Below are 144,179 nucleotides of genomic sequence, written 5' to 3'. Positions count from 1 at the left end.
CAGAAAGTTTGTCATAGTAAACTGTGCAAATTCATATAGTAATGAATAATGTAGCAATTTATAAATTGAGCATTTATTAATGTAAAATGCTTAGAGTGAAAATACAGTATCAGGAAAAAAAAATTAGTATTTTCTTGAAAAAGTAGGTATGTCATTGATTGGAGAAACAATCACCTGGAAATAATGTTTAAGGTATTTCTAAATAAATTATTAATTTTCAGTATATGATTAAATCTAAATTTCTCATACACAGCTACAATACAATAAGCCATGGACTTTTCAGTTTTTTTATTTTGAACATTTTACATTTATAATAGCATTTATGGAAGATTAACTATAATTGTACTTAAAAAATTTACTGTTGCAAATTGGGATCTAAAACCATAATTAGTTTAAAAATATAATAAAAAATAGACTGTAGGACAAATTTTATGAGCTATTTTAATATATAAATTTAACATATGCATATTTATATATAAAAGGCATCTATACGCCCACATATGTGTATAACGCATACATATATACATATACAAATATTTAAGAAAGAACTGAGGATAACACTATAAAATATTCAATAAAACAAGATAAAGGTACTTACTGAAGAATTTAGTAGTTAACGTACTTTATCCTGTTTACATACCTGCATTTAACAAAGTAATTCATTCTGAAATGGGAGTCAGGTGTTTAGTGCCCAAACTTAATACAGTAAGTATAAAACAAAATCCCTATTGAAATGAATGGAGCCATTCATTTCCCAGACACAAAAAGCTGTAGTTTCTTTGTCTTCCTACTTTAAGGCCCCTTGGTAGCATTTTTCCTTTTTTATGGTGCTTTAGGTATAGATGCTTCTCTGCTCAAAAATCATGAAAAAACTACAAGTAGCAAATACCTAAATATGTAACAGGTGTATAAGTGCTCCTCAGGATAAATAGATTATGGACAATTAATGGTCATCATACCTCTGTCTTCATTTCCACTTGTTCCTGTAGTGTACACTAGTGGCTTATTAGGAATATAACCAAAGCAGTAACACAAATCCCAGGTTCAAAGTTAACCGAGGAAAATCTGGTTCCTTGCTTCTTGAGCGTTCCTTGTGAAAAGAACAATAAGCAATGTAGAAACAATGCCATAAATGAGTATCATTCAAGGGACCACTTACAAAGAACCCCATCTTATATTTTTGTCTGGTTGTAAGTATATTTCAAATTGGATGATCAAAGGAGGATTTAACACGACTTCAAAAGTTGTTAAATGCAATAGGTGGTCCTTGTTTGGATTATGATTCAAACAAATCAAACCAAATGTGATCATGTTATGAAAAAAAAAAAGAAATGTGAGCACATTGGATATATGATGACATTTTTAAAATTATCTTTTTTAGTTGTGAGAATGAAATTGTGCTTTGGATTTTTTTTATTTATGGGTGAAATGATGTATTGTCTGGAATTCTTCAAAATAATTGGAATGGTGAATAGAAAGTGGGTGGATGTATTGTGGTGATATTTGAAATATGTTCAAAAATTCTTTGATATGCCTCCTTTCAAGATGTGGAGCTTAATTCCTCTCTCCTTGAGCGTGGGCTGTGTGTCATGACTTACTTCTAGCAAGCAGAGTATGGCAGAAATGACAGTGTGTGATTTCCAACACTAAGTTACAAGAGTCATTGAGCCTTCCTTTTTGTCCTCTCTCTTGTAGATCCTGCTCTGTGGGGAAACAGTGGCTGTCATGAGGACATTCCAGCAACCCTATGTAGTGAGGAAGTGAGTCTTCCTGCCAACAACCCCTGAGGACCTGAGGCCTCCTGCCAACAACCATGAGAGAGAATCACCTCGGAAGTGAATCCTGTGGCCCTGACCCTACTACAGATGACCAAGTCCACGCCAACAGCCTGACTGCAAATTCGACTGACTCTCAGAGCCGCCCAGCTAAGGTGCTCCCAAATTTCTGACCCACAGAAAAGGTGATGAAAAATGTTTACTGTTTTAAGCTACTAGGTTGTTGGTGTTGTTTGTTTGTTTTTGTAGCAACATATAACTAACAGTATCTATGAAACCAGATTCTCTATCTGTTGAGTTTTTGATGCTATTGAATAATGAAACATGAGGAGTTATTATAATATTTTATCTACCTTCATGTATATTTTAATAACTTGATAACTCTTTTATAATTAATTAATTAATTAATTTTTGACTGTGTTGGGTCTTCGTTGCTGCGCTAGGGCTTTCCCTAGTTGCGGCGAGCAGGGGCTACTCTTCGTTGCGGTGTGCAGGCTTCTCGTTGCAGTGGCTTCTCTTGTTGCGGAGCACGGGCTCTAGGTGTGCAGGCTTCAGTAGTTATGGCACGTGGGCTCAGTAGCTGTGACTTGTGGGCTCTAGAGCGCAGGCTCAGTAGTTGTGGCACACGGGCTTAGTTGCTCTGCGGCATGTGGGATATTCCCGGACCAGGGCTTGAACCCGTGTCCCCTGCATTGGCAGGCGGATTCTTAAGCACTGCACCACCAAGGAAACCCAACTTGATAACTTTTTAAAACTTGTTTTCATTTTTCTTATTCTATAAGGATGTCATTTAAATGGAAATTATAAACATTTTGTTAAAGTGTAGGAACTTATGGTTTTCTTTAAAAAGAGTTCTTTTAAACCTTTTCACTAATTTTTTCTCCAATAGTCCATAGACACATTTGGATCATACTCACCATTTTCCAGCAACTTTCCAAAAAGTAGATCTAAATGAAAAAAAAAAAAAACACCCTAACAAAATCATGTAGGGCTATAAAATAGAGCCAGCACTAAGAGGGGACTTGGAGAAGTGATTTAGGTCCTCCCCACATCATAATCTTTATCACACTCTCACAAATAAGCATACTCTGTGAGTAAAACAGTGTGTTTTCTTGGCAAACACAGCTTCCAGATAAGACCCCTTGAGCTCTGACTGTACCAAAATAAGACTACACATATGAAAGATATTATCTTTAAAGATTGCTGTGATATGATTGCCTAAACCTCTATCTAAAATGAATATAATCATTGAATATATATTTAATAGCCTTGAACTAAGTGCTAAATGAAATTGAAATATATTTTAACTTAAGGAAAACAAAGTTTTTTTTCATAGAGTAAACTCTAAAGGGATTAATTTCTAAAGTTTTGAGTCTTTGGTCTTCAAAAATGTAAGTTCAGCATATCATATTAAATAGAAAACGTATCTATTATCAACTATAATCAGGCTTTTATAAAGGAAAGTAATGCATATTAGGCACATATCATGTTTGATATATTTTATGATGTTGATTTCTCACATTTTCCCTGTGAGTTATTTGGTTTTTTCACATTTATAGAGGAAGAAGGAAAACTTGAATGGTAAATTCTCTTGCTAGGATTACACAATTATAATTAATGGGTCCCTATTTCACATTTGAGCTTCACTGAGTCTAAATCCCCAAATCACAGGGAGTACCGCTATGTACCTAAGCATGGTGCTCTGTTCCATGTGGACAGAAAAGAGGACTACAACATAGCCTCTGCCCTCAGTATATATTTAAATGTAAGGAAACAAAATATTAAATGGAAAATATCAGGACGTGAAAATATTAATGGTATACTGCCTGGGTCTGCTATCATTGAAATGGAAATCTACAGGAATTAGGGATGTGTGTGGTCACAGCAGGTGAAGAAATTTTCATTAAGGAGGTGAGATTTTAAGTAAGCTTTGAGAAAAAACAGTATAATTTAGATAGACAGAATGTAGCATGTGGGTATTATTGGTTAACTTAATCCCCACTCCCAGCCACCTTTCAGTTGAAGGAACTGTGTAGAAGAGTTCTAAATGATGACATTTAAGAAAAAGTCAGCTGTGAGATGTCTGGGAAGCCTGTTGCCTTCTTCATACTCCTTTCTTTTTTCGCTTCTTCTTGTTGGAACTCAGATGTGATAACTGGAGCTGCCAAGAGAATATGCAACGCCTCAGGGTCACGTCACTGAGCTGCTCAACGAGCACCAGTAACTGCTCATTAGAGCCTTCTTGTTATATAACAAAAACAAACTCATGTTTGTTTAAGGCTCCATATTTGGGCTATCTATTACTTCTTGCACAAACATTCCTAATAGATATGGAGTGGTATACACTATTCCAGGTAAGAGAAAAACCCTGAAAATGCACTCATCCTGGGCATAAAAAGTTTAAACTTCCATGACTGATAGTATTTGAATATAACTTAGTCTGATTCGAAGTCTAATCTTTGACTAATAAATCCTGATGGGTTGCCTGAGAGAATCGGGCTTATTGTTTCCTTTAAGGTCTCATGTATTAATCTTCTCCATATAGTTGTATCTGAGATCATCTGCTGAATATAGGGTGGAATGAAGATTATGAGATTGTGTGAAGTCCTGAATAATCTCTATTTGGTATGTTCAATGGAACCCTTGGACCCACCCATGAAATGAAATAGAAAGCTGGATAAGCAACTGTGGAGGTCAGTTGGAAGTTAGTAAACTAGTATTTATTACTTTTGAGAATTAAGTTCTATACTCAACTGTGGTGACTGGGTTTAAGTTAGTTCGTGTAATTTTCTTACTTCTGGTACATTTGGAAGGGATAGACAACAATATTAAAATTAGCTTTATATAAGAGATGAAGGAAAAACATGACCTGGGCTTTCCAGTCTAAGGGATTGATAACGTTAATACTTCTGACTGAAAGGAAGCTATTTGAAAGGAGTGTTTGTCTTGGAGGGAAAGAGATAATTTCCCTGTTGGATGTATATGCATTTGAGTACCCTTTATGTGGACTTAGTAAGCTGCTGAGAACAGGCACAGAGACAAAGGCAGTGGGTTATGAATGGAGTTTGACATTTAGAAGTAATCAGGAAAAAAAAAAACCAACAACTATAAAAGTGGCTGATTTAATTAAACTGGCAAGCTAAAATTGCAGGTATCAAGAACAGATGTGTGAGCTTCCATAAGGGGAAGACAGCAGTGTAAGGAATGAATATCGTGCATGGAGATAGAGGAGCAGTTAGGAAGGTGAAGTGTCAAGAAAGCCAAGGGAGGAGACTTCCCTGGTGGTCCAATGGTTAAGACTCCGCGCTCCCAATGCAGGGGGCCTGGGTTGGATCCCTGGTCAGGGAACTAGAACCTGCATGTCACAACTAAAAGATCCCACATGCGGCAACGAAACTAAGACCCAGCGCAGCCAAATAAGTTAAAAAAAAAAAGGCCAAGAGATACTGGCTGGGGACCCGGGAGAGCAACAGAGTCAAGAGTAGGATTGGGATTCAGGAAAGACCCTGTGGTTAGAAGGCTTTGGTGACCTGCACGAGAGCAGAATTCTGGCTGTGCTGCGGGTTGTGAAGAGCCTTCATTCCAGGAGTGGGGGAATGCGTGGAAGGAGAGAGAATAGACAATGCCTGCCCAATAAACAGCCGATTCCAAAAAGTGCACGTGCGGGATTGATGTGAAGTTTCAGGAGGATGGAAGAGGTTTATTCTCAATGTGGCAGCTGTTGGAGGGTGCAGGTCCTGGAAGCATCAACTCCATTTGACTTAGCAATTTGGGATAATATATTCAAAGTCCTCTGCTTGTTTCACTGTGGTAATTGCTTCTGAATTTTTGAAAAAAATTGTGTGAATATTTTTGAGTTGTACAAAGATTATAAAAAATTATTTTCTTCACTTTATAATAATTGCCCTGAATTGCAAGGCAAAGTTAAAGTGCAGAAAGTTGCAAGTATTCAGCTCTTAATGAAAAAGTTTCTTCTTACTTTGAAAGATCAAACAAAAATTTTTACAATATGTTTAGACAGAAAAATATCTTTTGTTCATGGAAAAATTTTTAAGTGTATTTTTACACTTATGCTTTTGTATCCAACTTTATGAAATGTAACTATTCTTTGCTGTCTACATTCTACTCATTATTGTATGGCATCAGAATGCTGCAAAAACATCTTATTATCATGGCTCCGCACAAAATTGCCTTTATAGGATTAAACACAATAATTTGATTTTAAAATAATGCCACTACTTTCATCTAGTATCTATGTAGAAAGTAGTCATGAACAAAATATCTACATTAAATATTAAAATAAAAACAAACAATAAAATGACTGAAAAAATGATCCCATGCCTTATGCTATTCATTATTTTTTATTTAAGGTTCACATGATTAATTCTTCTTAGGAGGCTCATGCTAAGAAAGCATAAAGAAAGTAGCAAACCCATTAAAACAGTGTATGCCATGTGTTTTATTTCTGATAAATAACCAAAAACAAGGAGACACAGTCTCTTTTTGTCTAATGGGAGTTCTATAAACCACCATGTTCCTTGATTCTCCTCAGTTCTCAGGAAGCTCAGTTGAAATTTTTTGAAAGAGCCTCCAGCAGGTTAGCTTTTTTTGGCATGATTATTTCTCCATTCTGGCTTTACTACTTGGCTTTTCTATTCTTTCTCATGCTTTATTGGTTTACCATTCTATGATATCTTCTTTAATATCATCAGTTTTCTTATATCCATTTTGGAAGGGGGCAAAACATAAATAATAAATAATGAATTATATCATTGTCAAATCACACTAAAGTTCAATAAATAAATGTGTTTTAGGGAAAATATTAAGATAAGTTTTAAAAGAATTAATTAGTCTTAAGCTAAAATTACAGTTTTAAATACCATTGTTATTTAAATGAATTTAGTTGAATGTTGAAGTCCGTTTATTAATGAAACTTACATTACTATTAAAAATAATCTAGAGACAAAAAGAGGACAATAGATTAGACTATTAATTAGAAATGTTCTAGATTGTATAGGGTATGAAATGAAAATAAGTATAACCAATTAAGCGTAGCAGATTGTTTCCTGATCTGGGAGACTGTAAATCCACTTCTTACTCTGACTAGACCACTGAAATGTATCTGATCTTGACTAAGTCATGACCTTTAGAGATTTCAGTTTTTTCGTCTGTAAAATGAATAAATTTGACTTACCAGTAAGGCTCTTTCCAACTCTGAAACTTCTTTCCTGGAATGGTTTTTTAAATCTTTATATTTTAGATGCACTACTTATCTTTGTATTGTTTTATCTTGTTCGACTGGATATAATAATGGAGAAGCAAAAAATTGCATAGAAACCACACAGGAAAAAAATATAGATATCTATATAGATATATAGATATGTCTGGTGTTCCAGAATTTCTTTTGAAAGAATATGCTTAATACACTTTAGTAAACTTAATTTGGAAATGTTTAACTTCCAAAAGTTTGTGAAATTGTAAACAACAGTGAACAGCACTTAAAACCAGTTGCATTTTGCTGTAAAAGATAGAAGCTGAGCGTCTTTTAAGAGCACTTATGATTTTGGCATCTTGTAAATTTACATTTGGTTTCCTGGGTTCTCTGTATAATGTGTTTTTGCACACTTTCTTTCAGAAGTTCAACACTTTCACCCCAGTGGGAATCTGGAAAACACAGTTCAATGGAAATGAAAACTACATATTTTAACATCATTCTTCACTTTTTCTCTGAGTTTCCAAAAAGATTTGATTCTAATTTGATTTGGGAGTGAGTTTACTAGATTGCTCATCTCCATTTTAGATTGACAGCTGGAGGGCATTCAACAACCACAGACCTAAGGCAGAACTACCTAAAGTAGAACTACAGTTGGAGGGAAACCAAGGACTCTGCATCAGTAAAATTTCCATGTTACTAATGGTTTCTTGTTTATGTCCTTTTTCAAGTATTTGAGTGTGTTTTTTAACTTTTGTGTTTTAAAAGCTTTGTGTTTATTTAGAATAGATTTACCTACCTCTGGTAAAGGAATGGAATCCAAAAGAGCAATATCATTTTGGCTGAATTGTTATGGAAAGCTGGTAAAAATCAAGTTTTTATAGTATCTCCCTGACACCATCAGAGTATTGAGACCTTTCCTTAATAACAATGTACATTTTAATTATAATATCTCAGCTTCTTTAACATTTTTTTTTACTATCTTCTAACCTACTGACATAGTTGTTGAGAAACTTATGAGTGCTTCAGTGGAAGAAGGTAGTCACTACTTAAAACACTAACATAGATGTTAGAACAGTTATTGAAGTAATTGACTTTCTGAAGCTGCATAATTGATAGTCTCCAAATGTTAAATTAATTTATGTAAGAGCTATCTAAAAGCTCCTCCTGAGGTTTCCTTATTTTTCTGGGAAAAAAGATATAATGTCACCACCAACAACCCAAAGATGATTAATAGAGAGAGTTAACAAAACCAAAGCTGATTATTTGAGAAAGTTGACAAAATTGACAAACCTTTAGCTAGACTAAGAAAAAAAGAGAGAAGATGCAAATAACCAAAATCAGAAATGCAAGTGGGGACTTTATTATCAATCTTACAGAAATTAAAAGAGAATAAGAGAAATTAAGAGAATAGTGAACTATTGTACACCAATAAATTTAATAATCTAGATAAAATGGACAAATTTTTAGAAGCACAGGATTTAACAAACTGACTCAAGAAGAAATAGAAAATCTCAACAGACATAAAACAAGTAAAGAGATTGATGCAGTAATCAAAAACCTCCCAACAAAGAAAAGTTCAAGACCAGGTGACTTCATTGGTGAATTCTATCAAATATTTAAAGAAGAATTAATACCAATCCTCCTCAAACTTTTCCAACAAAAAAAGAGGAGGGAATACTTTCTAACTCATTCTATGAGTTCAGCATTACCTTGATACCAAAGACAGAGAAAGAAACCACAAGAAAAGAAAACTATAGAGGAATATCCCTTATGAATATTGATGCAAAAATTCTCAACAGAATACTTACAAACTAAATTCAACAGCATATTGAAAGGATTATACATCAAGTGGGACTTATCCCAGGGATACAAGAATGGTTCAACATAAGAAAATAAAGTAATGTAGTCCATCATACACTTAGAACATAAGATTAAAAACCCACATGATCATCTCAATTTACATAGAAAAACATTACACAACTGTGTGTATACACATGTAGACTATTGGAGTATGTTAAGGCTTCAAGAATCCCATCAGTTTATCAAGGGATAAGTTTATTTTTTCTAGCACATGCCTCCTATCATTTTCTTCCCCCTTTACTTCTTTATTTTTTTGTCTCTTTATCGCCTAGCCATCCTAGAGCCTTTCAATGTGTTTGCTTTTATTGTTGACTTTGTTTTATGGTTCTCTAAGTTGCATAGAGGATTTAGAAGATTTTATCCTACCTTATTTAGTACTTATTTCCTAGTGTAGTTGGGATTAATGTTTATTTTTCTTTCTTTCTTTCTTGGAGAAAGGCATCCCAGAAAGTCAACCTAGTATCCTATATCAACTTTCCTAAAGGCTAGTGATAGCCACATTGTCAAGAGAGATATGGCAAGATATCACAAACTCTACTAACTAAAACTCTACTACAAAGCTCTGAGGAGGATGGAGGCCCCTCTAATGAGCAGGAAATAACCTGCCAGCTGCATGGCTGGTAATAATATGGATGTGGAGCAGGGTCCAAAGAGGAATGCAGAGTTCTCAGAGCCTGTTGATAGAGCTTGTTGAGCTCTGTGGGGAGGGTGCTTCTAGAGACAGGGGTCATTTTGTCCATTCTGAGATCCAATCACACAAGCCTCCTAGGATCTGGACTCATCATGGGGCAACCACGAGAGAATTTGTGTTACAAAGTCTCCCTTCATTTCTTCGTTATCATATTCTTTTACACTGTTTTAACACAACAGGTTCTAAAATCCTGCTTTCCTCATTTTTTCCACATATGACTTTCATTCTCTCCCCTGGACAAGTCATGATTTGTCTTGATCTCTTACTTGTTAGATAGACTCTTCATGACTAATAATCTATACACCCCAGTACCTGCCATGATGTCTGGGACACAGTAATTATCCAATACATATTAGTGGATTGTTATAAGATATTAGCTAGTTGGCTTAAATACATCCTCTTTTTCATTTCAGAATCAATTTCCCAAATATTACTAGTCAACCAATTATGACTGTAAATATTAAAGAAGGTGCTCGGATGATGCTGTAAAGATTTCAAAGATGTACTTCCTTTGAGTCTAAGGTAATTGTTTTAAAAATAAAAATACAGTTAAACTATGAGATGAAATTTAGTTTTGTCAAAAAAATATCTACTATGGCTTTATGCTTTAAACCACAAACTGGATCAATACTGGAAAACATTAGAGGAGGCCATTATAGGGTATAAGCAATTAAGCATTATTATAATTATTATATAATATGATTTTTAAAATAAATTTATTTATTTATTTATTTTTGGCTGTGTTGGGTCTTCATTGCTGTGCACGGGGTTTCTCTAGTTGCAGCAAGCAGGGGCTACTCTTCGTTGCGGTGCGTGGGCTTCTCATTGCAGTGGCTTCTCTTGTTGCGGAGCATGGGCTGTAGGTGCCCAGGCTTCAGTTGTGGCACGTGGGTGCACGGGCTTAGTTTCTCTGCAACACGTGAGATCTTCCAGGACCAGGGCTCGAACCCGTGTCCCCTACATTGGCAGGTGGATTCTTAACCACTGTGCCACCAGGGAAGTCCCTATAATATGATTTAAATGTGTAGTTAAAAGCTATTAATGGAAGTGCAGGCAGTAAACTAGAGTTACAGAGAACACCTCTAACAGAACACCTGAGCCTCAAAGGATTGATAGTTATGACATTAGAATGCAGAAAATGCAGAGCATTCTAGGTGAGGGCAGGAGCAAAAGTTCTAAAGAGAAAATGTACAATGTGTGCTTGGAAAATAGGATATAACAGAACAAATAAAGGATTCCTTAGAACTCTGCATCTTAGAAACATTCCCTTTAAAAAAAAAAAAATTGTGGCCAGAATGGGTATCTTAAGAATATTTGCATATGAGGAGACTCCTTCTCTGGCTTTACTTGCTGGAAAATGAGCTGAGGGACCAACAGGACTAGCTCATGTGGACCAATAGGAAAATGACAAAGATTGGTAGGTTCCTTAATCCCTCTTCTTGCAGGAGAAAAACTTATAAAATGGTTAGATGAAGGAGGCAAGATGTCCTCCTGATGAAAATCCTTCCCTAGGTAAATTTATGTCAGAGAGATGGGGCTGGGCCCAGGAAAAGGTTCACCCCCTGATGGCCGCTCCTTCCCCTCTTCCCTGAAGAATCATGTCCTTTCAGCTGATGCTTAAAAGACCCTTGCCTGGCTGGGGTGTAGTAAGGAGAAAAGGTGCCCTAAGGGGAGGGCGCAAAATGTCTAAACAGCCAAGCCAAGGAGGAAAGCAGATGTTATGGGTTGAATTACACTGAAGTCCTAACCCCCGGTTCCCCCCAGTACCTATATTTGGAGATAGTCTTTAAAGAGCTAATTAAGTTAAGATGAGGTCATTAGGGTGGGCTCTAATCCAATATGACTGGTATCCTTGTAAGAAGAGGGACAAAGACACACACAGAGGGAAGACCATGTGAGGACACATGGCCATCGACATACCCAGGAGAGAGTCCTCAGAAGAAACTGACTCTGTTGACAACCTGATCTTGGACTTCTGGCCTCCAGGACTGTAAGAAAATAAATTTCTGTTGTTTAAGCCACCACGTCTGTTGTACTTTGTTATGGCAGCCCATGCAAACTAATACAGCAAGATCCCCAAATGTGCTTAGTATAGAATTGATTACACCTATTGGGAGAAAAGGAGGTAGGTTGATCCAAGAGTCAAGTGCCTCCAAAAAATTTCATTTTGTATCTGTACATTTACCCAAGGGTTGCAGAGGAGAGTGGCACTTTTCTGAAGGCAAAGTGAGATAAGTCACCACCCTCTAATAAGGGTAGATTTTAATGTCTGCCCATGCTGAGCATATGGCAAGCAGAAGATATATGCAACTGAAGGTACAAATTAAGAGGGAGCTAAATTGTGCTGTATAAGGAAGGAATGAGAGGCCAGAAGACAAATTTTTATGTAGAGTCAGAAGTCTGGGAGGCCAAGGCCAAATGGAGGAGGGGGAAAAAGAGGAGAGCCAGTGGTGACAGGTGGGGAGGTCATTTGCTTGGGCTCTGCAGTTGACCCTGCTGACACTATCTGAAATTTCCTAAGAAATTTCTCTACAGGTCTTGATGTGAGTGGATTTATTTTTGAGACTACAGAGAAGTGTTGCACCAGTTGGCAAGTTTGATGCAGGCAAAAACACAGACTTTTCTGGGGGATGACTCACAACTTGACCTCAACAGTTAGGGTTATCTGGGAAGTAAGAGGGATTATGTCACAATTTTGTGAGGTACTGGTTTGAACACGTGGAACTCAGCAACATGGTGGATGCCAGGCAAATATGTGAACTTGACTCTGTACAAAGGATCTGGGTAAGATTCACACATGGGCTTTAGATGTTGGCAACCTAATAGCTTTTCTGAGAACTCAACTTGTTTTGTGGGCCTCCAGTAGGGCAGCCTTAGCTGTCACAGGAAGCATGGTAACACCCCATGGGATGTCAGTCCTGCAGCAGATCTTACCCAAACTCATTGGCCAGTGAAAAAAAACCTTTTCCCTTTCTTACCACCCTTGCCTACCCTAAAAATAAAAATAAACATAAAAAAGTAAGAAAGAAGACCTCCTGTACCATTGGGGTGAAGGAAGTATTGCTAATAACCCATCCAGGGCTCTAACATAAGCCACTCTTTACTGTAGATGCCCACACAGCCTTGGGCTGCTGATCGCTATAGGACATTGGTGGTGGTGCCCAGAAAAGGCATGTCCAACAGAGTAATGGTGGCATCTGAGCTTCGGCAGTGCCTGCCTGCACTGTGGGGACTTCCATGACCTTCAGAGTAGCCAGGATCCCCAGCAGGAGAATAAGGTGACAAGGCAAAGATGACAAAGCAGGGCTAATTTGAGAATGACATTTGGTTTGTAGTCACTGCATCTGGCTACTTGGGTGCTCAAAGGAACTGTGAGCTTACCCTGCCCACAGGCCTGGGGAATAAGAGTAGTAGAATGGGATAACCATAAATGGGAGCAGGGTAGCAACCTTGCCCAGTGAAAATGAACTTGTTTGAGCAAAAGTGAAACATCCTCTGGGGACTCCTGGAAATACCTGGGTGGGGTATGTGCTTTGCAAGGGGCTCTGGTCCTGTGTAATCCATGTGAGGCCAGGAGGTAGTAAGATGCTAGTTATTAATGTTAATGTGATCTCATTTGCTTCCATAGGCTCTTGTGGCCTGGGAAAATTTTTGTTCTATTGTGTGTAATGGGGAGCTTCTGATTTTTAAAAGCAAAATAGTTGATATATTAGGAATAGTGTTTTAGAAAGATTAAATTCCAATTTACGAGGAAAGAGAAATGACTTTAGCAGTAGGAAAACATTAGTTACATTGCTTTAAAAATTGAGGAAAAAATTCACTGTAGGTTTTAAACAAAGCTATCCCGTTTAACATGGTAATTAATATACATACCTCAAAGAAAAAGAAAAATGCCCAAAACTTTGGAATGACTCACAGAGGTCTACAAAACTCCTGTTAATTAAGGTCCTCAGAAGTTCTTTAGCTTGAAGCAAAGCCAACATAGCTTGACTTCTAGTCTGTGCTAACACCTCTGAATAATTGCTAACGTCTTGTTTTCATGTTTATATTGTCAACTTCATGCTCCTTGAGCTGGTTTCTGAATCTTACTGTATACACACAGCTTACAATGCTTCTCTTCAAGCTGTATAAGTGGTGGGGAATGACATTGGGTCAGTTCCCTCTGCATAGTACAGGACAAACAAAACAACTGGAGGTTAAATCATTTAATCAGGCTTAAGTACTTCTGTTTAAGTATCTTAAACAAGTTACTGATTTTCTCTTTGTTTCATCTTTATTCTGTGTAAAATAAAAGGACCAGATGATCCCCAAGTCTTTCCATCATAAAACTATATGATTCTAGAAAAATAATGATATAATTACTTGAGAATCACTTTATTTTCCCATGTTGACTAAATCCTCCTGTACTTTTCTCTCAAGGCAGGTTGAAAAGATTCAGAATTTCTCTTTAGTCTAACTAAAATTGCTCTATCTTTCAATAAAAGGCAGACAGCAGCGTTAGCTTAGAAAAGGGAGCAGGAAGCAAGTGAGGAGTAACTTCTGCCTAAATGAAAACTTCATTAGGAAAAATGAACTAATCAGTATGCTCAGAGGAAAAGTCATCTGTTCAGGAGGGCATAGCCTCTGCTGCTACACGTACTTAATTTATATTATTATTAAAATTGCTACATAAATATATATACAGATATATTTATATTTATATATTTGGAACACAGCTAATGGACCATATTTTACAACTTGGTATTTCTATTAGGAATTACTAGCTATTGTGATATTACATTTGAATATGGATGAGATAACATATTCAAGCAAATATGTGCACTGTGGTGTTAGGAATAGGAAATAAAATCGTTAAACAGAACCTTCTGTAAAGTTCCACATTCTGTGGTGAGTCAGTCAGTACATAATAACAGGGTTGAAAGATCAGTCCAAGTGACATCCAATAGCAATTTTTTTGCATCAAAAGAATATCCTGAACACTTCCACCAGGTAGGAGATGCATTGGTAGTAGAGGTTGAGGCTCTCCGGAGACTCAGGTACTCGATGCCCTCTAGACTAACAAAGGAGTTTTGTGAGAGATCTAGAGGTTTTAGACCTCTTAAATTCATCAAAGAATTTCCTAGGTTTTGGGATCATGGAGCAAGTCAGTAATAGGGTTCCAAATTTCTTCTCTATATATGGACCATTTAAGAGCTTCTAAATGAAGCCGTGTTGCTGACAGGGTCTTGGTGCTCCGGCCAGGTGTCAGGCCCTTGCCTCTGAAGTGGGAGAGCCGAGTTCAGGACATTGGTCCACCAGAGACCTCCCAGCTCCACGTAATATCAAATGGCAAAAGCTCTCGCAGAGATCTCCATCTCAATGCTAAGACCCAGTTCCACTCAACAACCAGCAAGCTACAGTGCTGGACACCCTATGCCAAACAACTAGCAAGACAGGAACACAACACAACCCATTAGCAGAGACGCTGCCTAAAATCATAATAAGGTCACAGGCACCCCAAAACACACAGTCAGACATGGTCCTCCCCACCAGAAAGACAACATCCAGCCTCATCCACCAGAAAACAGGCACTAGTCCTCTCCACCAGGAAGCATACACAACTGAACCAACATTAGCCACTGGGGGCAGACATCAAAAACAACGGGAACTACAAACCTGCAGCCTGCGAAAAGGAGACCCCAAACACAGTAAGTTAAGCAAAATGAGGAGACAGAGAAACACACAGCAGATGAAGGAGCAAGGTAAAAATCCACCAGACCAAGCAAATGAAGAGGAAATAGGCAGTCTACCTGAAAAAGACTTCAGAGTAATTATAGTAAAGATGATCCAAAATCTTGGAAATAGAATGGAGAAAATGCAAGAAACATTTATCAAGGACCTAGAAGAACTAAAGAGCAAACAAACAATGATGAACAACACAATAAATGAAATTTAAAATTCTCTAGAAGGAATCAATAGCAGAATAACTGAAGCAGAAGAATGGATAAGTGACCTGGAAGATAAAATAGTGGAAATAACTACTGCAGAGCAAAATAAAGAAAAAAGAATGAAAAGAGTTGACGACAGTCTTAGAGACTTCTGGGACAACATTAAATGCACCAACATTCGAATTATAGGGTCCCAGAAGAAGAATAGAAAAAGAAAGGGACTGAGAAAATATTTGAAGAGATTATAGTTGAAAACTTCCCTAATATGGGAAAGGAAATAGTCAAGTCCAGGAAGAGCAGAGAGTCCCATACAGAATAAATTCAAGGAGAAACACACGAAGACACATATTCATCAAACTATCAAAAATTAAATACAAAGGAAAAATATTAAAAACAGCAAGGGGAAAACAACAGGTAACATACAAGGGAATCCCCATAAGGTTAACAGCTGATCTTTCAGCAGAAACTCTTCAAGCCAGAAGGGAGTGACAACACATATTTAAAGTGATGAAAGGGAAAAAAACTACAAGCAACATTACCCTACCCAGCAAGGACCTCATTCAGATTTGACGGAGAAATTAAAACCTTAACAGACAAGCAAAACCTAAGAGAATTCAGCACCACCAAACCAGCTTTACAAAAAATACTAAAGGAACTTCTCTAGGCAGGAAAAACAAGAGAAGGAAAAGACCTACAATAACAAACCCAAAACAATTAAGAAACTGGTAATAGGAACATACATATCAATAATTACCTTAAATGTAAATGGATTAAATGCTCCAACCAAAAGATATAGACTGGCTGAATGGATACAAAAACAAGACCCATATATATGCTGTCTACAAGAGACCCACTTCAGACCTAGGGACACATACAGGTTGAAAGTGAGGGTATTGAAAGAGATATTCCATGCACATGGAAATCAGAAGAAAGCTGGAGTAGCAATTCTCATATCAGACAAAATAGACTTTAAAATAAGGACTATTACAGTAGACAAAGAAGTACACTATATAATGATCAAGGGATCAATCCAAGAAGAAGATATAACAATTGTAAACATTTATGCACCCAACATAGGAGCACGTCAATACATAAGGCAAATGTCAACAGCCATAAAAGGGGAAATCAACAGTAAGACAGCCATAGTAGGGGACTTGAACATACCACTTTCACCAATGGACAGATCATCTAAAATGAAAATAAATAAGGAAGCACAAGCTTTAAATGACACACTAAACAAGATGGACTTAATTGATATTTCTAGGACATTCCATCCAAAAACAACAGAATACACTTTCTTATCAAGTGCTCATGGAACATCTCCAGGATAGACCATATCTTGGGTCACAAATGAAGCCTTGGTAAATTTAAGAAAATTGAAATTGTTTCAAGTATCTTTTCCGACAACAAGGCTATGAGACTAAATATCAATTACAGGAAAAAATCTGTAAAAAATACAAACACATGGAGGCTAAACAATGCACTACTTAATAACGAAGAGATCACTGAAGAAATCAAAGAGGTAAACAAAAAATACCTAGAAACAAATGACAATGAAAAAAAAGATGACCCAAAACCTATGGGATGCAGCAAAAGCAGTTCTAAGAAGGAAGTTTATAGCAATACAATCCTACCTCAAGAAACAAGAAAAATCTCAAATAAACAACCTAACCTTATACCTAAAGCAATTAGAGAAAGAAGAACAAAAAAGCTCCAAAGTTAGCAGAAGGAAAGAAATCATAAAGATCAGATCAGAAATAAATGAAAAAGAAATGAAGGAAACAATAGCAAAGATCAATAAAACCAAAAGCTGGTTCTTTGAGAAGATAAACAAAATTGATAAACCATTAGCCAGACTCATCAAGAAAAAAAGGGAGAAGACTTACATCAGTAGAATTAGAAATGAAAAAGGAGAAGTAACAACTGACACTGCAGAAATACAAAGGATCATGGGAGAGTACTACAAGCAACTATATGCCAATAAAATGGACAACCTGGAAGAAATGGACACATACTTAGTAAAGCACAATGGGCCGAGACTGAACCAGGAAGAAATAGAAAATATAAACAGACCAATCACAAGCACTGAAATTGAGAGTGTGATTAAAAATCTTCCAACAAACAAAAGCCCAGGACCAGATAGCTTCACAGGCGAATTCTATCAAACATTTAGAGAAGAGCTAAAGCCCATCCTTCTCAAACTCTTCCAAAATATAGCAGAGGGAGGAACACTCCCAAACTCATTCTACGAGGGCACCATCACCCTGATACCAAAACCAGACAAAGATGTCACAAAGAAAGAAAACTACAGGCCAATATCACTGATGAACATAGATGCAAAAATCCTCAACAAAATACTAGCAAACAGAGTCCAACAGCACATTAAAAGGATCAAGTGGGGTTCATCCCAGGAATGCAAGGATTCTTCAATATACTCAAATCAATCAATGTGATACACCATATTAACCAACTGAAGGGGAAAAACCATATGATCATCTCAATAGATGCAGAAAAAGCTTTCAACAAAATTCAACACCCATTTATGACAAAAACCCTCCAGAAAGGAGGCATAGAGGGAACTTACCTCAACATAATAAAGGCCTTATATGACAAAGCCACAGCCAACATCGTCCTCAATGGTGAAAAACTGAAACCATTTCCTCTAAGATCAGGAACAAGACAAGGTTGTCTTGTTCTCTCACCACTATTATTCAACATAGTTTTGGAAGTTTTAGCCACAGCAATCAGAGAAGAAAAAGAAATAAAAGGAATCCTAAGAGGAAAAGAAAAAGTAAAGCTGTTTGCAGATGACATGATACTATACACAGAGAATCCTAAAGATGCTACCAGAAAACTACTAGAGCTAATCAATGAATTTGGTAAAGTTACAGGATACAAAATTAATGCACAGATATCTCTTGCATTCCTATACACTAATGATGAAAAATCTGAAAGAGAAATTAAGGAAACACTCCCCTTTACCACTGCAACAAAAAGAATAAAATACCTAGGAATAATCCTACTTAAGGAAACAAAAGACCTGTATGCAGAAAACTATAAGACACTGATGAAAGAAATTAAAGATGATACCAACAGATGGAGAGATATACCATGTTCTTGGATTGGAAGAATCAACATTGTGAAAATGACTATACTAAATAAAGAAATCTACAGATTCAGTGCAATACCCATCAAACTACCAATGGTATTTTTCACAGAACTAGAACAAAAAATTACACAATTTGTATGGAAGCACAAAAGACCCCAAATAGCCAAAGTAATCTTGAGAAAGAAAAACCAAGCTGGAGGAATCAGGCTCCCAGACTTCAGACTATACTTCAAAGCTACAGTAATCAAGACAGTATGGTAGTGGCACAAAAGCAGAAATATAGATCGACGGAACAGGATAGAAAGCCCCAAGATAAACCCACACACATATGGTCACCTTATTTTTGTTAAAGGAGGCAAGAATATACAATGGAGAAAAGACAGCCTCTTCAATAAGTGGTGCTGGGAAAACTGGACAGCTACATGTAAAGGAATGAAATTAGAACATTTCCTAACACCATACACAAAAATAAACTCAAAATGGATTAAAGACTTAAATATGACGCCAGACACTATAAAACTCTCAGAGGAAAACGTAGGCAGAACACTCTATGACATAAATCACAGCAAGATCCTTTTTGACCCACCTCCTAGAGAAATGGAAATAAAAACAAAAATAAACAAATGTGAACTAATGAAACTTCAAAGCTTTTGCACATGAAAGGAAACCATAAACAAGACCAAAAGACAACCCTCAGAATGGGAGAAAATGTTTGCAAATGAAGCAACTGACAAAGGATTAATTTCCAAAACTTACAAGCATCTCACGCAGCTCAATATCAAAAAAACAAACCGAATCCAAAAATGGGCAGAAGACCTAAATAGACATTTCTCCGAAGAAGATATACAGTTTGCCAACAAACACATGAAAGGATCCTCCACATCACTAATCATTAGAGAAATGCAAATCAAAACTACAATGAGGTATTACCTCACACCAGTCAGAATGGCCATCATCCAAAATCTACAAACAATAAATGCTGGAGAGGATGTGGAGAAACGGGAACCCTCTTGCACTGTTAGTGGGAATGTAAATTGATACAGCCACTATGGAGAACAGTATGGAGGTTCCTTACAAAACTAAAAATAGAACTACCATACGACCTAGCAATCCCACTACTGGCCTTATACCCTGAGAAAACCATAATTCGAAAAGAGTCATGTACCACAATGTTCATTGCAGCTCTATTTACAATAGCCAGGACATGGAAGCAACCTAAGTGTCCATCGACAGATGAATGTATAAAGAAGATGTGGCACATATATACAATGGAATATTACTCAGCCATAAAAAGAAACAAAATTGAGTTATTTATAGTGAGGTGGATGGACCCATAGTCTGTCATACAGAGTGAAGTAAGTCAGAAAGAGAAAAATATATACTGTATGCTAACACATATATATATATGAAATGAAAAAAAAAAAAGAAAATTGGTCTGAAGAACCTAGGGGCAGGACAGGAATAAAGATGTAGACATAGAGAATGGACTTGAGGACATGGGGAGTGGGAAGGGTAAGCTGGGACGAAGTGAGAGAGTGACATGGACTTATATACACTACCAAATGTAAAATAGATAGTGGGAAGTAGCTGCATAGCACAGGGAGATCAGCTTGTTGCTTTGTGTCCCCCTAGAGGGGTGGGATGCGGGGGTCTGAGGGAGATCCAAGAGGGAGGAGATATGGGGATATAGGTATATGTATAGCTGATTCACTTTGTTATAAAGCAGAAACTAGCACATCATTGTAAAGCAATTATACTCCAATAAAGATGTTAAAAAAAAACAAAAACAAAAACAAAAGAATATCCTAATGACTTCTATTTATCTACATTTAGACATATCTGAAGAAAAATTCAGTACACAGAAATAGGAATGCAAAATATTTATGAACAGTTATTTGGTTTGTCAAATACCCAAATTCAAACATTAAACAGCACTGGATTTCACAAAACATCAGCAAGTGTGCTTAAAAAAATTAAAAAAAAGAAGAAAAAAATGAAAAGAAGGAAGAAAAGGAAAAAAAATGAAGGAAAAAAGGCAGGAGCAATCATAATAGATATGGCTATGAAGAAACATCGGAGAATTGTGCTACAAAAGAAGCAATTTAATCATGGCATAAATAGAAGATAAACTTTATAGAATGCAGAAAATAATTTTCTAAGTATATTCCTATAATTTTACAGGAGAAATGGGAGCAAAAGAGAACTAGTATTTATTGAAGTCCGCTATGGACTTGGCTCCTTTATTTAACCCTCAGCACCATCCAGTGATGTCAGTATTATAATTCCTTTTAAAATGAAACATAACAGAGAATGACATGTGATAAACATTATAGGAAACCACACCTGAGGACCAGAGGGAGATATGGATACATGCGAACGCAGGTAACGAGGACAAACTACTTACGAATGGAACAAAAAAGAAAACAATCAAAATCTTAGCTTATGCATATTTCTCCCATAAAAATAAGAAGTACTACAGACAGCTAAAACAAGCAGAATAGGCTAATGTTAAAAAGGTCTTTGGAACAACATTAAGTTGTTTTTACTAAAGAGAAAAAAATAATAAATTACCTGGAAAGGATCAGGCGAACATCATTCAATGAAAAGAGGAGGGATTGATTTTCTTCCCCCTCCTTATTTTCTCTTTCTTCATTGAAGGCAATCTTTTGTCCTGTGGATTATTAAAGAAATGTTATTTAGGCCACCCAGACTATGATATTTTTTTTATGGCAAACATGGCAAATTAAAGTAATATTAATGGCAAAATGGAAGCCAATAGACCAGATGCAGAGTGTAACCAAATTAAAAAAGACAACAGAAATCAGAAGAATCACTTTCAAAAGTCTTTCCAAAGTATTAGTAAAGCAAACGTTTAAGTCAATTATATCAGTAATAGTGGAAGCAGAAATATGTAGTCACAGCAAAAGTTTATATGGAAAATAGAACTTATGAAACACACACATACACACACACACACACACACAAGGGAGAGAAAAAGCAAAGCACTGTAAAGGAGAAAATAAGGTACGGTTTAATTTAACTAAAAGTTTTCTAATAATTAAACCATTTATTTTTATTATACCATAAAAGTGTAACAATCTAGTTTATTACTGATAACTCTTTAATGATAATAAAATCATTGTTTCTTTTTTATATTAGGAAATATATTTTTGTTTATTACACAGCAAATATTCTTGTAAAATAGATAAGCAAATACAGATAAACAAAACCAGCTCTATATTAATTAGACTAGGCTAGGTTGTGCCATGGTAACAAAAAAATCCCCATATCTCAGGGGCTTAAAACAAACCAACCAACCAAAAAGATTTATTTTTCTCACTCACGCAGTACTGCCCCTGTGAATTATTGTGTAAGGTTTCTTAGGCTGCTATAACAAAATACCATAGTCTGTGTGGCCAAAGCAACAGAAATTTGTTTTCTTACAAGAAGTCCAAGATGAAGGTGTTTTGGTGGAGTTGATTTCTGAAAAGAGAAAAACTGGAATATTGAAAAATACCCCAAATGACAATGACACTGTGTATAATTTTCTATTGTAACATTGTTCTTATAACTAATCTAATAATGTTATGATAAAAATCATTTTGTCTTGTTATGATCTGTCACTGTACAAAGACATTACATAATTATTGACTATATTCCTCATACTGTACATTTCATACCCATGACTCATTCATTTTGCAGCTGGAAGTTTGATCATTTTTAAACGTATAGAAATATCAAATCACTATGTTGTGTAACAGGAAATAACATAGTATTGTAGCTAGCTCAATTATACTTCAAAAACAAACAAATATAGAAAGATCAGATTTGTGGCCACTAGAAGAGGGGAGTAGGTGGAGGGGGAATTGGATGAAGGCAGTCAAAGTGTACAAACTTCCAGCTACAAGATAAATAAATACTAGCGGTGCAATGAACAACATGATAAATAGAATTAACTCTGCTATATGTTATATATGAAAGTTAAGAAAGTAAATCCTGAGTTCTCATTGCAAGGAAAAAATTTTTTCTATTTCTTTAATTTTTTAAAAAATGTTTTATTTTATATTGGAGTATAGCTAATTAACAATGTTGTGATAGTTTCAGGTGCACAGCAAAGTGACTCAGCCATACGTATACATGTATCCATTCTCCCCCAAACTCCCCTCCCATCCAGGCTGCCATATAACATTGAGCAGAGTTCCCTGTGCTATACAGTAGGTCCTTGTTGGTTATCCATCTTAAATATAGAAGTGTAGACATGTCAATCCCAAACTCCCTAACTATCCCTTCCCCCCTCCAACCCCCTGGTAACCATAAGTTCGTCCTCTATGTCTGTGAGTCTGTTTCTGTTTTAATTTTGTATTTATATGAGATGATGGGTGTTCACTGAACTTATTGTTGTGATCATTTCATGATGTATGTAAGTCAAATCATTACGCTGTACACCTTAAACTTGTTCACTGCTGTGTGTCAATTATATCTCAATAAAACTGGAAGGAAAAAAAGAGAAATAAAGCATTAAGCTCTCTTGACACTTCTTTTTAAAGTTGTGTTAAAATAAATATAACTTAAAATTTACCATTTTAATCATTTTAATGCCACTGTACACTTCAGTGGCATTAAATACATTTACATTCTTGTGCCACGAGCACCACTATCCATCTCCAGAACTTTTTCATCATCCCATATGGAAACTCTGTACCCACGGAACACTAACTCCCTATTCTCCCTGCCCCCAGCCCCTAGTAACAATTGTTCTACTTTCTGTCTCTATGAATTTGGCTACTCTAGGTATCTCAGGTAAGTAGAATGACATAGTATTTGTTTTTTTGTAACTGGCCAGAATAAAATTACTACTAAAGAAAACTTTCCAAAGTATATTCTTCTAGTATGAATTCCAAATAAAAAATTTTTAGAAGGGGAATAGATGTATTAAACAGTGTGGAACATTTTGAGCATTTTATTGTGTCCTGGCAAATATTTTTCCTGAAATATACTGTAGAATCATCCCAATTCCTTAAATCCTTGTGAACACTAGACATTACTTAAGAGTAAAAAGAGAAGGACAAGGAGGAAAAGAGTTGAGGAAAGTTTTTTGCTAAGTATACCGTCAAAAAACACCACTTCATTGCCTTAATTTTTTTAACTCAAAAAACCTATTATTATCTTTTTGCTTGCATATACTTTTAATGATATGGAAAATGTAGTCACTATTTTGGTTAATTTTTTTTTTCTCAGAGAAGCATTTGCTGTTCAATTAAAGACATTTTACCCATTCTAAGTTATTCGCTACTTTGAGGAAGAAGTCTAAATTCTAACGTATTTAAAAGTTTGTGCATACATATGGGCCAAAGATTCCATACAAGAAATTGATATTTAACAGCACCTTATCCTGACAAAGTCCCAATGATCAAGGTTAAAAAGCAGATGCAATATTGTCTTTCTCTGAGCCTGTTTTTATCATAAAGCCAGAAACTCACATGCCATCACCTGAAAGAGCACATCTGTACTATCAGAAAGGATGCACACTTTTTCCAAGAATAGTATTAGAATGTGGCAGATGAATAAACATCTCTGATCTTCATCACAGCATCTTTACCTCTTTACCTCACCAGAGAGCTGTGTTAAAGGTGGACAGCCCCTGAAGAAGCTACAAGCCCATGATTCCACCAAGTGCTGAACTTCCTCCTGGCCCTAATGTGCTCGGTAGACTTCAGCCGGATGTGAGCTCTTGCCTCAAGCTATTTACACCATGATCAGGCTAGTAATTAGCAAAATGTTTAATATAATATAGAAGCAATTAGGAGGTGATAACATGCAATTAAGATGTGTTTTCAGATTAAAGATTTTATAGTGCTCTTTTTCTTGAAAAGATAAAGTGCCTATCTCAAAATGTCAAACTGCAGTGATTTAATCTGAATTATTTTCAATTAATATGCATGTATTCTTGCAAAGTGTTCACCGTTGTTATTGACATTGATAAATTAAGCTCATCTCAGCTGAATTTATCCTTGAGTCACTCTATATTTCCTGAATGTCAGCTCTTCATTCGTATTTTTTTTCTTTGCCTACAAGCTGTGAGTGATCTAACTCTAAGTCCCTTGATTCATCCCTGGGATTACAGTGATGTGTCAGTCTGGAAGAACAATAATCTGAAAGGGCATTGTTATAAATAGAGTGTTAGAATATAATTGTTTGTCATGTCATTTCTCCTCTTTAAATTCCCTTGAGTCCTGTTGAAGTAATTTAGACAGCTAAGATGACAAGAGTCTTGAGACTGTACTTATAGAGTTGTCCAACACATCTTTAGCCTATTCTGCCTTTTGAGACCATCTTGTCTGCAAAGTAGGAAAAGCAAACATCAAATGAGTTTTGACTACAGTGTGGATTTAATTTGAGAGTTTACACAGGCTACTCTTTGTACAGTACAAGCATTATGCCTCCTAATTCATCTGTACTTGTTGGGACAATGGCTGTTAAATGGCATTTAAAATTAATTAGAAATTGTCATGAGTGAGCACTGCAGCCATTGAAGATAACTTAGAGGAATTAAATATTTAATGTGTAGGAGTTTGTTGGTGTTGTCTTTTTTGTAAAGACAATGTGCAGATGAATGGGTTGGGAGTAAAATATTTAATTTTTAGTTGTTATTATTTTATATCAATTTCACTATTTGTAAATTAAAACTAATGTTAATGATTATAGCAGTAATACATGCCCTATAATATGGTGATAAAATTAGAAACAAATCTAATATTTCTTTCTAAACAAAATGTACAGAAATGCCTCACATCTGAGAATTATTATTTATTAAGAAGCACTTCAATTTACAGTTGGTTTAGTAATTAAAATTGTATCTTTACAAATTATGAATGAGTGTAATTTAAGAAGTAACAGTTCATAGAATAATGAATATGCCTTATGCCATGATGGATTTATAAGTACACTTATTAGATCTAGTATATAAACATTTATTTTAGGTTTAACTGAATTTTTTTACCTATCCAAGTTCACTAAAATGAAGAAAATGAATGTTTTGACAAAAATTGTCATCTTTGTAAAGAAAGAATTTAGGATTCTTTACTTGATAGGCTTTGTGAGTTTGACATTATCAATGTTTGTGGCCTATGGTCTTTGAAGTGGGGTGCATCCACCTAGAAGAGCCAGACAATCCTTGAAGTATGCAAACAAAATATTACATTCATTTAAATTATATTTACATTTCATCTAAAAATAAGAAATACATTTAACTTTCAATATGTAAATGACATCCCTGTCCTCATGCTGTCCTGTGTCAAGGGCTCACACAGAGGCCATATGTTATATATGCATGTGCAATGCATCCTAGGCAAGAGAGCAGTTCACAGTGTAGAGGTATCAACGGAGGAATCATCAAGGCATTGGTTTGCTTTTGTTGTATTTCCATACAGAGCATAGTTAAGTGGATTTGTGGACTATGTTAGTTTTAATTAAGCTAGCCCTCAATATTGACAAGTGACTTTATAAGTTTCCAGCAAAGAAAATGCAGCTGAATATACTCATCATGCCAGTGAGAGTGAATTTAAACAAAAATCTTCTCATAATTGGAGATGGGATTGAAAAATTAGCATCCTGATTTAGTATGAGGGACCAATAATGTACTTCTTCCATTTAGGACTACTTGTCTTTGCGAAGTATCTTTTTTAGTGGTAACAACCATTAAACAGGTATCAAAATAAATTAAACTTACTTATAATTTATAAAAAATAAGAATATATATTCATAAATGTATATAAGTATATATAAGCATATATATTTATAAAAATAACTAAACACTTATTTTTTCTGTACAAACAAAATGTCATTTCTTCCATTAAATATCGTTTGAGTGATAAAAATAAGATTTGTAACATTAATTAATAAAATAAAGTAGACATTTTAAATTTTTTATTCTAGATGAATTTCATTCTAACTTTCAGAGTATCTTTTATGCATTCATAAAATGAATATGCATAAACAACAATAAAACATATTAGCTCAATTAGATAAGTGCACATATTAAAACCAAATAGTCATTTTTGTAAGCATTTGGTCTAATCAAGCAAAGTAATGTTTGATCAGAAAAGTTTACAGACCACTGTTATAGACAGCCAGTCCTTTGCCCATTCAATATACTGAGGTATGTAAAGTGTGTTTAAGTGTATGTGAGCTTAAACACACACACACACACATGTGCACAAAAGTATATTCCAGAACCCATATATAAGCTTATGTAGAAATGTACTTTCATTTAATACACCTTTATTAAATATTAAGGTACTGTACTAAGTACAGGATAGAAAATATGCAGTGGGTTTTACCTTCAAAGGAACCACAGTGTGAAATTCTCCCATGGTTGTTGCAAAATTATTTGAAAGAAACATGATGGAGAGAAGGTCAGTATAATAGTGAAAATTATGTATTAGAAAAATATCTGATAATTATCCTGTTGTAGGAAGTAAACACTTATTTTTTCTGTACAAATTATAATAATAAATTATTATTTATATTATTTATATTCATACAATACATTAATTATTATAAAAATATATATGAACACAAATATAGTTAGGCCCTGTCAGTCGCTGTAAGACTGAGGAACAAGTCCTGAGAGCAGGTGAGGGGATTAAGGAGAGACGGGGTCAGGAGGGTGGTGTACAAGCACACACACACTTTATTTCCCATCAAAACTTTTTTTATAGATTGCAGTAGGAAATACATGTTTTTGTTAAAATCACAAGACAGAATCATCAGACAGTATTTCCTTAATGTTGAAGCTATAGTACAAAACATTCTGCGAACCAGAATATAAACATGTGTGAGAACAGATTGTGATTACCGAAATATGCCAAGGACAAACTATAGTTAGAGAAATCGCAAGCAACCTCACGGGCCAAGACTCATATCTTCTCTAATAACTCTTTCGGGTCCTGTCAAGAATTAAGCAGCACTTTGCCATGCTTTAAGCTGCAAGAACTGTGTCAGCTTGCAGCTGGTTCCCGACATGTCCCCCTTCCTTATTTTTTAATGTGAGGTGGTAGAGTCCGACTTGGAGTTTTGCAATTGCTCGTAAGCCAGTTCGCAGCAGGACTGGAAAACAACAAATACACAATAATATTAAACTACCAATAACAATTATAGGATAAAGGAGGTTAATAAGAGAACTCGGGCCAAAAGTACGTGTAATCTGGGTAAATATGTCTCGAGCAATTTCCATTGGATTTACATCTAGGGGAGCTGCATGCTGGATATTTGTGATATCCTCATGTAAGCGAACAATATCAAGGGATAGATTGGAATGAGACCAAATTCCCAATAAATGATTCTTAATCTGAGGCCAAGGCCATTGCGAATGATTATATGGCTTAGAGGTTACACAGATTGCAGAAAATTCTGCATGACAACGCATAGAAAAGGCAGTTTTTAAAGCAGCTAATTGGTCTCCAAGAATAAGAACAACTTCTTCCAGCACATTAACACGACTTTCTAATTTTTTGTCAATAGATTCTTGAGTTCCCAAAGCATTAGAGACATTAGTGGCTAAGTTATTCACAAATGTGGCAGTATGGATACTTTGAGTCAGCGCAGTAGCGGAAGCAGCTACAGAAGCGATGACTGCAATGAGAGCTGTAATTGCAGCTATAAGTAGCCACAAAAATCGCTTGGGCCGTTGTAAAAGAAGGGAAAGTTCATGTATGACCTGCAAACCTGAATTAGAATACCAAGGACCTGTAACATTTACAGGGAGCATAACAAAGGGAGGCTGATGAACAAGAAGAAATCCCCGATTGGACTCCCCCGTGGTTATACAATTTGTCAAATTACAATTATCACAACGTATGTCATAAAACCCTCTTTTTTTTGGAAAACGTACACAGAACCAGTAAGAATATCATAGGATGATGGAACACAAGCCATAACAAAAGCGGTTAAATTCCTAACAGGATGTTGTCGAGTCGAATTCTCTTCATACGGCGGGGGAGGGAATTCACCATGAGGTCCGGATGCATAATGCAGGGAAGGGAGTTCTCCATTTGGTCCGGATCCATAGAATCTCACCAGGCGCTCAGGCACCCAACGAGGATCCTCAGCGTCCCTAGGAAACACACAAACATGCCCTCATCCCCATATTAATACAGGATCTGGACCATTCCATTGATTAGTAAGAGGATCCCGCCAACGGACTTCAGCAAAAGGCAAAGCACGAGGATGCCAAAATCTTTCTGCAGGTGTCTGTCCTTGCTTATCTACATTCAAAAAATTTAAAGTATATAAAGAACGTCGCAATAAATTGTGCGGGGTTGTGGTATATTCCCCCTTCTTTATTTTAAACCCCAAAGAAGATGTATCTTCCCCCTGCATAGAAGCTTGAAATAAAGCAGTTTGGAGTGGAGAAGAAAGACTCACAGGCAGAGAGGAAGTAGAAGAAACCGACATAGACCCCAGAGCCACTGAGGGATGCTCATCAGGGACTTTCGTTGGCAAGGAAAAACCAGAAGAATGCGCAACACGGGCTAGGGAAGCATCTTGAGTAACATCATGTAAGTGTTTTACCCAAATTAAAGCTTGGGCTAGAGCAGTAAATGAAGTTTTATCTGATATAGGGAAGTGTTCAGATCCCGCAGGTGCATTCTTAAGGGCTGCAAAAATGCCATCATCAAAATCAGGATTGTGATGTCGTGCAGCTTCTTCCTCCAATTCAGCCTCATCCTCTGAGGATAATTTATCATCATCCTCCAGGGACTATGAGGATGACATGTTCGCCAACAAGGGAGGCACAGTAGGAGAGACAGGCTCAGGTTCCTCAGACAAATTTTGTACCTGAGGAGCGGTAGGAGAGCGGCGTAAAGACGCTGCTGTGAATAACTTCTGAATCTCATGAGTCGGGTCAAGACAGTCCCTTATCAAATTCCAAAGTGAAAAAGTATCTACAGGAACCTTAGAAGGTCCATGAAGTGAATAGAAAGTTTTCAATTGCTGACCTATTTTTTCCCATGTTTGAATATTAACAGTTCCTCCTTCAGGGAACCATGGACAAATTTCCTGCACAAAATGAAGAAAACAATCAAGCTGTTTATGCATAACCTTAACGCCCCGAGTGGAAAACATAGAGTACACTAGCTGAACGAAAAGTTGTCGTTCCTTAGATCCAGTTTGCCCCATTTTTACTCCTGATGAGAATAAAACAGAGAGAAAAACTACATGTAAAACATCCCCCAGCACAATCTCATTTACCTTATGCGTGCACGCAAAGTATCTCCGGGGTCCCTCTCAACATCCCACGTACTCAGGTCCCTGTTCGGGCGCCACTTGTCAGTCGCTGTAAGACTGAGGAACAAGTCCTGAGAGCAGGTGAGGGGATTAAGAAGAGACGGGGTCAGGAGGGTGGTGTACAAGCACACACACACTATATTTCCCATCAAAACTCTTTATAGATTGCAGTAGGAAATACATGTTTTTGTTAAAATCACAAGACAGAATCATCAGACAGTATTTCCTTAATGTTGAAGCTATAGTACAAAACATTCTGCGAACCAGAATATAAACATGCGTGAGAACAGATTGTGATTACCGAAATATGCCAAGGACAAACTATAGTTAGAGAAATCGCAAGCAACCTCACGGGCCAAGACTCATATCTTCTCTAATAACTCTTTTGGGTCCTGTCAAGAATTAAGCAGGACTTTGCCATGCTTTAAGCTGCAAGAACTGTGTCATCTTGCAGCTGGTTCCCGACAAGGCCCTATGCAATTGGCATCTTTGCAGGTCAAAAACTGTCATATTGGTGATGTATGTCCACTAAACGTCATAGAACAAAATTTCCCTTGATTTTATACAGCCCCCATTTCTTTCTAAGACTGTAAAAACCTAGAACACTGTCTTTCCTATGGTAGGTGTACAATAAGTATTTGTTGAATATTTATCAGCACTGTTATTAGCACAGTATTTCTCGAACATTGTTATTACCTAGTCATGCCAATCACCTTCTCCCTACTCTCAACCTCTTTTTAGAGAACCTATTGCTTGCTGGCCACAGTTGATGGACAGCTGACAAGTGCCCAGTTTGTCTCTCCAAAATGAGAAACTGGCAGTCCAAAATAGGCAGGGGCAAAGCATCTAATTAAGCTTGGTGAGATCTCTTGGGACCCAGACCACGGCGAGGATGTGAAGCACTTGGCAAATTCAGATAATTAGGATGATTAAACATGGTTTTGTAAAAGTTGCTTTGAGAATTTTGATGAATAGTATCCTGGGTTGACCAAGTCACATAGACCTTAGGTCCATGCTTTGCACTGGACTAAGTTTAACTGGCAGTCCAGAGACAGAGAATGGGCATTCAGACTCTAGCTATTTGATTTTTACACTTCAGTGAATGATGTCCTAGTGTAAGGACGTTTCTCTGTGGCTGATCAAATTAGACTTTACTTAAAAATTTGATTGAGCTGGTTTTCTAGCTTCAGAAAATTTCTCAAATGGTTTTTACTGCTTAAAGGAATGTAGATAAATACTGTATCTGATGTGTACGTCCAATCTCTCAGTTCTTTCTGATTCTACAATGTACTTAGAGGTAATCTTAGGAAGACACACCAATCAACAAATTGTGTTGACAAAATGATAAAGAATATTGATCCATTTGAATGATACATTTAAATAGAGTTATTTACATATCAGTCATTCAAAATAATCAGTATTAATTTTTTAATATTAAAATTTTGTGCATTTGATAAAACCATCTCAAATTCAATCAGATCAATAAAGCATCGCTTAAAAATTCTAACATTTATTTTTTAACTGGCAAAATAGATTCTTTTAAGTTTATTCATGTCAATAAACAAAAATGTGTTATCTACAAATCATTTCACACATTTAAAAGTTTATATTTTAGATAAGTGCCTCAATAGAATATAATTTCTGCCATTATATTACTATAAAACAAGAAAGTGTGTTTTGAGGTTAATTTTTAGAAAATGTCCTGCAATTATTTTGAACAATCTAAACATAAGATGCTATAGGAAAATTGCCATTACTTTTATCAAAGAAAGAGCACCCATCAAACACTAAAAGCAGTTTCTAATACTTGTATAATTTGAGGATAATTTTTCAGCCACCTTCTTATATGGAGGTGATTATAAAAAGGACACTCAGCCCTTAATTAGTATTCTGATATTATCAAAATGATGAATAATCTACTGGTATTCAGGATAGACTCATGATTTTAACCTTATGTTTATTTGTTTGTTTTTAGCCAGTCAATAAGGAGTTAAGGTCCTCTCCACACTAGTCAGGTTTTTGGCTCATTGTGGCTAAACAAAACAATGGAACAATAATACTTATCTTCTTAAAATAAATGTATTCATATATATTACATATTTTCATAAATGCTTGAGAACATGCAGTGTTTTTAACAATGAAATGTTTCAGTGCATCAGCAGCTAAGCTAAGAATCTGTAATGTAGCCTTTAAAAATTTTCCTGATCAAATTTAATTCTACTGGGTGATATAAAGGACCCATTTACATTTCCAACCTTTAAGGAAAATTGAAAGAAGAGTTTTAACAGCTGTGCAGTTTAGTTACAATTGTTTGCTAATAAAAGATTGATTTTACTTCAGAGCAAGTAAAAATTACCAATAGCAGCAATGCCCCCAACTAACACACAGACTTCATTATGTCCTACCTAGATGTATGCATGTGTTTATAAAATGTGGGCTTTCCGCTTTACAATACGTCGAATAACTAACTAATTTTGAAAATCCGATCTTAAAACCTAATTCAGGGGGAAAACCTCTCAACCTAACAAAAGGAATTATTGCCGGAGATTAAACTGCTTGATGCCCTTCATTGTTCTAGTTGAGTCAGGAGGGAATATTAATTGAGATGTGCCATGGATTCCGGTGTGTGTTCCATAGTGGTTCACAGGTTTCCTGGTGGTCCTTCCAACAGGAATAGCATAAATGAGTGGAATAAGACAGATCATTCTGAACCACAGTAGTTAAGCCATTGTTCTGTTTGGCACAAAAGGTAATGGTTGGTTGATTTGCTTTATTTCTGTGCTGTTCTGATTTTTCCCTCATACACCCTAATCTCTACCACTTCCTCTGTGAGTCATCAGCAGCTGGACCCAGTGAGACCACAGGAAATGGATCCTAGAAAAGAGCTCTAATGGAGCTATTACTCAAGTTCAATTCTCTTTAAGTCTGGTAAGAACTGAGAGTAACAGAAGATAGAAAAAAAGAATTATTTTGCATTTTCTGCTTTGAAGAGCCTCCAAATCATGCTGACCTATTTATATTTCTCTGCAGACACACAATAGATATATTTATCTCAATAATTCTTATGAACAAATACACTGTAGATGAAAAAAATAAGAATATTTTACACTATTACCCACAGTAATTTAATGATTTCTGCTGGAGTTTTTTTGTTTATTGGTTGGGTTTTGTAGTAGTTTATTTTCTTTTGCAAATTCCAAAAGCAATATCTTAGTACTTTTTTTCCCATGTAGAATCTATCCAACAGTTTCTGCTAGTCTACATGTGATACAGTTGCTATTATAACCTCCATTAAACATAAACATCCCTATTTTCTCACCACACGAGGGGATCTTGAATTGGATTTACAAAGAGCAGCTTGATTTATGGTTGTTTTCTCTCCATCCTATTTGAAAACAAAAACAAAAACTTAGCATGGCATCAGGCTTTGATATGAGGGAGTTCCCACAGTCTACTGGCAAAATCTCTAGCCTATCTTGACTAGAGATTAGGCTAGAAATTTTACTAAAGAGGAAGGTGTCAGGTACAACTGAAACTGTGGCTAAGGTGCTAGGCTATTTAACAAGACTCTGAATAAGAGAGCCCCATATCTCAGGCTTCTACTATTCCTTTACTCCTCAAGTGGAATCTCAGTCTCCTTCAACTAACAAAAGATATTTTAAAATGCTAAAAAGTATTAAATAAAGCTTATTTGTTAATACATTTCTCCTACACGTGGTATAAAGGAAATTTGTAGGAATTACAACCACAGATGATAGTGTCTCTTCGTTGACCAGAAGTATAGGGAAATAAGATGAGATCTCTGAAAGCAATTATGGACATAGAGTGTGCAGTCCTCTAGTGCTGGAGGCCCCTCTCCCCACTATACCCTCTCTACCCATGCAGACTTGCCTTTTTCTATTACTCTCATGCAGTACCTCTTTGCTGGGGTCCCTACATCTGTCTTCTCAGCATGCCATGTGCAGAACAGAAGGCTTCATCTATTGAACCCAACCTGACCTTCATTCCACAAGGGTCATGTTTCCTGAAACTCTTTAGGCCTCCTTCCTTTCCCTTCCATACTTTAATGGCAAAATTGTTGTAAAAGATCTAATGGTTTGCTCTACTTAGAAATATCTTCAGCCAACAAAAGACTCCAAGAGTTTAAAAAAAGGCAGTATAATTCTCTCATACATCTACATTTAAAATCTATTTCCCCTGAAGGGGATTAAGTCTAAATTATTGTGTCGGTAAGAAAATGACTTTTTTAGCCTTAGTTATATTAGGAATTGGGAAGTTTTAAATATCGTATATGTTAGTATTAATTCATTCTAAAAGTGTATTTTTAGTACCACAGAAATGCCTACAAAAATGTAACGTTACTTTTCCAGAGAATTTTAATGATCTCTATCTAAATTTTTAAAAAAATCTTTGGGAAGTTGCGAAATATTAGGGGATTTAAAGATTCAATACTTATAAATCCCACATCTGTCTTCAGCAATGGGTGCCTTTAAAAGTAACAACCTGAAGTCCTGAAAATAACTCTGTTTTTTAAAAATATATGTGTTTTACATTTTATGGCATTGCCAAATATTTTGACTCATAATTACATACCAGAAAATATCACTATACCTTTCTCAAAATGAGTGACATGGTAGACAAGCCCAGTTTCACCAGTTCAAATGTAAATTAGTTTTTGGTTAGGAAAAAATAATTAAGATTTATTTATGTGTTTTGGAGAAATTCACTAAGTTTTATAGCATTCCATTGCAAATTAATCCCTGATTAATGCTCATTTGCTTTCATGCGTGATCTCTGGTACTAAGGACTCAATACTTTCCCCCATATGTTTTAGCTTTTATTCATACAGCATGGATTAGTTTTACATAATAAGACATCTGACAGTTTTCAATCTTTTGATATAATAAGAGGTTAAGATAAGCCTGAAAGCCTTTAACAGATTTGTTTGTTTTACAATGGAAATGGTTTTTTTCTTTAAAATTTTGAACTATTTACAATTGCTTGTTTTCTTTTACTATTATAATATTTACGATAACATTTGAAATACTCTAGAAATATAAAGTGGTCTCAATGACCTTTGTTTTACATGAAACACAAATCAGATCACAATGAGAATTTCCAAAAGGGACGCATATTTTTGTAACCTGATGAATAATGGTGATAGGAAATGACCCTGTATTAATCATTAAAGCCTTTTTCTCATTACTTACTCATTTTCTCCATAAAGATTTGTTAAGCATCTTTAATATATAAGGCATTTTGCTAGGTAGTTTTTACTTAAACACAAGCAGATAATACTTCAGCTTTATAAAAAATTATTAATAAGAGAATAACCACCTTGATATTTGCTGTATAATTCTTTTTAAAATGTCCCTTATCCTCCTGAATAAGTTTGCAAATACTTTATTTCATGGAACCTCTGTACTCCAAGGAAACAGAAAGGAAAACTCTTCTGTTATCTTCTCCAAGCTCTCCCACCAAAAAGCTTTTGCCCATGAAGTTTTTCCCAAACTAAAATGTCTTATCCCTTTACCTTTTCTTTACATTCTAGCAATAGGCAGTGTGAGGGAATTAAGTCTCAGTCTTTCTAGTCACTCATGATCAAAATGATGACAAGTTAAAACTGGAAAATAGGAGAGGTCCTAAGAAGCCATCTCTTCCGTCTGGTACTGTTTTGTATCTATCTCAGCAAAGTAGGGATGAAGACCAGTGATGACTCTTGGAATACATGCTCTTCAGTATCCACTCCACAGAGAACCAGGTATTGGCTCAAGCCATAGACAAATAGTTTGGTAATAATGGGTTCAGTGATGAGTTTGGGGGTAGTGTAGAAAATTGGAGCATGAAATTTGAGTAATGGAGGGAAAAATGCTAGGAAACTTTCAGGTTACCACAAATGGGATGCTCTCACCAGCACTGTCTGTAAAGACCTGCTTTACTTGGTACCAGCTGTATTTTTTGGATGCTAAGGCATACTATAGAAAATATGAGCCTAAGAGATATTGGGTCAATAAGGGATTTGGGCACTGAAATAATGTTGGAGACAATAACAACATAAGAATAAACTTATGGGGAAATTCCATATATATTGCATTTTAGGAAGAATTGGACAGCCTTCCAAATATATTGAGATCTACTGGGAGAAAGGAAGCTTTCCAAAGTGTGATAAAGATTCATTGCACCCACTACACACTTAGAATAAGAATGACAATATGGAATATGGAAGTATTACCTATGAGACTACAAGTTTCAACTTACAGCCATCTATAAAAATATCAATGTATATGAAGTCATATCATAAAACCAGGGAAATCAGAGAGGGTGTCTCACAGGAAGGAGCAGTAAAGATGTAGTTCAAAGCATGAATCTAAAGTCAGGTTTAAATCCAAGCTCTACCTTTATTAGAAATGCTACTTTGGACAATTTACTTCACTTCTCTAAGTTTCAGTTGCCTCATCTGTGCAATGGGAACAGTATTAGCCCTTGCCACATAAACTAGTAGTGACTATGTAGTGATTAGCTCAGTGCCTACGATGAAGTTGTCACTATAGATAAATCTTTATTACTGCTTCTCAGAATTCCCACAACAATTTATTAGTACCATTGCAATGTCTATATTACATTATAGTTATTTATGTATTTAGCTTTCAGTTTCTACCAAATTCTTGCTGCAGCTTCAGTCCACATCAGTTTCAACTTTGAACCAACACATTGCCTCAAAAACTGTCTTTTCCTGAAGAATTATTTGAAGTCATCAGAGTAATGTCGCCAAAATGGCAGCATAGGAGACCTCAGCCTCCATCCAACTTTAAGAAGCTAAGAGGTCATCCCCAAATTTCAATCCAAAATGGTCTTCTGCAAGACACATTATAATAAAACTGTTTAAATCAAAGACAAAAAGCAAATTTTAAAAGCAAGAAGAGAAAAAAAAAATCATCTCATACAAAGGAATCCCCCTATGGCTATCAGAAGATTTCTCATCAGAGACCTTGAAGACCAGGAGAGAATAGGATATATTCAGAGTGCTGAAAGAAACTGGCAACCAAGAATAGTTAACGCAGCAAAGATATCCTTCAAAAATGAAGGCGAGGACTTCCCTCGTGGTGCAGCGGTTGAGAATCTGCCTGCCAATGCAGGGGACACGGGATCAATCCCTGGTCCGGGAAGATCCCACATACTGTGGAGCAACTAAGCCTGTGAGCCACAACTACTGAGCCTATGCTCTAGAGCCCACGTGCCACAACTACTGAGCCTATGCCACAACTACTGAAGCCTGAGCACTCCAGGGCCCACGTGCCACAACTACTGAGCCTGTGTGCTGCAACTACTGAAGCCCGTGTGCCTGGAGCCCATGTTCAGCAACAAGAGAAGCTACCGCAACGAGAAGCCCGTGCACAACAGTGAAGAGTAGCCCCCATTCGCCGCAACTAGAGAAAGCCCATGCACAGCAACAAAGACCCAATGCAGCCAAAAAAAAATATATATATATATAAAAAAAATGAAGGCACGATAAATACTTTCCCTTAAAAAAAAAAAAGCCGAGCTCATCACCACTAGACTTACAAGAAATGCTGAAACTTCTTCAAACTGCAATAAAAGGTTGCTAATTAGTACCATAAAAATGTGTAAAAATATACAACACTCTGGTAAATGTAAGTATGTAGTCAGATTCAGAATACTCTAATAGTGTAATATGGCAGTGTATTAACCACTTGGATATAAAGGTTAATGGCAAAAGTATGAAAATAGTAATAACTACAATAATTTGTTAACAGATACACAATACAAATAGATGTAAATTGTGAAATCAAAAATATAAAAGAGGGTGTAAAAAGGTAAAATTTTTGTATGCAATCGAAGTTAAGTTGTTATCAACACAACAGAGACATATCTATAAGGTGTTCTAGGTAAGCCCAATGGTAACCACAAAGCTAAAACCTACGGTATATTCACAAAAGATAAAGAAAAGTGAAACAAAAGCATACCACCTATGGTAACCATGAGAAAATTCAGAACCCAGAAATAAGCCCTCTCATATATGATCAGTATATGGTGACAATAGAGACAAGAATACTCAATTGGGAAAAGATTATCTCTTCAATAAATGGAAAACCTGGAGAAGCACATGCAGGAGAACAAAATTGGACCCCTATATTACACCACTCAAGAGAAATGGACACAAAATGAATTAATTAGTTAAACATAGGACCCGAAACTGGAAAACTCCTAGAAAAAAGGGAGAAATAGCTCCTTTACATTGGCCTTGGTAATAAATTTTTTTGGATATGACAGCAAAAGCATAAAAATAAATAAGTGGAACTACATCAAACTAAAATTCATCTGCACAGCAAAAGAAACAACAAAATGAAAAGGCAATCTACAGAATGGAGAAAATATTTTCAAATTATATGTCTGATAAGTGGTTAATATCCAAAATATATAAAGAACTTATACAATTCAATAGCAAAAACCAACAAAAAATGTTTTTAAATGGGCAGAGGAACTGAATAGACATTTTTCTAAAGAAGACATACAAATGGCCAACAGGTACTTGAAAAGATATACAATATCATTAATCATCAGGGAATGCAAATCAAAACCACAGTAAGATATCCCCTCATACTTGTTAGAAAGACTATCATCAAAAAAGATAGCAAGTGTCGGTGGGGATGTGGAGGAAGGGGAACCCTTGTGCACTGTTAATGGGAATGTAAATTGGTGCAGCCAATTGGAAAACACTGTTGAGTTTCCTCAAAAAGTTAAAAATAAAAGTACCATATGATCCAGCAATCCTACTTCTAGGTTAATATCTTAAGAAAATGAAAACAGGATATCGAGATATCTTCACTCCCATGTTCATTGCAGTGTTATTCATAACACTTCCTAGCTTCCAATGGTAACTATCAATCCTTGACATTCCTTGGTTTGAAGCTGCAACACTCCAATTTCTGTCTCTGTTGTAACATGGTGCTCTTCTCATGTGTCTATGTCTTTTCTTATAAGGATACCATTTTATTGGATTTAGAGTCCACCCTAATAAACCTCATCTTAATTTAATTACATCTGCAAATACCTTATTTCTAAATAAAGTTACAGGGCTTCTGGCCGTGCTCTGCAACAAGAGAAGCCACTGCAGTGAGAAGCCCGCACACCGCAACGAAGAGTAGCCCCTGCTCACCGCAACTAGAGAAAGCCCGCGTGCAGCAACGAAGACCCAACACAGCCAAAAATAAATAAATTAAATAAATAAATAAAAATAAATTAAATAAATAAATAAATAAATAAATAAATAAAGTTACATTCACAAGTACCAGAGCTTAGGATCTCAACTTATCTTTTCGGGGATACAATTGATCCCATAACAGACCCCTATTATATAGCAGGTAATATTCAAGGCATGGAGGACTCAACAGTAAAAAAGCCAAAAAAAGAAAGTCTTACAATAATAACCTCCACCTCTGTTTTGGGAAAAGAAGGTTTGGACTCCATATCTGCTCAGGAGTTCCTCCTTGCAGAATCTCTCCATCCCAGCCATTTCTCATTTTTCAGATACACCAGTGTTCTTTACAAATTCAGTTTCCTCCCAGATTTGTAGATTAGAAAAAATGGCTCTCTTTTTATGTTCAGTTTAGTAGGTGATTATCTAATAGTCGATTAAAGCTAAAAAGTGTCAAGAACACATAACCACAAAATTCTCTTGTGTCTGTTTAACAGATGTGGAAACTCTACCCATCTTATTACTCTGATTGTATCACAACACTTGTTAGGCAGTAACAATGGCGTGCACAGTCCTCCAATTATAGAATTAGACACGTCCTGACTCAGTTGGCATACTGCCAAGTTGGACAAAGACAGTGCAAACAAACATTAGGAGGATGTGAGTAATAATAGGGAAGAAAATTCAATGAATTACTGTTTGTTTCCAGTATTATTCCATATTATAAATGTCAAAATTCTGAGAGTTAAATGGAAAAAATGAAAAATCGTATTTAGATCATTAGAGGAAATTAGTACATACTTCTTAGAACATTTCAAGAAATTTATAGGAAAAGCTAATTTCTCGCTAATCACCTTTCAGTTCCATACCCTTTTTTGTGTGTTGTTGCATGGTTTTATGCGTGGATATGTGTATTGTTTTAAAGAAAAAAAATAATGCCATTATTGTATACAATTTACAACTTGTTTTTTTTTCACTAGCAGTTCTATCACATACTGAGAATGATATAAGATCACTAGTGATTATGAATTTATCAATTTATCCTATTGAATCTGTCAGGTTTTGTTTTTTATATTTTGAGACTATATTATTAGTTTCATACGTATTTAGGATCGTTATAACTTCTCAGTAGATTATCAATATAAAATCATATGATTTTATCATATAAAATATCTGTCTCTAGTCCTACTAATACTTCTTGCCTTAAAAACTATTTTCTCTGATATACGAAAACTAAATAAATTTTCTTTTAGTTAATGTTTTATGTTGTATTTTTTTTACCATCCTATTTCTTTCAAACTTTTTGACTTTTTCTGTTTAGGGATGTCTATTATAGACAGTATACAAATAAGTTTTGCTTTTATTTTATCTAGCTTTATAATTTTTAAAAATCAAGTTATTACATATTTAATGTGATAATAATTTAGCATTAATTCTACCCTTTTAGTATTTGTTTTGTATTTCTCCCACCTAATTTTTTTAAAGTCTGTGATTATTTTTAATTAAACTTTTTATTTTGAGGTAATTGTAGATTCACGTGCATTGTAAGAAACAATATAGAGGGATCACATGTACCCTTTACACAGTTTGCTGCAATGGTAATATCTTGCAAAACTAGAATACAATATCACAACAAGGATACTGACATTGATATAGTCAAGACAGAAAACATTTCCCTTACCACCAGGATCCCTCATGTGGCTCTTTTACAGCCACACCAACTTCTCTTATACTTCCACCCCTTCCTTAAACCCTGGCAACCATAACATGTTCTCCATTTCCATAATTTTGTCATATCAAAATGTTATGTAAATAAAATAATGTAATACCATGTAATCTTCTGAGACTGGCTTTTTTCACTCAGCATAATTCTCTGAATATTTATCCAAGTTATTTTGTGTATCAATAATTTGTCCTCTTTATTGCTGAGTAATATTCCTAGAGGATATGCTGCAATTTGTTTAACCATTCACCTGTTGAAGAACATCTGTGCTATTTCCAAACTGAGGCTATATATGTTCATGTACAAGTGTTTATGTAAACATAAGTTTTTTATTCCTCTGGAATAAATGCCCAGAAATATACAGTTGATCCTTGAACAACATGGGGGTCAGGAGCGCCAACCCTCTGTGCAGTCAAAAACCCACTTATAATTTACAGTTGGCCCTCCATTTCAAAGTACTTCCATATCCACGGTTCCGCATCTACAGATTCAACCAACTGTGGATTGTGTAGTACTGTAGTATTTATTGTTGAAAAAAATATGAGTGTAAGTGGACCCTCACAGTTCAAACGTGTGTGGTTCAAGGGTCAATTGTAATTGCTGGTCATATTGTAGTTGCATGTCTCGTTTTCATACATTTTTTAAAACTGCTAAGCTGTTTTCCAAAGCAGTTGTACCACTTTACATCTCTCCAGCAATCCATGATCCAGTTTTTCTGCATCCTTTGATAGGTTTATATTGATATCTCACTGTGGTTTTAATTTGCATTTGCCTAATGGCTGTGATGTTGAGCATCTTTTTCATGTGCTTTTTTTTGCCATCAGTATACTTTCTTCAGTGAAATGTACATTTATGTTTTTTCCCCAGTTTTAACTGACTGCTTTTATTTTTACTATTGAGTGTTGAGAATTCTTCATGCATTCTAGATTTTAATCTTCTGTTGCATGTGTGATTTGCAAATATTTTCTCCCACTCTGTAACTTGTCTTTTTATTCTCTTCACAGGCTGTCACAAAGCAAAGTCTTAAGTTTTGATCAAGTCCAATTTATAATTTTTTTTTCCTTTTATAGATCATGATTTGGTGTTAAGTCTAAGAACTCTCTGCTTAATCCTACATCCCAAATATCTTCTGGTGACAAATTTTTCTAGTTTTCCTTCATCTAGGAATGTCTTAATCTGTCCTTCACTTCTAATGGATATTTTCACTGGATGTAAGATTCTAGGTTGACAGTTCTCATAGAGCATTAAAATTTTTTCTCTTTATAGTTTCGCTTTAGAAATTTCTATTGGCATTTCTTCAAGCTCACTGATTCTTACCTTGCCTGTGTCCAGTCTATTGATAAGCCCATCAAAAGCATTCTTCACTAATGTTACAGTGCTTTTAATTTTAGACGTTTCCTTTTATTCTTTCTTAAGAAAGAAAAACTTTCTTATTCAGCAAGTTTTCATCTTGCTGCTTACATTTTCCATCTGTTGTTGCACAAATGGACTATTGCATATAATTGTCTATTATATGGAATAGATGATGTCCACTTTTTCCGTTAGAGCCCTTGTCATATTAATAATCATAGTTGTTTTAAATTCCCAGTCTGATAATGACAACACCTCTGTCATATCTGAGTCTAGTTCTGATGCTTGTTCTGTCTCTTCAAACTTTGTTCTCTTTTCATATGCATTGTCATTTTTTTTGAAAACTGGACATAATATAGTGGGGAAAAGGAATTCTAATAAGTAGGTTTTTAGTATGAAGCATTTTGTTTATCTGGATAGAAAGTTAGGCTGTATTTACTGTTTACTATAGCCATAGGTGTCAAAGGCAAAAATTCCACTGGTGTCCTTGTTTTTCTCTCCCTCGTTGTCTTTGGTTTTCCATAGGCATGTTTCCAAACATGTTTCAAATGACTTACCCTACTTTGTGGCTAGCTTTTTCACACCCTTAGAGTTATCATGTGATCAATGGAAGTTTTTTTATCTTAATGTAGTTCACTTATCAATGTTTCCTTTAGAGTTAGTGCTTTTTGTGTCCTGTTTAAATATTCCAACTCTGGGTTCATGATGGGATATTACTATATTCTCTTTTGAGTGCTTTATTTTTTTTTCCCCATTTGTATTTAGTTCTACTATCTGCTCAGAAGTGGTTTCTGTGTATGGTGTGAGATAGCAATCAAACTTCATATTATTTTTATGTGGAAAATCTCTATGATTTATTCTCCAAAATGGGACCCTCTGAGAGTGAAAAAGGATGCAAGAAGTGATTACATTGGGCCAAAACCATCCCGCACAATATATTGAAAAGCCTCTCCTTTCTCATTTCTTAGCAGCACAACATTTATCATGTCACATATTCGATATGTGTGATTCTGGTTCACATCTGTCTAGCCTTGTGTCAGTACTACCCTATATGATATACTGCCCCCTTATAAGAGACCTAGATATATTCTAGAATGAGCTCTTTAATCTTCAAGTGTGTCTCCGGTGTTCTTGACTCTTTTTATACAAATTTCACAGTAGATTTGTTAAATCCCACAAAAAAATCCTTTTGGAACTTTGTGAGATGTGCTGATTTTATATGTAAATTTTGGAAACATTGATATCTGTACAGTGTTGAGTCTTCTGATTCATCAGTGTGGTATATCTCTTCAGTTGTTTAGGTTTTGTTTAATTTCACTTAATAATACTTTATAATGATCTGCATTTGTTCGTATCTTTGTTAAATTTATTCTTAAGTATCATATTTTTGCTATCACTGAAAAGTAGAGAAATGTTATCTCTTTAAAACTTTTCAAAACTATTTTCTATTTGTTGCTATTATGCAAATTGTGTGCATTGATTTGCTTTTAGTAATATTAAGTTCTCATTAATTAAATCATTTATGTGTAGAGGGTTTTGGATTTGTTTATGTAAATAATTATTTCACTTGAGAATAATGAATGTTCTGCTTCTCCCTTTCTAGTCCTTTTATTTTTTTTTTATTTTTTAATTTTTTATTTATTTATATTTATTTTTGGCTGTGTTGGGTCTTCATTTCTGTGCGAGGGCTTTCTCTAGTTGCGGCGAGCGGGGGCCACTCTTCATCGCGGTGCGCGGGCCTCTCACTGTCGGGGCCTCTCTTCTTGCAGAGCACAGGCTCCAGATGCGCAGGCTCAGTAGTTGTGGCTCACGGGCTTAGTTGCTCCGCGGCATGTGGGATCTTCCCAGACCAGGGCTCGAACCCGTGTCCCCTGCATTGGCAGGCAGATTCTCAACCACTGCGCCACCAGGGAAGCCCCTAGTCCTTCTATTTTATTCTGCTTGTTATTCTGCACTAGCTGGATATTCCATAATTTGTAGGTGAAGGTAGTATTCTCACTGTTATAAGGATTACTAAACCCATTATAAGATATTAAGTGGCTTTTGTCTAAGATCACTGAAGTCATGAACATGTCTCTAGTGTTTTCCACTATACCACATCAGCTCTGTCAACCATGACTGCATTCTTAGAAAATTAGAAAGATGTGAAAATGAGCAGTTAACGTACTGGGTTGTAACACCTCACTACATCTACCACCACAACTACCACCATCCCTATAGGGGATAAATTAATGTCATTTTTAGTGACTCTATATTTTGCTTTATTTCTCCCATCCTGACCTTTCTGAATGCAACTAGATTCAGCTAAACTGGAAGTCCAAAATGAACCAGCACTGTGACACATTACATTTGTATTCTTTTAGTGTTAGAAGTTAGAATAAATACTCTATGTGAGTTTTTTTTAGCTTTAACAGTTCAAAATTATCACTTTTATTGAATCAAAATTTACCTCCTTGTAATTTTTTTCCTGAGAGACTGTCATGATATAGAGAAAAGGTATTAGTCTTTGGAATTAGAAATCATGCAGTTCACAGTGGAGTCTGCTGTTGGTGGGCCTGTTACTAGAAGCTCAGGCATATGTGGATCCTGTCTGGTTCCTGGGTGTATGGGACTGCCTCTAGGACTTTGTTCAGAGGGTTTGGGGGCAAGAGTCTGTTCCAGGGTCTGCAGTTGGGTCCACAGACAGCAGGGCTGTTATCAGTTGTATAGATGGTGTAGCTCCTGCCAAGTCCCTGAGAGTGCTCCTGCCAGGTCACTGGATGGTGCCTGGGAAGGCAGGACTGGCCCAGAATGAGTCCCAGGGCTGCTTTAGGATTAACAGCCCAGATCAAAGTCAACCAACCTGGCTCTAGAGGCACAGACATGAAGGTCTCCCATCAGGCCCCTAAGTGGGCAGGACCACACCCTGAGCACAGCTGGGAGAGCCTGGAGCCAAATTAAAGGACCATTTCAGGATTCACAGGAAGACCAAAGTTAGTGGACTCACCTCCAAAAACACTTATGGGTGTTTCTCCTGGTGGGTCTCTGAGTGGGCAGAAGTGTTCATGGACCACAGCTGGGAGGTGCTGGAGCTGAGTCACAGGGCTATTTCAGGATCTGCTGTCAGATGGAGGTTGGTTGGCTTGCTTTCAGAGGCACAAACAAGCATGTCTCCCTATGGCCCCCACACTGGCAAGACTACTCCTGGACTGTGGCAGAGAAGAACTGGAGCCCAGTTACAGGGCCATTTCAGAATGGAAAGTTAGACTGAGTTTGGCAAGCTTGCCTCAAGGGGCTTCCAGATCACAGCTGAGTGAGACTGGAGCCAGGTCATGGAGACACTTCATGGTTCATAGCCTGGGCCAAAGACTGTGGGTCTACTGCCTGAGGCATGGGTATGCATGACTCCTCCTGGGTCCCTTGGCATATGTTGCTGGTGGCAAGACCAAGGCCAAATGGGATTGTAGTTTAGTCCACAGGGGTATGGAGCTGTTCCCCGGTCTGTAACTTGGACCACCCAGCTGGGCACAGGTTTGCCCTCTCAAAGAGCCCTCCTTGGTCTTGGACTTGACTGAGTTTCACAGTCTCCTCTCTAGATCCCAAAACTCTCACAAAGGCACATTTCTTCTGTGAATGGCTGCCAAATTATTGTTGTTGAGAGGGGATATAAATGATGGACCTCTTCCTATTCCATCATCTTGCTGACACCACTCCCTCTCGAGGAAACTTAAATGCATATTAGTAAATGAAAGAAGCCAATATGAAAAGCTACATACAGTGTGATTCCAACTATTTGACATCCTGGAAATGGCAAAACTATGAAGATAGTAAAAATATCAGCGGTAAAAATTTCCACTGGTTAGGGAAGAGGGAGGGATGAGTAGCACAGAGGATTTTCAGGGCAATGAAACTACCTTGTATGATACTATAATGGTGAAGACATGTCATTATATATGTTTGTCCAAACCAAGAATGTACAACACAGGGAGCGAATCCTGATATAAACTATGGACTCTGGATGACAATGATGTGTCAATGTAGGTTCATCAATTGTAAGAAATGAACCACTCTGGTGGGGGATGATGATAGTGGAGAGGCTATGAATTTGGGTGGGCAGGGGAGATATGGGAAACTCCGTACCTTCATTTTTGCTGTGACCCTAAAATGTCTCTAAAAAATAAGGTCTAGTAAAAATTGTCTAGTCCAAAAGTTTATATAAAGTGTTTTTTTCCCACTGGTCATGATAATATAGTGAAAAAATTACGAAATAAATTTCTTAATATTAAATCACCCTTGCGTTTTTTGTTTGTGCTGTTTTTTTTTTGTTTTTTTGTTTTTGTTTTTTTTACAAAGCCCAACTAGATGATGCTGAAGCAACGGTACCTGAATACATTGATAAGTTCAGTTTATTTCTTTAGTTCCTAGCCATTTTACTGAACAATTGCTTTTCAGATTAACTTTGTTTTCCTGGGCCGAAAATCAAATTATTGATCAATACAAAGTGTTACTCCTCATTCTTAATATTTATACAGTTTCTTTGTTTTCATAAATAATTTTATTGATTAGAAACTTCAGAAAACATTACATAATAGTAGCTATAATAGTTTTCTTTCTTTTACTTTAGTGGAATTCCTTCACACTTGTTAATATTTCATTTAATTTTTTACATTTATTATATGTAATTTTGCACCATAGTGTTTTTGAACTATACTCCTTATATTTTATCAGTTTAGCTTTGAAAACAAATGATGAAATTTTAATTTGTAAAATAACCTCTCAAAGGTTTTAAATAGAAAAAACCTTCTGGTTTTTGAATATTTGAAAGAATTCAGTAGTGAAATTCTTTGTCCATTGCCTCCTGGAGGGCTGTTGTTTTTTTGTTTTGTTTTGTTTTTGTCCATTCCACTTATTAAGGATTTTTTTAAATCCCTTATTGAAGACTTAGAGTATCCATATTTTGCTATATATATGGTCCACTTTACCACAGTTCTCACATTCACTTAGTGTGTGTACATGGTATTTCTCCAGAGGGATGCCAGCTCTACTGGGATGAGAAAGTGCCTCTTCCTGTATCACAGACAGAAAGTCCCATTTGCTATCTTCTTCCTGGGGAGGTCGTCTCACTGCTATTGTAGCATTACGAGTTTCACTTAATATCAAAAGCTGAAAGTAGCAAAAAATAAAGGCAGTAACATTGCACAAAATACAAAAATCAGGTAAGACACCAGCTTGAGGAACCTACAACCAAACTAAGGAACAGTGGAAAAAGGTAGCATTGACAGGTTAGACTAGAAATTGATTGATTGCAAAAGAACACATGTTGTAACTGACGTATTTATTCCTCTGAGCTCTATTTTCCTTTAATTTACTCTCACACTCCATGATTGGGGCACTGAATACGTATTTGCCTTTACCAGCTTTGATGCATTCACTCATATTTCAGAAGCTATAATTTGACAAGCAGTTCTTCTGAGTAAGCTTAAGAGTGACCTCTATTTTATTGTGTAATAAAAACAGTGACTTAATTGAGTTTGCAATTCTGCAAGGCCAGTATTTACAATAAAAGTACCTTTGTTTCTATTTCGCTCTCCTCTCTGTTGAAGTATATTTTTGATTACCGATAAGAGGAACGTTAAAACTTGAGGCAGAAGGCTCTTCGAACACTATAAGGAGGGATTGAGCCTTTGAGTGGTCATCAGACTGAGCCCATAACAGGCTCTTCCCCAGCTGGGGAAAATCTGAAAGTTACTAAATGTTGAATGGAAAGAAACTCTGTGAGTCAAGTCTTGAGGATTAAGGTCTTTGCGGTTGAGGAGAGATCCTAAGGGAATCACCTCTGCCTATGTGACAGCTGTGGATTATCCCAGCTCCCAAATTTCATCTCCAACATCTGAATGCAGCTGGTGAACCAGAAGAGACAAAGTCCCATATATGGGTGCCACACACATATAGCTGCATATGCTACTGTACTTTGGTTGAAGGATGGTTAGCATGCTTAACATCTCAAGTTAGCTGACATTTACCTGAATACAAACTAGAATTTATTCTCTTATACCACTCTATTTACTCCCTTCAGTCTTGGCTCATTCTGTACTAAAATGGACTGCTAATTTGGCTTCTGCCAATGATAGCAAATATGGCCTGGGATGTAGAAGCCCCAAAATGAAATTTTGATTAATGGAAACTTATCCTGTGGCCAGAAGATCCAGAAACTATCACAAGTAAGTGAGGGTTCTGATTTTCCTAACCAGGAAATGACTAATCATAAGGATTGACACGTCAATAAATTCTTACCAAATTGATAAATAAGGAAATTAAAGTGCATTCTTCTCTTCATCCAATTACGGTAATTTTATTTTATTTTAGCTAACATTTTGATATGATCATTGTGGCTAGAAGGTAAATAACAGGCCAGGAAGGGAATCATTTTAGGGAAGAGGTTATTTTCTTTACTAGCAAAATATTTCTGGAATATTTGCTGGCTATATCCAGAGCAAACTTAACAAAGATCATGTTTATTAAAAGTCCCTTTGGTTTATCCCAGATTACTTTTCAAGATCTAGTACTTTACTCCCCTTATGATTTCCTCTTTACCATGTTTTCCCTCATTTTAAATTCTCCATTGAGACTGCTTACCAAGTTGATTATCCCCAAACTCTCACTTTATAAGTTAAAAAAAAATTGTATATTCAATAACCCTAGAACAAATATAATTTATAAAAATAATAATTTGCAGTGCCAGCTCTTGGAGGGATTCTTTTCCCTCCTCTGTGAGTGTGTCTAATGAGACAATGTGTATCAGGAGGGGAATATACCATTTGGGTTCCCAGATTGCTTGCCCTATTTAGCATTATTATTTTCTTAAAGTTGCAATTAGTATTAGCCTTAAGAAATGAATGAAAATTGGCGATGAATGAAAAAGTTAATAGATGTTAGTATTGTAATTAGCAAGGGTCTGATCTTGCAAGAGCAGTTTTACAACTGCCATCTTTGGAGGACACGCAAGTCTCCAGCCTGTCTGCCTGGAGCTTTACGCCACACATGAGGGAAGGGTTTCAGTGGAAAAAGGATGAATTGCCCTCCTCTGCCTCTTATGATGATGGGGATGCAAGGAAATGATAGGAAGTCTAAGCCTCATTCAGCTTCACAGACATAGTCCATCTTTTCCCCAGACAGACAATCCATTAGAAGTTTAATTGGGCTGTGGCAGCAGACATAATGTAATTGAGATGATGTTTTTATCACAAGACAAAAAAATGGGACTCTTAGATTAGAGAAAAGAAACATCTAAATAAGTTGCTGGAAAAGAGTTATCCCTTTATGGAGAAGAAACAACCTGAATTTCCCTTTGTGTATTTTTTCTACCATTTACCCAGAGGGTACCTTTCTCCTTGCCATCAGTCCTCTGTCTGAGTGGCCGAGGAAAAACGTTTAAAGTAAAAAGTACTGGAAAAGAAGTCTAGAGAAAAAGATACAAAGGCCTGGGAATACATAATGTCATAAATATTTGTTCTAAATTTGAGTGTGAAACTTTACAATTGGAAAATATACTTAAAACTAACAGCACTCAGCATTGGTAATGGTGCCAAGAAATGACATCTCTTGTGTATTGCTTGTGGGCATGTAAATTGTTACAATGTTCATGGAGGGCCATGTGGCAGGGCTAGAAATGTAAAGTATTGAATACAAGAGTGCTATTTGACCCTGTAATTACAGTACAAAATAATCTACCATAAGGAAACAGACATGGCTAAAATAATGTATGTAAAATATATGGATGTTCTTTCCAACACTGACTAGAGTTTAAAAAAAAAGGAACCAAACACAATAACCAGTGATTAGGATAGGCTAAAAAAATTATGATCATCAATAAAATGGAATACTATGCACTATTTTTAATAAAGGAGTTTAAATATAGGGGAATTTATTCAAAGAAAAATAAAATTGTAGAGGATGAAAGCCTTTCTAATTAAGAAACAAAGTAGTTTTTACTACCTTAAAATTAAAAATGTTTGCCTGCAGAAATGGAAATGAACAGCATCAGTAAAGAAAGGGCAATCTGGAGAAGACTTATTGTAACACATACGACAGGCAAAACAATATTAATTTACTTAACATGTAAAGAGCTCTTGTAAATCAATACCAAAAACAATAAACACCCAACAGTAAAATGAGAAATGTTCATAAACAGCCAATTTTCAGATAAAAAAATGCAAGTTGTCAGTAAGGATTCTTTATCTTATGATTTGCAAATTTTAGTTAAAACAACGATGAAGTACCACTCTATCACATATAGTGGTGGAGATTTTTTTAAATGGTAGTATACAGTGTAGTGAAGGTAAAAGAATATAAATGGCTTCATTCCATTCTTATGCGTAGGGAAAACGGTAACATCAATGGTAATCTACATGGTAATAGCTGTAAAAATGTATTTTATTTATTTTTAAATTTTAAATTGAGGGCTTTATTTTAAGAAGCTCCATTTCTCTTAAACTTTGGAGCTATCGTTTGACAGAAATGTCAGATCTGCACTATTCAGCAGGTTATGTTTCCTGCATACAGAAATGACTCACATAAGAACTCAATTTTAAAACACTCTCTAATGGCTGACTATTCATGTTCTTATTCTCTTGAGGGAGGGATTTGGTTTAGTTAAAAGAACAATTTTTATACTACTTTTGTGAAGATACAAACTTTGATAAAGCGTTTAAGACAAGTTTGTGAGAATACAGTGTTGGTTTTGTTTTAAATTTTCTGCAAGTTATTTTAGAAAAATACAATTAAATGTATTTATATTTTTACCCCACAATTGCATTTCTAGGTATTTATCTTGCAGAAATACTTACACATAACTTACAGTTATACGCAGGAATATTGATTGCAACATTGTTGGAAAAGCTAAAGATAAAAAATAATCTAACAGGATACTTAAGCAAATTGTAGCACCACCTTTCAATGTGATACTAGGTTACCACCAAAAAGAAAAAAGTAGATCTATATTGTCAACGTTTGATCCTTTGAGGGTCTGTAAAAAAATGGATTATTAATGGAAAAAACTTTGTTTATGATATATTTTCATTTGTGTAAACACTTGGAAAGATACACAAGAAAAAGACCCTGAGATAGGAGGAGGATGAATTTTTCACTCTCCACAATTTTGTTCTGTGTAATTTTTTCTACCATAACCATGAAAGTATTTTTCAACATAAACCTTATAATTAATAATTTATAAATATATAGGAAAATATACTTAATATGTTTAGTGTAAAAGCCATTTCCCCGTACAATCCTTTTTTCTTGAAATATATACTATATATTTTATTGTATATTATATTTTATCACATATAACATTAAATTATATGTTATAATATATATTATATTGTACAGAAAAATTGAAACAGTTATAACAATGTTAATAAGGATTATCATCTCTGGTGGAGTTATGAGTGAATTTTTTTTTTTTTTTTTATTCTAGGTTTTATTTATCTTTATAATAAAATAAATATTTGTTTATATTGAAGCTATTGGTAGATGCTTACATGACTAGTTCCGGCATTTTTAATACAGTAATTCAAGTCTTCTTTCATTTCAGGAAAGTTTTCTTGCATTATATATTAAATATGTATTGTTTCACTATTTTGGATTACTTTCAATCTTCATTTATGTATACATTAATATCTTTTCCCTCTCTTCTATAAATATCACTTTTCCTAAGACATTTTAGCTCCTTATAAATTTCTATTTAATTTTGGTTACTTTTAAAAATTCTTCTTGTATCTTGCTGTATTTTACATAATTCCTATTTTCCTTTGTTTCCCTGTATTTTTTAAAAATTTATTTTGTATTATTCTTTTACATTATTTCCTCTTCTTTGGGAGTTCTGGCAGACTGTATTTTATTTTACTTTATTGACTTTCCATTTCCTCCCTGAATTTCTGCATTTCTACTTTGAGGTCTTCCTTCAAAGAGGCAATTACTTCAATATTGAAAAAAAAACTGGGTAATTATTTCTCACATCTTTTATAAGCTGAGTAGCAACATTTTTCTGGTAAGTAGCCTTCATCTGTTGGAAAGTTCTACTACTTCTTTTCTGTTCTTTTATAGTTATGGTGATTTTGTATCCAAGCTCTGCTTTTAGAAGATTTTTGTATCCATTGTTAAATTAGCTAGGACCAGCTATTTGCAAGATGTTCCTTTGGGCAGAGAGGTATCTTAGTAGTATCTCAGATGGTTGATTTTCATAATGTGAGTCTAACTTTGTGGGTTCCTCCACATTCTGTCTCCATGATAATTCATAGAACCCCACTTTTCCTGTTTCTATAAACTAAACCTGGTCTAGGAGTCCTGCTGCCCACAACTCATCTCTGTTCCTGCTCCCGTTGTTCAGAAAAGGGATATAGATATTTCAACTCTGGTTATGCCCCTCATATTCAGAAAGTACACATTTGTTCGTGTTGCTGAAATCTGTTGTGACAGCCCTCTCGCAGAGTCCTGTCTCTGTTGCTTTTTCCTCTCCTCTTCCTCCTATGAAGCTCCTTTATTACATTTTCAGATTTCCCAAAATTAACTTGAAGTCATCATTATTGGAACTGAAATAAACTAATACATAAATGTAATAAGCATTGACTTAAAAATTACTGAGTCCAATTATTGAGTAAGCTTCAATGCTCACCATTCATCGTTTTGTAGCACAGGTTTGCAATTCATCTAAGACAGCTGGATCATTGTTCAATTAATATATCCTCAGGAAGAATATATGGATACTTTCTCAGATGCTGCATATTTAGGAATATGTATAATGAGTTATATTTCCCCTCAACAGTCAGAATGTGTATGACAGATTTTGTTTCTCCTCAAAATATAGAAGGCAATCTCTGTTGACTCCTTGCATTTAAAATGATGACAAGGATGTCTTAGTTAAACTCAAGTTTTCTTTATTTATAAGTAGCCTAATTTTTTCCCTGGTGGCATTGTCATTTTAAAAGATGGACAGATTAGATGGACATAACTGCATTTAATATGATCCTATCGCTGCTGTATCCACAGAACTTTATCGTAATTTCATCTCCAGTCTCTAGGATTTTTCTTTACAGTCTATCAGTTATATATATTTGTGGGGATGTGGGTAGGGATCAGCTAAATACCTGTGTTTATAATGCTTGCCCACCTGACATCTATACATTTATTCAAATGAAGCTAAACTTTAAAACATTTATGTAACTCCTATTTTAGAGTAACCTTCCTTTATGATAAATGTTAATACCTGTAAATGATTTATTTTTTCCAAACCACTGTAAGTTTTCCAGTTTTAATATGAAAAGAAAACAAAAAAAAAAATAGATGAAGAGCACAAAAAATCACATTTTAATCTCTACAAAGGAATTTATGATGAAAATGTCCAGAGAATTTCTTGTTTGACCAATAATCTTATTTTTAAGTTAATTCTAAAACATGATTCTCAAATGTTCTTAATTGCTGGAATCATTATTGAGGTAAATATATGGCATCTCAACATTCTTCTCTTTACAAATAGCAGTTCTGAGGGGTTTTATGTTCAAATATGCATGTAAAAATCAATCTCCATACTTTACGGTCATATCTCAGGTAAAATTATACAGAAAATGAATTATTTAATACTTATGAATCAGATTCTTCTAATTCATACACTATTCACTGTTTTAATGAAACGAATAGACCTCTAGTTGCCTGAAAGGGTTATTCAGCTTCCAAAAGTGCTTGGCTTCCTCCCAGAAAGGAGTTTATACAGTGACACTTTATGAGTGATAAAGTGATATGAAGAGGTACTTACACACTGACAGGACCACACATCTGCTAATAACTGGAATTGCTCTCAGTGTCTTCAGCAGCTTCTTTGAATGTCTTCAATAGAGTAAATTTTCATCTTTTTAGGGTGGACCTGCTTTTTGGTGTCGTCACCTAGGAAGAAATGCCCAGTAGCATTGTACAAATTCCAAAAGTCACAGAAAATCTTCTAGTAAACTAAACATAAATGTATATTATACCAAATTGCACATGGTAACTTTAGGACATTATTGGAAATGCAAATTAAGAAACTATAGACATTTTAGGATATAGAGTAGATAATCCTTTATGTTTAAAAACATTTCCAAAACATGATACAATATCTTAAATTGAAGCCCAATAATAAAAAAATAAAGATTTACCTACATCTTGTCTAGTAATGAACTTTAATGCCCTATGGCTACATAAACTATAATCAATCACAGTTAACATAAAATTTAATTGAAAATAATTACAAAGGGTACATATTCATGTTTAATTTTAACTCCTTTTTACACTTTTTGGTTTACTAGGAAGTGTGTCTTTTCTCTTTTACACAGGTAGGCTATACCTATTGACTCCTACTCCTGAGATCTTGATTCTGCCATTACTACCTTTCTTTTTAAGATAGCTTTAATTTGTTTCTCTCTACTTCGTCTGGTCTTCCATATTCGAGAAGCATAGAGTTATCCTCTATGCTGAAATACCTTTCACTTGACTCACGACCCTGAATGGCCAACCCCCTAATCTCTTTGGGGCTTATAGATCAGTAGAAAAGAGACAAATCATTCTGAGTCTTGTATGCTCTATTAAATATTTTAGTCATTATTCTAAAAAACTTAAGGCATTTAAAATAGGCAAGAGGAGGTACTGAAAGTGGACAAAGTTATATGATGAGTCAAAATCAATTTTCTGTATCCAGTCTTATTTCTCCTTGAACTCTGTTTGATGATGATATTAAGTACTCTTTTTTATTGTTTATTATTTCTTTCTAATGCCATAGCTCACTTCCTACTCTTCCTTCCTTGGTTCTTTTCTGGTTTCTACCTAGGGTTTCCTTCTTCATTTGGTTCTCTCTTCCACTAGTCTCTCTTACAATTTTTCTTTGTATTTGCACAGATACCTTGAAGACCATAATAATTGCTTAGAATACTATTGATACCATCACTGCAGGAGAGACACATACTAGTGGCAGGACAGACGATCTAACACTGATAATGTTCTTCTCATTTTTTTTTTTTAAATTTTACCTACAGCAAATACATTTTTCATTGTATTTCTCATTAGTTAATAATTTATGGATGAAATTGTAAAATCTAAGTTGTTCTAATAAAAATCTTAATAACACAAGAGTCCAATTTTGAGAAGGCCTAGAATATTCTAATCAATCAAGATTTAGAACCACTGATTTAAGCAAAATTTTCTTTCAGATTTGCAATTATGTGATGACAACAAAGTTTGAAAACAGATGTAATTTTGTATTTGAAGGGAATGTGAACAGAAAGAGTCATACTGAGCTCCTAGTGTAGGCAGATATTGTCCTAGTTATTCTATGTGTTTCTCATGTAATCTTTTTCTTAAATTTTTATTGGAGTATAGTTGATTTATAATGTTGTGTTAGTTTCAGGTGTACAGCAAAGTGAATCAGTTATACATATGCCCACTCTTTTTTAGATTCTTTTCCCTCATAGAACACTATATTCAGTAGAATTCCCTGTGCTATACAGTAGGTCCTCATTAGTAATCTATTTTATATATAGTAGTGTGTATATGTCAATCCCAATTTCCCAATTTATCTCCCCCCTTACCCCCTGGTAAGTATAAGTTTGTTTTCTACATCTGTCAAATATCGCATGATATCACTTATATGTGGAATCTCATTTAATATTTACAAATTTCTCTTTTAGGTAAAGTTTACTGTTTTTTGTTTCAAGTCAGGATATTGAGACTGGTTAATCACTTTTGCTCAAGATGTAAAGCTAATAAATGATAGAAACAAGATTCAAATTTAATTCACTAAAATTTCTAATTACGTGCTTTTCTCACTATTATACACAGCAGGTTTTTTCAAAGGTACACAATATTTCCAAAGACAAGAAAGTGCAGATGGTCACATTGAGATCCTAATACTTTATTCAAGAATTGAATTGTAAAAGAATTTCAACGGGTCAAAATTTTAAATAATTTAATTTTGTTATATTTAGTAATTTAGTATCTGTGTATATTTTAAAGTGAAAACGGATGGTTTTCTTTTGAGGACATACCTAACCATGGGATTCACTGCGTTTCAAATACAATGAAGTCATGCATTAAACTTTGGCTCAGAAATCACAATGCAAATTATTCCATAAATAATCTTCTCTAGCTATCAAGTTCTTAGCATCAGTTTTTAACCTTTCAATTTCATTAATGATTAACTCTCAAAAGACCAACCCTCCAGTTGCATCATTATAGTAGCTTGTGCATTTATAGTGACTAATAATATAGCCTTTTAATATACAGCACATAAAAGAAAGGCTTGTGATGTCAAGTTTCCTTATTTCAGGATGCTTTTGTTACTTCAAGATTCTGTACAAAGTGAAATCATTATTATTGTGTGAATCACTGTTCCCCAAAATCAGGCATTATCAATAACATGACAAATTCAGTTTACTCCTTAAGTAAAGGGTAGGGGAGAACAAAACATCTCCTCAACAGGTATGATTATTTTTGAGTTGATATCATCAGTATCAAGTTGATATCCTTTAAATGTTTATCCTAAGATTTAAAATTGTGGTTGTAAATGCTAAATGTTAAAAATTAAAACAAGAGACTGATAATATTGTGTATCTTTAGAAAAGAGACTAGGTGAAATTTAGGACTTTTTGATTTTTTTCTGTTGTTTCAAAACTTTGGTGATTCTTGGGACTTACCTGGTGGTTCAGTGGGTTAAGACTCCACACTCCCAATGCAGTGGGCCTGTGTTCGATCCCTGGTTGGGGAACTAGATCCTGCATGCATGTCGCAACTAAGAAGTCTACATGCTGCAACTAAGAAGTCTGCACATGCAACTGAAGGTCCCGCATGCCGCAACTAAGACCAAGTGCAGTCAAAATAAATAAATAAATAAATAAAATATTAAAAAAAATCTTTGGTGATTCTTGCAATAATGTATATTTAGAGTTTCCATATTTCCCATACTTAATAGAAAATAAGTGTTTTCTAAAACTTACTAACTTTAAAATAGTTCATTTTTGTTTTAAAATTTAAAATAATAGACTCAAAAATGAATTCATAAACAAGGGTTTCATGGATAAAATTTACATTACATTTCTGAAACTAATGCCTTTTCAAGTAGCAATAGGTCATTTAATTGTTTCTGTCTTTTGGATTTTGAATAATTCATTATTTTTTGGTCATAGGCATGAGTAGGCACCTAACTACATACTTGTTATACATGTGTAATACATGCTGTTTCCTTAGTGACAAACAGTGATTATGTGTTTAAAGTGTATTGTAAATTATTATGAAAGTGTTTAAAATATACCTACAGTAAAATATACTGAGTTCCATTTTTGCCATTTTAAAGTGAAACTAAATCTTTCGGATTAAGAATGATTTTACATTTAGGGTCTATTACAATTTATGACTTCACTCCACTTCTTTGTTTTGCTTTCCTGTTCCCAAGTTACTTTAAGGAATGCGAATCTCAGTAAGTTACATTTATTTTGAAATAAAAATATAGTTCAAAACAAGTTTCATTGCCAGTGGAAATTTTCTAAAGTTGTCTGTATTTTTTTAAGAAACTGTGATTTATTTACACATTCCCTCTCTGTAAGCCACTCTGTTCTATCATAATAAAACCTACAAATAAAGGATCTGCTCTATGGAGCAAAGTTGATATAATACTAAGAGTACAAACACAGGACTTGTTTGTCAAAAGCGTTTCCAAAGATTATTTCATCAAAGTAAAAATATAATATTTAATAGAAATTTCCATTATACACTTGAGATTTTGAAAATATTCATGGAAGGTTACAATAACACATTTCCTTGCACATCTAGTTAAGCACTGCTACATATTAATCAGAGAAACTAATAATTTTATTGTATGTTATAATGACTTTGAAAAATAACCTGGCTTTTCATCTAAAATAATTACTTTCTCATTGAATTGGCTTCTTAAACTGTTCACATGGTTTTTGCCATTTATCCAGATATTTTAATTTCACTTTCTGAATTTGGAGAGAAAATCATCGATCCAACTTCACTTTCAAATCTAAGCCAGAACCACATAATAATATATATATGTGTACTTGTGTCTGAATTTAAGACGTGGGTAGTACAGTTGACTATTTCTATTCTAAACAAGAAAATTTACTAAGTCCTACTCTTTTTCATCTGAGGAATATCAAAAGAATTTTTTTTCAGAGTTACTAGTTTATAATTAAAATTTTCAGCTCAGCTAACTTGAATATTCTGCTTTATATGTTGTGCAACCCAACCAAGCATGACTAAAAAACTCTGATTAAATTTATATCATTTTTTATGTGGTATTGGCACAAACTCCTTAGAAAATCAAAGGCTAGGTAGTGAGTAAAGAAAGTAGAGAAAAATATAAAATCTTTATAAGCATAATCATAGCAGAAATGTAAAAATGTAAGTGAGAGCTCCTTTAAAGCTTGTTGGGGATGTTCAAGTTGAAATAGTCTGAGTAAATATTAAAAAGGTGAAGTTAAGGATCAATGTAATATGCAAAATTACCAGGTACAAGTATCTGGAATATAGGAGGTATTCAATAAATATTTGTTGAATCAATTGAAAGAAGACGCATTAGTAATTAAGGAGAAGTATTTGTATGTATTTTGAATATAGAGTAACTTGGTATAGTTTTCATATGTTTGCATTTTGAGAGTTTCAATGAAGGTGCTTTCATTTAGTTTACTCAACTTTGCTTTAACTGATTTTTCAGAGAATTCCTTATGGTGGCAATGGTTCCTCAGGGTGCCAATTTTGAATCATGCTATGCTTAATTTTTTAAAAATCAACTTGCTTAGGAAAATGCATTCATCAATCTAGGAAGAAAAATATCAAAATATTTCCTTTTAGACTGATACCTAAATGCTGTGAGATTTTCTTCTCCTAAATTAGGCACTTTAAAAGTTTTAGTATACTGTTTATAGCATTTATGTCTCATGTAATCATCAAAGGTATACTTAAAATTCTTAATGAAGGCAATATTAAGTGAGGTTGACATTGAAGTATGTTCTGACTGATTACACTGAGAGAGATAGAAATGTTTTCCAGATTGAGTTGTGTCCAATAGTGGGTTTTGTTTGTTTGTTTTTGTTTGTTGTCTTGGCATTCTCACCTACTTTCCCCACTTGACTCAGACAAAAACAATAATTCATTATATTGTGTGCAAAGAAACTTGGGTAAATAAAAGGGATAGCAAATAGAAGATCATATATATGTATATAAAACATGTATATCTTACAAAGTGCTTTGTTAAAAAAGAAATCAGTATAGGGGCTTTCACCAGTATTATCTAATTTAAACCTTATGCACTGTTGTACAGGACGGAGCAAGCTCTTCTTGGCCCACAAGAGATGATTGTTAAATTTTCAAGAATGTCATGAGCTGAGTTGCTGAACACAACTGTTATTATAACATAAATCAACTATAAAAACATTAAATAAATTGCACTAAAAATGAAGATAATAAACTCATCAATTCCTAATTATTTTAATATATTCCACTATTATTGAATATATAGTATTATATGTACATAATACTATATATTATATATATAATACTATATATTTGCTTTTGAGGGATTTTACAATTACTACATCTGAATGGTGGAAATAATATCATGTAAAATAATATAATGTGAAATGCTATATTATACAGTATAATGATGTGCAACTGTGCTCTCTTCCCAACTCTGCATTGGAAGCTTAACTTTGGCAGTGTTGGAAAGAATTTACACCACAAGAAATCAGCAAGCATTTACTGGCAGAGCACAGGTCTCTCAGTTCAAACAAAGATATAGAATATTTTATAGAAGTGGAAACTTAAACTCAGAGAAATTAACTGATTTACCAATGCCACTCATAAGTTTTAGACCCAACATGTTTTACCTGACTCTAAACCAACATTATTTTTGGTGATGCTTTATTGCCTAGCAAATTCTAACAACATCAAAATGGCTAACTTCTTTGAGCTCTTTCCTGGATGCTTGGTTCTCTGATAAGAACTTGATATGCCTTATCTTAATTGTTACAGAATAGTTGTAACCTACATCTTTATTTTATAGATGAATAAAGTGTGGTTTTGAGAATTTGTTTTCTCCACAGACGGGATTTGAACTCAAACCTGTCTAATTCTGAAGCCAGAACTCTACTCCTTTTCTTACACAGATAACCTTCGAAGAGTGATTTAAAACAAATAAAATGGGTGGAGAAACTGTTTCTCCATGAACTTTTCTAATATTGGCATCAGACTTAAGAGTCTACTTTTATTTTTACTTTGATTCTTACCTATTTTTAAATACTGCAAAGCTGCTGCAAAATTCACCTGTTTCTTCATTCCTTTTTGATGCTGGTAAAAATGACGTCCCCTCACTCTCCACTCTGTAAGAGCAAAGTCTTCTCCTTATGATTTTCTAATTTAAACATGTCCTTTGAAGCAGCCAAATTCTAATATAAATTCAGGCATTGAAAAGAGGCTTGAGTCTTATTTTAGGAAGCACAATATTAGTTAAACATAAAATATTACTCTTTTTTATTCACTTTTCAAAGCTATTTTAAAGCAGTTTCATTAAGTATCAAGTTTAAATAATGAGAAAGACTAAAATATAAAATGATTGGTAATGTTAGAAAATGTTTTAATTAAAGAGCAGAGTCCTTAACAAGACATCAAGTTTTTGGTAAGAAAAGAGAAACTCTGAGAAATAAAAGTAATGCAATGCAATGAAGAAAGGAGCACTAAATATCATAAACTAAATCAGTCTTTGTAGGGGGAAAAAAAAAGAGAGAGAGAGAGAGAGAGAAAAAAGAATGAAAAGAAACAGGAACTCAGTCTGGTAATAGCAAAGAAGCAAAGTTGGTGTCCTTATAGTTTCCAAAATGGCTACCATCCAATGAAGATGTTGCTATTTTGGACTAACATATTCTTTTCCAAGTTATGCATAAACTCATTTACAGATGAGCCATATTCAAATATTTTCTGAAAATATATATTTACTTTTTTGTTGTTAACACATTTCTCAGATATCAATTCTGTTCTTAGATGGAGTTACGTCAGCAGAAAAATTTCCATTTAAAGGTAACTTAATGCCTGAATTAATAAGTTTTAACCTAATGATAGCTAGTTCTTGAGAGCAATAAGATCATTTCCTAGTAGGGATATATATTGCTTATTGAATATCACTTTTATTACTAACTCTATATAATTTGAATACAGTTGAAATCCAAGTAATTGAATTCTGATTTTCCACCTTTCAAAGAATCATTTTATTACTGTGTCAGGAAATCATAACAAAAATTATGTTGTGGTTTTTTTCCCCAGAACTTATAGGAAAAATCTTTACAAGTGAACTGTGAAATCTCTATGAATATGTCACTTTAACCAAAACTTCACTAAAAAAATAGTATCTGGAATAATATAAAAAGCCTTTAAATATTCAGAAACTTAGGTAGTGGTACTAAAAGAGAAACAAACTATTCTGTTATAGCATGTATGTAATTTTGTAACAAAAATGAATGATACTGATACTTGAGGCTCAAGAAAAGATAGCTAAATAAAATTCATTTTTGTTCTTTTCACAGATTGAAAAATCTATCTTTCAGATGCTACAATAAGAATGGAAAAAGTACACACTTGCCCAGGCTTTATATACTAAGTTGTTTTATTTGTCTGTTAGTTTTTCAAATAATACAAATGCAAGCTGAATGATTAACACTCAATCATTTCACCCTGAAGTGTGTTAAGTATATGGCTTTCATATAGAACTGATATTCTAATTTTTTTAATCATTCAGATTTTTTGGTTTACATGATGTGCATTTTAGTTTAGAGTATCATTAAGTCTAAAATGCCACAAATAATGCATTCATAAACAGAAATATTTCTTTGATTGGAAAGTTGATTTTAGTAACATTTTCAAAATTATAATTTTGTTTTTAAAATTATTCCCTAAAAATACTTCTTAAATTGTCAATATTATGATTAAATCACTTTTAAGGTATATCATCTTCTCACTAGAGTTATTATTTATGTCTTTTAAATGTGCAAGTTCAAAGTTTTAGCGTTTTTTTTTTTTAATTGAAGTCCTCAGTACTATTGAAAATAGTAAGCTGTGATGCAGATGCCAAAAACATATTTTATTTTAATTATATAATCATTTTATTATTTTTTCTCTTACACTGTTGCTTTAAAATATGTGATGATGGTAAGTTATTACTCTAATAAAAATTTCAAAAAATAAAAGAATTTAATTTAAAAAATTAAGATTAGCTAACTCTAGGCATTTTAATTACTTTAAAACATACTATTCAATTTTTCAATGTTGTTAATATATTGACCAGTGCTACCAATAACTAATAAGAAAATATGACAAGGGTCATTTTTCCAAAGCACACACTATCAGACTGTTTCTCTTTACATTTCCGTAAACACTAGGATTTTTTTCCCATATGTAACAGTCATTATTATTAATGAAAGTTGAATTATTATTAACCTTTAACAAAGTGGCTCTATTAGGGGACGTATTTCAATTTTAATTAGTAGCTGAATAAAACAGAATTTGAACAAATATCACATAATTTTATATTCACAAATTGGAATGAATTTATGTTGAAACTCTAGTCAGCACAGTAGATAAGCGGAAGAGGTAAAAAGAATTGGATGTAATTGCATCAGTCCAATAACTTTATTAAGCTGTATTATGTACACAGAGTACTTTATCAGGTTGAAAACATTCCTGAGAAGGCAGTGCTAGACTTCTTTATTCATATTATCATTTGCAGATATACTTGAAGGTGACCATATCTGATAAAGAAATCTTGGATTCTGTAAGGTGGAAAGGAAATTTTACAAAGTAGAGATTATCCACCAGAGTCAGCTGTTTTATGATAAATTTATATATTTCATGATTGCACTAAACAAGAATTCAAAGCATGACTCGAGAGTTTAGAAGCAGGATGGGAGAGGAGAGTGGAAGGACATAGTCTCAGCTGCTGCATTTGGTTCAAGTGACAATGAAATATCAAGTATTATTTATCAAAGATTGTCTTTTTGTTGTAAATTGTTTATCACTAAATTTCCATTTGTTTTACTATTTCCTGAATGTGAAGGAGTAGTTAAAAAACCAGGATGATACATAGCTTTGATGAATTAGTCTCAGTTGGATGAAATTTTTGCTCCTCATTGGTTAAAAGTGAAAAGATTTTAGACTTAGAAAATACAACTGCCTGGATTCTTAATTTTGCGCAGTACATCTTAAAGAAAACCATATATTTTGTTGAATATTAATCTCACTGTGAAGCTCTTGTCAATTGTGTTAGTCTTTTCTTAACAAAAATAGTTGCTTTCAAAATACTAGACATTTTTTAAAAACTAAAAAAACTAAAACTAAAACTAAAAAACTAAAAAAAAAACCTTATTATGCATTTGTTAACTACATTTTAGAACTGGAAGAGGCCTTAGAGATTATCTAATCCCATCCCTGTATTTTCTCTGGAGAGGGAACTGAGGCCAGAGGAATGAAATAATGTATCCAAATTACATAGCTACCTAAAGGCACTTAGAGGTTTTTCATCCTGAGAAATTTAGGAAAAGAATACCTGGTAGCATCCATTTCCTTTTACTTATCTCATTAGAACTACTCTGAATCTGTGAAACTACTAAACATCTAGAGTAAGATAGATGTCCCCTTGGGACAAAGTTGTAAGTCTTTACGCATGTGACTCGTGTGTGTGTGTGTGTGTGTGTGTGTGTGTGTGTGTATCTCTGGGGATCACTGGACTTCTCCAATCTATTTTTTCAGTCACCTTGTTTATAGCTTTAAGTATCAATGACCAATATTCTTTTCTGTGGGCCTATTTTGAAGCTTATTGTACTTTTTGTTAGGGATTTGTTTTTTATTCTTTCATATAACTCTTTATCTGAAGTAATATAAGAAATAAGAGGTTTAAAACTAGGAAGGAAGCATATATCTAATATGTTTAAAAATAGTGCCCCAGAACTATACTTCAGCTGTTCCAAAGACAGTTTTGAGAAACAGAAAATCATCTCAGAACAATGTGGTAAAACTTCAGTGTATATTGTGATTCCCCTGTTGTAACCATCGCTGATGCCAACACATGTTCTGCATAAGTAGCGAAACACAAATTGAACTCAAAATGCCCCGAGAGTATTGTCCTTCATAACACCCTGGTGTCCCATGTGTGGCTGAATGAATAACAAATAACCGAGCTATTAAGATACTAAACAAAAGTCATCTAGGCCCATAATACTGATGTAACAGCATCTCGATACTGTATTTGCTTTCATTAGTTTGTGTAGAACAAATCTTTTTATCTTAAAAAAGAAATGCCCTGAACTTGGTGGTAATTTGCTCCAGGAATTTTTTCAAAAGGGAATCCTGCTGTAGCTCTTTTTAGTAGTTGCACATGTTTAATATCACGAACATATCTACAAATGTGTGATTGTGCAGCTTCCAGGTTTTTTTTAACAAGGTCTAGTTTTTGATGTTGGCCTTTATAAGTTTATCTTCTTCATCATAAACTGCCAAATATGCAACTAAAATGGAATCTGTCCAATAGTTGAAATATATAGCATTTATGGCTGTATACCCAGGCCTTTTTTAAGTAAGATTAAAATCAAATTTTTAAATTGATTTGAGAGAGCATGAATTAAGGAAACAAAGTTTAGCTTATTAAAATATGTACATATATACATATATACACATATCCTGTTCTCTACAGAACCAAGAGGGAGTTTATCATTTTCTTCCAAAATGTGAGCTCTGGTCCCAGTGTTGTGCTTATGTACACACAAGTGTGTCCCATGTGGGGTTGTGCTCACAGGGATATTAGAAAATGAGTCGTACTACCCTGCTTTCATTCATATTTCATAAAAATTCAAATTGTCAAGACCTAATAAATTGCAAATAAAGAATCTTCCATCACCCAATATCTTAATGGTTCATCTAAGTTTTAACATAGTGGTCCTCACTACCGTAAATATTTCCTATAAAATAGTATTTGATATGCATTAATGTGACCAGACTCCAAAAGCCCCATGTTCGCTGCACCAATTTCCATAGCGCAGGCAGATGTGCTGAGAGCACCCCCATTACATGCGTGTAATTTTATCTATTTCTTGATCACCCTCTATGTGAGAAGCAACCGTCTAGTTTTAAAATTATTTAACTATTACCTAGGCTCCAGGTTCACTTTTTAAAATCTTTTTAGAAAGGAAAAATAGGGTTTTTTCCTCAAATTAACACAGATATAAAATAGATGAAGGCACATAAAGACCAGGGGCTGCCTTTTGCGGGGGTAGGTTCTGGTTGAATGAGATCTGGGATGTGTGCCAAATGAATAGAAAAAAATCCTGTTCTTCCTCTCCAATAGCCACAATGTTCATTATTAAGAAAAGCATATGAACCACAGGATTTGATGTTAATAACACCAATGTCTTCATTAATCCGTAAGTTCCATTTAGCCTCATTATGGAACAAATGTTGAATTAATGCAGTACATACTATTGCTGGACTTCCCTTGCAAAACTTTTCTTCCCTCTTGCATCATTCAATCAAGGACTATCAGGTGTATATGCAGAATTTTTAAACAGGTCTCTGGTCCTCGAGAGCTGTTTTCTTACCTTGGGTCTAAGGGGAGACTTTAGGCCTGGGGTGTCACCCAAAGGGTGTGGGAAATGCAACTGCAGATTCTCATTCAAAACCATAATTATTTTTTTCTGTCGTTTTAATGCTGTCATGTCAAGAAGGCCTCTCCGTCACCTGCAACTGAGATGATATTTCTTCGATGGTCGCTGGGCCTCCTTCTAAATCAAGAGTGGTGATAGCCAACACTGCTTTGTATCTGCGGAACAAATAGTGGCCTTTGTCCAGCACAAGTCCCTAAACAAACTTAATCTCTCTAACACTGTGACAGATGACATTTAGATGTCCTTGTTACCCTTAAAATGAGTTTTATTGACAATCAGAGAACAAAAAGAAGGCCCAGAGAAAGCCCAATGTTTTATAGGCTTGCTAACAACATCTTAGTGCAGAGGGTGAGGAAAAAGCCTGAAGTTGCCCCCATTTTCCCCTGCTTTGCTATATCACCATGACAACAGATATAGAAATCACTTAGTGACTCCTAGAAAGAAAACACAGTGACACAGTACCCCTTGTATGGCGAATCAAACTAAAGCCTTCATTCAAATGGCTATTCAGCTTGGGCATTCATGTAGAGGATAGGGTGGATTTTACACAGGTAACTACAAGAGAAAGGCCAGCAAACCCTCCAGCCACAGCATATGGCAGCGTCTCTGTCTAATTAATGCATCCTCAATAGAATTGATCCATTTTAAATTTGTTTTCTTTTACTTGAAACATCATTAATGTAAAGGGCAACATTAATCAACATCGTGGAACTTAAAAGGGCATTAAAGAGTGATCTTTTTCCCTATGCAACAAGAATCTTTTCAAGTAGTTGTGTTAACTGCAGCGGATTCCAGGCACTTTCTGAGTTCTTAATCAGAAGGCAAATCTAGAGAGGCCTCTACTGGCGAGTGTCTCTCTGTGCAGTTGCCCATGCGGAACAGTGGGTCCTACAAAAGCAAGCGAGAGAATGACTTTCAGCTTCTCCTGGATAGTTGCACACAAGATGGATCACCGATGAGCATACTGCACAAAACATTGAATAATAGCAGTCACACTTCTGAAATTGTCACGTCTAACTGCTTCTTTTTAAGGTAAATAAAAGGACCGTCAAAGCTCTGATGTATGAGCTGCTTGGACGTTGTGAGATGTTTTAAGATTATTCAACAAGGAAATAACAGGTAATTTTTTTTTTTTTTTTACTTTGTGCATAAGACTCTCATGCAAGTTTGAGTTTTAAAACCATTCTAGTAGGAAATTATACTTCTTGACATTGTGTATTGGGAGGGTAGTTAACACCGCTCACACACGTACCCATATATTTCCCTCAACTAGCAAAGTAAATAAATAAAAAAAATCCTTAGACAAAACGAAAGTATCCCAAAATTATTTTTTGATTAATTGCAAAGCAAGAGTTTACTGCCAAGATTTCCTAGTTATAGTGAGACAATGTGGACCAAACATAGTCCCCTCAAAGTGAAATTTAACATGAAAACATCACTGCAACCTGTTTTCATCAAATTAGGCCAAGAGCTGTCTCACTGCTTTTTATAGTAACTTTTGAGGAGAAAAGAAAAAAGGTTTTATTTTTCCACCAGAAGTTTAAAATTATTTAATATTTCTTAGGATGAGGATATATATGATCTGTTTCTGCATAGGGAAACTCAGATTTCTTTCTCTTCGAAAAAAAACCACCCAACTCCACAAGTGTCATTTAACTTTGAAAGTTTTCAAAAGGTAAAATCTTAACTCTTTTCTGGCTTTCCAACATTTATATTTTTATATTCAATACTATTTGAAGTCTGATGACACCAGGATACTATTCTACTTGCCCTTCCAAAATTTCTTAAATTATTTTTTCTTTGCAATGACTGATATCTTTTACCTTAGGATTCCTCCCAGCATATTTTCAGTAGGGTCATTTCACATTTAAAATTGTCTCATGTTTATTTGAGACAAAATTTTAGTCCAGCATTTTTTCATAGGGTAATTTGGTTAGCATGGCTCAGTAAGTTACCGTCTCGATTATATAGGTAATGCATGATATTCTTTTATGTAAATTCTGTTAGACGTCTTGGGATCACTACCTTGCAGTCCCAATAGTGACACCTACTGGTAGAAAGAAAACCAAAAATAGTTTTAGTTTTCTTTCTTAATTGTTTTGGAGCATGCTACCAGGGACTCTCTTGGTATAAATGTACTTTAGTTACAATTATCTTTTCAGCTATTTTAACAGAGAACTATACGTTTCCAAAAACCTTATAAGTGAGAGGAAAAACCCAAACAGTATAATGTAAATATTTAACTACGAAAGTGAAAAAAATTACTAGAACAGGAGTGTGTTCTAAATTAACACCGAATAGCGTATAGATATGTAATAACAATACTTAGGGCCTTATGTAGCATAGAAAATGAGAGTCCATAATTTAACCATAGTCTTTCTGAAAGTCCATTATTTCACAGTTAGAACTAAAGATGGATGGTCAAAATGTTTAACAGAAATACTTAACATTTCTCTAAAGTTTTCTTAAATGTTTACTAAATGTTTTATTTAAGAGAGAGCAAAGTTGATCCCTTTAAAAATATATATATACTTCATAGCAACCCGCTTGTCAACAATCTGAGATTTTATGCTAATTTTACTAGAAATGCTCTTCCAGAACACAGATTTATTACTTATCAGAAAGAAACGCTGGAATCACATTGGAATGTGATAATTTCCCAACTGAGGTAGAAGCACATGGTCTGCAGAACACGATACAATAAGAACATTCTCTGTGCATCAGAGAGGATTCCACATAAAAACAAACTTTGCCAAAACAGATCCACAGCTATTGAGAAGAGGTATGATCTTCATTTCTCTGTGAGGCTTCAGTGACACTCCCCTTAAAGTATATTTGTTCTTAATTTATAATATTATTACACAACACTTCAGAGAATTTCTAGTTCTCCATACAGCACTTGAAGACTAAATAAGAAACTGCTTTAGATAATTATCCAAAGGCCCCTATAACACATGTATAGTCCAATTTACTTGTTAAACACTAAAACATGGTGTCAATAAGTTTTACAGTCACATGAGAGAAAAATGGCAGAATAGAAAGAAATCAATTTCAACACAATTTTAACTGGAATGGGTATTTCCATGCAAAATGTGCCTGATGTTTCTTTCTGAAAACTCAGGGTTTTTATTGATATTTCAGATTACAAAGAAAATATGGCTATCAGTGTCCAAAAATATTGTTTTGCTGTGTGGATTGTGGTCAGGCATATGGTAAACCAGTGAATCGTTTAATCCATGGTACACATTTATGACTACTTTTGTGATATCACTGTGAGGAAACATGTGAAAATGTCTCACAAATTATGCGCTAGACAGTTATATTGGTGTCTTTGAAAGCATCTTCGGCTCTGCTGTGTGCCTTTGTTTGTACAACTTGAGCACATGCTTCAAAATGTCATCCAGATTACAAGCGTGCAGGGAATGAAGTATTACTTCTGTATCAAATCAGAAGCATGCTACTTTATTTCATTAAATAGTTCATCAGCTAATTGCACTTGGTAAAATCACAAAATTCCTTCTTTGTATTTCTTGCAAGAGATATTTTATAATGTTCTTATTAATAATCTGAGGAAAAAACCTTCCGAAATTATTCATGATAATGAATATGGGGAAACAAAGGACTTTTTAAAAAATCACATAAATTACAACATAAAAATCAGAAAACACAGCTCTTATACAAAATCATTTGGCCAACACCTTGGCCATTAGGTTGGCATGCAATGTGCTCAGGATGAAAACAGAACAGGAATGAAAACAAAATAGCCACAAATATTGGAAAAGTTTGGGTTTGGGTTTTCCTGAGCCCCTGAACTAGCAATTCGGCTGATCATTAGACATTCCCATAAAGAAAGGCTCTATTTTGCCTTTAGAGAGTTCATCCAGAGATTGCACAGGGATTTGCACAGAATAAAGCTTCACAAAACCCAAGGGCTGTCAGAAGGAAGTGGTATCCAGGAGGACAGGGCAGGCCAAGCATCCCTTCAACAGCAAAGCCACACAAGAGAGCCAGAGGCAGCTCAGTGGCTGCCAACACAACTGCCTAGCACGTCTGCCAAGGAGCCAGAAGCCGCTTGTGGGAAAATATCACTTACCCTTAGCATCTGGGTCCTGTGATTGTTATCCAAAGAGACAGAGTGGTAAGGTAGAGTGGGATAAACAGCATCCCATTAAACACATACACACACACACATTCTCTCTCTCACATTCTCTCTCTGTGTACAGAGAGAGATAAGTTATACATGGTCTTGAATTAGGAGGACTTTCTGTAGTTGGAATTCTTTTAAATGAGATCTGTTCTTAGTTATGTATTCATACCTCATAATGAGATGAGCTTTAGTAATTACTGTTCACCAGTAGCTTTGGTCTGTACAAACCAGGAATTAGTTGTATTTGTGGATATTGGCAGAGGTGTAGAGTCTACTGTATTTTTTCTCCCTTGGAGTAGCTTTTTGTAACTGGCTGACAGGATTATTTAAAAATTAAATCTCGATCATGGATAAACAAACTAAAATGAGCTTTGATGTTAAAGTTTTTTTTCTTGTTTTTGGTATTGTATTACTATTTTTAAGAGGCCAGATTTCAAATATAACTCATAAAATAATTGGTGAAAATTCTCATTCAATATGTACTATATTTTAAGCATACTGTGATATACATAATAATATTATATAACTATGATTTATATATAATGTTGTATATAATATTATATATGTATAAACATATTTAAGTTTGATAAAGTCTCTTCTTTCCATTTATGTCAGAATGAGTGTTTTTGAAGTTTCCAAATGTGATAATGTGGTCATATAGATTCACTCTGTATGGAATGGGGGAGGGAGGAAATCTAGAGAATTTAAAGATTGGAGACACCTTGTGGTTAGTGCAAAGGCCTTAACTTTTTAGCCACATGTCCATTCTGTGAAGATCATCATTACTGGAGAAAGCAAGTAATAGCCCTTTTTTTTTTTTGAGTCTGCAGCAAAAGGTCAAGAAAAGTATTTTTCATTTTAAATATTCTACTCTGATATCAAGAACAGAAAAGAGTGCTGTTTTTAAGTGTCAGTGATAACACAATGTACCCAAAGATAATTTTTTCATATTTAAATTCATAACAAGTCAATTCTATTACACAGATTAATGAAGAGCATTTGGAATTACAACTTTACTTATTACACAGTGGGTTTATTATTTAAATTCTTTTATTTTCCATGAATGAAATTAAAATTTCAGTTGCCTTTGGGTGACTAAAAAAATGTGCATGTCAAGGCCATAAAATCCAGTTGCTTATTTATGTATGTTACATGAGATAATGTATATGATCAGTTTATGTTATAATATATATAATGACATGCATATAACTTATAAACATATTACACGTAGGCATAAACTATATTATATGAATATTTAATTTTTTTATTTGTAGAAATAGCAAAGTAATCTAGGAATGTCTAGCCACATAATGATAACATGAAGACAGTACTCAAGGGAGATGAAATCTTGTGGTGGTGCAAAACCACATAGTAAACAATTGATGTGTTTTTTGTGTGTGTGTGGCTTTTTATTACCACATACACACACAAAAGAAAATTTGATTCTAACTGACAGTCTTTAATAAATTATTTCTTTTCTGGTATCATATAATTCTTAAAATCATTCAAATTTTGTTCCATATTTATAGCATTTCTATGCAAACTAGAAAATTATGGTGAAAAGTCTTTTATCTTACATATGTGTGTAATGGTGGAAGAGACTGCATTTAAAACAGTGCTCAGTTATGGGAGTGAAGAAGGAGATAAGGGAATAAATAGATTCTAAACATTTCACTTCACTTAAAAATTTTAAATACTCATCTGAAATCTGAAATACGTATCCAGCTTTTATAAATATACAAAATAACTTATGAAAGGATGCAAAAGGTCAATAAGAATTTATAAAAACTTTTTCTGTGCTATGTGTTGTTTCATTTCCCATAAAGGAAACAAATATGCCCAGAAAGATATACATAAAATCAGACCTTCTTTTTCTAGGGCATTGAAATCATTACACTCTGAAAGTATACACTTAAAAGCAAGTATTTAATTTTAATTTTATGGCCGAACTATTGCTTGTTTTCTTATCGATTTGTCTTTTTTTTCCCATTTCATTTATCATTGCTAAGGTTTGCATCGAACAGTTTCAGTTTTCATTCTTTTAATGACATTTATTCCATGCCTTTAATCTTTAATCGTTTATTTTTCCTTAAGTTTAGCTGGTCTCTTAACCCACCAGTTTAATTAGCTATTCTTTAATACCACAGAATATATCATAGGATACAGTGTTATACACAAAAGCATTTCCTCAAATCCTAGTGTATTAAAACTACTGAATTTCAACTTCTTATATTTGCATGTGGTAGAACCATTTAACCCTTGATGATCTTAACATTTTAAATCGTGAAAAGGAAGATCACACTCGTTTATTAAAGCCAACGCAGTTTGCATACTTTACTAAATACATAGTCATGATTCCTAGGGGTTTTTTTTTTTTTTTTTCCCTCTAAGATACCAGCTGAAGCTGCAGAGGACAAGTCAGCCTCACATTCCCTGTGTTCATCCTATATTCTTTACAACTGTCCAAATTGTATTAGGATTTGCTTATAATGATGTTATATGATGTCCTTGTTGTGATACTTGCGTTTGTGGAGAACTTAATATTGATTTACTGTGTCTTTGACCCATCTTTGAGCAGCCTAGATAGCAATTACAGCTGTTGGTGGTGTCTATTTTGTCTTTTCATAATTGTCATTTCTTGTTCTACTTAAGATTAAAATATGAAAATTGTACCACGTGCACATCAACAGTGCATTAGCCAAGTTATCAGCAATATCTGTGAAGAACCATCATTTTAACTATGGTTCTTTACATTACCTCTTCATTTGATTTATGAAAATTGCGTGCTACAATATAAACTTGCACAAGGAATACATTCGGTGAGCTTCCCTGACATCAAGTCCTCATCTGGACCATTACTATCTTCCTGAGAAATCACTAGGGCTTTCCCAATACCTGCCTACCTCTGACAAATGCTTTCTCTCCCTCAGACAGGGATTTCTGACAAGCAGGGGCTGCTTTGTTATTTTTCAGCTCTAACTTTAAAGAGCCCTCATAGTTTTTGAGCTCTCTCTACAATTCTCATTTCAATCCACATTTCATAAAGAATAACATATTTTTTAAACAAGGAAGGTCATTTTTTTAATAATAGAGAAGACTTGAAATGAGTTTTTCCTAATCGCAAATAGGTCCACCAGGTAGATTTCTTCAAAGGACTGTTAAGAGCTGTTCCCAAATTCAAAAATGTCTCATTTGAAGACCAAATACACTTATGTGTATTTCCTCTCTTTAGGAAATGTATCAAACAGAGACTGCCAAAATAATTTTTAAAATGGTGGAGAGAGAAAACTCTTTTTGCATCTAATTTGGAATTTTTTCCTGGTCAATTTATAGAAAACGCACGGTTGAAATAACTGAAGCATTTTATGATTCTCCCTTGACTCAACAAAACTTGAACTGCTCGAGAAGAATTTTTTGTGTGTTGCACAATGAAAATAAATATCATATTTCAAGATGAAACTGAATAAATATTTGAATACCATCCCCCTACACACACACACACACACACACACACACACACACACACACTTCCCTACTAGCAGACTAAATCCAGCTGGTACCTGAAAGGCATTTACTTTAAGAATCACTATTGTTTTATTTTACTACATCTGTTTGGAGACTTTTAAAAAATGACTATGTGCAAGAAAATAATAAATCCATCTGTAATCTCTAGCAGAGGCCCCTCTTTCCGAGACTATGTAGGGCATTTGTGGGTGTTGTTATTGTTGTTGTGGCAATCTAGCTAATAAAGGCTTTCTCTTACACAAGAGAATTTTGACAGTGTTGACTCCAGACAGCTTTCCAGCTGAGGTCTGGGGCCTTGCTGAACCTTCAAAATTTTCCCATTTGAGCTGCATCAAAGTGAAGGAAATTCAAGGATCACTAACGTCTCAGATGGTAGCACTTGCCCTAACAACGAAGGTTCAGGAATTCTTTGGAGCAGGCTGAGGTCATTTTTCTCCCCTTTTCTCCTCATGCTTTTCTCTATTAATCAGAGCTCAGAGCTCAGATTGGTCTTCAACTTCCTCCCAATCCTTGCTAAGCCTGTCATTTCTAGCTATTATTTACTTTAATGGACTTTGGCTGATCCCTTACGAAGCTTTGGATCTGAGAATAATAAGGCTGGAGAGTAACGGGCATAGACATGGGTGTGGGTTTGCCTGCAGATTAACCGTGGCAGATGGGTTTTATTGCGGTTTCCTGTGTACTGAGTGTTGATTGAGAGGGTATAATGAGAGAGGTGGTGTCTACACAATAGTCACAGCCACTTCATTGCACTTTGCGTCTAAACAATCCCATTTTTCTAAATCTTTGGATTGTGAAATTTTAGGAAGTCAGAGCACAAGAACAAGTACAAAAACAACTGTAAATAACCATGAATGTTAATCCAACACTAATTGGTCCCTTCTTTCAATATGAGTCCATTTTGCTCAGTTTTTAAAATTCTGGGTAAATTAATGGCAAAGACGGTTAAACAAAATGGTATTGCATTAGGTAGTTTGGGATGAAATCGCGAGCAATGTGTATTTTCTGGGTGTGTTTTTTGTTTGCTTGGAGTTTCTTATTTGTTTTTTTTGTTAAATATATGCTCTATTTGATTCTTACCACAGACAACAAAAGCTTAAGTTGGAATTGTTTGCAGATGCTTTGGGAGTTATCATGTTGGGGATATTTTTCTGAATTAAACTAGACAATATTCAAAAAATAACATCAGGGCAATTGTTTTACCCTGGGCATAGTAAAGCAAAGATTTTGTACCTTTCTTTATTTCTTACGTTTGATGCCAGGGTCTCCTCCATTGCAACTTGCTAGGCCATTAAAACATTTTTGTTACAGGTGCTGGCCAAAAGTCTTTTACACATTCCTCATTTTTAAGATTTTACTTAATTCCTCCCTTTCACCAATGGATTAAATCACAACTATTGATTCCTTTCTTCCTTTGGGGCTTTATCCATCTGTCTTAATGCTTTCATCCTACATCCCTTGGTCTCAGAGGGGTATTCTGAAAATGAACCGCCAAAACCTGGAGAAGACTCTAGGTCAAGTTTGTGTACAAGAGTTTAAATTTTTAGTGACAGTCCTCTCTCACAGCCGCCTGAAAGTTTCCACACAGAGCTGCACAAGCGAGCACCACCAATTATCCTCCTCCTTTGAAAACCATTATCAAGTTTTTCAAAACTTCTTTCATTTCACTGTTGTCATTCAGTGAAAAGGAAACTAACCACCATGTCAAGACAACTCTGCTGCCTAGCAACGCAGGGCCACATTTTAATTCTGACTTGCTTCTGGTCTTGACTATTAGAAAGTGACTATGCTAAGCCAGTCACAAGAGTTGTTTGTCACTTCTGAAATGCAAACAAAACTGTATTGTTTTCCAAAGTATTGGGTGTGATTGATGTAAAGATTTACAGTAACATCATTCATTTTCCCATGTGTTTTAGTAGGATTGATGTCATATCTTTTCATGCTTTATTAAATGCTTTAAAAGAGCTCAAAAAACATGATGCTTTTTGTCCTTTAAGGAGTCTAAAGAGGTTTTTTTTTTCCAGTGAACTAGACTCCAACAACTTGTGAAATTTAATGAATCTATTCAACTAGTGTCAGCCACGTCAATAAATAATTTAATAAGAAACCATCGTCCATGAAGGAAAGCATAATTTAAACAATCAGAGAGGAACAGACCAGACCAAGGTCAACATTACGGGTTGGGGGAGGAAAAGTTAAGCTTTTAAATTGTGAGTCTTAAGGTTTGATCTATCAAATTTTCCCACAGCCCTGTATTCTTGACTTTCAGTATGAAAGGCTGCAGGTTGCTACTGGTGTGATTTAAATTGTAAATCTTTCCAGGCATATATTTAAATCCCCTAAATTCATTTAAAATGGTTATTCAAATTGAGAACTTGTAGCTTTGCTTAAAAGTAATTCTGCTGTAATTGACTGGAGGCCAATTAATAAATTAGAAAGATGTTGCTATTATATTTTAAATGCTCTCTAAAATTTGAGATATTTCTAGTATTTTATATAAACATATAGTTGAACTTCATTTACTAGATACTTTAAAATAAGACAACTTATGTGATTTGAATGTATGTAATCGAGAAAAAGGTACTACTCTTCTTCAGAATAATATAAGATCTGAGTATAAAAGAGAAATTACAAGCATTATTATAATTTCCATGTGATATTTTAATATTCCAAGCAGTAATGCAATAATGTTAACCATTAAACAAAATGCTTATAAAAAAACATAGCTTAGAAAGGTCAGACTCACACACGAAAAATTTAGCTAGATGTTATCATCACGGAAAGGCATTAGAAATGTCTTTTCCTTTCAATTCTGATTTCAAATAGCTACCTATCTTTCTCCATGAAACCTTACCCATATTTGGAAATGGAATCTAGTTATTAAGTAGGACAAAATCATAGAGCTTAAAACTGTTTAAATAATAATAGATGTATGTTTTGAGATTAGTAAAAAGTATTGCACCATCAATAACCTCATCTATAAAATAAAATTAATAATAGCACCTATATCTTAAGGTAATTGTGGGCATTAAATAAAATATTGTATAGAAAGTACTTTAAACTTGGCCATAATGGTAAGTAAACAGTAAACAAATGTTAGTTGTTCATGTTATAATTATGTCTGTGTTAAGGTTTTCTTTCCTTAGATATTAAAAACAATAATAATTTGGCTCCTCACATTTTTTGTGATAAAATTAAAGGCTTTGTTTCCACATCAGTAAGTAGACTACTGAAACTAACAAAGTCCATTTTGTAACAGGAGGAGTAGAAAGATAAAAGTAAGCTTTTACATATTGATTATTCTATCTGCATTTTCAATCAAATACAATCATGAAATATAATAAAGCATTACTGTAATATGTCTGGGCAAACCTCATAATATTCTAGCTCCACATCAAAGGTGTTTTGCCAAAATAAGTCTAATTATTTTATATAGCCAATCACTATGCAGTACCAGTAATAGCAGGAGACAATAATAGACACAAAATCTGATATTTCAAAGCCCGGGCTTGGTTTTCTCAGAATTTCCAGCAGGAAAACATATTTATGAGCCAAATGCAACCTGTGGGTATATTTTGTTTGTCCTATATAGATTTATTATTATTGTTATTGAATTCGTTCGCAACATCTGAAACTTAGATTTTGCATTAAAACCCACATTTCTAAGTTCTCAAAAAGTTAGGCCTGCAAGGGTGAGCTGGCTTTACTGGGAGTGGCTGAGTGGCCATGGATCCTTTTGATGAGATCTGAACTCTTCACCCTCATCCACCCTTGTGCTCTCTCAGAGCACATCGGATTCACATATTTAAGCGAGGTGACTGGCCCCCAGAGGCATTTTAGATTTTTAGCACAAGAACTCAAATTAGAAATCATGAACAATTCATTAGCCGAATCCGACATTACCTACAGCAATCTGGGCCTGTGGCACTTTGTAATTTCATTACTCTCCCCCCAGTATCTTCATAGGATATTCAGTTTAGCTACTCTTAAAAAGTGTCAAAGATAACTCCTCTCCAGACTTGAAAGTGAAATATCTTTTCTCTTTGTATCCGGTTTTTCCCCTGACTAGATAGAGAAGAAATTAAGTCCCCAGTTAGGAGTTGCAGGCTGGCTGTGAACAGAGCTCTGAGGTTTGTCTCATGGAATAGTGATGTCTGCCCAGGATTGTAACCATGGCCACAACGAGGGTGAGGGTTTTTCAGTTTCTCCTGCCCCATCACACCAGACACTTTGTGCCAAATATGCAGAGGTGACACTATGTGAAATCTGACCAGTGGCTCTAAGAGAATCCAACTGATGGCTTCTCTGGTATGGATTCGGTTGGGCACATGAAATTATCTTGTCGACAACATATGTGTGCATTAATACAATCACCTAGATATTTCCTTCATAGTTAAAAAAAATTAATTTAGTCTGAGTAGTAATTGTTGTGATGAAAATAAGTATCATAAGAGCATTTAAATAATACTTTTATACTTTTTCACAGTATTTTCTAAAGACCTTTATTTGGAAAAATAGGCTATGAGAAACTAAGTACTTTCAGGTTTCCAGTTACAGTATTTCTTCCTATGAGCATCATCAAATCTCATTTGCAACAAGGTGAGTGTAACAAACCTATTAATTAAAGAGCAAACTAACTAACAGCATAAATAAAGGAAGGATATGAAAGTAGAAATTTCTGAGCCTCTCACTAGTATAAAACTAAACCTCTTACTACTGTCAGTACAAAATGTACTTCTGATTGTTTTGTTGAATTGTAGGATTGAATCGCTGAGGATGTGTGTTTGGTACAGTTGAGTGGAATGTGGAGTGTTGCTAGTGGCCTTTGGATGGAATAGATTTATTTGCTTGCCTTCCACTTGGGATTGTGGCCGCTTCTTTATTTGCACAGGGCCCTAATCATCGAAGCAAATTATCTGGCCCACACTACAAAATGGGTTAAATAGCTCATTACTTCTGTAAATGTAGACATTTTTGTCATATTCAAACTTGAATTCTCAGAACTTAAAAACACCCACAAGCAGTTCAGACAATTTCAATTAAAAATAGTGTTTCATCCATCATTTGTTTGCTATGCCTTCTTTATAGGTATTCTTATTGAATTCTAGGTAATACATTTTATTTACCAAGAAACTTAAGTATCTGCATAAAGAAATTTCCTTATAGGAAAATATACTAAATTTTCATATGATGTCTGGCTACATATTTTTTTAATGCTCTGTTCATTTCCTGTCACAAGATGTTAACCTCAAAGAAACACTTGGTATCACTGAAATAAAAGACTTTTTAATATTATTTCCAAGGCACACAAATTGCTTTTTGATACATGTGCCAGTTGAATCATCGTATTGCTAAAATATTTAATCACACTTGTCATGACAGATAGCAACACAGAAAAATCATCTTGATGTGAGAAGAGGATTTAAGAAAAAGTGTCAATATCCAGTCAAGATTTTGGCTGTTTAAGCTTATATCTAGATACATAATTCCTATTCCCCAATTTAAACTAGACTCTTCTTTCAAATGCAACATAAAAAGATCTGGCTAATCTCTAGTTGGAAAGAAAAACAATAAAACACATGAAAAGTACTCATAAATAAGATTATTATTCTAGGTGGAGGTTTTTGTGCACAATGAAGAGTTATATGTGTTCACAGACTCTAGTTTGGAAGGAGTTTGGAAAACGCATAATGCAGCTTTGTAAACAATGAGGAGACAGCTCTCTGCATCATTCCCTCACCCTACTGGGTTGTTTTCTGGCTCCTTCCAATAACGAGAAGGAGGAAGACTGTTTCTTTTTGAGGAAGACTGTTTCATTGGACTGTTCCAGTTGTTTTTGGGGGCCGAGCCAAAGTTCCCTTTCTCTGACTTCCTAGGTATCTCTTCAAAACGATCTCCCAAGGCAAGTGGAGCAAACAGGTTTGCGGAGCCATTGATCTCAGCCACGATTATAAGCAGCTAACATGGTGTGTCACATGCAACATACATTCAACAGCTACGAGTGAGTTTTGGTACATGAACTTGATTCTTCTGTATCTGAGACTTGTCTTACAGTAATAATAACTGTGTCATTCCCTAGCCCTGCCCCCCTCATTCCCCCTGCTCCAAGGAGAGTGTTGTTAAGGGTAGGAGAGGGCAGCAATCACAGAAAATGTCAAATCTACATTCAAACACTATTCTGCCTCTTCTGTTTCGGAATCTAACCTCACTCCCTCATTCTCCCACGTAGCTGGGCCCAAATTTAGTTTCCTTTTGGAGTGAGTCCAGACATAGGTTTGGTCCATTCACAGTGGTGCAAGGGAGGAATAAAGCAGTCAAGGATGTGTGTCCATTCTGTCTTCTTATCCCTTAAAATATCATTGAGGCCATGGGAGTTGCCTGAGCCCTGGGCAGTCCTGGTCAAGACTTACTGAAGGTAGCCATGCCCCTACTTTGTATTGTTTTTTAAATTTTATCTTCTTGTCCAAATATCCTCAAGTCATCATTTATTTTGGTGAACACCTATTAGATATCAGGCACAAGTACAGAAAACACAAAAATGAATATGACTTAGACCCTCCCTGAAGTTGCTTACAGTCTCTTGAGAAAGACAGACAGATGAACAAATCTTTTCAATTAAAAGAGCCCCAAAGAGAGATCAGCATCTTGGGCTAAATATAGGAGCAGCAAATGACTATGATAGGTGGGGTGAAATAAAGTGTTGACAGGGTAGATGGTGCTTTAGTAGAGCGACTGGAGTGCAGGTCAGTGGCTGTTAAAAGCAACTGTATCTTCAACAGGCTGCTGGTATTTAAGAATATAGAGCATGGTGGAGAAACAGCAAGTAATCTGCATGATTGAAAAATGAGGCAGGATGATGGAAATTAGATTAGATTAGAAAGATCATTTAGAGTTATTAACACAATGTGATTGTTTCCATTAGCAACAAGATATTTTATCCAGAATGTAAATGTACCTTTTTTTTCAAAAAATGAATTAATCAGAAGGGCCTGTTGAATTTGCTTTTCCCATGAATATACTTTAGCCTAAATAAGTTATTATTTACATGTGAAATAGGGGCAATGCCAGAAGATTAACTCATTGGTAACATATATGTTTTATACAAATTTTAGCTAAATAAATGCACTTTGAGATTTTAAAATAATAACGATTTTAAAGTTATCTGTTTATTATCAATAGGGAGTTTTGGTAAAATGAAGTTTGGATTATCCATGCCTAGAATACCATAGATTCAGTAAAATAAGGTTGTAGACATATATCAGCTTATATAAATTGTCATTATATAGATTGTTTAGAAAAGAAAGGCAGGTTTAAAAATACACAGTAAACATATCTTGTAATGTATATATAAAATATTAGTGGTGACCATCTCAGAGTGGTAAGATTAGGGATTACCTGAATTTTCTTCTCTTTAGTGTATCTGTTTAATTTTTTCTACAATAAATATGTTTTGTTTTTTCATATGAGAAAAAAATAATGGTTAACACCCAACAGGGGATAAAAATGTACCAAGGTTTGGTTACCAAAGTGGAAACGTGACGGGGTGGGGAGGGATAAATTAGGAGTTTGGGATTAACAAGTACACATTACTATATATAAAATAGATAATCAACAAGGACCTACTGTATAGCATAGGGAACTCTACTCCGTATTCTGTAATAACCTATATGGGAAAAGAATCTGAAGAAGAATGGATATATTTATACATATAAATGAATCACTTTGCTGTACACCTGAAACTAACACAACATTGTAAATCAATTATACTCTAATATAAAAAAAAAAAAAAAAAAACGTAACAAGGACCTTTTCCAAACACTCATTCCCAGTTCAGTCTTCATATATGGATGCAGCAGTAGATTAACATCAAGATGTTTCAACTAGTCCTTAGACGCAACATTCATGGCTGTCCCCATGATGTTACAACTGAGTGTGACTCAGTCCATACATCGTAAGGGCAATTTTGTCCTGAAAGTTTCTAGTTGGATGAATTTCTCTTACAAAACAAAAGTTGGTTGAAATTCATTATAACTTGTCTAACACTTATTACATATATATATAGTTTTAGGTACAATATTCTTTAATAATTCACTTTGTTTTGATAATTATATAAATTAATAAATATATACTTATGCATTTATCCTTATAGGAGTTGCCTCAGTTGCATAGTGTTCCCTTCTACCACTCATGCTTTCACTTGGAAGACTTGGCCAAACATTTTTCTGCTTTACTTTACCTGATTTTGTTTAGATTGAAAATTTCACAGTTTCTGCTTAGCAAATAACTCAGATAAATGGCCATAAATGTAAATACTTTATTATATAAATGAAAAATTGTGTTTTATATTGACTTCGAAATGTGGCTAATCAAAAGATTTCCCATTCTCAATAGATTTAAAAGCAAAATTACCTAATGTCAAATTTTAAGTGGACTCTTTTTATCTACTTCCAAAGCAATTTTAGAAAAAGAAAAACTTTAAAATAATACGATTCTTTATATTTTATTGGTATCTTGTAAATGACCATCAACATTCAGTGATAGCTAAGACTATTAAAATGTTACTGCACTTTTGAGTAAGTAGTTTGGGGAGGGACATTTATCAAAAAGGCAGCCATAAATCATCATTGTATTCCTTTGTAAGCAAAAAGTAGAAGCAATACATAGTTTGTATACCAGCAGTTTCATCTTCTCTTCATGTTGTGACAGATTAATACCAGCTTAGCCCAAACATCCAAAGTTATGCTGTTGGCAATGTAGCCATCTGTTTTTAATGAATATCTAGGGTCCATTTTTCAGTTAAGCTTCTCTTATTGTGTGTGTATGTTGCTTGTTCAGAGCTATCTGCATAATTGCTTAAAGATTTTACTGCAAAATTAATATCCTTGCTGTGAACAAGGGAACAGGGCAAAAACAAGGATGACAGAGCCTGAGATGAGGTGAAAAGCAAATCCAATTTTTCCTTGCACCATAGAAACCTCGTCAGGACTAGATTTATCTGGTAATCCACATTTAAACTTTAACCTGTAGGGGGGCTCTTTGTGTTAGATAATGTAAGCATAAAAGGAGGCTGAATCACTAATCAGATTAATCATATTTTGTAAGACTCAAAAAGCTTCATTAAAAGGACCTGGTATCCAAGTTACACATTTTTGTTAATGGTGGTGGTGGTGGAGGAGGAGTTTGTCATTAAAAAAAAAAAAAAAATGGCATGGAAATGCTCAAACGTCTGCAACTTTTAATGATCCTATAGCAAGCAAGACCAAAGAACAGCATACTAATAATATCCTAATTTATAAAATTGCATCTTCACAGAATCAGCATATATATTACCTCACTTTCATCATACTTTAATATAAGAAGGCACTATTGGATAAAGGTTGTGATTGTTACTGTAGCTTTCTTCATATTTTGAGCATATTTTAATATATTTTTACTATACGCACCTATAATTTATATATTACATGTAAATAATATTATAAATGCAATATATATAATATATATAACAACTACCAACTGCCAGTTGATGATTTACTATTCTAAGTCATTTCTCAAAGCATTTTATAAAGTTGATTGTTCAATTAACGAGAAGAATATTTGATGGAAATGGGGAGCCTTCTGAAGAATAAAGTGGAAAGGAGAAACATTGTTGGTCCAGCATTTTATAAAATGTGATACAAGAAATACAGTCACAAATTTCTTTTGTTTGTTGAAAAAGAAGGAAGGAAGAAAAATATGTCACTAAACTAAATCTTTGCAAGCGAAGCAAATCTTTCAAAAAAGAAGCAAATGAGTTCTGTGGTTGACAGTCTGTAGCATGACTAGGTAATTGTGGGGAAAATGCAATTGCATGTGTAACTTTATACACACCAAAATCGCCTCTTTGAAAACTCAGCCCATATACGTTAAATCAACAAATAGTTGTCGGCATATGGTATGTTACACAAATGCTTCCTAACAAAACTGCTCCAATAATAATCCTGGTGAAAGAGCATGCCGAGTAATAGCTATTGAAAATTGTTTGATGCTACCTTGTAAGGATACCATGTAATTCTGATGTCTAATTAGGAGTATAAAAATATTACATCAGTTCATTTTTCTCAACACAATATAAATCATCCTAAGGAAAGATCCATTTATAAGATTACATATTCACATCTGTGGAACTCTATATCTTAAAATCAACTATACAAAATTGCTAATCAAAATACACAGGTCTTTATAACCACGTCATTTTGGATGAGGAAACTCAACCAAATGAATTGGCAATATTTTAACAACAACAAAAACAAGCGAGAAACAGAAGCAATGTGAACAACTTTCTTAGCATGTGATGAGACTACATATAATATTGAAATTACTGAATATTTTAAATTGCATTGCACAAGGTTCAACTCTACTAAAAAATTTGTAGTTTAATTATTAGAAATAATAGTTCCTGAAGGAACCATTGATAATTCTGCTGCATGATTCTTCAGTGGTATAGACGTATAACTGTTTGACAATGCCAGAATGGTCTAACTTGAGAATATCTGCATTTATAGATAAATATATCTATTATTTATTATTCATAATAATAAAAGGATATTTCTAACTTATCCCCAATATTTCAACAGTGCCTCTTGCCCCAACATACAAATACCACCTTTAGACACTGAGGCATAAGCTCTTTACTATGGAGCTGGAATTTGCATGGCTTGTGATTTTCTTCTTCTATCCCAACAGATAAGTGAAATATTCAAAATACCCACTCTTAAAAACATTGGTATACAAATTTTATTTTAGATTCTTTAAATGCCTTTTACCTATGACTTTGAATTATAAAGACCTTCACTATTACATTTTATTAATTTAATTCCCAGAGTATTTCAATGTATAAGCACTTGCTCTACACAAGTGTTTTGACCACCTCCTCTCAAAACAAAAACATAAGCAAACGAACACAAAACCATACATACACACCAAAAAAATAAAGATAACAAGTCCTTATTCTTTTAAGGATCTAACATCAGAGATCTTTAGCAATTTTAACCTCTGATGAGCTTAAGCCAATGAGAGACAAGGAATCAAGGGTTGGTGACATATTTATCAGTGTTTTGGGCATATAGTTCTTCCAAAGCATCGGACTAACTATGTTTTCATGTAAGTCATATCGGGGTCCTGGTTGTCAGTGTGTCATCTATAAGATGGGGGATATGACCTTAGTTCTCTGTAAGGCTACCTATTGTTTGAATATTCAGTGACACTAAATGTGGGATATGAGTGAAGGTTGAAGGAAAGGTCTTCCTTATACAAATATAAATATTTAGAGGTTTCTAGAGGAGTAAAGCCAAAAACATAATTGCCGTAACCTCAGGTTCACTTTATTGAATTATGTGGTCATCCTACCACAGAAAGAAAATCACAACATTCAGAAGCCTAGTGGATGCAGAAAACGTAGGCAGCAATTTGAATCATTTGCTCCCCCTAAGCCTCAAGCTGTTCTCAAATTGGCAATTTTGCCTAAGCTGGGCATTTATTTGATTGATTTTTTTCTTTCTACCCTGAATGAATTGTGACAGTTTTTACCTTGTCTCAGAATACCAACTCAGTCACAGAAACAGGAGGTGGGAGATTCTACTCTTGGGCGACTATAGTTCGTGGGCCTCCAGTATGCAAAACATTTACTGAGATTTAAAGAATGAGCAGAAATACAGAGAGTGTGCTTTATTTTCAGATCGTTCTTGATGCAATTCTCAAGATCACCTTTCAGGTAAGATAATTTTTTCCCCCAACGGAGGGAAAAATATTTTCAATTTTTTTTTTTTAACATCTTTATTGGAGTATAATTGCTTTACAATGTTGTGTTAGTTTCTGCTTTATAACAAAGTGAATCACTTATACATATACATATATCCCTATATCTCCTCCCTCTTACACCTCCCTCCTACCCTCCCTATCCCATCCCTCTAAGTGGTCACAAAGCTCCAAGCTGATCTCCCTATGCTATGCTGCTGCTTCACGCTAGCTATCTATTTTACATTTGGTAGTGTATATATGTCCATGCCACTCTCTCACTGCGTCCCAGCTTACCCTTCTCCCTCCCCGTGTCCTCAAGTCCATTCTCTATGTCTCCGTCTTTATTCCTGTCCTGTCCTTAGGTTCTTCAGAAGCTTTTTTTTTTTTTTTAGATTCCATATATATGTGTTAGCATACGGTATTTGTTTTTCTTTTTCGGACTTACTTCATTCTGTATGACAGACTCTAGGTCCATCCACCTCATTACAAATAACTCAATTTTGTTTCTTTTTATGGCTGAGTAATATTCCATTGTATATATGTGCCACATCTTCTTTATCCATTCATCTGTTGATGGACACTTAGGTTGCTCCCGTGTTCTGGCTATTGTAAATAGAGCTGCAATGAACATTGTGGTACATGACTCTTTTTGAATTATGCTTTTCTCAGGGTATAAGCCCAGTAGTGGGATTGCTGGGTCATATGGTAGTTCTATTTTTAGTTTTTAAGGAAGCTCCATACTGTTCTCCATAGTGTTCTCCACACCCTCTCCAGAATTTATGGTCTGTAGATTTTTTGATGATGGCCATTCTACTGGTGTGAGGTGATACCTCATTGTAGTTTTGATTTGCATTTCTCTAATGATTAGTGATGTTGCAGATCCTTTCATGTGTTTGTTGGCAATCTGTATATCTTCTTTGGAGAAATGTCTACTTAGGTCTTCTGCCTATTTTTGGATTGGGTTGTTTGTTTTTCTGATATTGAGCTGCATGAGCTGCTTGTAAATTTTGGAGATTAATCCTTTGTCAGTTGCTTCATTTGCAAATATTTTCTCCCATTCTGAGGGTGGTCTTTTCGTCTTGTTTATGGTTTCCTTTGCTGTGCAAAAGATTTTCATGCTGTGCAAAATTTCATTAGGTCTCATTTGTTTATTTTTGTTTTTATTTCCATTTCTCTAGGAGGTGGGTCAAAAAGGATCTTGCTGTGATTTATGTCATAGAGTGTTCTCCCTATGTTTTCCTCTAAGAGTTTGATAGTGTCTGGCCTTACATTTAGGTCTTTAATCCATTTTGAGTTTATTTTTGTGTATGGTGTTAGAGAGTGTTCTAATTTCATTCTCTTACATGTAGCTGTCCAGTTTTCCCAGCACCACTTATTGAAGAGGTTGTCTTTTCTCCATTGTATATTCTGGCCTCCTTTATCAAAAATAAGGTGACCATATGTGTGTGGGTTTATCTCTGGGCTTTCTATCCTGTTCCATTGACTATATTTCTGTTTTTGTGTCACTACCATACTGTCTTGATTATTGTAGCTTTGTAGTATAGTCTGAACTCTGGGCTCCTGACTCCTCCAGCTCCATTTTTCTTCCTCAAGATTGCTTTGGCTATTCGGGGTCTTTTGTGTTTCCAAACAAATTGTGAAATTTTTTGTTCTAGTTCTGTGAAAAATGCCATTGATAACTTGATAGGAATTACATTCAATCCGTAGAATGCTTGGGTTAGTGTAGTCATTTTCACAATGTTGATTCTTCCAATCCAAGAACATGGTATATCTCTCCATCTGTTTGTACCATCTTTAATTTCTTTCATCTGTGTCTTATAATTTTCTTCATACAGGTCTTTTGTCTCCTTAGGTAGGTTTATTCCTAGGTATTTTATTCTTTTTTTGCAATGGTAAATGGGAGTGTTTCCATAACTTCTCTTTCAGATTATTAGTGTATAGGAATGCAAGAGATTTCTGTGCATTAATTTTGTATCCTGCTACTTTACCAAATTCATTGATTAGCTCTAGTAGTTTTCTGGTAGCATCTTTTGGATTCTCTGTGTATAGTATCGTGTCATCTGCAAACTGTGACAGCTTTACTTTTTCTTTTCTGATTTGGATTCCTTTTACTTCTTTTTCTTCTCTGATAGCTGTGGCTAAAACTTCCAAAACTACATTGAATAATAGTGGTGAGAGTGGACAACCTTGCCTTATTCCTGATCTTAGAGGAAATGGTTTCAGTTTTTCACCATTGAGAACGATGTTGGCTGTGGGTTTGTCATATATGGCCTTTATTATGTTGAGGTAAGTTCCCTCTATGCCTGCTTTCTGGAGGGTTTTTATAATAAAGTAGTGTTGAATTTTGTCAGAAGTTTTTCTGCATCTATTGAGATGATCATATGGTTTTTCTCCTTCAGTTGGTTAATATGGTTTATCACATTGATTGATTTGCGTATATTGAAGAATCCTTGCATTCCTGGGATGAACCCCAGTTGATCATGGCATATGATCCTTTTAATGTACTGTTGGATTCTGTTTGCTAGTATTTTCTTGATGATTTTTGCATCTATGTTCATCAGTGATATTGGCCTGTAGTTTTCTTTCTTTGTAACATCTTTGTCTGGTTTGGTATCAGGGTGATGGTGGCCTCGTAGAATGAGTTTCAGGGTGTTCCTCGCTCTGTTATATTTTGGAAGAGTTTGAGAAGGATAGGTGTTAGCTCTTCTCTAAATGTTTGATAGAATTCGCCTGTGAAGCCTCTGGTTCTGGGTTTTTGTTTGTTGGAAGATTTTTTTTTTTTTAATTTTATTTATTTAGTTAGTTATTTATGGCTGTGTTGGGTCTTCGTTTCTGTGCGAGGGCTTTCTCCAGTCGCGGCAAGCGGGGGCCACTCTTCATCGCGGTGCACGGGCCCCCCACTATTGCGGCCTCTCTTGTTGTGGAGCACAGGCTCCAGACGCGCAGGCCCAGCAGTTGTGGCCCACGGGCCCAGCCGCTGCGCGGCATGCGGGATCCTCCCCGCCCAGGGCTCGAACCCGTGTCCCCTGCATTGGCAGGCAGACTCTCAACCACTGCGCCACCAGGGAAGCCCTGTTGGAAGATTTTTAATCACAGTCTCAATTTCAGTGTTTGTTTGCTTTTCTAAGAATTTGTCCATTTCTTCCATTTTGTCCATTTTATTGGCATAGAGTTGCTTGTAGTAATCTCACATGATCCTTTGTATTTCTGCAGTGTCAGTTGTTACTTCTTTTTCATTTCTAATTCTGTTGATTTGAGTCTTCTCTCTTTTTTTATTGATGAGTCTGGCTAATGGTTTATCAATTTTGTTTATCTTCTCAAAGAACCAACTTTTAGTTTTATTGATATTTGCTATTGTTTCCTTCATTTCTTTTTCATTTATTTCTGATCTGATCTTTATGATTTCTTTCCTTCTGCTAACTTTGGAGTGTTTTTGTTCTTCTTTCTCTAATTGTTTTAGGTGTAAGGTTAGGTTGTTGATTTGAGATGTTTCTTGTTTCTTGAGGTAGGATTTTATTGCTATAGACTTCCCTCTTAGAACTGCTTTTGCTGCATCCCATAGGTTTTGGGTCATCCTGTTTTCATTGTCATTTGTTTCTAGGTATTTTTTGATTTCCTCTTTGATTTCTTCAGTGATCTCTTGGTTATTTAGTAGTGTATTGTTTAGCCTCCATGTGTTTGTATTTATTACAGATTTTTTCCTGTAACTGATATCTAGTCTCATAGCGTTGTGGTCAGAAAAGATACTTGATATGATTTCAATTTTCTTAAATTTACCAAGGCTTAATTTGTGACCCAAGATATGATCTATCCTGGAGAATGTTCCATGAGCACTTGAGAAGAAAGTGTATTCTGTTGTTTTTGGATGGAATGTCCTATAAATATCAGTTAAGTCCATATTGTTTAATGGATCATTTAAAGCTTGTGTTTCCTTATTTATTTTCATTGTGGATGATCTGTCCATTGATGAAAACGGTATGTTCAAGTCCCCTTCTATGATTGTGTTACTGTTGATTTCCCCTTTTATGGCTGTTGGCATTTGCCTTATGTATTGGCGTGCTCCTATGTTGGGTGCATAAATGTTTACAATTGTTATGTCTTCTTCTTGGATTGATCCCTTGATCATTATGTAGTGTCCTTCTTTGTCTCTTGTAATAGTCTTTAGTTTAAAGTCTATTTTGTCTGATATGAGAATTGCTACTCCAGCTTTCTTCTGATTTCCATCTGCATGGAATATCTTTTTCCATCCCCTCACTTTCAGTCTGTACGTGTCCCTAGGTCTGAAGTGGGTCTCTTGTAGACAGCATATATAGGGGTCTTGTTTTTGTATCCATTCAGCCAGTCTATGTCTTTTGGTTGGAACATTTAATCCATTTTAATGTAGTTATCAATATATATGTTCCTATTACCATTTTCTTAATTGTTTTGGGTTTGTTATTGTAGGTCTTTTCCTTCTCTTGTGTTTCCTGCCTAGAGAAGTTCCTTTAGTATTTGTTTTAAAACTGGTTTTTTGGTGCTGAATTCTCTTAGCTTTTGATTGTCTGTAAGGGTTTTAATTTCTCCCTTGAATCTGAATGAGATCCTTGCTGGGTAGAGTAATCTTGGTTGTAGGTTTTTCCCTCTCATCGCTTTAAATATGTCCTGCCACTCCCTTCTGGCTTGCAGAGTTTCTGCTGAAAGATCAGCTGTTAACCTTATGGGGATTCCCTTGTATGTTACTTGTTGTTTTTCCCTTGCTGCTTTTAATATTTTTTCTTTGTATTTAATTTTTGATAGTTTGATTAGTATGTGTCTTGGCATGTTTCTCCTTGGATTTATCCTGTATGGGACTCTCTGTGCTTCCTGGACTTGATTGACTATTTCCTTTCTCATATTAGTGAAGTTTTCAACTACAAATATTTTCTCAGTCCCTTTCTTTTTCTCTTCTTCTTCTGGGACCCCTATAATTCGAATATTGGTGCTTTTAATATTGTCACAGAGGTCTCTGAGAGTGTCCTCAATTCTTTTTGTTCTTTTTTTTTAATTCTGCTCTGCAGTGGTTATTTCCACTATTTTATCTTTCAAGTCACTTATCCGTTCTTCTGCCTCAGTTATTCTGCTATTGATCCCTTCTAGAGAATTTTTAATTTCATTTATTTTGTTGTTCATCATTGTTTGTTTGCTCTTCAGTTCTTCTAGGTGCTTGTTCAATGTTTCTTGTATTTTCTCCATTCTATTTCCACGATTTTTCATCATCTTTACTATCATTACTCTGAATTCTTTTTCAGGTAGACTGCCTTTTTCCTCTTCATTTGTTTGGTCTGATGGGTTTTTACCTTGCTTCTTCATCTGTATGTTTCTCTCTCTTCTCATTTTGCTTAACTTACTGTGTTTTGGGTCTCCTTTTCACAGGCTGCAGGTTTGTACTTCCCACTGTTTTTGGTTTCCACCTGCAGTGGCTAAGGTTGGTTCAGTGGGTTGTGTAGGCTTCCTGGTGTAGGGGACTGGTGCCTGTGTTCTGGTGGATGAGGTTGGATCTTGTCTTTCTGGTGAGCAGAACTGCATCCGGTGGTGTGTTTTGGGGTGCCTGTGACCTTATTATGATTTTAGGCAGCCTCTCTGTTAATGGCTGGGGTTGTGTTCCTGTCTTGCTAGTTGTTTGGCATAGGGTGTCCAGCACTGTAGCTTGCTGGTTGTTGAGTGGAGCTGGGTCTTAGCATTGAGATGGAGATCTCTGGGAGAGCTTTCACTGTTTGACATTACATGGAGCAGGGTGGTCTCTGGTGGACCAATGTCCCGAACTCAGCTCTCCTATATCAGAGTCACAGGCCTGACACCGGTAGGAGCACCAAGACCCTGTGTGCCACACGGCTCAGAAGAAAAGGGAGAAAAAAAGAAAGAAAGAAAGAAAAAAAGAAAAGAAAATACAATAAAAAAGTTATTAAAATAAACAAAATTATTAAAAATAAAAAAATTAAAAAGCAATAAAAGAAAAAGAAAGAAGAGAGCAACGAAACCAGAAAACAAATCCACCAATGATTACAAGCACTAAAAACTATACAAAAAAAACAAACAAACAAACAAAACGGACAGATAGATCCCTGGGACAAATGGTAAAAGCAAAGCTATATAGATAAAATCACCCAAAGAAGCATACACATACACACTCACAAAAAGAGAAAAAGGAAAAAAATATATATATCTTTTGGGAAGTCTGAGGTCTTCTGCCAGAGTTCAGTAGGTGTTCTGCAGGAGTTGTTCCACATGTCAATGTATTTCTGATGTATTTGTGGGGAGGAAGGTGATCTCCACGTTTTACTCCACCGCCATCTTGAAGGTCTCTGCCTTTTCTATGTTTTAAAGAAAAATAAATGCAAAACAAAACAACAAAAAACCTTATATGACTGATTCTAAGGAAAGAAAATTCCCCTTTGGAACAGAGAGCAGCTGTGGAAACATCTGTGGGCTGAACAGAGTCCTAAATGAACAATTGCACATACATCTGTGGAGATAAAATAAGTGTTGGATAAAATGTGAATTAAGAGCTCACATTCTGTAAATACTATTATAAATGTATAAGAATAAAATGACACTCATAAAACATCCTTTTTTAGTTCCCCATGAACTATGGTGAATTAAGATGTGACCATAAAAGAGCAAAATAAGTGCTGGATTATGAAAAGTCAGCTGGAGGGGCATAAAATGATTCGGTGTTTACTTTTTGCAGGGTAGACCTAAGGGCACATGTACCTTTTCTCACTGATTCCCACACATTTTCATTTGACCATCTGTAGGGAGAGAAATTTCAGGAGTATCCCGCATACCACTTGTGTCTTATGCCACTATGCTCTCATTCCCCCAAAACCTAGAATATTTTTCCAAGTCTTTGCAATGTAGTTTTGTAAAATTTGAAGTGGACTGCAAATAATAAAATACAATTAAGACAGTGAGGAAATCAAATGTTTTGTAAAGTCACATAACAAATATAGCTTTAGATGTCATCAATTTCTACCTTACTTTCCAAATAAAGTTTCAAGTCCAGAGCAGAAATGTGACCTGGCCAAAATCACATGGTTAGTGGCATAATTTTTACAAGGATGTCACAAGGACACAAGGTGCCCGGCTTTCAACCTAAAGTGCTTTACCTTATACTCCTACTTAGTCATCTTGGAAATGTTTTACAAGTTTTGTAAAATAGCATTTTGTCTCTAGACCTAATTTAAACATTAACTAGATAATAAACACCTTTCAATCAGGGAGCATGCACATGTTACTGAGTAGAGTTGTATCATACCTTAGTATTCTGATAATTTATTATGTTATTTAAATTGTTCCAGGTCATAGGAAAGGATGGAATTTTTCCTGAAACATTTAGTGTACTTTCAAACTCCTCTTGCCAAAAACTAAACAAGATACCACACAAACACAAAGAACATTAAGTCAGTCACACTTATGCATGAGGTTACAAAACCTTTCTATAAACCATTAGCAAATCAAATTGAGCAGTATATTATATGCATAGCATAACCAAGGAGGTTTTATCCCAAGAATTTAGGCATAGTTACTCCAAAGGAAAAAAGTGATGTGGTCTTTGTAGAGGAAGGTAATAAAATTTAATCTTTATTTCTTTTCAAAACTATTCCAAAACCAGAAATCAAAAAATATTTCTTCTGCATGATAAAGACTATCTTAAAACAACAGACAACTTAATTTTTTAATTGTAAAATTCTGGAGTCACTTCTATTATTAAACACAAATATTCTACTGAATTGCTATAAAATACAACCACTTTATAGCTATAATTATTTAAAAGGAAGAGACAAGTGCAGCAGTACACTTAAACATCGTATGCTTCTTACTTGGAAAGCCCAAAATAATCACCTGAATCAATTGAAATATTATAAGCAATAACATAATAAGTAAAAGAGATAGTCACAAAGATAATCATGAATTAATAGCTCAATAACAATGTAGAATCTGTCAGAGAGAAAAAAAAAATTATTCAAAATAATAAAGAAAAGTATGATATACAGAGAGAAAAATAACTAACTAATACTGACTTAAATGTAGAAAATTAAAAGCTTTACTAAGATAGTAATTGAAGTCTCAAATATATGTAGAGTCTTACTATGGTCCTGGATTAAAGGATCTAGTAACATAAAGAAATATATTTTCCAGAGATAATCTATAAATTTACATAAGTTATCCAATATACCAAAGGGATTTTTCTTCAGAATTTTGCAAAATGATTCTTAAGTGAATTTGGAGAACAATAGCAGAAAAATGTGAGAATTACAAAAACATTATTGGAAGGATAATTTGAGAGCCTAACTGTATAAAATATTAACTTACATTCTAAAGATATAGTAATTAAAACAGTATGATACTGACATAAGCATCAGTGTAACAAGATAGGAAAGTCAGAAACATGCCCAAGGACATGTATTAAGTACAAGATAAAGGAAGTACCTCAGATCAGTTAGAAAAGTAATGGAATTTTTAATAAATGACATTGATACAGCTTATTACAGTATAAAATAAGATTAATTCTTAGTGAATTGAAATAAAAAGTAAAAAATGAGCTCTTAATAGTACTGTGATCAAAAAAAAAAAATAGGTCAAGACATAAAAACTTGGATTGGGGATAACTTTCGAAGTACACTACCAAAAATAGAACTATAAAGGCAAAAATTAATAAATTCAGCCTCTTCTCACCACTATACTGCTACCTCCTTAGCTAAGGTGTGCCATATGGGTTTATACCAGCATTGGTGCTGCTAGAACCCTCAAGGCAGACAAATACCTAAGGACTTGAGAGAAAATAAGGTGGGAGCAGTGTTCAGAAAAGGAAGTGGGAGTTTTCCAGTAAAAATATTTCTTAATTTGTTGTGCCTATAAAATTCAGGGGCAATATAAAATGACAGTTAACTAGAATAATAATCATAATGATAATCTAGTATTTAAAATAATCATTGATATCACTATATTATTTCTTCTACACAGTGTGTTCCAGTCATATCAGTATTTAGGATTTAGACTATTAGTACTTTTATTCAGCTGCATTATAAATGAAACTGAGTTTTTAAAATGATCTGCAAACCTAACCACTCTGCTAAACATATGGGTCTGTGGGAAAATATATTTTATTTTCCAATTGACTGACTTTTAAATGGACCTTGGAAATGTGAACTATTAATAAAGCATGAAATACTAATATATTTTATGCACATATCTATACACACACATACACACACACATATATATGTTACATATACATATATTAATATATGTTACTATATATTTTTGAAGGTTCTTTTCTTTTTATTTTAGCAATGTTATTCCATACAATAACAATAGAAATGTAACAATCTTAACAAGAAATTTATAACTGAATATTCAAACAGAAAATTTGTACACATTATCATTTACAGTAATTTTAAATGGTAAATAACTGATTGTAAAAAAAATAATGTTCTTTGTAAATCCTTCTGCTGTCTTAAGTCTTGGAGTATTAGAGGTAGAAGGCCTATGTAGTGTTATTTACAAGTACCAAATTAAGACTGTATAACTTAGGGACTTCCCTGGTGGTCCAGTAGTAAAAAATCCACCTTACAATGCAGGGGACGTGGGCTCTATCCCTGGTCAGGGAACTAAGATCCCACAGGCCGCGGAGCAACTAAGCCCATGCGCCACAACTACTGAGCTCGTGTGCCTCAACTGGAGGGCCTGCATGCCACAAACTACAGAGCCCATGAGCTCTGGAGCCTGCGCGCCACAACTAGAGAAGAGAAAAAACCTGCACGCCACAGTTAGAGAGAAACCCGTGTGCCGCAATGAAGACCCCTGGTGCTGCAACTAAGACCTAATGCAGCCAAATAATAATAATAATAAAAAAATAAAAAATAAAAATTAAAAAAATAAAAAAGACTGTATAACATAAAAAATCCATTAGTTTAACAGTTCAGTTTAATATCTTTGACTATTCAGTGCTCTGCGTGAGGAAAAAACACACCTCGACAAAAAGACAAAATGAAGTTTCCATAAAGATATTAAAGGTATCCAATTCTGAGATTATTTAGTTAGGTACCAGTAAAGAAAGCTGGTGCTAGATAGGTCTCAGAACATACAGTTAAACCCAAACCAACCATCTCCAAGTGGCAACATAATGTCTAAAATACGTGTGGAAAAACCAGTCAAAATATACTTGTCAGATTAACTTGGAGGTTGGTAGGGATTAAGCAATTTTGTTGTAATATTGCTTCAATTTATATATATATATATATATATATATATATATATATATATATATAAATAAAAATACATACACATACATAGAATGCACTATCATCATATCGTTATATAATATAATAATATTTATATAACAATAACTAATTTTATGTAATGCAAATGAAGTTTAACTAGCTGAATTTTGAAAATGTTTTGAACTGGTGACTCTTTTTTTCCTTAAATTTTCTCCTCTTTTAGCCAGAATGTCTATAATTTCTATCTTATGCCTGTCCCATCATTGCATTTTGGGAGCAGATAACTTGTTTTTTGAGTTTCACAGGTTCAGAGTTGGAGAGTAATTGTTTCTCAAGATGGATTATCCCCAGAGCCTCATCTATACCTAATTTAGATGATTTGGGTGATGAGATTTGGGACTTTTGAGTTGATGACATTTAGATGAGATTTTTGGAGTTGAATTGATACTGTCATGAGTTGAGATCTTTGAGGATGAATGCATCTTGCTTGTGGGATGGACATTAATCTTTGAGGTCAGAAGGTGGAATGTCATAGGCAGAATAATATCCTCACAAAGATGTTTCTGTCCTAACCCACAGAATCTATGAGTATGTTAGACTACATGGCAAGGGGAATTAATATTGCAAATGGAATTAAGGTTGCTATAATCATCTGACCTTGAAAGAAGGCCCAGTATAATTACAAGGGTCCTTATAAGTGGAATAGGGAGGCAGAAGAGAGAGAACCAGTGATATGGAACTTTGAAAAGGACTTGATCCAATGTTGCTGGCTTTGAAGATGGAGAAAGGAGGCCATAAGTCAAAGAATGTGGGTGGCTTCTAGAAACTGGAAGGAGTAAGAAAGAGATTCTCCCCTAGAACCTCTAGGAAGGAACACTGCCAACCCCTTGATTTTAGCTCAGTGAGACCCATTTTGGACGACTCCAGAACTATAAAATAATGGACTTACTTTGTTTCAAGCCACCAAGCTTGCGACAGTTCATTACAACAACAATAGGAAACTAATGTAAATTTAAATATATTTTAAAAATTTAGTGTATCTTAGACACAATGCTAACACTAGGAATTAGTTTTTAGGAAAAGGGCCACATTGCTTCACTTCCAACAGGAAAAAAAAAAAAAATCTTATCTACTATTTTCTAACTCTAATGGAAATCTTGGGGCATAATTATTTTTATTATCTCTGTGTGGTAGATTTTCAAAGTTTACATTTAAAATAAAGTATAAGTTAGTGTATGACATATCCATACAAAAGTCAACATTTTTACTTATTTAGTTTTGACTTTTCTGGGGGTGCAAGGATTTTGACTTTCATCCATTCATTTATTCAACAAATATTTATTGAGCACTTAATCTATACCAGGCACTAGTCTGGGATTTGAAACTAGAGTACTGAATAAGAAAGGTAAGTTCTTTGATTTCATGGACCTTATATTCTAATGAGGGAAGAAAGGTAATAAACCAATAACTGCGTAAACAAGAAAATTACTGGATGATGATAAAGGTTAAAATATGAGGATGTGACCGCAGTGCAGAATGGGTGGTTAAGGAAGACCTCTGCTAAGTGACATTCAAACTGACATTTGAATGACAGGAAGGAACCAAGGATGAGAAGACCCGTGTAAAATCATTATAGGCAGAGGAAACAGCTAGTGGAAAGGTCTCAAGCTAGTGTTCCAAAGCCAAGAGAAGAAGGGGAGCAGTATTAACGGTGTTGGATATCCCTGAGAATTCAAGAAAAATAAGAGACAAAGAAAAGGAATGACCGGATTTGACAAAGTGAAACCCAATCAAAGGTCTTATTAGAGTGGGCAGAGGGGAGATGCTAAGGGGAAGAAAAAAAAATTTTTTTTAATTTATTTTATTTATTTATGTATTTATTTTTGGCTGTGTTGGGTCTTCGTTTCTGTGCGAGGGCTTTCTATAGTTGCGGCGAGCGGGGGCCACTCTTCATCGCGGTGTGCGGGCCTCTCACTGTCGCGGCCTCTCTTGTTGCGGAGCACAGGCTCCAGACGCGCGGGCTCAGTAGTTGCAGCGCACGGGCCTAGTTGCTCCGCGGCATGTGGGATCTTCCCGGACCAGGGCTCGAACCCGTGTCCCCTGCATTGGCAGGTGGATTCTCAACCACTGCGCCACCAGGGAAGCCCAACTACTGACAATTTTTTCAATAAATTTTGCTATAAGATGGACAGAGAATAACTGCAGGGTGATGTGAGGTCAAGCAAGATTTTTTTTTTAAAGGAAATACTAAAGCATCTTGTATACTGAATGATCTGTGGAAGGGAGAAAAAGATGATGTAGAAGGAAGTGGGGAGAGTCCGAACAAAGTCCTTGAGCAAGCAAGCGAGAGTGGGTTTTAAGCCGATGCAGAGAACTTGCTCTTTGAAAGGAGGAGACAGAAAACGCTCATCCAGAATATAAGGAGGGAAGGTCGAGGGAAGGTGTAGAACTTAATATGTCAGTTGGGAATTCCTTTAGTGGGAAGATGAGCAAGTTCATTGTCCATTGCTTCCATTTTCTCAAGCATATGAAATATTCCTTTTTTATATTCTTTTCCATTATGGTTTAGCAAAGGAATAAAAAAAATTTTTTTTTTAAAAAGAACAAATAAATCCTTTCTGCAATTAGAATCACTATATTATCTTTATTCTCTCCCTCTCTCTCCCTCTCTCCCTTTCTCTCTCTCTCTGTCTACATATATATATGTATACACACACATACATATACTGTACGAGCACATACAAAATATATTCAGCGAATATTACTGCACTTTGACAATGTGAGGGAGGTTATCAGCCACATTAACAGAAAGAGCCTCTTCTTAACTGGGGCCAAAACTTAAAGTAGCTCTTTAGCTTGGGCAGCAGCGTAACCCTTTCCATGCAACATCATTAACATGCAGGCAATTACGGATTCACATACTGAGTTTAAATCATTTCACAAGACACAATGAAAAAGCAGAATAAGTAAATTATCCGTTGCTCACACTGGTGGCCAATAATCGACAGAGAACTTTTGTGTCTTCTATTTGAAAATGGTCTGCTTTTTTATCGCCAAGTTTCCTGAAGGAGATCTTCAGAGAAACCAAAAAACACAGGTTAAAAAGAACGTTTTGCAAAATTCTTATGTCCTCTTCTTGCCAATATGAAGACAGTGACAGTAGCATCAGTGTTCAGTCTCACTGAAAAAAACCACAGCTATATTCTGGGTGGTCTGTTTGCTCTAACGGCATCTCTCTGTCCTTTTTCACACTCAAGCATGGATCGCTCAGATTTTCTGCTTCTCTAGATCCTTGGCTCATAATTTGTTTCCTCTTGGCTGGAAAGAATCTCATACTACAACATACTTAATATACTTCAGGAATTAATGAAGCTGTAATGATGATCTCAGAATCATGCAATCTTTCCTGACTCAGAGTTAATATCTAAAAATATAAAGAGAAATAAATCAGATACTGAGTCCAGAGCCAAGTAAGGATAAAACTGCAGTTGTGGAATAGCCAAGAGCCCAGCTGGGGTTAGTGTGAAAAGGCACATATTTTGTGCCTTGTACTGAATTTTTAGCACAAGATTTGGAGTAAGAGATGGAAAGTCAGGGTTAGAGCCTGGCGATAAAAATATGCATAAATTAGTTTGCATCAAAGACAGAATGGCAGAACCCTGGTCTATCATTTAATCACCAGACTTCAGATCTTTCTCACTCCATGTCTTCTAATGGCCTCTCTTGGGAAGAGCTTGGAGAGATGGCCTGTGACAGGCCAGGCATGAGGAGACAAGAGCCAGAAACAAAATTGGGTTAATGCTTTTAAGTTATAACCCACCAGCCACTTCAGCCTGCCATTAGTATATCAGAATCAGGGCATTAGTATAAGGAAAGGGTGGAAAGTTTCATTTTATTAAAAAGAAGATGATGACAAATCAAAGCAATGTGTCACTCCAAACAAGCATTAGGGAAAGAATAATGATTGCAAATGTCAGGAACATTGGTTTATGCTTAATTGAAAGGTTACAACTACAGAAAAAAGGAGTCACTGTAAGGATGACATATTCTATAAAATAGTTGCTAATCGTTTTTTTCTGAAGCATAAAACTATAAACTGAAAGTCTATTTGGTGAGTCATTGGCTTCTTAAGCCCATATAAGCGGTATGGCTGCAATGCCTCAGCAAAGAAAGAAAAGAGAGAGAGAGATGCTTACTTTGAAGTGAACGGTGAAGATTATTAGTGACATTATTGGTAGCTTAATTAAGAAGGCTGTTGCTGACTGTGTTAATAAATTGGCACAATTTCAATTCAGAATGACAGTGCTCAAGGGAAGAACTCTCTCTCTTCTCTCCTCCTCTCTCTCCCTTTCTCTCTCCTCTTTCCTGTTTTTATATAAGATATGGTATATAAGACATGGCAAAATGCTTGATGTCATTCATGTGAGAAGCAAAAATAGAAATTCAGAATCTCAAACCCAATCTTAGAGACTTTGTTCAGAAATGGAGCAGATTGAAATGACCTCTCTCAAGAGACTGTGTCAGAGGAAAAGGGAAAGGGGCCATTCCTGTAAGACAGAAAAATAATACAAGGTGACAGATCCTGATGCCTTAACAGTTTATGTATGTCACCGACAAACTGAAATAGTGGAGGCGTCTACTTAATCAAGTCAGTCAAATTGGCATGTTAATTTCAATAACCAAAGACCTAGGGTAAAGAAAAATGTTTCAAAAGGAAGACTCAATCCAACCACAAATTAAAAATAAAATGTTCTGATCATCTATTACTCTGCTACAATATATGGCTTTGTTGTAAAAGCTTTTATGCAGGGTCTATAAAAGCATTCCTGGATTACCAGCAAATAAAATTGTGTCTTCTTGGGACAGCACTGTCTCCTTTGGGGGCCTAAATCTTGTACATGGGGTCACACATTGTAATCGAATCATTAAGGCATCATAATGCACAGCAAAATTCCTGAGATTCTATATACTTGCTGTTCTAGTTGACATAAAATGTCATTTTTCACTTCCGTAAGAGTAGTGCTTAAATTATATTCATCATTACAGAAATCTGGCTAACCTGGTTTAATCTGGTTTGAAATTTACTGCAAAATCAGAAACCTCAGAACTGAACAGAAACTCAAAATCTTTTTAGTTCAGAGACACACAGAAAAGAAAATTGAGGCTCAGAAAAGCAGAAAGGGTTACCCAGTAGCCACAGGGATTTAGCATAGAGTGAAAGGGCTTGCACTCAGCCATCCTTTATTATCCATTTATGCATATAAAAGAATTTTCACAGGAGTAGGATGTTGATCTAAAGCAGCCACTATAATCATTTTATTAAAGTTGAGATAGTCTCTTAAAGTGTTAGTAATAAAAATGGTTAAAACACGCATGAATTTCATTTTTAAGATTTGAATTTATGAAAATAAAGTGTTGAATGAATGAAATGTAGTAGTCCCAAATTTTAAACAGATAAATCATAGGTTATCTGTTTTTCCTTTTTCCTTCCTTCCTTTCTCCCTTTCTTCTTTGCCTTCACTGCCTCCTCCTCCCCCTCTTCCTTCTGTTCTTGCTCTTACTGCAATTCTTCTTTTGGTATTGTGGTAGCTTTAAAATGTCCATAAATTCTTTGACACTCTTCCTTTGTAAAGGTGGAGCCTAATTTCCAGGTGGGCTAGACTTGGTTACTCTATTCCAACGAATAAAATGTGGAGGAATTAACTCATGTAACTTCTGACACCAGGTTATAATTCTTGGATCACTTGCTTTGGAAGAAGCCAGTTGCCATGTCAAGAAGATGCTCAAGCAGTCCTCTGGAAAGGCCCATGTGGTGAAGAACTGAGGCGTCCTGCCCATAGCCATGTGAGTGAGCTATCTTGGAAACGAATATTATAGCCCCAAGTCAGGCCATCAGATATCTGTAACCCCAGCTGACTGAAACTAGAATGTAAACTCTACAAGGGCTCAGAGCATTGACTGTTTTCTTCACTGACTGCAACTTCATAAGAAACTCTGAGCCAGACCCACTCAGATAAGCTGCTCATGATATCCTGACCTACGGAAAAAATAGATAATACATATCTGTTCCTTGAAGCCTCTAAATTTATAGATAACTTGTTGTGTAACAGGAGATCACTAATATAGGTATGCTACCTTTATCATGTCAAATTTTATGACAGGCCTCCTAAAATTAATTTTCTTTAAAAAATGTAATTATGTAAGTATCACATATTTTCTGTACAAAAATAGAGAATTCAAATAAACAAATAGAAACAAGAAAGTATAATCGAAGTAGTCCAGATAACAATTATTCACGTTTTAGTGTAGATCTTTGAGGATCTTTGCTAGGCATTTAATTAAGCTTAATAAGGCTACCAGGTGTGTCTACAGTAAGAGATTAAGAACATACACTCTGGAGCCAGACTGTCTGGGTTTGAATCCTGACCCCACCACTAACTAGCTGTATCACCTTGAATAAGTTACTTAACTTTTTTTTTGCTTAGTTTTTATATCGTAAAAATAGAGATAATAAGCGTATTATTACAAGCCTGGCTCCTAGGCTTATTGTGAAGTTTAAATTAATGGAATTAATATATAAAAGCAATTGCAAAAGAACTGCATTTGAATCATGGAAATCATTCCATACACTTGTGCTATCATTATTGTTATCTTGTCATAGTCAATGAACTCTTTTCTATTGTATTGTTTTTTATTTTTAGCAGCCTTTGGCATAGTCTGCCATTCCTTCCTTGAAACGTTTCTTCTTTTGTCACTTGTTCCAATAATGTTTTGGGTTTCTTTCTAATGCACCAGCTGTTCCTTATCAATTATCTTTGCTCATTTCTCCTCTTCTCATTCTAAGATCTGGAGCACCCCCATATCTGTCTTTGGATTTTATATTTTCTTTTTCCAGACTCTCTGCCCAAGAGGTCTCTTTTAGTCTGATGGTCTTATTCACCAAGGCCCTGCAGAGTCTGGCTCCCACCTCTTCCTGGAACAAACTTTCTTCTCATTCACTACACACTTGCCACACTGGCTTCCTTTCTGCTCCCCAAACAGACCAAGCCCTTCAGTGCCTCCAAGCCTTTGCACATACCATTTCAGATGCCTTCCTCCAGCCCTCTGCATGGCTTGTTCTCATTCTTTACCTTAGAAAAGGCCTTCCTGACCACCCCCATTTTTTTTTCCTTGCAAAATCTCTCAGTTAACCCAAGAGCCAGTGGAAATGAATTGTTTATTTTTACCCTCTTCTGTCTTTCTCCAAATGGCTTTTCCTTGCAAAATGCCTGTCATGACACCAGGGGGGAACATGAGAATGAAGGATACCTCCAGGGGCAGCCCGGGGACTTAAATACAAGCTGGAGAGCAGGGCACAGGTGAGACAGGTGAGAGACAGTACAAGGGACATGGCTGCCCAGGTAGAGAACAGTTTGTTTTTCTTCAGCAAGAAGCTATGCCAGAGGGCAGGGGTCTAGGATCTTTGGTGGGAGGGAGTGAGTGGAAAGGCTCCCCCAACCCTGGGGTTCATCCACATACCCCAGAGGATGAGAAGCAAAAGGGGATGAGGATCCATGTAGGCTCCGAAGGATGGAAGGGGGAGAATTAGCCAGATGTGCTGCCTCAGGGAAAACTCTCCTATTTCTCCTTTTTATACAATCTAATTATGCTGTTATGTTTTGCTATGTTGTGTTATGTTATGTTATATGTCATTCATTTTTATTTTTATCACACACCAACACCTTTGAGTACCTGCTATGTGGCAGGCAATATTCTAAGTATTTACATCACTGAAGGAAACAGTCAATGATCTGAGCTTTGTAGAGTTTACATTCTAGTTTCAATGGATAAACAGTAAACAAAAGACATAGTAGTTGTGTAAATTATATATTATGTTAAAGGTCATAAGTACCATGGTTAAAAAGAAAAAGGAAGCAGAAGAAGAAAGGGTATGGAGTTGGTTGTAGGTGAGAAAGGGGAACAGAGTTGTAGTGTGAATGGTGGTATCAGGGTAGGACTCTTTGATAGGGTGAGATGTGGGCAAATTCTTGAAGGCAGTGAGTAATTATGTCTATCTGGAGGAGGATTGTTCCAGACAGAGGGAAAAGACAGTATGAGGATTGTAATGTGGGATTAGGCCTGGATGTTCAACAAACTGCAAGAAGCCAGGGCTGAAGAAATAGAGAACAGGAAGAGATGAAGTCAGAGAAGAAATTGGGGGTCGGGAGAGACCATCAAGGGGAAAGTTTGTAGGTTGCTTTAAAGACAAGGTTTTTTTTTAAAAAAAATTCTTTATATTCTACTTTGTTTGTTATGCAAGTCCATTTATTGATAAAACAACAATTTAACCATCATGTTTCTAGGTGCCTTTCATTCGTTTTGTGTGGTACTCAGTAAGACTGTAATCTAAACATCCAGGGCTGTTTGTTTGCATCTCATGAAAGATTTCTTTAACTTGGAATTTAATTTTTGTTTCTGTTATATTTGTTCAGATTTATTTGTTAGGAATTCCAACTATCTGTACCTTGGATGTCCAAACTCTCTTTTAAACCATTGTGTTCTCTGCCATTATCTTTACCTTTTTTCCCTCCTTTGAATTCTGGAATAGTTCTTAAATGTAACTTCCACATCAGGATTTAGTTTCCTGAAGTATCAGTTCTGCTTTTTCCTGCTTTGAATACAGATCTCATATTGTGATAATATAGTACTAGTCACTTTTAATTCTTACTTTACCGCAGACAGCAGTCTTTTCAGATCAATTGGTTATATTAAAATCTCCTTTCATCTCTTTTTTCCCCCTGCAAAGGCATATTTTGATTAAGAAAGCAGCAAACCTTTCTAAAACTACTTCTGTTTCTCATAATATTTTCTTAAGAAATATTCCTTTTTTGGCTTCTTAAGTAATAGTCTATTTTAATTTTATGTTACATAATCATTTCCTTGCATACGTTTGTTTCTTTTTGTCTCTCCTTGAACAAAGAACATTCTATCCGTGCTTGACATTTAACAAAACTCCACTTGAATGGATTCCTCTTGTTAGTCTTCAATGAAAAAATAAATGTTGTTAGACATCCCTCCTCCTATCTTAACTACCAGGGTTGGTAAACCTGAGTGTCCATTACCAGATCAGTGATCTACAACTGAATGGGGGAGGAAACTCGGCTAGTCCAAGCAGGGAAACTTCACATGCAGTCCCTGCTCTGGATTTGACAAAATGTGGTACCACCAACCATTTATGTCCTGTGATCTTCTTTTTGGTCTAATCTCTGCTCTCAGTATATGCACAGCACTTTATTACCTGGTGCATTCTACTCACCATATCTGGAAAAAGTCCCATCAGGAAGGGTAAAGCCACCCACCCTGAATTTCTCACCTGTGAGACTGAGAGCTTGTGGCTCTCCTGCCCGATGATGGCCCCCTTGCCCGGTGATGGCCCCCCAGTGGTAGAAAGTCGCACCAGTGAAGTGTGCCTAGTGGCTCTCTGTTGACACCAGCCCTCCAAATTGGAGCTGTTTTCTCAGAGAACACCTGGTGGCTTTCTCAGAAGGGGACATTGCTGTTAATCTTGGAAGTGATTCCTCTGGTCCCATACCCTTACCCTGTAATGATTAAGCAAAATTAAACAGGGAAGAGGCTTTGCTCCCAACTGTACACATACAAAGCAGATGAGGAGGTAGTTCCGCTCCAGCTTTTCTCTTCCCAAAATGCTCAAAATCTCCTGCCAGCGGAAAAGTACAGAATGCATCCTTGAACTTTGACCTTTTCCTACCAATTCGGTCATGTCCCCAAAACTGTTTATCCTTTTCTTTCATTACATCCTAAGCATCTAGAAAAATACCAAACACAAACTTGTGATATGGATGAAAAACTTTATCCTGCCATTGGGAAGTGAGTTATAACCCAACATTTGCATTTGAACCAGTCAGCCTCTGATTCATGAAATCTGATTCAGGCTCAGAAGGAATGGTGCTACTCACACCATTCTGTGGCTATTTTAGCTCCCATATGATTGCCTTGAGGTAGAAGGCAGGTCAATAAAATTCAAGCAGGAATTGCGTTGAGATTTCAGACAGTAGTCCCTGCAGACATGGCTTTAGTAATTTTGTCTCCCAATTTTCAATGTTTGCCCTTTAAGTTTAAGAGAAAGAAAGGGCAGCAAGAAGTTCATCCTGAAAGCCATCAATAAGAAGAAGAAATTCATACCATATCTTAAATCAGCTTGGGGAATTGGAAATCTAATGAAGCTAATACATTAAGGAGCTGGACTAATACAGGACTCCAATGGCTCTGTAATTGCTAAGTCTGTTTTCAAACAATAATAAATTAATTGCATTTTGCATTTGTTTGAACCCCAACTATTTGACAATTGATATAGTTGAGATAAGAAGCAAACTATTTTGTCCACCCCTAATTGCATTATATTTTGTTCTTAATGATACTTGTTGTCAGCAGTTAGTTTTGTGAAGAAAATGCATCTTGTTTTATTTTAACTGTGTGTAGAGTTTGTGTAGAATGATTATATAATCAATTACAGCATTGATGCTTGTGCATCATTAATGTCATACCCTTTCCTTTGCCACTGCTTTAACTCTAACACTGTAAGACAAACATGCCTCTTCTCATCTTTCTATTATGCTGCCTGCCATTAAGAGTGAAAAGAAATGCTATATTTATCTTGATATATATTAAAAAATAATGAAGAGGATAATTATCAAGGCTGCATTGCAATTTCATGGCACGGCTGTCAGTTACAAACTGCCCGATCTGCACTCTTTTAGTTCATAATGTCAGGGAAAAAATTGCGTGATTGAAATACAGTCATTTAATTAATTTCTCTCTATTATGATTTTCAGTGCTATACTTGTGATATGGGCTCAGTGATGTGAAATTCAAGTGTGGATAAATAGACTATGAACGCTGGTCATTCATTTTTGTTTTATTTGGAGATTTAATCTCTTAGCACTGAGTTGCAGCAGTAAAGAAATGTTACAGATTTCAAAATATCCAACTTGTAGTTAGTTAGATGTCAACAATGGCAAGATTGACGGAATGACTTGGCATTTTCTGGCTCTTAACTACAAAAGCTGTTTGGTTTAACGGCATTCACCTCAATACCACGTGATAAATACTGATGAGCAACCACGAGGCCATGAGAATGCTACTTCCCTAGTTTTAAGACAGAATTTTTCAGGACCAGGGCTTAGTACACATGAAACACAAGATTATCTTTCCTTTTTCTCTGATCTATCAAAATAACCACATACTGGAAGAGTTGACTTTGGGAAATATTAATCATAAGTGAATATGCTACTAGATTTATGAATCACCCTGATAATGGTTTAAAATAATTGCCAATACAAAGTCCTCTGACCTCTATCATAATGAAGAGTTCTTACAGCTGCAGTTTTTTATACAACTGGAATTTTATATTATGGTCATGAAATATTGATCAGATAGTTACCTGGTAAGAATACAGATATAAATTGTTAGACAGAAAAGAGTAATCAAGAATTCACATAAAGGAGATCCAGAAAATAACTGAAGATAATTGAAATTTATGAGTAATACTGAGTATGGATGAGTTATATAATACCATTTCTTCTTCCCTTTTCTGTTTCAGTGGACCTAGCTGAGTCAGTAAAGTTCAGTTTGCTTCCTATTTGTGTATCCTATAGGGGAGGAATCAATTTTCCTCTACCCTTCTAGGTTCTTCTGGCTGGTCTAAGAATTAAATCGACATGAGACAGATTAATTGGAGGAAATTGAACAATTTTTAACAGTATGTATACATGGGAGAGATCCAGGAAAACCGAGTAACTCACCAAAATGGCTTAAATCCTCATCTTAAATACCATCTTCAATTAAAGACAAGAGGATACTGGGGGTAGTTGTTTAGGACTTCAAAGGGGAGGATGGCAATTCACATGGAGATGGAAAAGCAAGTGTTTGGTAAATAAATATTTGCTGGGCCCTGCAGAGACAATGGGACACAGACAGAAATTTTAACAGACTTTGCTAGGTTCCTCCCTGTCTACACATCTAGTTCATACAATCGTTATCTGTGGTGATAACTCCCTTCCTGGAACAGGTCCTCTATCTGCATTCCTTAGGCAGTTAGGGGGAAGGTCAACATTTCTTCCTGAGTCTTTTGGGCCTTGATTATTTTTAGCTCAAAACAATTCACATGTCAAAGAGACATTTTGGGCTGGCAAGTTTTGCTCCCCTACAATCCTATTTCTATAAATTACCTTTAACATGATTTTTAACTTAATTTCCTAACAAAGTTTATCACCGAGGTGTTTGTAACTCATCTCTTGATTAGCTTAAGCATTAGATGGGAAGTGCCTTGAAGGTGGAGTCCGTTTTAATCACCTTTTTATCTTCATCAAGGAATACAACCCACTTTTGTTAATTGCCAAATAACAGTTTCTTGTACAAAAGAAAGGAAAAAATAAATGAAATTAACTTTTCAGTAATAGTTTCTTCTTATTTTTAGCAAATAGTGAATATTACAGCATGTTTGGCTGTTTTCCACTCTTCAACTGTCTCTACTGCTATAATTTTCCATGTATTTTGGCTTCATAGCCATTTTAGAAATGTCATGAAAACATTAAAGTCTACCTCCTTTCTTTCTGTGTCTCATTTTCTCATTATTATTATCTGTTTTAAAACCCTTAGCTAATTCAGCTTTTTAAAAAAATCACTTTAAGTCTTTCCAAGCCTCAGCTAAAACTGAAAATTGACTAAACAGTTCTGTAACGTTTTAGGATAGGTAAGTTTAAATTTTGTGATATTTTTGTCCTTAGTTGTCAGGTCATATCATTCTTTTGGAGCTTCATTGGCTATTGAGTGTCCTCTGAAAGGGAATGAAATATTTGGAACAGATACAATCTTCAGTAGGTTCAGCTGGTCAATGTGGCCAAGGAACACGTTCTACTTTTCAACAGTCAATGGAAATGAAGTACAGCCAATGAAGGAAGAGGACACCAGAGGTTTCTAGTGTTTAAATGTTGGCTTTTCTGCTTTACATATGATGGCTTATTAGGTTATTGATGGGTAAATTCAGGATAATAAGAGGAGTCCACAGTAGAAGGGGAAAAAAAGGAAGAAACAGAAAATGTCTAGGCCCTATACTGCCAAAAGCTTTAACAAAATAATGGAGGAAACAGCAGTTTGATTTGACATCCCCAGTTAACTGATTAATAGAAACTATGGCAAACTAAACATGACTCAAGACTTTTCATGAAAATGTTGCTAATACAGAGAGCATCACATGTTGAATTTGATATTGGCTCTGGTTTTTTTAAAAATATCTGTGTTTGGAAAAGAAGCAACTTTTCTTCCCACTCTGCATCCTATCTGTTAATATGAGCAACTGATGTAACATTTTCTTACTTACAAGATTAGGTGTATCTCTGGTATCTGAAGGCAAATAGTTTGAGAATTACTCAACCATTATCACTGAGCAGTTCTTCTCAGCGTTTTAGAATGAAAATAATTTATTTTTCCTTAAATATGCTCACTTTAAAACTTAAAATTCTACAACATCAAATAGAACTATGATGAATGATGTTTTTGCCTACTGTCCAACTCCATATGACATTTTCTTCCTGCATAAACTTGTGCAGGTATAATTTCAAATCATACCCAAGTTTTAAAAGCAGACCTAGTTTCTCTTTAGAATAAAGAAATAAAGGAGATTAAATTGTAGCAGGTGTAATGAAACCAGGGTATCGAAAGTGTTGAAGGGAGAGAATAAGATTTTATTATCAGCTACATTTGAAAACCCCAGAGTAATCTCAGATATGTAGTAGGAATTATTTGAGACTTGAGTTGGTCGTAAAATTGACCCAGTTTTCTCAGAATCTTTTTTGACATAGAATTCACTAGTTCTTTCAACAAATATCTATTGAGTGAACATTATTGGGCAGGTGCTCTAATAGACACTGGAAATAAAATGATGAATTAAAATAGACATGGCACCCGCTCTCAGGGAGTTAACAACTTAGTTGGAGAGAAAGACATCACATTATCACAATTGTGTAATTATATACTGGGCTAAGTGTTCAAAGTAAAGGAACATGATTCCATAAGGTGTATAAGAAAGGATTCTATACTATATGGTGTTACCTGAAAACTGGGTTCACCTCTTGGTGGGTGTCGAGCCAAAAGACACAACCAAGTCAAAGCATGGGAGAAGGAATGATTTATTATTTGTGGCAAGTAAGGAAAACACCAGGGATCTTTCCCAAATCAGTGTCTCCTCAAAAAGCAAAACTGGGGAAGTTTTAAGCTAAGGGTACATGCATATTTATGAAGAGGCTTGGGCAGTCAACAGAGTCCAAGCTTTAATTGATTGAAGTCACGAGGGCCAGGAAAGGTCAACATCATCATCTCTTAGGTTCCAGTTGATCTGCTAGTTGAGCCCTTCAGGCTAATCTTTACCATTGAAACAGAACTGGGAGTCTTTAAAACTAATATATTGTCTTTGCTATTGTTACTTCTCTTGCCTGATAATAGTCCTTTGTTTCTGCATGCTTTTTTTCCCTTAAGATCATTAATTACTGAGAGCTGTTCAAGGGCAAGCATTGTGGCCAGGCTTAGATCACAAAATGACTTAGGTCAAAAATGGCTTCCCTTATGTCAAGTAAGCCATGCCTGGTTCTCCTTCTCCAGGACCCCCTACCCTATTTGGTCTCAGCAGAAAGGCCTCCTGAGGAAGCAATGTTTAAGCCAAGTGAAGTAGGTAGAAGTGAATGGTGAACAGGTAAAGAGGGCATGGAAAAGGTATGTGCAAATGGCTTCTAACAGGAGAATGAAAGTTCCCACATGGATATGGGAACCTGCTTTATAAATATATTTGGCACCACAAATCAAATGGGCAAAGAGAGTATTGTTTAATATAGGGTCAACATGCAAATTAGGGCCCATACTCCAAATCCAACCTTCCTCCTGATTTTGCAAAAACTGTTTTATTGGAGCTCAGACACTCCCTTTCATTTATATATTATTTATGGCTGCTTTGGTACTACCACATCAGAGTTGAGGACCATTTTGTCTCAAAAATCAAAATATTTACTTTCTGGCACTTTACAAAAAAAATTTGCTGACTCCTGGTTTAAAAGACAGTGTTAAAGAAACTAGTTTTTGTATACCTGACGTAAAAAGGTGACTTGCAGGCATCAAAGGTACCTTAGTAATTTAATGGGAAAAAATGTAGTAGACTTTTGTGCCTTAGGTGTCTTAAGAAAGACCTCTTTAGCAACCTCAGAAATTATAAACCAGAGGCAAATTTGATGGTTTTGACTCTACCAAAAGATTTCTATTCAACAAAGTATTCCTCAGAGAGGTTATCAAATGGCTGACTCACTGGAGAAGATGTTGTCATCTCTACAACCAGTAAGAGACTAATGTAGAATGCACAAGGAACTCCTTCAAGGAAAACACCAATACCTGATACAACAATGAGCAAAAGATATGAACAGGCAATTCACAAAAAAGGAAGCCTGTATAGGTAAAAAGTATGTGAAGATATGCTCAAACTCAGTAAAAAGAAGAGAAATACAGTGAAAATAAAACCTCATGCTGCAAAAATTAGAAAATAGTATGATACCAAGTGTTTGCAAGGATGCGGAGAGGCGGGGATGTGTATGGAGTATTGGTGAGTGGTGTAGCTATTCTGAAAAGCAGTATGGCAGTACTTACTGAACTTAAATACACCTATAATGTTCTATAGCCCTGCAACACTACTTGGAGCATATATCCCAGAATTATGGCACTTCTCTATGAAGGAAGACGCTCAAGGATGTTCACTACAGTGTTGTTTATAGTATTGAGGAGATGGGGGCAGCCCAGTTGTCTATCACTCTATCACTAGAGGAACGCAGAAGAAAAGAGAAGGGATACATATTGAAATGCCATGCAATAGTTAAAAACAGTATTGGGTTGAGTTGAGTGAGGTCTATAGCAAAATTATATATATATATATCCCATTTATGATGATTAAAAATATGTATCAAATATATTAGAAGCAGAGAGACCAAGGATGAGGGGGAAAATAACATTACAAAATAGTGAGGCTTCCCACAAAACAACGATGACAGCATGTTATAAACTAAAGCATGTTATTTACTCAACTTCCCGCACCAGACTTACAAACAGCATCACTTTTTGAAAAGTCACATCTGGAGATGGGGCAAAAGAAGATACAGGAACAAGATAAGAGTGAGATAAGAGATGAAAAGATGGTAATGAAAGATTGGAAGAAAATGCTGACTCTGGAATTTATTGAATGTGGCAGAGCATTTCCAGAGGGCACCATGGAAGGATTTAGGATTTGAAGGAGAGGAGAGATTTTTCAGTTCGAGGTTAAATATAGCATCTGAGAGATAATGGTATTGTAGGACCAAGGGCTGGAGAACTGACACTTTGGGCAGGGACTAGTGAATATAAGGAAGAAAAGTGTAAAGCTTTTAAAGTCCCAGAGGACATGGGTCACTAGGCCTGGGGGTCACATGGACCTAAGATCAATCCATGTCACCACTGCCAGAAAATCAGGTCACGGTCAGAATAAACCACCATGTTTTGTTGAGCACATTCTATTTCAGGTCCTCTGCCAGTGCTTTACACCATCTCATTTAATCCTCACAATTACCTTCTAAAGTAGTATTATTATACTTACTAATGAAGAAAACAGAGAGGTTAATTAGCTGGCCCAGACAGCTTTCTTTATATTTATCATTCTAGAGCTCTTAGCAGGTTATGAAGCAGTGCAGGAATACTGCTTTTGCTTTTAGTTAGGTTCAGCCACATTTGAAAATAGTATGGTGAGGGGTCAGTGGGCTGGGGGTAGGGAAAAATAAGGGTTCTAAAGATGCTGGTTGCTGAGTCCCTATCAGGCTTATTTGTGCCCCTCACACCTTGCAAGATCAGATGCCAGTGTATGAATAGCCATGAACTCCTAAAGTTGCAAAAAAAGACCTTTGTGGGACTTCCTTGGTGGTGCAGTGGTTAAGAATTCACCTGCCAATGCAGGGGACATGGGTTCGATCCCTGGTCTGGAAAGATCCCCCATGCCGTGGAGCAACTAACCCCGTGCACCACAAATACTGAGCCCATGTGCTGCAACTACTGAAGCCTGTGCGCCTAGAGCCCATGCTCCATAACAAGAAAAGCCACCGCAATGGGAAGCCCGCGCACTGCAACGAGTAGCCCCCGCTCCCCGCAACTAGAGAAAGCCCGCGCGCAGCAACAAAGACCCAACGCAGCCAAAAAAAAAAAAAAAAAAAAAAAAGACCTTTGTGAAGAGCCCATGTATCAAGAAAAATTTATATTCCAATGTAAAGGTTTTATTGTCAATCATTTTTTGGAGAATAGTTTTTAACTTTAAAAATTTTTAGCAAAGCAACTCTTCAGGTAAAATTATATTTAAAAAAATTCCCAGTGTACAAACAGAGCTCTTCTGCTGGAAGAAGGGATGAGAGAGCAGAATCCAACTCTTTGTTTTTCCTTTCCCTTTATTCTTTTTCTGAAGCACCTTTGCAGAATCCTTGGTGCTCTAAGAAGAAAAGAAGGAAATTCTTCTATAGATTGAAAGATAATATCAACAAGCACTTTTTATTAACCTCAAAAGGAATGTACAGTTGGCTGTATCAAATCTCACTAGTAAAAGAATTAATAGGTAAGTAGAAAAAGAAAGCATGGTTGAGTGTTCTTATAACCTTGGTAATTTCTATTTCTAATCATGTCCCTCAAATCATAAAATATAAAGAGCTATCAAGTTTGTCCACATAAAATTCAAAACATCTGAATAAAAAATAAGCAAAATAGATTTAATATTTAAATATAGTTGACAAACAGAAAATAGGAATATTATTTTTAAACAATATAAGCAAAATTCATAAGCATAATAATATGTAAAACACTTTTAAAAACAAATATGAAAAACAGATCACAGAAATAGAAAAATGATCAAGGTTTAAATATAAACAATTTATATAAGAAAAATACAAATAAAATCATAGGGAAAACCTTGGAGCTTACTAATAACCAAATACATGAAAATTAAAAAAACATTGAGATGTCATTTTTTTCCTCTTATATAAGCAAAGAGTATAGTGTTTGCTAATACTTAGTGAGAGAAATAAGCATTCTTATTAATTACTGATGGGGATATTAATTTTTACAATCTCTCTGGAAGGCAGTGTGTTGATGTGTATCAGAACACAAATTGTGCATTTGCTTTGGCTCAAAATCTTACTTCTAGGAATGCACACAAAAGAGAGAAACAAACAGGGTGGAAAAAAAAAAGGATGTAAGAAGAGTGGTCATTGCTATTCAATGACCACTTGATTTTCATGAGACATTTCTAGAAGGTCAGTTGTATATTTTTCATTCAAATCTTATTTTTATATACTAGATTCAAGAAGAGGAATTGCTTCAAACTTTCAGGAAGACATTTAAAATTGTGAGTAGTTGGTACAAAAGCTCTAAAAAGAGTTTTAAAACATTCAGTGAAGGTTTTGATACTTGTCCAAAAAGCCATTTTCTTCATTCTGAAATCTTAGTTTTAAAGTATTTTTTTTCCCCCGTGAGGATGGAAGACAGCATACACACACTGTTCCCAGCACGTAGAGAATAAGCCATTTCTAATTTTTCTTCTAATATGGGATCAGACTAATGGGTGCAATGATCAGATCCACAATATTTACATCTTCTAGTGGACACACCGAGCACTGTGTCTTATCTTAGTAATTATATTACACGTGAATGTGTGATGGGAATCTATATAGAGCATGCATGAACCAAACAGTTTGCTTTAGTTTGTCTTAATTCAAACCATCTGCCATATCCTTTTCATTGTAGCCCAAGGACTTTGAACAGAATATTTTCAAGGGTTGGTTATCTCAGGTTTCAAATTCTAGGAACTCTTCTTGTCTCATCCTCTTCTCAGTGTTTAGTGACAAAAAAATCTCTTACTCTCCAGTTTCTCTACCTTTATAACTGAGGAAACACCACCAGCATGACTCACTGAGGTGTGGTGACGGTTATTTTTTCTTAATTAGTCAAAATGAGCAATGTGCTAATTACTTGAGTCACAAGGCAAAAAATCATTAAATAAAAATCACATTTGAGTGGTTTTAGCATATTAGGGCATATATTTTTATTTAAATGCAGAGAGCATCTGAATGTTAAATAAGCCACAAAATATGTTCTTGGTGAAACTAATTAACACGACAACCATGAGCACAATTCCCTTATGGGTTAATTTCTCAATGAAACTCAAAGATACTTTTTGACCTACTATAATGCTCCTTCTGCCAAGGTTAAGAGAAAGATACCACCATAATTGGAGCATATGAGTCTGTATTAAGCTGATTTAGGTTGGGGAATCAAAGATTTGCACAAGGAAGGAATTCATAATAATTAGGGTGTAAAACATGCAAGCATAGGGGCTTAAACACAGCATGAATTAATTATTCAGTATTGTTCAGTCCATTTGGACTTATAAATTACAAAAGGTCATAGACAGAAGATTGTAGCACTTATTCCCTTTCCAGTCTAATAGCCTAAGACTTCTTAAGCCTCAGTCCTTGCAGAGCATGGACAAGCATATTTAAAATTGTGAAATAATAATATACAAAGAAAAAAGATAGGTAGGTACATAAAACATAGCTGGGGGCAAAAAAAAAAAGCATGTACCTTTTGTTAGGTAATCCTAGGAATCAAGAATTAGATTTCACATATCACTCTGATATTTTTCGCTTCCATTTTTTTTAGATTTATTTATTATTTATTCATTTATTTTTGGCTGCATCAGGTCTTAGTTGAGGCACATGGGATCTTCCTTGAGGCATGCGGGATCTTTGTTGCAGTGCACAGGCTTCCCTCTAGCTGTGGTGCACAGGCTCCAGGGCGTGTGGGCTCTGTAGTTTGCGGCACGCAGGCTCTCTAGTTGAGGGGCGCCATGAGCTCAGTAGTTGTGGCGTGTGGGCTTAGTTGCCCCGCGGCATGTGGGATCTTAGTTCCCTGACCAGGGATCGAACCTGCATCCCCTGCATTGTAAGGCAGATTCTTTACCACTGGACCACCAGGGAAGTCTCTTACTTCCATTTTTGTAATCTATATTATTATAAATTAATGTTGCCTTGGCTAACTTGATTTCATTGATAAAGTTGGTATTGTCCTTACTTGGCAATAGAGGTTTCAGTAAATTGATGATTACATGATTTCTGTGTATAATTTGTACTGGGAAAAACCTGCAAACTAACAAAAACAAAAACAAAAATAAAGTTGGAGACTGTGGTAGGCAGAATAATGGTGCCCCCTGCAAAATATCCACAACCTGAGAATATTTTACCTTATATGGCAGAAGGGAACTTTGCTGATGTGATTAATTTAAGGATCTTAAAATGGGGAGATTATCCTAGAATATCCAGGTGGCCCAGTGTAATCCCAAGAGTCCTTATGAGAGTCGAGAGGGTCAAATTCAGAGACAAGACCATGAAATGATGGAAACAGGTAGAAAAGGTGATGCTATATGGGACAAGGATGGAAGGAATGTGGGCAGCCTCTAGAAACTGAAAAAGGCAAGGAATTGATTGTTCCCTAGAGTCTCCAGAAAAAAACACAGCACTGCCAATACCTTTAGTTTTAGCCCAGAATAACTGATTTTGGCTTCAGATCTACAGAAGTGTATGATAATAAATTTGTGTTAATTTAAACCACTAAGTTGGTGGGAATTTGCTGCAGCAGCAATAGGAAACTATTATAAAAACTATAAGAAGCCAAGAAGACACAATGCATCCCCAACTACCTGACTGTATTAGTGTATACTGTACGATATCACCCCTTCCACCCACCCACCGTTAATAAAGTCATCAACATGAATATTAGAGCTAGAAGAAGATTTGAGAAGAAGTTCTCAAGAGTCCATGTCTTTGATATTAGGGAAATATCTAAACTAAATACATCTTTTCTTTCCCCCCTACAGTTAGCATTAATTTAATTCAAATCAACAAAAAGATATAAAGGACTTTTTTTGAGCAATGTGGTCTATTGAATCACTGTTGAGGATAAAACCATAAAAGAACACGTTTTTCTGCCTGTAGGCTGCTTTCAGTTTAGAAGAGATAAACACAAAGTCAGTGTAGAATAGGAAATGACATATGAGATTTGCATTTAAATAAAGTGCTGAGAGTTTACAGATTAGAGGGTTGAATTTACTGAGAAAGGACTCCACATGATGGTTAGGCATTGCAAGATGTGGTGATGCAGTAAGAAAGGAAGAGGTGAAAAGAGTAAGGATGGTGAAAATCAGATTAGAGGTGGCTGAAGTGTGTATGAGGAGTGAGGAAGTGTTGACAGTGTAAAAGCATTACTGTTTCAATAAGTTTTGTTTTTGTTTTTGTTTTTTTTTTGGCTGTGTTGGGTCTTCGTTTCTGTGCGAGGGCTTTCTCTAGTTGCGGCAAGCAGGTGCCACTCTTCATCGCGGTGCGCGGGCCTCTCACTATCACGGCCTCTCTTGTTGCGGAGCACAGGCTCCAGACGCGCAGGCTCAGTAGTTGTGGCTCACAGGCCTAGTTGCTCCGCGGCATGTGGGATCTTCCCAGACCAGGGCTTGAACCCGTGTCGCCTGCATTAGCAGGCAGATTCTCAACCACTGTGCCACCAGGGAAGCCCCTGTTTCAATAAGTTTTGTTAAGCCTTTACTAAATTCTTTACTGTGGAATTCTACTCAGCTTATAAACATGCTCGAACCTGTCCTAATTTATAAGCACCATCACTTTCTCCCCCAACACCTCAGGTATGATCTTGTAGTTCCATTCCTATCACAGGCAGCCCTTTTGAGAAACTAGTCAACAGTTGGTGCCACCAATTTCTTACTTTTCATTTTCTCTGAAACTCACAGCAAATCTGATTTTTGCTCCCATCATCACCCCGTAACTGCTCTAGCCAAAGGTCATTCCACATTTAATGAACAGATTTATGTCCTCAATTTATTGGAGTTAACCAGGAGTTAGACTTGACTCCTCTCTCTCCTCCTCTCCCCTTCTGGCCCTTCCAGATCTCTCCTACTTTCCTGGTTTCATTCTTTGGCCCAGTGTTCTACCCTTGACCCCTGCTTATTCCACTTACCTTAGATGATCTCAAAAGCCCTGTGTGGCAGGTACTGTTGGTGCATTGCCCAAACTCCCTTAGTTCCTTCCTATGGGTGTTGTACACTCATTCTTTGGCTTCTCTGTGCTTTGCTCTTAATGGTTGGCATTTACATCCTTCTTCAAAGGACTTCCTGAAGGCTATTCGAAGCACTTTGGCCTCTTGTGCAGAGATCCAAAAGTACCTGAGAGTGTATGTACCCTGGGGGCAGCCCAGAGCTAAGACTGACTTACACAGAAATAAGACAGTCTGGCTCCCTTGTCTTTATGCGAGACAAATACTGAAATAACATTTAAGCTTCAAAGCTTTCACGGGACAGAGGTCAGTACTTTGCCTAAAATTGCACCCTTATGTGGTGCCTTCCCCTTCCCTGTCCTGTTTCTCTCTCTGCCATGCTGATTTTTTTCTAGAAGTACTTTTTTAATAAATCACTTGCTAATGAATCCTTATCTGCTTCTGGGGAAACTTCTCTAAGACATTCCCCATGCTATCAGTTGTGGTACATTCTATATTATGCCAACCCCTAGTCAGTATCTTTAGTTCTAATCTCTTTACTGAAGAAGCTTCAGATTGGGGGGCCCACATATCTAGGAGATATCTCCACTTGTTTGTCCAAAGCTGACAACTCAAACTTAACATAGCACAAACTATATTCCTATCACATTCCTCCTTATCATCAATATTATTCTTACTCCTGTATTTACTATTTATCTTTGCTAACAGGGAACAAAATAATATGACTTGGCAATGACTATTTTTAAAAGGGACTTCAATAGCAAAAACATAAAATAAAGCATGATTGAGGCGAATCCAGAACAAAAAAATGACATACCAAAGAGTTATATATATTTCCAAAAATGTAGCTGTAAGCCTTATGGCAGCCAGAAGTTAAACAATTAACTATCCATAAGTAAAAGTTAATCAGTTTCCTAAAGAAATCTAGTTATACTTGAACTAACTAAAAAGAAATTTCCTGGATATCCTCTTTACGAGAACACTGTATACCAGTTAAAAATATCCACAATATTTTTGCCAGAAACATTGGAATTTTCAAAATTTCAAAAGGCTGATGCTGGTATTCTTCATATCAAAGTTAAATTTAGTAAAAAGGGATTGAAAAGGGACTGAGCTATATGAAATTTATTCTATTATTGTAGACTTAATGTTCCAGGTACTTGGAATATACCAGTAAACAAGAAGACAAAGAAGATCTCTGACTTTACGGAGCTTATATCTGTTAAAAAAAAAAAAAAAAAAAGAGAGAGAGAAAACAGGCCCCAAATGGAGTCACTTGTGCTAAGCCCATGTCACCAAACCAATAATTAATCCTATCCTAATTGCAGTTTCAGCCTCTTTCAGGAACGTAATCTTAACCAGTTAGTCAGAAATTTCTTGGTCAGCACCAGTGAGGTAATCCACCAGATAGACACCTGTCATTCCCCAAAGGAAGCTGACTTTACCTGAAACAATCTACTCTTTGCTAATAAATTCCCTATCTTGTCTCCTTCTGCATATAAAAGTCTTCCATTTTGTACAGCTCTTTGGAACTTCTTTCTATTTGTTAGATGGGATGCTGCCCCATTCATGAATCATTAAATAGGGACAATTAGATCTTTATATTTACTCAGCCAAATTTTTTTTAACATATCTTAATGGGGGGAGACACAATAAACAATAATCATAACAAATAAATAAGTAGTGTAGTACAGTGCAAGGAGATGAGTATGATACAGAAACATAAGAGCAGGGTAAAGGAATCAAGAGTGAGTGTTTGGGGTGAGGCTGCAATATTAGATATGATGGTCAAGTCAGCTTCATTGAGAAGATGGCATTAGGGGAACTTGGAATGTGGTAAAGAATAAGCTATGTGGATATTTGGGGAAAGATCATTCCAGGCAGAGAGAACAGCATGAACAAAGGCTATTTCTGGAATGTTTGAGAAGATCCAAGAGGCCAGTGTGGCTGAATCAGGGCAAGTATGGAGGATGGTGGTAAGACACAAGGTGAGTTCTGAGGGCCAGATCAGGTAGGCCCTTGCAGACCACTACAAGGACATTGGCCTTTACTTTTAGTACAATGCAGAACTATTGCAGGGTTCTGAGCAGAGGAGTGACACAATATGACTTATATCTAAAAGGATCACTCTCACGTTGTGTTGAAAACAAAATGTGGGGAGTAAGTAAAAGAAGCAATGAGACCAGCTGGGAGGCAATTGCAGTAACACAGAGGAGAGATAATTTTGGTTCAACCAGTTTGGCAGTAGGGGAGGGGGTAAGAAGTGGTTCGATTCTGGTTGTATTCTGAAGGTAGAATCAACAGGATTTCCTCAGAGGTTGGATGTAGGATGTGAAAGAAAGAGGAATAAATAGACTCTACATTTTTGGCCTGAATGAATAGAAAGATTGAGTTGCCATCAATTAATGTTGGAAAGGTGGAACAAGTTGAGGCAGACTGGGTTTGAAATATCTGTCATACAGCTGCATGGACATGTCAAGAAGGCAGATGTATATGTGAATCTGGAGTTTGGTACTAGGGAGGATTTCTAAGAGAAAAGAAAATAAGCAAGGATTGAGAGCTGAGGTCTAGAGGAGAGGTAGACCAGCAGAAGAGATTGACAGGAAGTAACTAGAGAAGTAAGAGAAAAAAAACAAAACAAAACAGAACAGTGTCATATCTGGGAAGCCAAGTGAAGACGATATGTCAAAGAGGAGAGAGTGATCTACTGAGTCAAAAGTTGCTTATAGGTCAAGTAAGATGAGAGTTAAACATTTACCATTAGATTTAGGAACATGAAGCTTACTGATGACTTGGAGAGATCATTTTTGGTGAACTGATGGAGGTGAAAAACCTGACTGGAGTGGGTTTGAAAGAAGCTGGGAAGAGAAGAAACAGGAAACACTATATCCTTTATATGTAGGTAGTTACCTTACAAAGGAATATTCCCAATTCCTCCCTCCTGTCCTTTGTGACATTTCTATCATTCGTTTCAATGATACAACATCATATGTTGTAATCACTCCTTATGTTATTACTATTATTTTTTTAAAAGTTATCTTTTAGGTCAACGAAAAATAAGAAATATAAATATTTTATTTTACCTTCATTTATTTCTCCTCAGACACTCTTTCTTTCTTTATGTAGATCCAAGTTTCTGACCTATATCTTTTTTTTTTTTTTTTGTCTGAAGAACTTATTTTAACATGTTTTGCAGGGAGGTCTGCTGGCAATGAATTCCTTTAGTTTTCATTTGTCTGAGAAAGGCTTTATCACTCCTCTTTTGAAGAATAATTTTACTGGGTATAGAATTCTATGTTTTTTTTTGTTTCTTTCAATACTTTATATATTTTACTCTAGTCTCTTCTTGCTTGCATTCTATCTGATGAGAAGTTGTTTTCCTCTGTAAGTAAGGTTTGTTTCATTTTGTTTTGTTTGTTTGGTTTTGCTCTAGCTTCTTTCTGGAATTTTCTTTTAGTCTTTGGTTTTCTGAAAAATTGAGCATAATAAGTCAAGGTGTGGTTCTGATTATTTGTTTGTTTGTTTTAGTATTTATCCTGCTTGAAGTTCTTTGAGATTCTTGGGTCTGTAGTTTGGTATCTGTTCTTGACTGTTGTTACTTCAATTACTTTTTTCTTTTTTGTTTTCTCTTTTCTCTCAGGTATTGTGATTGCATGTATGTTATACCTTTTGACATTTTCCCACAGTTCTTGGATGTCTTGTCAGTTGTTTTTGTTTTTACTTTCATCTTTTTTCTCTTTGCATTTCAGTTAGGTGAGCTTTTATTGACTTTTCTTCAAGCTCACTAATTCCTTCTTTGGCTGTGTCAAGTATACTGATGTGCTTGCCAAAGACATTCTTCATTTCTGTTACAGAGTTGTTTTTTTCTAGCATTTTATTTTGATTCTTTTTTAGCATTTCCACCTCTCTGCTTATATTATCCATATGTGCTTGCACATTGTCTACTTGTTCCACTAGACTCTTTAACATATTAATAAGTGTTATTTTAAATTCTCTAACTGATAATTCCAATATATATGTCATATCTGAGTCTGGTTCTGATGACTGCTTTGTCCCTTTAGATAGTGTTTTTTCTTGCCTCTTAGCATGCCTTGTAAATTTTTTTGTTCAAAGCAGGACAAATTCTATCTAGTAATAGAAATTCATAGAATTAGGCCTTTAATGTAAGGATTTGTGTTAATCTGGCAATGAGTTGCTTTTTGTTTCCTGTTTGCTGTAGAGGCTTTAGCATCCTCTAGTGGCCTTGTCCCCCCCACCACCCTGCAGTCTCTCCTCTTTATTTTTGAGTTTTCCTAAGTACCCCTCATAAGTGAGCGTGCGTGTTTTGTAGCTCTTTCAGCTGTAATCTACTGTTTTTATACTGGAGCCCTCTGTTGATGTGATGTTACAGCATGTGTGTGTGGGGTGTGGGGGATTTTATACTCTTCTGACTCTTAGTCTTTTAGTGGACTTATGTCTTGGGCTGGAATCTTTACAACTGTTTCTCCCATGGTATAGATTTTTGTTGTTGTTGTTGTTCATCCTGTCCTCTATTCCTTTTCCTGGCTCCAGAGTTCCAAATTTGTTTTCTTGAAGATCTAACCCATATTTTTAATGCTTTTCCTTCCATTAGGTGAGCCAGAAGGCTATAAGAGACAGAAGTGGAAGGAAGTCTCTTCTCCCAACTGGAATAAAGCTCTGAAAAAATGTCTTCCCTTGGAGAATAGACCTTTGTTATGGAGAAAGCTCTGGGCATATTTTGCAATGATTATACATATACTCTTCATGCCAGAGCCACAAGGGAATCTTTCTCAGATCCTCACAGTGAGAATCTGGTGGAATCCCTGGAGGTAAAGGCCAAGAAATTGTAGGAGTTCCTCTAGACTGTGGCCCCCAGCAGTTTCTCACTAGTATGCTGGTTCATACTCAACCTCTAAAAATTCGTAAAAATTATAAGTATTCCTATCTGTTTGTGGCTTCTGCAGCTTCTGCTTCCAGGTAAGCAGATACCAGCTGTGTCTTTTTGGATAAATTTCTCCCCAAAATTTAAAGTGGTGGTTTGCCCTGCAACCTCGGTTCTCTGGTGGGTCCAAGTTTTTATCAAAAGCCAATTTGTTCAGCTTTTTCTTATTGTAAAGATGGGAGGGATGACTTCCAAACTCTTTATATGTTGGAGTTGAAACAAGAAGTCCTTTACCTGACTTTTTAAACTTTAACAACATTGTTTTGTGATTTTAAATAGGGTGGTAGGACTGTTCCTATCAAGACAGTAATCTTTAAATAAAAATGTTAGGTATAATGAAGATGAGAATCAAGTGCAGATCTGAGGATGAATGTCCAGGAAAGAAGCAACGGTATGTGTAAAGACTGTGAATCAAGGAGGCCAATGTGGGCAGAGCAGAGTGAGTGATGGGGAACATAATAGAAGACTGACCCAGAGAGGCAATGGGGAAAATAGTATAGGTCCTTTACAAGCAATTGTAAGGGTTTTGGTTTATATTCTATGAAAAATGGAGTCTTTGGAATGTTGTTAACAGAGGGATGGCATGGTCTGGTGGGATTTAACAGCATCATTCTGGTTCCTATAGAGATTAGAGTAGAAGAAAACAAGGACAAAAGTAGAGAGACCAGTTAGGATATAATTGCATAACCCTTGGACAGAATCATGGTGATTTTGACCAGTGTGGAAATGGTGGACATAATGAGAACTGTTCAGTTTCTGGGCATAAAATTAAGGCCAATAAGATTTGCTGGACTGGAATTGGGGTGTGACAGCGAGCATGACGTAAAGCAGAACTCCATATAACTTTTCTCTCAGCAATGGAAAGAATTGACTTGCCCCAGATGACAAGATGGTTTTCCAAACTACGTATCTGACTAAATCTCACGTATGATTAAAGTCACTGACCACCTCTCTACCGTGTCCAGGCCAGTTTGCTCAGTATGGCACCCAAGCCCTCTCCCGTCCACTGTGACTTGGCATTTGGTGTTTATCTAACTCTCTAGCCCCAGCCCTATACCTCCTTGAGTATTTTGTACCATTCGTGCTGAGATCTTTGAGATTCTACTGAAATGCCATGTTGTCTCAGGTTTTAGCATATTTATATCATCATTTCTTTTATTCTTCATTCCCCTCAGATGGCTAACTCCTACTGATATTTACAAATTCAGTTCAGATGTTACCTCCTCTAGAAAAGCTTCTATTCTTTTGTGCTCACTTGTTCCAAGTCCAGGGAGGCTGTCTGTGTCTCCGATGCTCCTGTGATCCTGTGCTTACTGCCTGGAACTACCGCAAGTGTCAGGCTACCTATGGGCCCCCACATGACGGTGATTATCTTTGGGGGTTACAGTGAACAAGGACCCTATAACATTCATCCATGTGTGACGACAGCAGCTGACATAGTCTACACACTCGATATGCATTAATGGGATAAGAACTGATACTGTTTATTTGTTGGTTTTGTTTATTTTATCTTGTTTTAAATTTTGGAGTTTAGAGAGCTCAACAAGTATTGGAAAGTGCCTGTAACATGTAAAGAAAAATTCTTTTCATTATTCCATGGGCAAAACTAAAGGTAAATAACCAATGCTCATGTGGTAGCACACTTTGTTTAACAATTATAAGGTCTCTTTCAGTTTTAGGAGAGAAAGAAGAACTCACATGTGTGAAATTTTTATAGAAACTAACATCTTAAGTATGTTATTAGTAGATAAAAACATATGGGCATATTTTCAATTGTTTTTCCCCTAAATATTAATGAAACTTTTTATTTGGAACAATTTAATTCACTACTATTGCTTTCATGCTCATAGTTGATGATAAATAGCCATGATTACTCTGGGTTTTCCCTTAGAACACCATATTTTAATTTTTTTTTGAAATCAAATAATCATATGAAACAATGGAAAATTATATAGCGAGTCCAATAAAGTCTCCTATGTATTCACTGAAAAATAGTGTGGACCCATGACTTGGAGAAAGAACTGCCTTCTTTGACAATGTTCACTAATAAGAAAATAATAAGATAAAATTTGTCCACAAAGATCACAATCTAAGACAAGCCAGATGAAATTGTGTTTAATCTTCAAAATAAAAGGTCTAGATATCAGCTAGCTAGGCCAGCAGTACCGGCCAAGACTCAGGTGTTGGAAATTAATTAAAATCCAAAGAAAAATTTACAGATGTCAAAAGCAGAGCAATTTTGAAAGAAACTGTACCTTAATGAAAAAACATGTATGTGTTGTGTAATAAATGCAAAGGTCAAATGTGTTGCAATAATTTATATCAAGAGCTAGTCTGTTCTTTCATGAACAAGGGATATATATATATATATATATATATATATATATATATATATATATATACACATACATATATACAGTTATTTGTTGTTTTTTTTTATACTTACAAGACTACAGAAGAGAATCAATATATCGAAATGCATTGTTCTATGTTCAAAATCAGCTTGAACTTCAGGGGTTCTGATTTTGTAGTGAAACTGTGTCAGGGCTTGAGTTTCTTTTAAGAATAGGAAATATACCTTTTTCTTATAAGAAGATTGAGATACAGGGAGGGGGCACTCTTTGACATGAACTGTCTTTGAAAACCTGAACATTTTGATGTTACACATACAATTCAGGAAACTTATTGTTCTCTTTTCTAATATTTCCCTTTGAGGAAAAAGAGAAGAATTTGGAAGATAGTCTACAAAGATGTGCCCAAGAAGCCCATCTTACAAACCTTCCTTTTCCTTTAGTGCCCTGGTGCCAATAGACCATTAGGAAACTCTGAAGTTAGGGGGAGTTGTTGGGAGATTGGGTGAGTAGAAAGACACCCATGGGATTTTGCTTGTTTCACACATTTCTATACAGTGCCCACTGACTATGTATACCAAGGCAGATGCCTTGTATCCAAGGTATCTCTGGGACAGTAATCTGGGTAATTTGGATATACTCAATCTAAAAGCATAAAGATATATCCTTTTTGTGCTCCCAAGAAATTAATAACAAGCAGCACTTTTTTGACAAATGGAGAACGTGCACAAAATTAAATACACATTTAATTACTCACAGACAAGTTCAATATTTGCATATTTGGAATCAAATCTAGTATATTAACTTGTTTAGAGGATAATTTATAAAATGCATACATATTTAATTGTACTTATTTTATTTATTTTTAATTACACAAGGAAAATGTATGTTCTTCATGGAATGTTTAACCAATAAAGATAAAGAGCTCATTTTGATTAACACCCTAAATGCAAGCCCCAGAACAGAAATGAGCATTGGTGTCACCTTTTACACACATATAAGAATACATTAAAAATATATACTTTGTGCATTTTTCAACTGATATCACTCATTACATATGATTCTTCAACTTGCTCTTTTTCTCTTTCCACATGGTTGAAAAATCTGTCCATGTCAGGGCATATGGATGCAGTTTATGCCTTTTTACTTAACTACTGGGTAATACTGTATGCAATGGATTATCTATGGTTCACTTAAACCATACCCCTGTTGGTGGATATTTAGATATTTAGGTAAATTATTCTCTTCTTTCCTTTCTTCCCTCTTCTCCTTTTTTTTTTTTTTTTCTATTAATACAATGTCTCTCCATAATGGAGCTTAGAGGAAAAATTTCTGGATTAAAGTATATACACATTTACATTTTCATAGATATTTCCTAATTACCTTCTAAAAATTTATATTAAATTATACTTCTATCAGCAACATATAAGAATACTAATTCCTCCCCACCCCTAACAATACTCGATATTATTAAGCCCCCAGTGGATAAAATACGTACCTCATTGTTGTCTACACTTACTCTGTTCTCATGAATAGTAAAGCTGAGCATCTTTCCGTATGTTTATTGGCCGTTTGTACTTCCTTGACACTGTGTAAATATTAAATAAACGAATGATTAAATTACTGAATGAAGCAATACATTTAGAGTGCTAGAGAAATGAAAGTTAATCACTGACACCCAGGAAAATGAAAATGTTTCCCTGGCATAATGATTACAATCTTATTATGCCAAACACTGAAATTAAATAGCACTGCTTTATTTTTATTATGCACAGAGAGGTCATTTATGATTCCTAGTTAACAACTGGACTACATTTAATATGAGTTTACAAGCTCACTAGGTATCAAAACTCATCCCAGTTATATTTATTTTCCTTTTGTGTGTGTGTGAGATTCTAGATTTAGCACCTGTAATTCAGTGCATTATAATACTACTTATTACATTTGGTTGTAAATTAGGTTTGTGGGTAGTGTGTGTGGTGTGTGTGTGTGTGTGTTTGCATGCTTGGTTTATTTTTAATCTTTGAAAGAATTGTGTGAAAGTTCACATTTGGAGTCCTCTTTCACTCCCATCATCTCACAATTTCCCCATCTCCTTTTCTCCTCTGGAGCACAATTTCCTCTTTCTCATCTCTTTGCATCATCATAATATGCTTTCAGAATCTTCATATACACTGAGGACTTAAAGTATTACCTCTCCCAACAGTACTTTATTCTAACAGTAATCCAAGTCTTAAGCTAAATGACAGAAATTCCAAGTGACAGAATTGCTGAAATCAGCTAATCAGAGGAGAAGCTAGTGTACTTCTGATCAGTAGGCACAGTTCTGATGCTAATATCTAACTCATTACATAGGCTATTGTCCAGTATTAATTGAATTTTGCCATTTAATTGCCATAGGTATAGCTTAACTTACTATGTGTGAAGTACTCCTTAAGTGCAATTTTAAAATTTAATCCTTATGGCATCCTTATCCTTCTATTTAAGAGCTTAGGAAACTGAGGCTTAAGCATATAAACATAAAAAAATGTATGAAATATGCCTTTTATAACTAACATAGAGCTAATTTTCAAAGGTAAGTTTTGTTGGTGGTTGTGTATAATATTAGGAGACTGCAGATGGTCATGAGATCATGAAAACTTTGTAAACACTCCCAAACATTTAAAGTGTCTCAACTTTAAGTAGAATTATATAAACAACTGGAATAAAGGCCATTTCCAAATTAGGCAAGCGCTTTCATTTTAACACATTTATTGAGTTCCTTTGACATTGCATAAAGAAAGGAACAAAAGCATAATATAAAACCAACAACATACTAAATTGGGAGGATCTTAATCTTGAAGGATCCAGCAGAGAAAAGGAAAGTGCCATAAAGCATGTGGCATATCTGATGTCAAATTTCTTCATACAAGGACATTGCTATAAAATGTAAATATCTTCAAAGGATTACCCTTCGCCATCATGAAAATATGCACATTTTCAAAGGGGGTGAAGCATTTTCTAATCTGAACATCTTTAAAGGGGGGAAATCAATAAATGGCATGGAAAACTTCAAAGCAGGACCTCCTGTCAATGACAGAAGTTCCTCAGCAAAGCAGAGGCTTTGAAGGAGGACTCCCAGTGCTGGGAAAGCTTTGAAGTGACTGAAAGCAGACATTTATAATTACGGAAAGGTGCAGTGTCCAGCAGGGATAGTACAAAGACACGTCTGAGGTAGGTACAGACGGAGATTGGAAGGTGGCAGGGACACTGACCTTGCACCTCCCAACCTAAAAGCCTTTCGGGTCAACTCAATAATCATATGTAAAATGGCAAGTGTGGAGTGAGAACAGTGGTGAGAGGCGAAAAACCAAATTATTTTAGAGCTCACATTTCAAAAAAGAAAAAACCCTTGGCACCCCCAAAGCAGTTCTTAATACAGACCGCCTGTGCTGGGTTCTTGTGTAGCTGCCTGATCTATTAAGCTGTTATCAACACTCAGCTTTCTGCTAACAAGTGTCCATGAGTGTGAAAAATTCTCAGAATCAGCTTTTTTAGGTCCCTTAGTCCCCAAATTGATGACACTGAAATCTTTTCCATGTAGTTCTTATATGTCGGGCAATGTTCTAAAGGGTTAAACATTATTAAGATCTATGACTTAACTGTTGTTTAATTTGAGCCCAAAGTATTCTGAGCCATGAGTTGGTATCTATTTCCCAGAACTCAATTGATGACCTTTATGAACTCCATAACAGGTGGGGCTAACACTACACTGAATATCAAAGGCAGCGTATGCAAAATCACAGGAGGGTGATTTTAATGTTTTAATCCCTAAACTAGATTTCTTTCTCTTGTTTTTGCCTTATTTTGCCTGACTTTCATGGGACGCAGTGAGCTAATGACATCCTCTTGCTTCTTGGTGCATTTCTTAGGGAATCTGCTTTCCCCAAATGATTCTTTCACTCATCAATATTTTTTGAACATAAAACGTTCTAAGCTCTGTTCTAAGTACTTGGGGTACAGAGCTGTGCAAAGATACTCTCTCGTCCTCATGAAAATTGCGATCTAGGGACACAGACATTGCCCAGTTATCAAACAGAAAACTGTGAGTTATCCTGTGATAGGGGCTTTGAAGAAAAACTGCATGAAGCATGTGGGATGTTCAGAAGAATCAGGTAGGTCACCCTACAGCACTGAGAGTTAGGCTGAAATCTAAACGATGAGTAGTCAGTAAGCAGGAGACTTGGGGGTGGCTGGGTGCATCAGGGAAGCATGGCAGGTGCAGCAAGTACAAAAGCCATGAGACAGGAGGACAAGATGAATGACGCTTTTATGGTAAAGGAGTGGGTAAGGTATCTGGGAGGAGCCAGATGGAGCAGACCTTGTTAAGGACTTTGATCTTCACCCTAAAATCAATCAGAAACCTTTGAAGAATTTTAAGCATGTGTTTGGTAGCATCAGATTTGCATATTGAATAGATCATTTCTGCTTGAATGTGAAGAATAAATTGAGAGAAGGGAAGGGACAGGAGTGTCTCAGAGGAAACTAGTGAGGAGACAACTGCAGTGATTGAGGCAAGAGATGATGGTAGCTTGGACCAGGGTGATGGCAGGGATGGTGATGGAGGCAAGTGTGAAGATGCAAGAGACATTTTGGGTATAAAATTGATAAGATTCATTGTTGGAAACTGTAGGTAAAAAAGGGGGGAATCAAGGATGAAGTCCAGGGAATTCCCTGGCAGTCGGGTGGTTAGGACTCAGTGCTTTCACTGCCATGGGCCTGGGTTCAATCCCTGGTTGGGGAATTAAGATCACGCAAGCTGTAAAAAAAAAAAAGGATGAAGTCCATATTTCTGTATTTTGGGTGGGTGGGTGGCGCCATTCACTGAGGAAGGACCCTCTGGAAAGAGATTAGATTCAGAGCTAGAATAATTAGTTCAATTCTCGTTATATTAAATCTGAGACACACGTACTTTTGAGGAATACAAGTAGGCAAGTTAGGTAGCCATTTGTGTATATGGATCTGGAAGAGAGATTTTTGGCTAAGATAACATTTAAAGTCATGAGCCTGGTTGATCACATTGATAGAGAAGAAAAAGGGACTTGGAACAGAAATCTGGGCATCCCAGAGGAGGAACCAAATGTAAGAACAAGAAAGACTAATCAAGGGGTAGGAGGAAAACCTGGAGAACATGTTATACTGGAAGAAGGTCGTTGAGGAAAGTCAGTCAAAAAGGAGAGCACGATCGACACGCAGATACTTCCTCTGAAAAGCACTTAGTTGACTCAACTCAAGTTCTGCGGCCTGTGGAGCACCTCCTTCTCTCCCACACATCTTTAGGGATCCCTGTCCTTCGGACTGCTTTGTATATACACCTCGATGACAGGAGTTTCTTAGGAGGTAATCTACACCCTACCTGTACTTTGTTCTCTTCCCTATCACATCCATCACCATGTTCTGCAGTTCTATTTGATCACTTTACCTTTGAATTCATCTGCTTTTCTCTGTCTCCCCTGCTTCTACCTTCTCCTCTGCAACTACTCTTATCTCTGTCCTAGCCTAAAGCAGTAGTCTCATAACCTCTTTCCCTCATGGCTTTTGTGACCCAGATCCATCTCTCCCACACTACATCCTGACTGGTGTTTTAAAAGTGCAACTTTCACCACATTCTGTAACTTTTTTTGTAGAAAGCTTTTTCTTTTTGATGCATAACCCACAAACACAAAAGTGTACCTATCATCATTATACAGCTGTTTAAATATTACAAGTTGAACCGACTCACATAACCAGTACCCAGATCAAAAACAGAACAATAATAGACTCCCCAGAAGACCTCCTTCTGTGCCTCTTACTGCCCCACCATCAACTTCTCTTCCCATAGATTAGTCAATAGATATTTTTTTCCATTTTTGAATTTATAAGCATGGAATCACACACTGAACTTTGGCATTATGCTTGTAAATTCATCCACATTTTGGATGTAATGATAGGTATTTTTTCCCTTTCTTATTGCAGTATAGTGTTAACGGTGAATGAATATACCAAAATTTATTTATTCATTACATTATTGATAGGCCATTTCTACTTTGGTAATATTACAAATACTTCTGCTATGAAAATTCTGAAATTTATCTGGTGATCAAGTGTTTGCATTTCTTTTGGATAAATATCTAGGAGTAGAACTGATAGCATTTTAAGAAAGTTCCAGTTGTTCCACATCCTCAGCCAACACTTAGTATTTTCTGTCTTTTTTATTTTAACAGAAAATACTAGTGGGTGCGTAGTGGTGTCATATTATAGTTTTATTTGCATTTCACTGATGTCTAAGAATGTTGAGGTACCTTTTCGTTCATATATTTATTTTACAACTGGACATGATCTTTTGTGAAGTGCCTGGAAAAATCTCTTTCCCATTTTTTAAAGAGTTGCCCACTTTTTGCATACTAATTTGAGGGAGTTCTTAAACAATTCATGTCTTTTGTCAGCCCTTAAGTATCGTAAATCTCTTCTACCACCATGTAGCTTGCCTTCCATTGTTTCAGTACTGCTTTGATAAAAGGAGTTTTTTTTTTAATTTTTTATTCATTTATATTTTTTTATTTTTGGCTGTGTTGGGTCTTCGTTTCTGTGCGAGGGCTTTCTCTAGTTGCAGCAAGCGGGGGCCACTCTTCATCGCGGTGCGCGGGCCTCTCACCGTCGCGGCCTCTCTTGTTGCGGAGCACAAGCTCCAGACGCGCAGGCTCAGTAGTTGTGGCTCACGGGTTGCTCCGCGGCATGTGGGATCTTCCCAGACCAGGGCTCGAACCCGTGTCCCCTGCATTGGCAGGCAGATTCTCAACCGCTGCGCCACCAGGGAAGCCCAAAAGGAGTTCTTAATTTTAATGTAGTCAGTTTTTTTTCTCATACTCAGAATTCTTTGTTTTTTCTTTCATCTAAGAGATTTTTACCTACATCAAATTTCTGAAAATATTTTCCTGTTTTCATCTCAAAGTTTATTGATTTATCTTTTATGTCTATATTTATAATCCATATGAAATTGGTTTTTGTGCTTGGAATGAGTTAAAAGTTAAGATTCATTTTTTCCCACATGTACCTCCAATTAACCCAACACAGTTTATGGAAAAGGACCTACTTCTGCTGATGTATTTGTGTCATCTTCATCATAAATTAGATAACCACATAGTGTGGGTCCATTTCTGTATTCTCTCTTCTGTCCTATTTGTCTGTCTTTCCCCTCTACCACACTGGCTTAATTACTGTAGCTTTTATTAAGTCTTCATTTCTTGCAGTGTCAACCAACCAGCTTTGTTTGTTTATTAGCATCGTGGGTGCATAATTGATGACACCCCGAAGAAGTCCAAACCAGAATGGATATACAGTCATATCTCTCATGCCAGTTCAGCTGGCACTAGTAGCTGTTTCTTAGCAGGATGAGGGCAGAGATCATTCTCACCCTACTTGAGAAAAATAAAAGTACCCTCTCTGCCATATGTTTCTAAAAGGTTCCTCTTAATTCCAAACTTGGTCAAGTCTATAACCGGGAACAACCTTAGAAATGTTTTAGCGTGCCACATTCACTTAACAAAGTTAGGCACTGAGTGACAGAGAGTTGAAGGGACCTGTGTCAAGTCAAGCAGCTAAGTGGTCAGAGGCTCAGGCAGAGGACCCTCTCCTGACTCCCAGGGCTGTGCTCCCACCCTCACCTCTCCTCCGTGCTGTGCTGACTTCCTGCTACTATTTCTCTAGCTCTGTCTGCTGGCAACATCTTTTTTTGGTAGATGTATCACTCCCAAACAAGAAGGAAATTTACATTAGAGGCTATGAGGACAAAACTGACAAGTTGGAACTCAGAAACAGTTTTTATAGGGACTTTCCTCCTAATTTTCCCTCTCTATTCCGGCTTTTACTGGGTCATGTTTTTCTTTCTGTAACTCCCTCATTCAGTTATTTGAAGTAGGTCATGTTACAAATCTTCCCATGCCCTTCAGTTCCCATTGTTATATTCCAACGACTTAACTTTGATGTTTGTCAACACGGTCCCACTAGTATGTTCATCAGAAACATTTTCCCAAAAACATGGTTGCTAATTCCTTCGGATTTTCCTTGACATTCCTGCAAACTCTTTCTTGATCTTCTAGTTTACTTCTTCTAAAGCCCGCCTCAATAGTTATCTTCCCATTAAATCTCTTAGAAGCAACTCCACACTTAAACTGACACCGTAGCTTTTGTGATTTCATTTTGGCTAAAAATCAATTAAAGACCAATATCAATAATAAAAATTATATCAATAAGACAGGAAAAATAATTCATGTTCATCACTTATGTAAATGGTTAGGGTTAAAAATGTTTTAGCTTAAAATAGATGGCATAGATTTATTAAAGACATAAGACTTCAGATTTTACTATCAGACTTCAGATTCCTGATATAAATAGAATACAAAGTTCGAATATGCTGTGGAAAGTCATTATTTGGGAGAAGGTAAAGGCTATAATTAATTCCAGTTAATAATGACTGCAATTAACTATAAACCTTTTAATTAATGTAAAGCTCGATGTTATAATATCTGTGTAAACAGGAAACTGGGTATCTTACTTGCTGATTCTTTTTTCTTTATTTAAATATCAACCAGACTTCTGGCCATAGCAATGGCATCAATAGTTTATGTTCTATTTTTATTTTCTAAAAAAATAATGTTTATCATTAATATTCTAATGTTATAAACAGGATGATAAAAATTAAAATAGAGAATAAGAGACAGGCAATCAGAGTTTGTGTTGTGCAATATTTTGCTCTTATGCATGCATCATAATATTTTATCTAGGTGGTCCATATTTTGTTCATTCAACTAGAATGTGCATTCACAAACATTAGAGAGATCAGAGCTTTACATAAAGCTAGTGTTTGATATATGAAATATGAATATCAAAGACCTTTCTAAAATTGTTAAATAGCTGTGACACAGTAGAACTTTTTATTTGCTACCTGAGAAAGAGCTGGCTGGTTTGTTACAATTAAATAAGCATTCATCACTAAAACACATCCTACGGTAGCACACATCTGTGGCCAAAGAATGTGGCTCCATCACCGTGTGCAAATACACATGTATCTGGGGCCTGAGCACAACCTGATTTTCTCATCTCCTTATGACAAGATCCCGATTGAGTCTCTGCTTGAGTTTTTGTGCTAGAAAAATCTATAGCTTTCTGCGGTCATTTATACTTTATCACTTCAATTGTGAGCAAAAGAGAGACATGAAAGGAAATAGACGTTTTTTTCAAGAAAGCATCAGATTCCACGAATCAAATTTAACTCAACGTATCACTTCTTTTTCAGATTGTTTTATGTTTCCTATATCACAACAAGTGCAATTGATTGAAAAAGGGCTGAGAAATGAGATTTGGCACATTTTCCATGGGATAAAATATGCTCTAAAAATTACCTTAATGATTACTGATACTGAAATGCTAAATAGCTCAAATGTTTTCATCTGGATTAGAAGATAGCCATCTTATTGCCTGTGAATTTTTCTCAAAGTTATGTTATTTTGTAACTTTAGTATTGATCTTGGCCTTTATATAAAGGAGGGCTCATTTTATACATTGCGAGTAAATAACAGTCTAGGTGATACTCCAAGGAAGGCTGATCGATTATGAGATTCGAGATTGACAACCGGATACAGTAAGGGTGATTAATTAACAACAAAGGATTCACCGCAGGATTTCTTTAAGAAGCATGAATGTATAATATGTTTTGATTTACAGAAACATGGTTACACATACTTTCCAAGAGGACAGGTACAATGTAAGAATGTACATATTCTGAAGTGGGAAAAAAATGAGGCTATCTTAAGGATTTCAGAAAACTGCATTCTCCTTTTTCATCTCTTTCATTGGTTGGCATTGTTTCAGATATGCTCTTATTGTATGATTAGAAAACCCTAGTCTATGGCACACAGAAAATGCTCAATAAGCAAATGTTAAGTGAAAAGTCGGAATGAAGAAATTTGAAACAATTATTCATTCACAACAGAAAATGTTTCTAAGCCAAGTGTTAGTTGTGTTGTTTTTTGAAAATTATTTCCTCATTTGGAAGCAGTTTTGTGGTGTGATGTACCTTTGCCTAATTGTGATTGTAAATTACCTGTTTTTACTTTTAGAGGCATTCCAAACCAGTAGTGTGTGTTCACATTACATATTCATAGTCTTCTGGTTTGAAGAGAATCAATCCTCAATGTAAAAATGACCTTCCTGCCAAACCCTTTCTAAGTTCCTCATCAGCACATGCCTGAACCATGCCAATAGCTTCCTACCTAGTACCTGCCTCCCCAAAATAGCTACTCACTCCATTTCAGCCTTCGACCTTCTGCCAGGTTAATCTCCACAAGATCCTTCTTGTGATACATTTTAATACATTTTGAAAACAAAATTGTAATACATATTGCTGGAGCTCCAACCACTCTAGGTTATAAACTATTTTTATAACCCCCTCAAACTCTAGGATTGAGGAACATGCACCAATGAGATACTGAAGAAATGCTGAATAACAGAATGCATACTACCTGGTTCCAGTACCGACCCTGCCCCTTACTTGTGTGACCTGACTACTTAAGTCATAGAAGTGTCAGTGTCCCCTTTTCATAACTGGGAGCAATAGCAATATTTACTTCATTGGTTTATTCTGAAAATTAAATTGATAATTTGTGTGACATGCTTAGCACAGTAGCTGCCACATAGTAAGCCCTTGTGAATGTTGCTATAGATTGGCTGCTACTAGTGTTAACAGGAAGTTATGCTCTAACCCTTCCTTGTCACCTTCTCACCCAAAAAATAATACATACTCCCCACTACTCATCTAAAGGAGCTTCTCAATAACTCATGGATAAGGAAGAGCCTAGTGAGTAAACTGTTCACAGAGCAGATGGAAATTGCCATGAGATGGGGTGGGGTAGATTCGCAGGAGCTATGGACCTAAAGTCAGTTTCAAACCCTGAGCCTTCACTCAGGTCACCTTTTTTGAACCACGCCATTTCCATTAACAAAATGGGAATAATACCTACCTTGTGAGGTAGTTATAATGATTAGCTATTATAAAGTACAAATTGCTAATAATTATTGAGTTACTTACTTGCTCTGAGCCTCAAGTATCTTTTCTGGGAAATGGAGATAATAACATCTGTCTTGCACGAAAGTTGGGAAAATTAGCAATGATAATACTGACTAATACTTCTTTAGTGCTTATTATGTGTAATTTCTAGTTTCATGATGAACAGTTTATGACAGTTTTTCAAACCACGGAATTGGTTAAGTGGGAGCCACAACAGGAGAAATGATCAAGTTGGAAAATGTGTGATAACCATATTGGCAGGTATGTGGAAGCTGGCAGAGCACCCCTTTCGGAATTCCTCGAAGTAACTGCCTTAGATACATGGGAGGTAGAGTTGGAGGATTTATTCTACTTATTAATATTTAGGATATTTTCTCATTCCGCTCCCCCTCCTTTTCCTCCTATTCTTCCTCTTCTTGTTATTAGCTTATTGGCACTATTTTTATCTCCCAGATCCACTCACGGTAAGCGTAGAGATGTGACAAAGTAACCTGAAAAGCAAGACATTATAGTCAGAAATGAAGAATTTCTTTAGTTTCCTGACTTGAAATACAGAATGATACATTTATAATATTTATAGCTCATTTATGCCTAAGTAATTCCTGAGTAAACCTTGTATCCTATAATAATTTTATTTTGCTCACTTGAAACAAAATAGGGAGAAAAAATAAGTGAAAATTTGCCCTTTTATGTGTGTATTTGTGTGTTCTCATCCATAGGGATTTTTAAGCTAATTACCTCAGAGAATTCCTCAAACTGAAGTTCTCCTGAAAATTTGTTTTTCTACAGCCCAAAATATGCACAGTTCACTTCAGAGACACATGCAATAAAGCATGTTATACAATTTAATCAATACATATTTGAAATGTTTATGATCAAACAAATAAAACTTATTTTGTCAATCTCAACTATTTTTCTTTAAAAAATGTAATAAAAGAATCGTAGTTAAAATGAAATATAAACAAAGATGTATCACCAGTTGCTAATCATATTTGTGAATAGCTATCCATGTGGAGATCTTAAGAATATAGCATTTTCTCTAATGACAAGGAAATTAAAAATGGAATGAAAATAAATTGTGGAATGGTAAAATAAAATTGACCTACAGCTCTATATCAAGAAAATAAAAAAAAAAAAGAAATCCACCACACCTTACCCTCCTCCTTAAAATACTATTTATTTAGATGTTCATAATTACCTGGATGGGAAAGAGTGGTTGATAACAAAATCCTTTTTGCTAGCAAGACACAAAGAAAAATATATCAATAAATTAGTTCCAACTTGCAAATATTTACCTAATGTAAATAATCTACTTCAGCACCAAAATCAAATATTTTCAAAATATTTTTAAGCATCTCTTATTTCATGTCCAATCTTGAAAACACAGATGGTTTTGCCCTCTGTACTTCCCTAGTAGTAGGAGAACCCTTATGCTCTTTCCTGATGCAACATCCCCATCTGGTGAAAATAGATCTTTGCAGTCAATGGCTCATTAGGGTAGGAGTCATTGGTGGCATTTGCAGACATAAACAAAGTTACTCTAGAATAAAAGGTCATAACAATAACACAATTTTTAAAGGCCATTTTGAAATTACTTGCTTTAGATTCAAGTAAAAAAAATTACAACAAAGTTGTGCTATTGTTATTTTGTTGGGGGAGGAGGAGACTAGGGAAGTTTCAGGAAGAGAATACCATTTCAGGTGTAATTACAACTGATTAAACTGGTTAAATCTGGGATTTATTTCAATCCTCCATCACTTGGCAAAAACTAATCCTGAGTCATTCTAGAATTGATGGAATAATGTGCAGCCATATAAACAATGACAAGGAGAAGGAAAACATGTGGACAAAAAATTTTGGACATTTCATTGCCTCAATATTTCTCAGTGAAAATAAAAAAGAAAGCAAAAATGATATGACAATCCATTCACCACTGTTACTAATCTCAAAAAGCAGACAGTGAGTGAGCCAGAAGACTAGACACATGAGGTTTGCTGAGACACTTTAGTTGCAGTTATCCACGTTCTACTTGCTGCTACTACTAGAGCTAAAGAACAGTTGGTCCTACTATTATACACGTAAAAAAAAACAACAACACATATAACTGTTCCTTAGCTCTAGCTTATATTTGGAGAGGCATTTTATGGAAAATATCTGAGAACTATCATAACATGGGTACAGATATTCAAGCTGTTTTGTTATGGTTTTTGAATGATTTATTTAAGAATCTATTACAAATATGCTTGATAAATCTAAATAATTTTTTGTGTCCTAGACAATATATGAGATTGAGGTAAATGGAGATTAGGAGAGAAAGTGGATAATTTCATCACAGAGACAATCGATAAAATATCTCTGGGTTATCTGTTACCCGCTGAGAAGAATAATTCTTGGAATCCCAAAATTTTCTCTCTCTCTCCTCTGTGTGTGTGTGTGTGTATGTGTATGTGTGTATACACTATATATATATAATATCATATATATTATATAAAATTATGTAATATTATATAAAATATAATATATATATACATATTTACTTATTTCTGTTCCTCTTACCTCCAAAGGTGATTTATGTTCAACTAAAATTAAACATAGGTATATTATAGGCATAAAATAATTGACCTCATATATATATATACAGACATGCATACAAATACTATAACGGCTCTGGCAAATCGGGTAATGAATTTGACTAAAACCTATGGAGACTTTTTTTAAAAGAGTTTTAAAAACCCTATAAGCCGCCAGCCGATTGGTTATTAGTTTAGTTCAGTGTTCACAGCCAGCAGTGTTGTCAGTTACTATCGTCTCTCATCCTCTCTGTCTGTGTTTCTCTTTATTTATAAGTCAGAGTCTGAGTCATACTATAGGAAAGAGGGCAATTTTTTTTCTTGGAAAAATTGCTTTCTCATTTTCTTTGCATGATAGTCACTAATGTATAACAGCCCTTTGTCTGGCTAGCAGCTCAATTTTATTTTTATTCCATTAAAGTTCTGTAAGATTTTGATGTTATTGTTCACAGAATAATAGAAAAAAATAACAAATTTTTAAAAATTTTGCTTAAAGGAATAAAATATTTGTTCATTTTAGAAAGATCAGAAGCCTTTTTAGTGGTGGGGGAGGAATATATATAATAAATTAGGTATAAATTAAACACAAAGGTTATATTTTAAACAGGTGGCAAAGTATCACTGTCAAGTTAAAATACATGCATTTATTAGTATGTTTTTAGAAGTTTTTGGTTCTAAAATACTAATACAGCTTTTTCCCAGACTCTCATATATCTTCAGCAAGTAAAAAGCATATAGTTATCCCTTCTCTTTTCTGATTTTCTGCTGCCAGTTTCTGTTTATTTCTACATATATAACAATATTGTGTGACTTCTTTAAAACCAACACTTAAAAATATCAACAGGCTTCAGTCAAGTCTGGTTGGTTCTTTGAAAGCTGTATACCATAATGGTTACAATCATGGAGAGTGAGTTTGAATCCTGTTTCACTTATTAACTATGTGACTTTAGACAATAGATTTAGACAAGGCACAGCCTCTGGGCTTCTTTTTCCTCATCTGAAAAATGAGATTTTATATATAATAGTATGTAATTAAAAATAATTAAATAGAAAGAACAGTGCCTGCCACATAGTATGTGTTCTATACATTCTAGTGATTGTTTATATCAGCCTGGGAAATTTTTGTTAAATCATTAATTCTAAGTGTTCATGGATTATCCTAACTAATTTTGCCTCGTAAGTGCCTTGCATAAGCAAAAGTTTCGTAAATAATTTTCATGATGCTCTGGAAGAAAATTACCATTGTTTAAATATAATAATCTAAGAAATTGATTTAAGCCACCGTACAATATACAGTAAAATGATATTTTTTAATATTTAAAAAAAGTATCTGTTCTCACAGATTGTTTTTTCTTTCCTATTAAAGCTTCCATTTAGAAAATTGGTTCAGCTATTTCTTCCAAACTGGTGCTGATTTTCAGTGAAACTGTGGCTATCATATCCACTTCAATAGACAATACTTTTACATATCACATATCAGTGTTGATATATTGACAGTTTTTAAAGAAAATCTTTTAGTCACCTCTTAAAAAATACAATATTAAAACTGAAGTGACTAAAGGCTACAAATGGAAAATTTTATTCAAACTCTCAAATTGAGATAAGACCATCCATGATTTAAAGGAAAGCATAGACCAGCAAATGTCCTTTGAGCCATCAGTCAAAACCACACAACTTGTTTTATTGAATAAATCACCATTTCTCTGAAGTTTAAATTGTGTCATGTTAGAAACAGTTTGAAACACTGAATACTTCTAAAATATTTCAGATCATTTGCGTTTTTGTTCCAGAAGTAAAAACTTCTAATTAGAGGTTTTTAGCAAAGGTTGAGATTAATTTATTAGATTTAATGCGCAGGGAAAGTGAGAGAAAAAGGCTTTCCTAGTGTACCAAACTGTTATTTTTCTTCAAGATTATTAAAGGTTTTCACTATGGAGTCTCCAGCTCAATGATATCTAGATTACCAGAAAAATATATGTAAAGTCACTGCAGGACTTTGAAAGCAAAATATGAGACACAAGCCCATTTTAAGCCTGCTGGTGGTCTGAGGGTTTTTAAAACATTATCCAGCAATGTTTAGTACTTTGTCCTACCAGAGTTGTCTTATCTAGAAAGTATTTCTACCATGTAAATGACATGCCCAAAAGAGGACTGTAGCTGTACACAAACAAGGTTGAGTTAACTTTTTAATAACTTTAAAATTCCCAAACTCTAACCATTGCATGATTTTAAAATACAGATGTCCATCTCTGTAAGCTTCAAAGTTAATGAGTGTTCAGTCTTGAAAAACACTGCATTAAAATATCATATGATATCACTTATATGTGGAACCTAAAAAAAGGGTACAAATGAACTTATCTATAGGACAGAAACAGAGTTACAGATGTACAAATGAACTTATCTATGAGACAGAAATAGAATTACAGATGTAGAAAACAAACATATGGTTACCAAGGGGTAAGAGAGGGGAGAGGGATAAATTGGGAGATTGGGATTGACATATACACACTATTATATATAAAATAGATAACTAATAAGGGCCTACTGTATAGCACAGGGAACTCTACTCAGTACACTGTAATGGCCTATATGGGAAAAGAATCTAAAAAAGAGTGGAGATATGTATGTGTATAACTGATTCACTTTGCTGTACACCTGAAACTAACACAACATTGTAAATCAAATATACTCCAATAAAAATTAAGAAAGAAAAACACTGCCCTAGAGTTTGGGACATACCTAGTGAGACAGAGATCTAACGTATTTGATATCCTTTAATGTCTTTTCTTTATTCCAGGAAATTAATCCAAGGGAGCCACAGTCCTACCTTCAGGAAAACATGGGGTTCCCTGAGGATGGGTCATGGCTTCTCATAGAACAACCTGATTACGGTGAGCAAGATGATAATGACTGTTACAAGGTCAAAGAGAGGAATTGGGGTTGTGGGTAGGACTGCTGTTGAGCAGTTATGGGAGACCAACACTGCTAACAGGATAAGCACATGTAAAAGGAAATTTTGAAACAAAATATGGCTTAGGGGTTGGTGGATGGAGGTTTGGAAAAACATCAAGGGGTGATGTTACTGTGGTAAAGAGTTAACTGAGACACAAAAAGGAAATTAAAATCAATAAAATTTCCCCACATATTACATATTTGCGTGAGGAGGTGAACTGGGAGTAGAATTGGGTTTATAAGTTATAATAATAAGTATGTTTAATGTATTTAATCTATCCTTGCTGATATTTTGAAAGGTAGAGAAATTGTATAAACAAGCACATCAAAAATTCGGGAGATTTGTAATAGTGTGATTTTTAAAGGTTGATCTAATCAGGTTTCAAGGAATGGTTTATTTTGACTGGTTATCCTTTATCAGTTATACAACTTGTAGTGTTAGTATTGTGGATTTTGAATTTTCAAAGTGTCCTCAAACCATTCCTTGGACATTTCCATGTTTAGGGAAACAGCAAGGAGTAGCAGTTAGAGGATAGACAGAAGGAACTGCAGATGACTTGATAAGCAGAAACCAGGCTGCCCACATGTGAAAGAGGAAATGAACTAAAATAATGGGCAGACCTTGTTGCTTACCTATTTTATAAACAGTAGTTTGTATCTTTTAATCCCATACCTCTTCCCCTTTCCCTTGGTAAACTAGTTTGTTTTCCACATCTGTGAGTCTTTTTCTGTTTTGCATATACTCTCATTTGTATTGTTTTTTAGATTTCACATGTAAGTGGTATCATACAGCATTTGTCTTTCTCTGCCTGACTTACTTCACTCAGAAGAATATTCTCTATGTATAAAATAGATAAGCAACAAGGATATAGCCATTATCTTGTAATAACTTTTAATGGAGTATAATCTTTAAAAATACTGAATCACTATGTTGTGTACCTGAAACTAATAGAATACTGTAAATCAACTGTACTTTAATTAGAAATAATAATAATGGGCAGAATGTTTGGAAAGAGACCAGATTCAACATTTCCAAGGAAGATTGTCAGGACCTAATGACTACCTAAAAGTGGAAAATAATGGTGTAGATAGTCAAGTATGACTTCAGGATCCTATTCTGGAAGAAAAGATAGTTGATTGAGCTATTAATTATATTAGGAAAATAAGAGAAGTGAAAGGGAGGGAAGAGATAAGTTTATATTCAGACGTGATGTTTTTGAAGATGTTCTGAATGGAGATGGCTAGTAGGCAATAGGATAAATGGGTTTAGAGTAGTTTTTTTAAAGCTATTTTGGAAAGAGACTTGAGAAAGTAGAGACAGCTATAAATGTAAGTATTAGTTCCTGTTTAGTAGTAAAGGGAAACAAGAAAAGGAAGTACAAAGAAAGACTTTTGTTTTGTTTTGTTTTATTTGGATGTTGGGGAAGGCAGAACTCTAAGATGGTTCCCAGTGAATGTCACCCTTGTATGATCCTCTCCAATTTAGATGTGAAGAGGACCTGTCAATACAATATGTCACTCTCATGATTATGGTAGCTTATATGGCAAAAGGGAGATTATCCTGGTGATTCTAACCTAATCAGGAAGGCTTTTGAAAGAAGAGTTTCTCCAGTTGACCTGAGAAGAGGAAGTCAAAGGGATGTGCTTCAAATGGCCTGGAAGAAACCAAACTTCCATTTTGTGAACTGCCTACAGGGTGGTTATTGGCAAGGAACTGGAGGAAGCCTCTAGGAACAGCCTCTAGTCATCAGCCAGCAAGAAAACAGAGACCTCAGTCCTACACCTCAAAGAACTACATGTTGCCAACAGGCTGAACAAGCTTGGAAGAGAATCCTGAGCCTCAGGGGAAATAGCAGTCCTGGCCAACAGCTTGATCTCAGTCCTGTGAGACCCTGCGCGGAGAACTCGGTCATGCCGTGCAAGAATCCTGACCCATACCAACTCCTGACCCACACCCAACCGAGAAGATAATGAGTTTGTGCTTCTTTTAAGCTACTGAGTTTGTGGTAATTTGTTACGCAGCAACAGAAAATTTACACAGGTGATTTATGTCTGTTTTATTTATTTATTTTATTTTATTTTATTTTATTTTATTTTATTTATTTATTTTTTCTTTTTTTTGTTTTCACACACACACACACACACACACACTGTATTTTATTTTTACAAGAGATAAATAGACTGACACCAAGCATTGTACATGGATGACCACAATGTTTTATTTTTAATCTATGGTAAAGGTTGAGGAAAAGACTCAAGATAGAAAGAGATTGAAGATATTGAAGAAAGATAATGGGCACTGTAATGCAGAGAACCTGGACTTGAAGGAAATAAGGGATAGAGAATATGTTTTTGGATATTTTCATGTGTACTACTGGAGGTTGAAGGGCGGAAGATCACAGATAATTAATTCTGGTCACCTTTATTTTCTCTATCAAGTATAAGGGATAGTGGAAGATTATGATTGGGAATTCATGGTAGGAAAATGACCTTTGGTATCAGATCTCCAATTCCACAGAGCCAGGCACTTTCCTATTTAGAGAGAATCCTGTGGAAAGGCCAAGTTTC

This window comes from Eubalaena glacialis, chromosome 6 (genome assembly GCF_028564815.1).
Source record: "Eubalaena glacialis isolate mEubGla1 chromosome 6, mEubGla1.1.hap2.+ XY, whole genome shotgun sequence".
Classification (NCBI taxonomy): Eukaryota; Metazoa; Chordata; class Mammalia; order Artiodactyla; family Balaenidae; genus Eubalaena; species Eubalaena glacialis.
This window is presented reverse-complemented; position numbering follows the sequence as displayed.